Source organism: Tursiops truncatus, chromosome 3 (genome assembly GCF_011762595.2).
Source record: "Tursiops truncatus isolate mTurTru1 chromosome 3, mTurTru1.mat.Y, whole genome shotgun sequence".
NCBI classification, from domain to species: Eukaryota; Metazoa; Chordata; class Mammalia; order Artiodactyla; family Delphinidae; genus Tursiops; species Tursiops truncatus.
Window position 1 is genome coordinate 158214359 of NC_047036.1, and position 108950 is coordinate 158323308.

Consider the following 108950-nt stretch of genomic DNA (forward strand, 5'->3'; position numbering starts at 1 on the left):
ATTTATTTTTAATGACACCTTTGTTGGGATATGTTTACAAATTTTATGCATGGAAAATATTTATTTTTATTTAGAAAAAATTTTGAAATATATTTGACATTTAACATTGGGTAAATTTAAGGTGTATAACACGTTGATTTGATACATTTCTATATTTTAATATGATCGCCATAGTAGCAATTAGCACCTCTATCACATTAGATAATTATTTCTTTTGAGTGGTGGGAATACCTTATTAGAACTTACTAGTCTCTTAGCAAGTCTGATGATTATAATACACTATGGTTGTCTACATGTGGACAAAATATTTTCAATAAAGATGAAACTGACAGGATGACATCTATTCCATTTCCTTCTTTTATGTTACTTGAGATCCTAAAATATGTGTTTCTAGAGATTTGAACAATCATATTAAGTATTCTAGAGCTAGAAAGGTCTTCATCAGTCATCTAGTCCAACGTCCTCAGCCAAATGAGGAAACTGAGGTAAGGGGCCCAAGGTCACGAAGCAGAGACCACACAGCACGGCCACCAGAAAGCAAATCAAAGCGAGATATTTAAAGACCCACTACACATAAACACAACTCCAACCATGCAAGCCCACATCACGTAATTTCTTTGGAATATGCTCGTGATAAGGATCACATTTCCATTTCCCTCTATGTTTTTCCAACAAAAGCTCATGATACAATTTGTACAGCCTCTGGTAACCTTTACTGGGGAAAATTTTGGGAAAAAAAAAAAAAAAAAGGACCATGTTTCAAAGGCACCAGATCTGATAAGGGGGCAGAAATATTTACTCCATTATTTCAAGAGGCAGGTTCTTTGTTGCTCAGACGCTTCCTGTTTTAAAAATAGCTCTCCACCACTGTTCCAGAACTAGAATGTCCTTTTAAATGAAATTGGCTTTGAAGATGTGATTTCATTTACTTGGAGCAAGTTTGCAGAAAATCAATCATCCTTTTGCAAAATGCTGCTCAGACCAGGTATCCGGGACCTTTGGGTTCTGGTCCAACTGCAGCCAGAGCTGGGTCGCTGGACCGTGAAGGGGGTTGGGAACCAGCTGCCACAGGTGGGAGCCATCCTAAGGGGACAGAGACTTTCAAGCACCCGGGCAGTAAATCAATGACGCTGCAAAATCACAGGTTGCCACTCATCTGAAAGATGAGATTGGTGGAGGGAGGGTGTTACTCTTAATTTTGTTAGGTGTGATAATAGCCTGGCAGTATGTGAAAAGGTCTCACATGTCTTGGCCATGTGCACTTGACCGTGGAAGGGTGAAGTGACGTCATCACTGAATTGCTTTAAAGCACGTTCGCGGAGAGAAGGAAAGGAAGAAGGGGATGGATGGGTGAAGCGAAGGTGGCAAAATTCGGAGGACAGTGACGCCGGGTGATGGGTATTTGGGGGTTTATTGTACTCTTCTTGCTGCTATTATGCTTGGAGATTTTTCACGATACATTTTTTCAAACTCGATACTCTGTTTTTCAGGAAAGGGTGTGAATGTTCTCTGCCAAGGAAGAGGCTGAGAGAACCCATGGGAGTGTAAATGGATTGGTGGATTTGAGGCTGGTTATTTACACAGCAGGTGTGTGTGTGTGTGTGTGTGTGTGTGTGTGTGTGTGTGTGTGTGTGTGTGTGTGTGTCTGGGGAAAAGGAAACAGGATTTAAAACTGTCTGCGGGGGGGACTTTAACACCCCACTTACACCGATAGACAGATCATCCAAACAGAAAATTAATAAGGAAACACAGCCTTAAATGACACATTAGACTGGATGGATTTAACTGATATCTATAGGACATTCCATCCGAAAGCAGCTGAATACACTTTCTTCTCAAGTGCACAAGGAACATTCGCCAGGATAGATCACATCTTGGACCACAAATCAAGCCTTGGTAAATTTAAGAAAATTGAAATCATATCAAGCATCTTTTCCAACCACAACACTATGAGATTAGAAATCAATTACAGGAAAAAAAAAAACTGTAAAAAACACAAGCACATGGCGGTTAAACAATATGCTACTAAACAACCAATGGAACGCTGAAGAAATCAAAGAGGAAATAAAAAAATACCCAGAGACAAATGAAAACGAAAACACGGCGATACAAAACTTACAGGACACAGCAAAAGCAGTTCTAAGAGGGAATTTTATAGCAATACAATCTCACCTCCAGCAACAAGAAAACTCTCAAATAAACAACCTAACCTTACACCTAAAGCAACTAGAGAAAGAAGAACAAACAAAACCTAAAGTTAGTAGAAGGAAATCATAAAGATCAGAGCAGAAATGCACAGATGAAGAAAACAATAGCAAAGATCAATGAAACTAAAAGCTGGTTCTTTGAGAAGATAAACAAAATTGATAAAACTGGCTGGTAACTTTTTTTGAGGGAGGGTTCTGGGATGCTCTAAAAATCAGATAAAAAAGTCATGGATACCCTCTGCCCCCCCCAAAAAAGAAAGATTCACAAATGTGCATTCAGGGGTTCACAGATGCCCGAAAGCCCATCTCATCCCCTTGGATGAGAGCTCTTAATTCAATGCATGGTCTTCCATTTCTAAGACACAAAAAGACAATTTCTGTACCTTTTCTAGGTACAATGGCTATGTAAGGAAGTAGCAGGCAACAAGAAATACATCTTTTAAAGATCAGCAAAACGCTGAGCTACAGCCACTGGCTGGCTTTGGGGCTCTGGGCAAATGACTGCAGACAGTGAGCCTCAGTTTTCCCATCAGGAAAATGGGCTAACACCACACCCTCCTCACCTACAAGGTTGTTCTGAGGTAGAACAAAATAACAGACGTTGAATGCTCTGAAAACCGGGAGGTTTTCACCAAATATAGAGTGTGGGTCACATGCTCAAATGGGGACCTGTGACCACCTCGGAGAGAGGTGACGTGGTCAGTGCCTTCCCCAAAGGGATATAATTGTAGGGGTACGCAGCATGGGGCTTTCGGATTTATTCTGATGGTTCCACTGCAGGAAGAAAAAGCCTTAGGGATCACCTCCAGCCACGTTCCCGGAGCCGCTAGCTCTTCCAGAGAGGATTAGGGGCACGTCAGAGGTTAGGAAGCCCACAGGCCTCGGCACCAGGCACCAGGTCCCAGACCCACGTCACGGCAGAGAGGCAAGGCCCTTCCACGGGCACCGAGGAAGCCCACCCACTCCAGGACCTCAGAAAGACTACCAAGGGCTTGGGTTGTCCTGGTTGATCTCTACATTCCCCTAAATCTGTCGTAAACACCAGTTTATGGTTTACTTTCAATCTCACAGAGTATCGGTCTGATGCAAGACTGTGAAACTACATACCTGGGTCTGAAAAACTGTCTTTCGAAAGCAATCTATCCTCAGGTAATGCAGGTCAACATCAATGGTGATGAATCCGATTGATGACATGGACTCCATACGATGTGATGAGAAGGGCGTTTCACCCCTGAGGTCCTCCCCAAACCCGTCACCCCAGGCTAACCATGAGAAAAACATGGACAGATCTCAATGGGGGACAACATACAAGACAGCTGACCACTCCTCAAAACTGTCAAGGTCATCGAAACCAAGGAAAGTCTGAGAAACTCAGTCCAGAGGCACCTAAGGAGACACGACAACCAAATGCCATGTGAGATCCTGGGACAGAAAAAGGGTATTAGGGAAAAAACTGAGGAGATATGAATCAGGTGTGGACTTTAGTTAATAATCATATCTCAATATGGGGTTCCTTCAATAACAAATGTACCAGCCTGAGGTAAGATGTTAAAAAGAGAGGAAATCGTGAGGGGTTTATGGGAACTCTTTGTATTATCTTTGTGATTTCTCTGCACATCTAAAACTGGTCTAAAAAAATTAAGTTTATTAAAATGCAAAAACAAGCAAGTAAGTGCCTCTGTCAGAATGATTCCCTGGCCGGGATAAAGCATTTGGGGTAGGTAGGGGGCTGTCAACAGCCCTGCCCTAGCCGGGGAAGGAAGGGGAGAAGGTAAGACTGGGACCCAGAGACCCAGAACACACACTGAAAAGGAATTTTTCAAGAGAAGGGTTTCTAGGTACCAGAGCCACAGATACCTAGAAACAGGGCCTGTGCGTGCCCTGCCATTTCCAGTAAAGGCTCCTTCTGATGTGGAACATTATGGGCCTCTTTAAGTCCTGGCAACTGGGGACTTCCCTGGTGGCACAGTGCTTCAGAATATGCCTGCCAGCGCAGGGGACACGGGTTCAAGCCCTGGTCCGGGAAGATCCCACATGCCATGGAGCAACTAAGCCCGTGCACCACAACTACTGAGCCTGCGCTCTAGAGCCCCCGAGCCACAACTACTGAGCCCATGTGCCACAACTACTGAAGCCCGTGTGCCTAGAGCCCGTGCTCTGCAACAAGAGAAGCCCCTGCAATGAAAGGCCCGGGCACCGCAATGCAGAGTAGCCCCCGCTGGCCGCAACTATAGAAAGCCCACATGCAGCAAAGAAGACCCAACGCAACCAAAAGTAAATAAATAAAATATAAATAATTAAGTCCCGGCAATGGTGTCTCACCCCCTTCCTGCATGGTTTTAAGGTCAGAGGTTCAGGCCACTCAGACTCACAAGTTTTGATCATCTTTACCCAAGGGAAGTTGGCCGGGGCTGTCTCGTCTCCCTGGGGACGTGAGAAGCAAAGCAGGGGGCAAATCTGCGATATCCTCATCAACTCCTGAGGTCGTCCCAACAGTTAAGTCCAAGCTTCTGGAAGGTTCTAGGGGAATTCAGCTGCATCCCGGTGGAAAGCTCTCCCCGCGTGCTGACTCTGTGGAGACCACCCTGCCGGCCTCACCCCTCGTGCAGACCAGACGAGGCCCCAGTGAACTGTATGCAGGAATCTCGTTTCAAACTGCACTGCTGGGACAAAGGGCCACCTGCCCCAGTCGCAGTGAGGTCACAGCCCACCATTTCAGAAGCACGCTGCATCCCGAGGGACAGGGTGACCCTTGAAAACTTCCAAAACTGGCTTTCTCTGCTCAAACACTTAGGATTTAACCGGGAACGTTCGACCTGGTCTTCCACCTCTGCCTGGTCTGCCTCATGTGACATCACGTGTGAACGTTAATGCAAGGAAAACAACGTTTAAGTGGAAAAGAGAGAGGAAAAAAAAGAATTCTAGTGTTTTGTATTAAAATATTTTATATTAATCATTCAAACTTAAATTTTATACAATGAATGCATACATCACCGGGGTGTCTGTCTCAGAGGGAGGTCGGGGAGGCGACGGGGTGGGGTGCGCCCCGCACGCTGGTACTTGCCCAGCTGTGAGCAGGGGATGAAAGGCAGGAGACAGGCGCTTTCCTCTGCTCGTCCTGCTGGTTCCGGGAGGGAGACGGGGATGTCACAGCGAAGAGATGGATCCTTGGGCGTCTCCTCGGGCCTCCTGCACTGGGATGAGCTGTGTTTCCGTGCCCTGGGTGAGCCACCCAGAGCCCGAGGCCCTCCGACCAGCGAGCCCTTGACATAACAGTGGCTGCGACATGTCACAACGTGAAGCGGGGACTGCCGAGACTGAGTGTGCGTCTATCTATAGGGACTTCCGAGGCCTCGCCTGTGGCAAGCCTGGCCCGCGGCCGTGCTGCCGGCGGGCGCGAGCACGGGGCCCGCGCCTAGGCGGTGGGCATGTCAGCCTTGCTGAGCGCGATGGCCAGCTCGAGGTCCTCCTGCTCCTGCCGCCGCAGCCGCGCCAGCCTCTCCTGCTCCGCCTTCTCGCTCTCCCGCTTGGCCCACGCCAGCTGCTGCTCCTCATTGCCAAACTGCGAAGGAAAAACGGAGGGTGGGTTACACGGCCCCGGCGCTGGCTGCCTGCTTGCTGGGGCGGGGAGGGGTGGGGGCGTGCTGCTGGGCGAGGAGGCGGAGGCCTGTCGTGGATGGACGGGTGGGTGCGGGGAAACGCAGTGCTGGGGTGTGTGCGGGAAGGTGCCCGGTGTGCAGGTGAAGACCAGGAAACGCCGGAAGCCCTTGTCTTGGTTGGGGAGGGGGAGGGGACGCGCACGCCCCAGTCCTGCCCCCCAGTCTGGAAGGGGTCAATGCACTGAGACACTGGGCTGAGTCTGACCTTAACTGCCACCAGAGAAACCAGCCGTCCCGTCCCTGCAGGGACCTGAAGCAGGCGGAAGCCAGGCATGGTATCGGGGACACTGAGAGACTTCCAGGGACTCCCCCCCACAGCACGCCCGCGGGGCCTCTTCTCGGGGGACGGCAGGGGCGTCTCTGGAAGCAGCTGGGGAGCAGAGTCAGCGGAACCCCAAGGAGCTGGGACAGCAAACCCCACGGAGCCTGGGCCTCGACGGGCCTTGATGCCCGGGTGAGAGGCGCTGGGGCTGGAGAGTTCCGGTTCAAACAGATCTCTGAGTCTCAAACGCGTAAAGGGGCCTTGAGGCCAAGCAAGATGATGAGGTCCTGAAACACTGCATCTCCGTCTCAGCCACAGTCCCAGGAGCTCTGGGAGACGCTCAGAGCCGCCTAGTACTTGGACGTTTACAGGAGCCCTGGCATTTACACCGCCATCTGGTCCAGGAGTTTTTTATTCTTGGGGTCCTTTTCCGAAAGGTTCAACTTTTTAAAGAATCATTTTTTAAAACAAGGGAAGACATCGTTTTGATCCTGAGATGGGTGAATTCAAACCATTCGGGGTACCTTAGCTCTATGGAAAGAAAAGCAAAGCCAGACCTCACACGCTCTTCCCCTGGTGGGGGTCCCCAACCCCCCGAGGCCCCCAGTTGCTGTACTCTGCCTCCAGTTGAGGGGCCTCCAGCACCCCTGGCCCCGAGCAGAGCTGCAGCCCATTCGGACCCCTGGCCTGCCTGGATCAGCGTCTCTCTTCCGTGCACTGACTCTGGCTGGCTCTCTGCTAAGCACTGGATGACACACCAAAGGTAAAGAGGGGCCTGGCGCCACTCGGGAACAAACAGACCTACAGACAATCCCAACCTGAGAGCGGCTCTTGTGGAGGCCCCGGCAGACCCACCAGGAGCCCCGCGGAAGGCACAGAGACAGGAATTCATGGCTACTTCTTCACACACACACAGTCTGAGTGGCAACCCAGGAGGTGGGCTGACAGCTGAGAACACTGAGGCCTGGGGGTGGAGGTGCAGGTGGCTGCAGAGCCTGGGCCCTCGGGACTCTGGACCTCCTCCCTGGTTCGGGGGGCAGTGGGGATGGCAGTGGTCAGCTGTAACTGCAGAGTTGAGGGCACAGGACAGGCCCTGGAGGTCTGGGCACCATCCCCAGTGAGGTGCCAGCTCTTGGGCGCCAAGTGCTCAAACTTGGTGCTGCCAGAAGAGCACAGGGTGGAAGGGGCCGGACCTCGAGGGGCTAACAGGCCCCAGAAGGGAGCTAAGAGTCTCCTGAGGAGGCTCCCTGGGCAAGCGAACGGGGCGATGGGGTTGGCAGCTTCTCAATGTTTCATGACCTGACAGCCAGTGTGCGGGTGAGGCAGGGCCCGACGGCGGGGACTGGGGCAGGGAAGGGCTGGGTGGGGGGAGGCTGCGCTGGAGCTGGATGTGGCCCCGAGGAGGAGAAGGAGGAAGCAGGACAGCCCGGGAGGCCTCTCTCCACCTGCCTGGGGAGTCAGACAGGGGCAGGTGAGGGTCAGCACGAAGAGGAGCTGTCCCCGGGAACAAAGGCTGGTCCTTGTTTTCTAGAGAAACTGCCCAGAAAAATGCTCAGAGGGCTGATGGGTCTCCAAGTTGGACTCCTGAAAGCCAGTCCCCGCCCCTCGTGTTTCCACCACTGGTCACAGATAATCGCCCTCCCCCCTCCACCGCCCCACCGTATTCTTTGGGGAATTTTTCAACACCTCTTCAGGAGAAAAACAAGGAAAAAACAACAAATGCTGATGGGAATGACTGCGGTGCTGCTGACAGCAGCGGGAGGGGACAGCTGGGCTGACAGGGGCCTCGCCCTTGCCAGCTCAGAGGAGGGGGCGGGTAGGGGCCAACAAGTAATGACCGGGGTGGTCCACACCAAAGCTGAAAACCAAGGCCCGGAGGGGTCAAGGGATTGGCTGAGGTCACGTGGCCAGGGACGGGCAGGCTGGGCCCACGCCACGGTGCCTGCTCAGCCCGGGTGCCTCCTGCTCAAGGAGTCTGTGTGTTCACAGTAAACGTGCTGACAGGAACGTTCTAGATGCCTTCAGAGTGGACTGGTTTGAGGCCAGCTTAGGATCCAGGATGGAGACTCGCAGCAGGCACGTGGTCTGCTTGCACTTGAGGAGCACAATGGGCTGTGATGTCTGAGGGATACTGGAGGAAGGGGCTTCTCTGTGGCTCCTTCTGTGTCTCGGAGCAGCAGAAAATCCTTCCCCCGGCCCCGGTGGAGATACCTTGACCGGGCCGCGCTCTTGTCCTCTGACCTGGATGCGTTACACGCCGGCGCGAATCTGGACCGCCTGAGGGTGCAGGAGCTGCTCGGTAAACGGCAAGCTCCGATTTCTGCTTCACTCTTGTGCCGTCGAGGAACCGAGACCCGGCTGGGCACGAGCATTCTGCTCTTTCGAGATACCTCCCGCGCCGGGGCCTGACGGACTCTAAGCGGTTTGTTTTCGGCGGCCTCTCCACAGAAATCCGAGGTTCAGAGGCCTCTGAAGAGGCACGTGAAGCACCGGCACCCTTCCTCCCCAGGGATCAACGTGTGCACCCGTCTGCCATCACCACGCGTGGGGACACTTCTAGCCACTTCCCATTAACTCGCTTATCCTGCTATCGCAAGGACAGCAGGATAATGCACGTGGGATCCGCGGCATGTGGGATCTTCCCGGACCGGGGCACGAACCCGTGTCCCCTGCATCGGCAGGCAGACCCTCAACCACTGCGCCACCAGGGAAGCATCCGACTCGTTTGACGACGCAAAGCGTGACTGATCCCGTCTGATATTTGCTCTGCTCTTAATGCAGACTTCCCAAAAGAAAGCGCTGTTTTGCTCACCTCTAAATACTACTTCCTAGTAAACACGTTCACCTAAGACAGAAAGGCTTGTTTTAAAAGAAATACCAGAGAGAGTTCCTGTGAGCCGCTACAAGCACAAGTAACCCACTGATGGAAACTGGGGGCTTATAAATGAGAGGGTTCCAGAGTGGCAGAGCTGGGGTGCCAAGGGGGGCGGGATTGAGTACACCTGTGACACTGGCGTCCCTGAACTCCAACACGGACCAAGCTGCTTTTGCACGGGTAACAACATGTCCTGATGGTACGCTTAGAACATCCAATCTGAAAGAGTCACGCTGCCAGGCTGCTGGGCAGTTAGAGACCTCTCTGCATTTACCCAGGGAAGCTGAAGTACACAGACCAGAGGAACCAACTTTGGCCTTGAGTTGGCATGTATCTTTGAGGTCCAGTGAACACAGAAACCACCGGCCAATGGACTGAGCCCCCGGACGCCATGAAAACGCAAGGACATCCTGAGTCCCTGGAGGTGGGACACTTTTGACCATGTTTTGGACCATGGTATGACTGAGGGGACAAACCAAACCAATTAGGTGTCCTGCCTCCCATGCATCCCATCCCATTAGAGTGGGCTGAATCTCCCAGTCAGGTGACTTCCCCTGGAAAGACTGGGGCGTCTGAAGCGGGAAAGGTGATTTTAAACGTAAAACAGCAGGGCTGCAAACTGGGCAGAATCCAATTCCTCACCTGCAGTTGAGGGTGATTAAATCCCAGGGGTGTTTTAAAATCGATGTTAACAACTGTGCTGGAATGACCAGAAATGATGTGTCAAATGATAACTTGAAATCTTGGGGTTTAAAAAAAAAAATTTTCCAAAAACCAGCTGGGGGTGGGGGGGGGTGGGCACAGGAAATAGAACTGTGCATTTCAGAGAGAGAACAGTCATTTCTTCCAATTGCCATTCAAATCCACTTACCCTTCCGCCCTACCCTAGAGTACCTGAGTCATGCGTGAATAGCTCTATTTTTTTTCATCAGTGTTTCAGTTTTTCCATTGAAAAATAAAGGCAGTGCTATCTAAGAAACTGTAGATAAAGCGGGTTTTGTTTCTGGCTTTTATTAACAATGTTGCCACTTGTATATATATCCACACTGTGCCCTGGCCGTCAGCACAACCCCGCTAACTGCAGTCATAAAATATTTACAGGTCGCCAAGAGCCAGGAATGTGTCGGCGTCTTGGGCGATTTCCATAAGCCACGACAGCTGTGCGCGAGGTGGATCTGAAAGGAACTGGGTGTTCACTGGGCACTGATATGGCAGAGCGTGCTTTAAGACGGATATTCTAGGAGTGGAAGCATCTATAAACAACACATCTCACAACGAACGAGGAAACTGCAAAATCGAGGGAAGAAAACCTTTTAAAAAACACAGGTGCGCAACAGACAGTGAAACTGATTCTGGGAAGACAACGTCTGAAGCTCTCTGAGAACAAGATCTCTGGGTACTGATGAGGGTACTGAAAACACTCTAATGTGACAGCGTTTTACAATCTGGAATCTTTTTTCACACCAAGACACAAAACCAGACCTTCAAAATCCCTGGATTAGCTTCGAAAAAGGCACTTAACTCTGCTAATGGCTTTCTGAGTTTTGGGGGTTTCTCCCTGCAAAAGGAAGGGGATTCAGAGTGGCTGTTCTAGGTTGCATTTCAGTTTTCATTGTAGCTGGTAACTGAAATAAAAGTTCTAAAAAATCAAATTTGCTTTCCCTTCATGTGATCCGGCTGGGTCCTTCAATTCGCACTTGCTGCCCAAAATGCACTGGGTGGGACCATCAGAACTCCCCCACAAAGACTTTTTTGAGGACAGCAAGACCCGAATGTAACTTTAGCAGTCTTGTTTTCGTACTTCAGAAGCGTCTGATGTCGCGGCTTCCAAAAAAATCAATGAACACAACAGGCTCTGGGCAACAGAACTAATACAGAGTCTACCGTGAAGGACAGAAAAACAGGCATACTGGGCCACCCTGCTGGAAGAAAACGTGCCCTTATCACAGAGTATCCAAACCAGAGCTCTTTTTTTTTTATTGAGAAACCGTTTTTCTTACAGAAAGCAGCAGTACAGAATAAATAACACGGGTGATGGTGTGAGGTACCGGGAGACTTGAGCCAGGAGGAGGTCTGCCATTCGAAAGAGACAAAAAAGAAATAACCCCAAAGAAGCTGCAAGCGTAGGGAGGGGAGGGAATGGCGCGGAGGCGGAGAACTTAACTTACAGAGGTGAAGTCTGCAAAGCCCAAGGAGGAGGCTTTAGAAGGTTTAGCTGAAGAGGAGGGAGCAAATGGATCTTTTCCACTAAACGGGTCCCCAAACCCCTTTTTATTTTGGAACGGGTCACTGCTGTCAGCCCCGAGTGGCTGGAATGGATCGGGGGGCTCGGGAAAGTCTGCAGAACCAAGCTGGCTTACAGGTGTACTTTTACCTGGAAAGTTTAGGAGAAGAAAAAAAAAAAAAAAAGGAGAAAAAAAAGAAATACAAGTTACTGACCACAGACAGAACAGAGTCCTGACTGAAGAGCCGGGCACCAGCTCCCTGGGAAACCCTATCCCTCTTTGGAAAGAGCTGGAATGCCGCTCATGGGACGGACCCCGGGGAATCTGCGTGGATCTTGGCTTTCCTCTCCATTTATCCCGGAGGCTTAATGGTTTGTGGGCGTTACAAGAAAACCACTTCAGATGACCCCCTCCCCTCCCCTCCCACCGCAGCTAAAATTTACATCATCTTTAAAAAGCTCACATGCAGGCGTGTTTCAAAGTGATTCATTTTAGCATGGCAACACATTTACTATCACACTGAGTTTTTAAAAAGTCATGGCTGAGCAGAAAAATACACTGCAAGCTTCCAACAATTAAAAAAAAGGGGGTGGAGATTACTTGCAACTAAACAGGGCGATTAGTTTCACAATGTGGTGTGTGCAGAGTTAGCCGTGTTAGTCGTGAGGGTCCGGAGGCAGCTCACCAGACAAACCCACTCTGCCGTCCTGGGTTTAAATTCGTTTCCAGCTCCCGCTTCTGTCCCTTTGGCTCCAAGGGGCAGGCTTTGGGCCTTTCTGGGCTCTTGCCAAGAGGGTGGCTCTGGGATGCCCCGGTCCCGGCAAGGCAGATCTCCACGGGGATGCGGGAGAGAGGTGTTTAGAATTGGAGGGAAATGAGGTTGTGAGGCCATGCTTCGGGGGTATGGCCTGAGGACAGGTGGCTTCTCCCAACAAATCCTGCCAATATGTCAGAACAATCCGCTAGGAACCTGAACCTTCTCCAGGCCTGCTTGGCAAGAGGGGGCGGGGGGCCCACGTGATGAGCCTCAGGGATCTGCCTGTTTTGCAGGCCAGGTTCCTGCCTGATGCCACTCATTTGCCCAACAGCTGCCCAGGGTACTGGGGTAACCCAGGGGGTGAGACGTTCAATCTGGCAGCTCTGTGTCCAAGCCCGGGCTAGAGGCTCGAGGATACTTAACACGATTCTGATTTGTTAACTGAGCTGCCTATGTTTACTCTTGCAATTTCAAAGTAATGCGCAAAAAGAACCCAAAAGCCGAGGGTCACATTCCACAGAAGACCCTGGACATCCAGCTGCACGTCCAGAGAATGCCCCTGGCCCTGAGCTACAGCTGACCCCTGTAGCACCTGAGCCCAGGACACCTGCCTTCTTCACCCTGCTCGCCTCCGCCACCCCACCTGCCCGCACGTCCATGTCCGTGCCCAGCTCCAAAACCACCCTCTCTGACGCTGCTTCCCAGGCCACATTTCTGACGGCCTCAAGGTGTCCCTAACGACTCCTGCCTCTGTCACCCTTAGTTCTGAGACCCAGATGAGGACAAACCCCTCAGCCCCAGCTGGCCTCAGTTTCCTGTCTGGGAAGTGGGAACGAAGAGGTAGGGGTCAGACTGGGTGACTGGTGCACGGCGTGCTCCTCGGGGCTGCACGGGGCTGCGCCCCACTCCAGGCCACTCAGCATCCGGCACCGCAGTGCCTGCGCAAGTGGGGCTCAGTGTGTGTGGGGCCTGTGAGAGCCTGGCCTGAGGCCCCCCCTGGACACGCAAGTTTATTTACTTGTCACTCGACGCAGCAGCTGGGTGGCCGTAAGGTACAAATGCCACCCTGTCTCTGTCAGCTTCACCCATGCATGAGAAATTCGAGTTACCAGTGACGTGGTCCCGGCCTGGGAGAGCCCACGGAGAAGAGATGGGCGCCGAGCCCACCAGAAGCACTGGTTAAAATCCCCACACCCCATCCCACCTGAATCGGGACTTCTGGGTGGGCGGGGGATGCCAGTGCATGGATGCCCCCACCGACAGCTGGAACACAGAGGCCCCACGCTGCCCCCTCCCGTCAGAGCTGCTGCTGGTTTCTTTTCGCTTGTTCAAGGAAACCGAGAGTCTTAACTTCCCGAGGCTTGCCCAGGACTCTGAGACACATGCAGCCCTGCACCCAGCCCTCTGTTGCTTCCTGCGGTCAGAGCGGAGCACCTCTATGCCCTTGCCTGTGGCCTAATGCTGACCCCTGGCCTTTGCAGGTTCTCACTGTCACGAGCAGCACCCCCACGCACGTGTGTTTATTTATAGGAAACGTTTCTGGAGGTGGAGCTGTGGGTCAGAAGGTGTGCCCACTGCAGCCTGACCTTCCCTGTCACACTGCCTGTCCCAGGCTCCGACAGGATGCACCCCGACCAAGAAGGGAGGGTGGAGAGGAGGCTGTAGGCTGGGACATCGGTCAACCTCTCCCTGTGGCCACGAATCAGTTCAGTCAGCCCTGAGGCCCAATAAGCCAGGTGAGCCACCGACAAAGCCCCGGGGTGGGGGGCCCTTCCCCAGAAGGGCGGTGCCAAGTCCCGCGGCACAGCAGGAATTAGGGCCTCTCTCCCCCAGGGTAACTGCTTCTCAGGGTGAAGTCCTGGGGCTGATCCCCACGACCCATCTTCTGTGCAGGCTGAGTTCTCTACCTCTGGTCCCTTCTCTCCTATTTGTGACAGAGCCACAGACTTCAGGCGGCCCACCCCACCCAGCACCAAATGCCCCTCCCTGAGACGTTCTCCCTGCTGTCGGCTATCCTGCCTCCTCCTCTCCCTCCTGGACCTCAGCCCCTAGGCTTCAGAGAGCAGGGCGATCTGGGTGCTGGCTTTGAAGAAATGCCTCCCCCAAGGCCACCTTACACAACCAGGCTACTCCCTGGTCCAAGGGTCGAGCCGATGGGTGAGCCAAGGCCTCCCAGGCCCAGCACCACAGTGACCGGAGAGCGCTACCGTGTTGCCGCGGACCCCTTCCCCTCTCTTCAGAGGCGAATGTGCAGCTCTGGCGGGAGGGGTCGGGCAAGACCTGCCCCGCAGCGTGTCAACTCCAGGCTGCGCAGCTGCGAGCAGTGGGCAGCCAGGCGGAGCCCAGGAGCACCCTGGGCAGGAGGGAGGGTGGGCGTGAGGCAGGGTGCTCTGGTCCACATGGCCGCACCACCACCTCAGGCAAGTGGTCCTCACCTCTCCCGGGTCCCTGGGAATCACCCCTGCGACAGCCACTGGCTGCTCACCCTCTCAGCTTCTCACCCCATGGGCCGTCCGCACCCAGCAAGGTGGCCTTTTAACGCAGAGCTGACCCGACACTGCCGAGCTCTCCCCGCTGCTCTGGGAATACACACCCCAGCCTCGGCCATCCTGCCCCTGCCCAGCGCAGCCCTCTGCGCTTGCTGCTGCCCAGGCTGGAACGCTCTTCCTCATGTGGGTGCCGCACACACAGAGGCCGCCCTCCCCACTTCTGGCTCAGACACCTCTGCAGCCCTCGTCACGCTCCGTCGTTATTATGTCACTTGCTGTATATTTTCTCTCTTTCCCAACAGAACGTGAGCTCCACGAGGGTGAGGGCCCTGCTGTCCTCAGCTGTGTCCCCGCTGCCTAGGGCAGGGCCCGCTGCTTAGACCCCTCTGCTGAACGGAGCTTTCTAACGTGCAAGCTCCACCGTGCCCGGCCCTGCCCTGGGGCCCCGCATCCGCTGTGGCGAATCCAGAAGGCCCTACAGCCCACACGGAACCCTTCCCAACATCACCCCCCAACCGCCCTCCAGGGCCTGAGCGGCACCTCCCTCCCCCCCCAGGACCCCCCAACCCCGGGCTTCTTTTCAGACAGCCCCTCTGCCCAGATGGCACCTCCACCTCAAACGCCTGTGACCCGCTGTCTCCCCATGCCTGTGTTCAGCCCTCCCAGCTCGGCCCTGGGCAGGGAGTGGGGTGTGGGCCCCTGGAAGACGGTGCAAAGCACGGCCACCACCCCACTCAGCCTTGCTCTCTCAGCCTCAGTTTCCTTATCCATGAAATGGGGTTGTGATGGGCTGAATTGGTTCCCCTCGCAACACCCCCCAATTCACTATGTTCAGGTCCTCTCGCCCAGTACCTCGGAATGTGACTGTCTTTGGACACGGGATCTTTGCAGAAGTAATTAAATTAGAATGAGGTCCTATGAGTGGGCCCTAATCCAATAGGACTGGTGATCTTGGAAGCAGAGGAGAGTCGGACACAGACATGCACAGAGCAGAGACCCCGGGAAGACACGGGGGGGAGGACGCTGTCTACAAGCCAAGCAGAGAGGCCTCAGGAGAAACCAACCCTACCTACACCTTGACCTCGGACTTGCAGCCTCCAAATCTGCGAGACGCTCAGTTTCGGCTGTCTAAGCCACCCAGTCTGTGGTATTTGTTACGGCGGCCCTAGCACACTCTCACAGGGTAATAGAGCACCAGCTGTGCACGGCTGCCGGAGCCGGGCTCGGCCTGGGATGGGCTGCCTGCTTTCGTAAATCAAGCGTTACTGGTCTGCCAATGCCAGGCCAGGCCGGCGCAGCTCCAATCCCTAGAGGTCAGGACAGCTTGCCCCTATGGGCCCCACTAGGAAACCGAGGACCCCCGACTGCAGCTCTCTGCTCTAACAGAGCCACTCGTATGTCCCGTGCGCAGCGTGGTGGGCACGTGCAGCCCCTGGGCAACAGTGTCCTCCCCTTGAACTGCTGAGTTGTGTGCACTGGCCGCCACCATCCTGCTTCCTCGGTCCCCCCAGGCAGCCTCCTTCTGCAGGGTGGAGTAGCACCACGCCCCAGGTGTGCTCCACACCCACCAGAGTCCCCCTGCAGGGCGCACCAAGATGCAGACCCCGCCTCGCTCTCCAAACCCCAAGCCGCGGCATCACTGGGGCTTGATCGTGGACGGACAGACATGTTCCCGAGTGAACTATGCTCGGGGCGGGGGGGGCCCTGAAACACCTGCAGCCTTCTCTGGGCCCACGGTGACGGGTCCTCACCTGCGAACTGAGCCGGTACAATGTGTGCCTCTGGCAGGGGCACCCTGGGAGACGCGGTCCTGAGGGGTGGCGACACTGAGGGAAGGGACACTGACCTCAGCGGGCACAGTCCCTGCAGCCTGGCCACCGCGGCCTCCTTCCTATAGCAACTAGCGACTTCCACCATGCTGACCGCCCTGCACTGTCCAGCCAGGCCAGTCTCCCCCGGCCCTGACACAGCCTTTCCCTTCCCCTGGAAGACCCTTCTCCAGGGCTCACTCCACCCCTGCAGGCTTCCCCACTGCCCTGTCTACCTCCCGTGCACCAACCTGTCTTGGTCTCCGGCACACCTGAGGGTCAGCTCCACGTAGGTGGGGCTCAGCACACTGCAGGTGCCAGTAATACCAGCCCCCTCTTCTTGGTGGGGGTCCTCATGGGCGGGATGCCACCACCCAGGCTCCACGGGGCCATCCTGAGGGGCCTGAGGCCTTTGGGGGAACCTCACTGATGAGCCAGGAAGGGATACAGGCATCTGGCTTCCCTCCTTTGCAAGAAAGGGCGACAAGTATTCATCGGTGCACTCTTAAGCTAATGTTTTTAAAATCAGAAACTAAAAGAATGGACCAAATAGCAAAATCCAAATCCAAGAAAAAGTAAGAGTTGCCAGGGACAGGCTGAAAAGCCCAGGGCCCAGAGCAGCCTCTGGTTCCAGCAGCAAGTCCAGGGTGGACGGCTGCTTGACTTCCTGGAGCACTTCTTGCAGGAGTTGCTCACAAAGGGCAGACATCTGAGCCGGGATAAGTGGGTCAGTCGACCCCAGCCAGGCCCTGAGAGCAACCACAACAGTCCAAATGTTCAAATAAATACATCATTGCCCACTTGTGCGCTCTTCTTTTTTTTCCTTTTTCAGTTAAGAAGACCTTCCTCCCCTGCTTTGGGGGATTTTTTTTTTTTTATCAGTTTTTGGTGGGGGGTGGGGGGCAGTTAAGAATCCAGCCAGCTAGAATGACAAGTTGAGGTTTCCGACAAGCAAAGAGATGATCGGGGAGATGAGAACTGGCAATCATGTCAAGCACAGCCCGGGACTGGTTTTGCTCTGCTGCCGAAACCGTTGTTATTTAGAAATCATGACTGTGTTAATATGAAACCAGGGCACATCAACTGCTCCTGTTTTCGGGGGCGTGAGGGGGAGAAAATCAAACGGTTTTTTCTCGGTTATCTGTTTTTCTGCTCAGGCACAGAGGCTGAATTATCGGACCTGGCACGTGCGAAATCGGTGGCATCCCTGGATCGGCCTGACACGATGCTCGCGAGCATAGGCTTTTTACAAAGAAACCCTCGCCCTGATTGCCCTTGGTCCAAACTTCCCACTCTGCGCCCCCGTTTATTTTTAGCAGCTGCACTTTTAAAACATTCTGGGGCTAGTTCCTGCTTTTATGTAACCACTTCTGCTAACCCTTAATTGTTTTGGTTTTTTTCCGATTTTCTGAGGTGTTGCTCATCTCAAACGGGACAAAGTAACTCGATCTGCCTCCATGCCCCCCGAGCAAAGCCGGCTGCCCGGCTTTATGCCTTTCCGTGGCTCCGGGTACGGAGAGTGAGGAAAAAGCTTGACTGGGGCGTGTTTCAGTGAAGAGAGCACAGATCACCCTTTTTTTTTTTTAATTTTGGTATAAAGCTAACCAGGATGATACCTGGCCTGTCATTCCTAGACACCTGCCCAGGGAAGGGAGCCCCGAGCGTAGGGGAGGCTGTGACTGCAGAGGCTGGAGCCTGTGACTTCCAGCCCTGGGGGCTGGCTGGAAGCTGCTGCCGCGCCCCCCAGAGAGACTCTCCATCACTCAGAGGAGTCTTCATGACCAGAGGGAGGAACGCAAGGTTGAGGATAGGACAGAATAGGACTTATTTCAAACCGCAGCAGTTTCAGCAGCTACCCCAGCGGTGCACCGAAACCACACACAGGACAGCCTTGAGCAAAAACAATATGAACCCGATCGTTTACCACGGTGTGTGCTGTTAAAAAAAACTTCGGTGGCCGGCCCCACCCTGGTAGCAATGTCTTTTATTCCCCTACTTCTGAACTTTCTGAGGCCACACAGGCCCCCGGCAACCCAGCAGTGGTGAAGCCCGTGCCGACCCTCCCTCCTCGCCTCTCGGGAAGCTCTCTGCCGGGAGGGTCCCTGCAGCGGCGGTGAGTGGAGAGAATGATAGAACACAAACCCCCCTCACCATACAAATGTGAACACTGAAAGAAGCCAGATTCTCTTGCTTGAAATTCTTTACTTAGAAGAAAAGTAAGAGGGTTGGGTGATTTTGGGGGGGTCTCAATAAATCGGATGAATGAAAATATCAAAAATAGACATGAGTCTGAGTGTATGTTTTCATCCCAACCAGATACTTGCTGCGTTCTATTTATAAGATTGAGGGCTGCAGTTGGGAAATGCAGTTCTGTAGATGAGACTTAAATACAAAAACAACAAAACACAAAAATAAAAAACAAAGGTTTGTGGTCAGGACAGCTGCCCCACCTGAGCTACTACCCTACACAACACAGGACGTTCCCAAACTGCCATTCGTTGCAACACGGGACGTCCACACAACTGTCACTCGTCCTACACTATGGGGGACGCCTACACAACAGTCACTCGTCCTACACTACGGGGGACGCCTACACAACAGTCACTCGTCCTACACTACGGGGGACGCCTACACAACTGTCACTCGTCCTACACTACGGGGGACGCCTACACAACAGTCACTCGTCCTACACTACGGGGGACGCCTACACAACTGTCACTCGTCCTACACTACAGGGGACGCCTACACAACCGCCAGGCTTCCGAGAGTCATACTACACAGGAGAGCTGTGGCTGGGAGGAGGCACTCCTTGTCACCTTGGTGCCTCCCTTCCTGCCCCCTTAAACCCACCAACAAAGCTTAACTGGGGGGAGAGAGAAAGCAGGCTGTCCGGAGCACAACCTTTCACATCCATAATCACTTGGGAACTTTTTACTGAAGAAGATCGCTTTTCACCAACACACGTGAAAAACAGACGTCCCCCTGTGGCGGGATGGGGCGGGAGAGCGAGGAGAGCTAATTTCTCAGGACGTGACCCACAGGGCCACCCAAGCGGCTTGCCAGCGAGGAGTCCTGCAGACACCAGCCCCGCTCGCTGTGGCTGATGCACACGCGAGGAGAAGGCAAGCCCGGCAGATCAAAGCCGTGCCAAGCAGCACAGTGCCGGCAGATAAAATCTGAGGTCCCCACCATCACAATCTTGAGATTTTCCACTAAAAATATTTACCGAATTTTAAGAAAAATCTGCTTAATGCATTGAAGGGAACAGGATGAGGTTTGGTTCTGAATTGTTGAGAAAAGCTGAACAAATATTTACTATTATCCATCAGGCGCCCCCTGAACTGATGCGTTTTTCATTCTCTGTGAGGTGCCCAGGGTAGTCAAGGCTGAGGAGCCCACTGGATGTGGGGTCTTCGCACTGTCAGAAGGAAAAGCAGAGAAGGGGGAAAAGTAGCCACACTTTCAGGGTCCTCAAAAGACAAATATCCTTTGGACTGAAAAATACAATTTTCAAGGTTTCCACGAAAAGCTCCTAAGACATTCATAAGAAACCTGACAGGGGCTACTTTAGTTCTGCAGCAAAAACGGGGAGTGGGTACATGACATATAAACGAATTTACAAATCACAGATCAGTCTTTGCAACCAAAATAATGCAGACTGGCAGGTCTCACAGTTCTGCTTTTTGAAAAATCGTATTTGTTCTTTGATTTGCGCCTGCAACGCACTCTGCTGAATCAGCCCTGTGTGCTGGCCTGCCTCGTCCCTCTGAGGGGCCTAGGGTGCCTTGGGGGGGGGACAAGGGATATGTTAGCTACAGCCTGGTGGGGAGAGCCCTGGGGCCGCGGTGGCCCAGGCTTTGTTCCTCCCTATAGAGCAGTGCCAATGCTGCCAGAACGCCACCACTGCACGGGCAGAGAGGCGCCGTGCCCACATTTAACAAAATCCCCAGGGTGCCACACGGTGGGTCTGGAAGCCAGTTTGAAGGCACTTGTGCACTGGAGGGGGGGTGCAGAGCCCACCCGGAGCCCCCTCCCGTTGTCGGGGCCGCATGAAAGGAGCCAGAGAGCCTGCAGTAGGTGGGGGACCCGCCCACTCTCACTCCCTTTACAGCCAGTTCCCACCACCCACTCAGATTACACACATGTGCTGTTTTTCAACTGACAATGGCGGCGGCCGGGGGTTGACTCAGTGCTCTGAATGTGAGAGATGAGGGACCACATTCACCCCATCAGAACAGCAAGGGCTGCACAAGGAACATCGTCCTGGGCCCCCTCACCTTGCTGTAGGTGGAACCAAGGGGCTGCAGGAGGCCTGGGGGCAGGTACACGAGGCAGCCCCTGGCGGCCGGGGAGGGGGCCGGGGTCAAGGTGGCAGCTGCTGTCCGTTCACACGGATGCGCAGACACCAGAGAGGGGAGTCCACACTCTCTGGGCCTGCACCCTAACACGAGGCCCTGCTACACCCCGCCACCAGAGCCCAGCTGGCTGAGCCCTGACTCCTCTGCTCCAGAACCCCAAGCCTGGGCACTTGCACCCCGCTGAACGATAGGCAACAAGAGCGTCACTCAACTCCCACTCAATCCACCGCTCGATTCCGGGCGCAGGAGGGTGGGCGTGTGCTAAGGTAGGCAAATGCTTCTATTTTTGAACTCTGCCAACTTTGAGAACAGAAATTCACCCCAAAGAGCAATTCATCTCCAGGCACTTTACAGGTTAAGAGGCTGAGAGGACAATGGCTTTTCTCCCTCTGCTGGGAGCCGGCTCTCGAGCACACGCTGGCAGGGGTCCCGCCCAGCCCTGGCACAGAAGCTCCCGGCGGGCAGGGGGTGGCCCGCGGGAAAGGAGGACTCCGCCAGGCTGGGCGCCTGAGGCTCCCCTGGAGGACCCCAACCCTGGCTGGCTGGCAACGGCCATAATTCCAGGCTCCTCGAGCTGGCAGTGAACTGCTTTTGTCCCGTTCTAGAACTTCACAGGTACCCACCAAATTATCTCTCTGAAATCATCGTGGGAACGGAATTAAAGTAGTTAAGCTCAAGGTTGAGGTGCTAACCGCACGGCTCAACTGGTGAAGCCATTTTAAGAGTGGATCTTGTGCAACAAACAAGGGGACGGAACCCACACGGGCCAGGGATGACCACCCTGGTTTCACCCCCAGCCTGGCATCTCAGAGCCAAGCACACACCTGGGCTGGCGCCACGGATGAACCGGGGGCGTCCTCCCTGACCGAGTCCTGTGTGGCAGCTCCCGGGACGGTCAAGCGGACCACCGAGCCAGCGGGCTTGGCCCAAGTGTGGGCGGCAACCAGAAAACCGCCCAAGAGAAAGATCCCACAGCCAGTCACCCTGTGTGGAGTCAGTCACAGCTGTGGGAGGGGACTCATGTTCTAGGGGGGAAATGATTATTTATCTATTTACTTTTTGAGAATCACTTGAACCAAACAGGACCCCGGTTAAACGGTCTCCCGTTGTCCTGTGTGTGTTGGAAGAATTATGGGAAGGGGAAGAGGGGCAGAAAGACATCACCAGTGTGTGCGTGGTTTTATCCTGAAGGTGCAAAGGTTATTAGCAGTAATAATAATTAAATTGGGGAAAGGTTAAAGGTGACTGGCTGGTTAGCGGTGAAGGCGCGCTAGCTGGTGTCACCCGGGCGCTGCAGGAACCGCAACGCGGGGCTGCACTTGCAGGAAGTGGCAAGGGTGGGGCCCGGGGCACAGGATCCCGCTATCTGTCGCCGCAGGCGCGAGGCCCAATCACTGACACCCACACAGCCATTTCCTGCACTTAAAAAAAAATCTGTTTCTCCCTTTGCAAATCAACAACTTTTACCTAGAAACTCTTTAGCGGTGAGTTCTGACTGATCTCGATCTCCGGTCCGTTGCAGAAAGCACACCGCTGTTTACCTGGGGGAGGTGTGCCAGCGCTAACTCTAACTGACAGGTTTCGGCGGCTGCCAGAACGGTCTGTTTTGCATCTGCCTAGAAGAAACCAATTCTCTCTACCCCGAACAGACACCTGCTGGTCATTTCATACCTTGATAGACTTTTCTAGAAAAGACCTCCAGGCACAGAGAACTCAGCGCTGATGCCAAAGCTCCGTGCACATGCCACAGAGGGCGATTCTTGACAGCCCCCAAAGGTCCACTTTCTGGCTTGGGTCAGAGCAGATGGCCAGCCGCGGGCTGCGCCGGTCACACACCTATGGCACCAGAACTCTTTCCCAGAGAACCCTGGTGAGGGTCCCAGTTGGTAGGATCCCCACCGTGACTGCACAGGCTGATGCTTATATACGTTTGTCGCATGTCAATTAATCTTTAATCAAGCTCAAAAACACAAACAAAAAACCAGCTCCCACAGAATGTAAAAACTGAAGCCGCTGGTGCACAAGAGATGGCACCCCAAAAACCAAGAGTAACTCAGACCCAAACGTGCATTTGGTCCCACGAGTGACGACAGCTGAGCTTCGCCAGAGGGGACCCTGGAGACCTCTTTGAAGTTCAACTACCCACGCTCTGACTTTTTTTCAACTGCAAAGGTTTCTGCTAAACTGCAATCTCATGGGGGAAAAGGATCCCTTGATAAATCCCTGTACGCATATGTCCACCTCAGGCCCAGCCTCTGTCTTTCCCGGGAAAGGAGCTAGGGAAGGAGGACCCCGAGTCCTGGTCTCTGTACCCTGGGGATGGGTTGGGGGATGCACACCATGCCCATCATGGTAATCACTGTGCAAGGCACTTACCAGAGAGGCCACATGCTAGGCCAGAGTTGGTCCCATGTCCAGGCAGGGAAACTGAGGTTCGGCGAGGTTAAGACACTTGCCCAGAGCCCCTCAGGGAAACGGAAGCGGCTGGAACGTGAAACCATCCTGATCACACAGCCTCTCGGGATTCTAGTGGGACAGGTGGCCCAGATGCTGGAGGGATATGGCATCAGATTCGCCTGTCCTGGCCTCACACATCGGAGTCGACTCCAGGCGCAAAGACCTGGCAGGGTTCTAGAAACCTCTGGGTCCCCTGCAGACCAGCCTCAAGTGGGAATGTGGCCAATCGGACCCATTTCACATGCGGGGCGGCGAGGGTTACAGAAGAGCCCATTCCTTCCTCTTGGTATTTGGAGTGCAGGTATGAAGCTGTGTGTGTGGGTTGTGAGAAAAATCATTATCACGCAGCAGGCTGGATTGTCCACTCGCCTACCTTCGCGGGATCACAGCTCGACCGCCAGGGCCACACGTCCCCGGGAGCAGGGTACCTGCCTCATCTCCTCCCGGCTCAGCCGCCTGGGACCAACGCTCCCCCACGTGTCAGGATGGCCCCTGAGCGTGACCGCCCGGCGTTGCCACATGCTGGCCACGCGGCCCCTCGAAGCGGGAAAAGGCTGGGTCAGCAAGACGAGCAGAAGAGCACATTCCATCCCCTCCCTTGCAAACTGCTGGACTTTTGTTTTCTTACAAAAACAACGACAACAACAGCTGGACATCTTGGTTGCTTCTCATCTTTAGCAGCCAAGAAAACAAGAGCCAGGCCTGATGCTTTCATAACAACCGTTCTGAGTGGGACTTCCTCCAACTCTCCTCTGCCGACCTGTCTTGCTAAGAACCAGATAACTGCCAGGAGGCTCCGGTTTAAGTGGCCTTGCTCCTTGCGGCCTGGATGGGGGAGGGGAGAGCAGTGTGCACAGCTGGGCTCCAATTCCCTCAATCAGGGAAGCAGCGTGGGGTGGACACCTTCCTGCGCATCCCTCAAAGAGCCAAATGCCCCCCACCCACCTACATCCACCTGCTGGGTCAGGTGTCCCTCGCGGGTACATCGGCATCGGCACAGCCAGCAATTTCCAGGTTGTTAGAGGTTAGTATGAAATCACAGCAGAAACACCACTGGAAGTGCTCCAGGGGCACCCGCCACACAGTGTGTACCTACCACCCAGCAGTGTGTACAACGCAGGGATTTCCTGTTCAGCCACTGCTTCTAGGTAAGAGAATCAGATGAGAGACATTTAGGCCTCTACGCAGACACGTCGTGGCCGCTCACAGATTACGCACTGCACACAAGCTGACTACTGTCCAGAGCACCCGCACCTCACAGCCTGATTGTCATTACAGCTGTCTCTGGGGGTGGGAGGCCGGCAGGGGGGCGGTGGTGGCCCCTGGGTCCAGGGCTGGTCCTGCTACCACCTTGCTGCGTGACCTTGGGTCACACGTGACCCCTCTCACTTCCCTTTCCAGTTCTGGTAAGAGGGCATCACGGTGCCTGCCCCGTCTTTGCGGGTCTTGCTAGAATCTGGCAAGCTAACAGTCATGCACGTGCACCTTGAGGGCTGTGACGTGAAGACGATATTCGGGGCACCCGGCACCCTAGCAGGCTGTGGCACAGCAAGGTTGCGGCAGCCCCAAGCCACGAGCAAAGGCAGCCTGAGACCCCCAGCATACAGGGCCAAACCTCCCCAAACGTGGACAGCGCTCTAAAAAGCCCGAGCCCTGAAGTCAGCTCCAAGGAGGTGAGCCATGCCTCTGGCGGGCTCTGCTTTCTAAGTCCACGGCACACTGAAAGCAGAAGCCAAGGCGGGGTGGAGAGGCTTGCAGAGGGAGACACAAGGGGAGGTGACAGCGGAGGGCAAGTTCAAAAGCACCCAGCATTGGTTCAGGGAAGGGGAGGAGGCTGAGATGAGTGTTTCCAAGAAACCCCGAGAATGAAGCTCTGCGCCTGCCACAGCCAGTGAGGGGAGCAGCTCCTCCACGAGGCCCGACAGATGCCGAGCTGCTGGGCACGTGTGCACTCGTGTGTGTGTACTTTCACGTGTGCAGTGTGCATGCAGGTGTATGCAAGCACTGTGCGAGCGTGTGCACGAGTGCAGCGTGTGACTGCATGTGCACGTGTGTGTAGGTGTGCTGTGGCTCCCATCTTTCAGGCAGAGAAGGGCCAATGTCATTCCATCAGGAGACCGTCAGGGGTTCCCTAAGGGCCACTGCCTCTAAGGTATATATAAGCGGCCTCTCACAGACACAAGGGAATTCCTTTGTTGTTTTTGCTTTTCTCCCCCGTTTTATGATAAATGCCTTTGATGCGTGGCTTACAGAAGTGATCTCTTTATGTGTGTGTTTCTGCTCACAGTTCACAGAAAACCTGTTATAAATTCATCCCGCCTGTTGGTCGTGCTTTCTCTCGTGACCCATCCACAAGGAGGCCAAACTGGGCACTGCGGGCGGAGTTCCTGTCCTCCTGAGAGAAAGCTCTGGCCAGCCCAGGTGACAGAAAGGGAGAGGGAGCATTTTTAAATAGCTTTTCCCCTCTGTTTGGCTCCAGTGGCAGGTGTAGGAAGACTGGCCAGCCTTGGACTGATGACCCCTTGAAACTAGAGAGCTTGGGGGCCTGCACCGATGACCACAAGGTGCCAAGGCGAGTCCCCGGGGCGGACTGACGGGGAAGGGCGAGCTCGGGCGGGAAGGAGAGCACCACCCCCCCGACAGAAAGGACCGAGGAGAGGAAGGCTGTGGAATAGAAGGCGCGACCGAGGGAGCGTGTGGTTCTCCTGTGGCCATCCAGAAGTCTAAGGACAACATAGGTGATTCTGCTGGGAGATGAGCGCGAACGATGAAGAGGGGACAGATAAATGGACTGGGAAATTGCAGTGAATCTCTCTGCCGCTTGGAGCAATAGCTTTCTGCTTTTGAGTCTGGTAACCTGGCCTGTTGGCCTATCGCCATCACGTAAGAGAGGTCCCCTGCATGAGCTAACAGTCCTCAGCATCCTCAGGGGGACATGCCAGGCTCACCCCTGAGAGAAAGCAGCCACCCCACCGCAGCCAGGAGAGGCAGAGTCTACAGGAAACCCCTTGCTCGGAGCCATCCACCTAGATGCTGGGGCCGGAGCGGAGGAGAAGGGAGCCCCGAGCCATCCTGCCTCCTCTCACATCAAACATGGCCAAGGAAGACCCCACCCACCCCTCCCCAAGTCCTTAACCAGTCTGGAGGCACTGGATTGAGTGGAGGCCTCAGCCACTGCTGCAGCCGTCCCCACCCCTGGGCCCTCCCTGAGCCAACCTGGGAAAGAGCTTGGGTCGGGTGGGGAGGCCGGAGGGGCCACGACTGCATGCTGAACCGGGGGCCATGCGGCAGCTCTCCCGACCGCAAGGAGGGCTCTGAGCTCTTGGCCTTCCGGAGACCACCCTGGAGCCCCACACAGCCTGGAGCCAAGAGGCCCAGAGGACGAGGCGAGGGCAGATGGGGCGGGAAGCACGTCCCAGGCACACAGTGTGTGCGGACCCAGGCGACGGCCGGAGGGGAGACCCTCCTGCTCTGAGTGCAGGCCCTGCAGCGTCTGCTCTACTCTGGGCTGGTGAAAGGAGGGGCCCGCAGTGCCCCCGCTGCCTGGCGACGGTGGGCGGGTGGCTGTGAGAGAAGAAAGCGTACTGACCGCTGGGCGGTTTAGGCCGCGGAGGAGCAGGTTTCTTCGGAGGCAGAGCGGGAGTGTCCTGTTTACTTTTAAAGGGGTCATCTGAGCATCCTGCCCCTCCAAAGGAGGAGGTGAAAGGGCCAGAAGTTGGGGGCTGTAAGAGAGGACACGAAAGAGAGGCAGAGATAATCGTTAACACGGAGGCAGCGGACATCCACCGAGCCCTCCGGGCTTGCACAGCATGGCCGCCACTCGGGCCCAGGGTCTCTCACAAGCCCCCCCCACTTTCCTCCACCCTCAACAGCCAGGGTCCTCTGGCCAGTGAGGAGCAGCCAGCAAACACACAGAGCAAGTGAGAGTAACCCGGTGCCTCGACGGGCTTCTGACATGGGGTGGGGGTGGGGTGCTTCCTGCCACCCACAGGGGGATATCAGGTCTCTCCTGACCCCAGGGTCCCCTGGGCTTCCTGCTCATACTTCAGAGATGCGCCCAGCCTCTCCCCCTTCAGTCAGTGTCAGGCGTTGGGTCAGAGCGGCACCAGACCCTCTCTGTGCCCGTGGGCTGCCTGACCCAGTGGCTCAGGTCAGAGCCCACCGCAGCCCCGTGGGCACAGCCATCGCTGCCTCCAGTGGGCTCTTGTCAGCTCTGGCCCGGACCCTCCCCCAGCCTCCTCCTGCTTCCACCCACCTCCACATCTACCACCTCAGACCCAGGAGGGACCATGTCAACCAGCAACAGAGAGATGCTTGGATAGATGGGTGGGCAGGTAGGTAGATGGGTAGGTACAGCTGCCAGGCAGGTAGGGAGCTAGGTAGATGGGAGGTGGGTAGGAGCACTGAACAGCCCTGAAGCTTGAAGGTAACCTCCAGGCACTCCTCAAGTCATGCAGGGCCTCCCTCACAGCCCCTCACCACCCTACCCCCCTGCCACTGCCCAGGGCTTTAGCTTCATCCCTGCAGTTGCCCCAACCCTCTCCTGGCCAGTTCCCCGGTGCCTGGAACCCCCTTGTGCCCCATCTCGAGGCCTCCATATATACAGAGTCCCCAACTGGGGGCTCAGCCCACCCCGTCCACCTCAAGCCCCTCTTCTTCCTCAGAGACTGGCTAGAGCTCTCCCTGACACCCCTTCCTACTAACTGACTGCTCGGACATCCTGGTGGGAGCTGACAGGACACACATCATCACGCCGCAGTGACGGGTACTCAGGCCCCTCCCACCTAACTGGGGCAAGTTGCCTGAAGGGCAAGTGCCAGTGACAGGGCGCACACCTGCCAACTGCCTGCGGCGGGCAGGGACTTGTCTACCTGTGCACCCTCACCTGGAGCACCAGCACAGTACCAGGCATAACAAACCTCCACCAACAGACGGATGCGCACAGACAGCCAGAGCTGCACCCCAAAGGGAGGAGACTGCTTTCTACAGAGGTGGGAGACCACGTTTACGAAAAAGTAGAGCAAGGAGATTCATAGCTGCTAGACACTAAAGGAATTGGTGGACACGGGAGTGAAAATGCTGATACGGTCCTCAAAAAGCAAAGGAAAGGAGACGCGCAGTGGGACAGGGTGGGCCACACGCAGCAGGGGTGGAGGGGGGGGTTGCGTGAGGAGGGGCACTTGCGATGCCCTCCCCAGTGGGGCAGGTCAAGGGACAGAAGACAAAGCAGGAACACAAGAGTGCACTTGTGGGACCTTCTTAGGTAATCTGGTTCCGACACATCACTGGAGAAGTGGGGAGAAGGGCTGATGCCAGTCACGGGGACGCGGCTCCCCCTCTTCCGGATCCGGTCACGGGGACGGGGATGCGGCCGCCTCTGCCCCTGGTACCTAGATACTAGCCTCAGGTGGGAGAGAGGCGGCCAGCCCCCAGGGAGGAGGAGGGGGCCCGGGGTGGCTGCTGCACACTCAGCCAAGCCCACTGGGCGCCCTGGTTCCTCCCCACAAGCCTCTGGGGCCGCCAGGGTAGGAGACGCTCACTCGCCAGGGTAGGAGACGCTCGCTGATCTTCTCACCACATCTTCCCAACGGCCTTGGGACAAGTCCTACTGTCACCACTTCTACCTTATACACAGGGAAACTGAGGCACGGGGAGGAGATGCAGCCTTCTAGTCACACAGCACCTCAGCGGGGGAGTCAGGGCGGGAACCCACGCCGTCCACCTCCTGGGCCAGGGCTCTCGGGCCCTGCCCTTGGCTGCTGGCAGCCCGCCGCCCGCCCCCCACGGGAGGTCTGGGGACTCTCCTCATGCCCATGAGGGAGACATGCACAGATGCAGGCAAGGGGCAGAGCAGGGCAGAAGGCCCTGGGGAGGATGGGGTCTAATGGGAAAGACTCATTTCCCTGCCAAGACCACCTGGGCCCGCCGGGAAGCTCTGGGCCAGAAGGGCTGCAATGGAGCAAGGAGGTCCCTCCCTCCACTGCTGCCGCCCCCCTTTCCCAGGCTCTGTGACGCTTGTCCTTTTCGGTACAAAAGTCTGGGAGTCTCTGCAAAACCTGCTGCTCGAGTTTCCAGAACGTCTGCTGCAGAGCACAGTGGTTGGGATGGGATCTGGAGGCCCTGCTACCGGCTCCGTGCCTCTGTTTCCTCATCTATGAAACAACGATAATGACAGGCCCCAGCTCGCAGGGCTGTGGCAAGAAAACGAAAGGTAATGCATAAATTGCTCCAGCTGGCACCTGGACTGCATCAGCACAAAGATAGCACGATTATAATCACGCCAAGGATGTGGATGTGACTAGAACTCTCTTGGATACCCACAAGAATCTGCAAACGCTCCATCGGCCACCGATGCTTCATTTCTGCTGCTTCCCGTCATTCACAGAGCCTTTCCCAGACGAAGAGAGCAGTAGAGCTAAGGTGCCGTGTCGACCAGCAGCTTAGCTCTAAAGTGAGTGGGTCAGGGTCTGCTGGTTGGGAAAGAAGACGCAGTGGGGGCTAAGGAGATGGAGAGCGAGGGAATGCTGATGCCTCTGCTTCTGCCGTTCCCAGGACACAGCCTGGGTCTAGGACTCTTGCTGCCCTCGCCACAACCTGAGACGGGCAGGAGGGAATCAAAACTAATCTTGACAGAGTGGAGGCGTGACCAGCCCCCGAGGCACCTGCGTGGGCCCCAGTTCTTGTCTTGGGTGCTGCAAAGGCGCCAGCTCTGGGGAAGGGGTATAGAGGGACACCCAGGGCTCTCTGGACGTGACCCCCCCCCAGAGTTGTGGGGTGCACAGGGCCCTTGTCCACCCAGCCCGTGCAACCCCCAGCCTGGAGCGCGAGCTGCAGTGAGCCTCCCGGCTGGCTGGGGACTCCACGGGCCAAGCCGACTCTCCGCCCCCTCATCTGTCTAAACCCACGGAGCCAGTGGGCCCGCTCCAAGGCGAAAGGGTTCCAACTGTAAGCGCCTGGTTCGGCCACAGCAGGGAATTATATTACTTCTGACACCAAAAAGCCTGCGTCATTTCCGAATCCTAATTTTCATGACTTGAAGTTTCCCAAGAAGCTTCCTTTGGGACCTGACTGGTTCCTACTCAGGCTGTGGCTTCAGGGAAAGTTGCTATTTTTAGAAGGGTTTCAGTAAAGCCGGTAGGGGCTCTCTGGCTGGGCTAGAGTGAAGTGTGCTCCCAAAAAAAAAAGAAAGAAAAAGAAAAAAGGACAGACAGAAAAGCTACTATATGAGAAGCAGCTCTAAGAGATTCACAGTTTAAAGAATTGATTTAAAGCAAACGACTCTAAACTTAAAAAAAAAAAAAAAAAGCCCTAAATAGGAACGCACGCTTGAAAAACAACTGAAAATGGGCTGACAATGGGCAGTCAAGTATTTCATAGGTGGTTTTTTTTTTAGGGCGGGAGTAAAATAATTAAGTTAGAGTCTTGTTTTTATTCTCAGATGCTCTCTGAAATCTATTTTGGGGAATGTGTTTTTAAAGCAAGGTAATACTGTCTAGAAAAATCTTCTCGGGTGTTGAGGGACCTCAATGAAGGGTGCAAGCCCAGAGAACCTCCCAAAGGAATCTACTGGAGTCAGACTGCTGGCTGGCACTCTCCTCTAGCACTGCCAGGCAGAGGGAGGACACTCTAATTTAGGGTGAAGTTAAGAAAAGGAAAAAAAAAAAAAAAGAAAGAAAAGGAGCCAGCACGCATCGCCAGCGTGCATTGCCTCCCCACCCCACTCAGGTGGAGAAAAGATAGCGATGTTAACACACACACACACACACACACACACACACACACACACACACACACAAACCAAGAAGTCAAAAAAAAAAAAAACACCTTCTTGCCACTTACTTTCATTTCCTTCAGCATTTTATTTATATACACAATGTTGTTCTTGAAAAACAGAAAGGGAACCAAAAGGGAAAAACAGAGACCTATGAGGTTAGGGCCCTGTATTCAATTGGGCAAGTGGCATGAGATCAGGAGCTGATGGAATCGTGGAAACAAAACAATGGAGTACTGGAGACAAACTTTCCACGGCCCCATCCAGCTCCATCCCGCCCAGCGCCACGAACAGGAAGGGACACTGGCCCTGAAGTCGCAAGTGCACGTGTGCGCAGCCTGATCTGGGACACGCGAACAAGGAGAGGGAAAGCGGAATTAGAAAAGGGAAAATGCAACCTTAGGTTAGAACGGGCAGAAGGAGGGAAGGGCCAGGTTCTGAACTGCCCGGCTCTGGGGTGTCTCTGCAGCTACGGGAAACACAGGCACTGCCTGGAGGAGGGAGACGCGGCCGTTTCTGCCATCCGGGGCCCCGCCAGCCTGGCCACCCCACACACAGCCTCAACTCAGGTGCTTCTTGAAACAGAGGACCCCGTTCATGCCCTCGTCCTTGTCCCAGCTCGGGGGCACTGCTAGCTCTCACTCCCTCCTCGGCCTTGCGCAGGGAAAGGTCCCACTTGTGCCAGCTTGAGAATACAGTGCGAAGCCCTTCCCTGGAGACTGCCGCCCCCGTGTGGCAGAAGTTTTCTCATTTCAGGCGATGGTTTCCCACCCACTAAGCACGGACAGAAGACAAGGACACATAGCTCCACTCAAGGAGTGTGTGTAACAGCCACGCAGTGACGGGCAAACATGAGGGCAAATCTCAGGCCCTGGTCCCTTCTGGCTGATCCCAGATGGCGCCCCGACCGTCAGCGTCACAGTTCCCATACGAGTGATGGAGGCTCATTCCCTCCAGGCACTGGAAGGAGAGAGGCCGAAACCCCAGCACTTCTGGGCTCCCTTCTGCGGCGGCCAATGGGCAAACAGATGCTCTGCCTCTGGCCAGAAGCTACATTTGCTACCTCAACAGTTTATACTCACGCATTTCTTTGAAAACATAAACAAAATCCCAAATGTTTCTTGGAAGCCACGCACCACAATCACACATTGCTAACCACGAGTGCTCAGCGCCCAGACAGTCGTGCGCCCCTCGGGCTGAGTGAACGTGGAGGAAACACGCAGGATGCTCTGAGGAGCTGGCACGCGGGGCGAGCGGTGCCGGGGGCCCAGGACTCCCCACCGTGGGTACCCATCCCACACACTCCGGGGGGGCTCCCTCCCCACCCCACCCCCACCAGTGAGGAGACAGGAACCGTATCTGCATGTGGCCGCCCCCCAGTGCTCACGGCACCTGGGCTGGAGCAGGCGGCTGGGACAGACCGGTGGACTCAACAAAGAATGCAGGGCTTTATGGCTCCGCGGCCACAGGCCGTGCCACACGCAGCGCTTTATCTGTGACGGATCCCACCCTCACCCACCGAGGCCAAGACGCGCACACCTAATGCTGCTTCCCTTAATTCTTGGCAAAGAAACACGGGTCACGGTCAAAACCAAGGGACGCTAAAGGTTAGAACAAAGAACAGCAGACCTACTCGCCTAGGCCAACATTTTTGACTTCTTAGCAGTTTCTTCTGGAATCTACCTCTCAGTCGTGGGCCTCTACTCTTATTTCTTGATCTGTCCATTTTGGACATATCTACTGACCGACTTCCTGCTACGTTAAGCACCATCCTCCAAGCCCCTCTCGAAAGAGCTCTAACACCATCTGTGGGACTATATCCACAGTCAGTTTACGTAACTATGGCCGTGTAGGCACCATCCAGTCCAACCAGGAGTGCCTATCGTCCTTCCTGAAAGGCTCACTTTTCACCTGCATATTTATTCACCGAGCCTAGCCCTCGGTTTCCACATCCTTCTCGGGTTCTGTCCATGGGCAGCTCCAGACACACCTCCTGCCTTCTGGCCCAAGGCCCACGGTTCCAGCCTCAGCGGGCTGCACGCCAGGCCTGGCCCTCAGGGCCCAAGACCTTCGCAACTTTGTGCAGTCACAGAGATGACTTTATCACCTGAGGTCTGACTGCCATCTGACACCAGTGGCAGTAGCGGGGAGCCCGCGGCGCTTACGCCTCAGGGAGGGACTCAGGGCTCTGGCAGTTTCGCTTGGAGGAAGGGAAGTGGGTCCAGCCACAGCCATGGGCACTTTCTAGACCCCGTCTGCTGACTCACGACCTCACATGAGAATACATTTCAGAGTTTGACAGGTGCCAAAGAAATACATACGTGGCATTAAACAGTTACACCTGGCAGCCCACGACAAGACCACGACAAGAGGCACAAGGACACTGGCAGAGGCACAGGGGCTCTGTGGGAAGGGCTTTACCTTGGACATCTGGCTGAAGTCGGCAAAGCCCTCAGCACTATTGAAGGACCCACTTCCGAAGGGGTCTAAGGTTCCAAAGGGACCTGCAAGCAGCACCAGCAGAGGAAGAGTTACAGGGCATTCACAGAACACGCCTCCTGGGAGCAGGGGGAAGTGTCACCTCTTGGTTCTCAATGGCCCCCAAAGCAGGAGATCCATGGAGGTCACATTTGTTTGATGGGGTGGTGAATCGGGTGCAAGTCCTCAACAAGGCCCCCTGCCCCTGCCCACTCTGGCTCATGGTTGGTGCAGCTCAGCCAGACGGTTGGCAGCCATGAGAGCCGGCGCAGGGAGAGCCAGAGGGACTCTGCCCTGCGGCTGTGCTGCAAGCCAGCATTGTTCACCGTCACCAAAGGAGTGACAAGCACCCTGTGGAAGGAAAGCCTGCTGCCTGTCCTGCTGGATCAGGAGGGGAGAGGGAGAGGGAGGCGACCAGCCACCCACATGATTTATGTGGGGAGGTCATCTGCAGGTAGAGATTTTTGCTGAGCTTTCTCCTTTGGTGGGTGGTGCGATTTGTCCAGAATAACCCACGAGTTCACCTACGAAATCAAACTCTGCAACTAACAAGCACAAGATGTTAGGCAAGGCGGCAGTACCAAGTGGAACCTGTTTCCAAAAGCAAGGGGGAGTCCGCAAACGCGCCCCTCCCTTAAAGGCACACCTAAGAGCTTTATGCTGTGAGGGGAGGTTCCCTCAAATCCAGTGCCCATAGCACAAGCCTCAGTAGAACTTTGGATTCCTTTAGGAAAAAAAATCCAGAGGTTAGAACCAAAGATTCATAAGGAGGATTGAGCAAAGAGTAACTAGTACATTGGAGTTATTACTAAATTAATCCCTACCGCCAAGCTTCCTTTCCATCCAGTAAGATGCCAGCTATTGCTCAGAAAGATGAGCAGCCAGAGGGGAATGGCTTTGGCTGCACTGCCTCAGGCGAGGATCTGGGTGCCACTTACTAATGACATAAACACTGAGGACACACCAGATTTGGAAATGGGTGGGCCGTTCCACTGCCCGAGGAAGAGTGAGAAGGAAAATAAGCCATCAGTCTCACCTGATCCTTTTGAGGAGACACTGGAGGATGAAAAAGGATCACTGGATTCAAAGGGGTCGAGCTGAGTGAAAGGAGAGAGGAGAGAGTGAAAAGCAGTTCCTTTGTTCATCATCCATTCATTCAACCACAAACTTTCTTGACATCTATATGCACCATATCTGCTGCCCAGCCTTGGGGAGGATAAAAATGATTTAAACTAAATCCCGGCAGAGTTAAATCCCAACAGACCAACCCCTCCCGCAGATAACACCTATAAACACTCTGAACTGGGAAAAAAAAAAAAAAAAGCCATCACCTGAAGACCCAGGAAGTGAACCAAAGCAGGAAGACTTTGGAAAAGAATTGAAACTTGGCAGAAAAAGCAGTACAAGATTGAGTTTTCCATTTTTTTGTTTTTTTTTTTCCTGTGGTTCTTTTTATCTTGGCCGCGCTACTCGGCTTGAGGGATCTCAGTTCTCCGACTGGGGATTGAACCCGGGCCACGGCAGTGAAAGCACCAAGTCCTAACCACTAGACCACTAGACCAGGAAACTTCCAAGCTTTTCCCTTTTGAAGCTACAGTCTGAGAGTACTGGGGGGCTATGACTCCAATAGAAAACTCACTGTCTTTCTGGACTGAAGCTCAGAGGAGGGAGCCCCAGGACAACCACAGCCATGAGAAAGGGATGCGGGATCTAGAAAGGAGAGGCAGAGAATGGGAGCCCCAAATGCCATGACAAGCTCTGTCCACGTCTCAGGCTCACCCCTACACTGTGTGTGGGTTGGTAGACTCAGAGCAGCCTACAGCTAAGGCCACAGGAATGAAACCACAGGTGAGAGAGGGAGAGTTTGCAATATGAGTCTCACCAAGTTAGTTGCCTGCTGAAATAAAACCATCCACACTCTTTGGAGGAATGCAACAGAATCCAGTCTCCACAACAGAGCACTCACAATGCATAGAATATATTTTTAAGTTATTCAACATACAGAGAGAACCTGAAAAATGCGGTTCTCAAGGGAAAAGACAATCAATGGAGTCAATCTCAAGATGACCCAGATTTTGGAATTCTCAGATGAGGATGACTTTAAAGCAGCAATAACTGTGCTTAATGAGATAAAGGAAAAAACACTTAAGATGAATAAAAAGACAGGATATCTTAGTAGAGAAATGGAAACTATACAGAAGAAACATGGACATTCTCAAACAATGTAAAGTATAATATCTAGAATAAAAACTTCACTAGGTTAGCTAACCAGCAAATGACAGAAAAATGTAAGTGAAGTTGAAGATAAATCAGTAGAAATTACCCAATCTGAAGAAAAAAAGAATGAAAAGAAACAGAGCCTCAGGGACCTGTAAAGACAACAGCAAAAGGTCTAACATCTATGTAACTCGAATCCCACAAAGAGAAGAGAGAAAATAGAATAGAAAAAAATTTTTTTCAAAGAAATAATGGCAGAAAACTTACCAAATTTGGTGAAGACATAATTTATAGATGTAAGAACTTCAGCAAATGCCCAGCAGCATAAATACAAAGAAAAACATATCCAGAGCCTACACAAACTACTGAAAAGCAAACGTAAAGAGAGGCTCTTTAAGGCAGCCAGAAAAAAGAACATAACTATTTTTTCCTCTTTAGAATTCATACAGTGGATTAAAGCAAAAATTAAAACACTGTCTTATGGAGTTTAACATATTTAGATGTATTACATTCATAGGACAACTATAACAGAGACGCTGCTGTTTGGGGGAGGGTGGATAAATGGACCTACATGATTACAAGTTTTCTACATTTTACATTAAGTGACATAATATTAATTCCAAGTAGCCCATGATAAGTTAAGAGTGTATATAGTAATCCTTAAAGCAACCTCTAAGAAATAATGAAAAAAGGTATGGTTAAAAAAGGTCAACAGATACCAGAAAATGGAATTCTAGAAAACATTCAAATAATCCAAAAGAAGACAGAAGAAGGGGAACAGAGGAATAAAATACAGAGGATAAAAGAAAGTAAATAATAAAATAGTAGACGTAAATCCAACCATATCAATAATTGCATTAAATGTTAACAGACTAGACACTCCATTTAGAAGGCAGAGATTTCCAGACTGGATAGAAAAGCAAGGCCCAACTACATGCTCGACACAAAAGACATCCTTCAACTCCCAGACAGGTTGAAAGTAAATGGATGAAAAAAGATATATCATGCAAAGACTACGCATAAGGAGAATGAGGTGGCTATTTTAATATGTGATAAAAATAGATTAAGACAAAGCACCAGAGGAAAAAAGGAACCCTTTACAAAGAAAAAAAGGTCACTGCATCAGGATGACACAACAATCATGAATGTGTAGGCACCTGACAGAGCTTCAAAACACATGAAGTTAAACTTGACAGAATTAAGAAGGATATGGACAATTCTGCAATCATAGGAGATTTTAACACTCCTCTCTCAGCAACTGGTAGAGCTTACAAACAAACAAAAACCATAAAAATAGATGACCAGGGCTTCCCTGGTGGCACAGTGGTTGAGAATCTGCCTGCCAACATAGGGGACACGGGTTCGAGCCCTGGTCTGGGAAGATCCCACATGCCACGGAGCGACTGGGCCCGTGAGCCACAACTACTGAGCCTGTGTGTCTGGAGCCTGTGCTCCACAACAAGAGAGGCCACGACAGTGAGAGGCCCGTGCACGGCGATGAAGAGTGGCCCCTGCTCGCCGCAACTAGAGAAAGCCCTCGCACAGAAACGAAGACCCAGCACAGCCAAAAATATAAATAAATAAATGAGTTAATTAAAAAAAAAAAATAGACGACCAGTCCTGTAACAAACCATAATGAAAAAGTATATATATATGTATATAGGTATACTGAATCACTCTGCTGTACATTAGAAACTAACACAATATTGTAAGTCAACTATACCTTACATTTTAAAAAAAGGAAAAAAGGGGAACTCCCTGGCAGTCTAGTGGTTAGGACTGGGCACTTTCACTGCTGCAGCCTGGGTTCAATCCCTGATCGGGGCACTAAGATCCCGCAAGCCGCATGGTGTGGCGAAAGGGAAGAAAATATAGACAATCAGAACAACCACCTTGACCTAACTGGCCTTTACAGAACGTTACACCCAACAACGGCAAATAGACATTCTTCTCAAGTGTACAAAGTATGTTCACCAACACAGACCATAAAACGAGTCTCAATAAATCTAAAAGGACTGAAAACATACAAAATATGTCCTCTAATAACAGTAGATTTAATTAGAAATCAGTATTATAAAATACCTAGGGGGAAAAAAAAGTATCTCGAAATGAAACAATATACTTTAAATAATCCAGGTTCAACAGAGCATTCACAAGGAAAACTGGAAAATATCTCAAAATGAATGACAATGAAGATACAACATACCAAAATGAATGGAATGCAGCTAAAGCAGCACCTCAAAAGAAATGCATAGCTTTAAACACTCATATTAGAAAAGAAGATCCAAGACCAATGACCTAAGGTTGTATCTTAAGAAGTTAGAAACAGAAGAGCAAAGTGGGAGGAAGGAAATAATGAAGAGCAGAAATCAGTGAAACAGGAAACAAACAGGAGAGAAAATTAACACAGCCAAAAGTTGGCTCGTGGAAAAGATCAACAAAATTGATAAACGTAGATAACACAGACCACCAACACCAGCGATGAAAGGGGGGATCCCATGACAGGTCTCGCAGATAGAAACGTTACAGGTTAATCCCTGCCTTCAAGGAGCTCTGGGGCCAGTGATACATACCAGTAGGTCCATGGAGAAGTGAAAAACTAGGGAATGGGTAAGGTGGGGACAGAGATGCAGCCTAGAACGTGAAGGAAGGCTATACATTGCCCTCACTTAGACACAAAAATTCTCTATTCAATCACAAAGTTACTGTTTGCTTTTTAAATCCTCATTTACACCAATTTAAACCAGTCTGTTGAGTCTAACGTGCAAAACGTATGGTTTACTACTTGCTGGGGGGCGGGGGAGCACACTAAGTGCAGCCAGGCTGTGGGTCTGGACTTCCTCCTGCCATGGCGGGGACCCACTGAGGCTGGCTGATGCCAATGTCACCATTAGTGCTTTGCACTAGGAAGATGGCAGGAGCAGTCACATGGAAACCTGTGGGAGTGTGTGGTGCTCTATTTTGTCTTTGTTGGGAGGTGGAGTGGCACTGGGGGCAGACGACAGAGCAGAGAACCCAGCAGGTGGGCCTGAGCTGAAGTAAAGGGGCACAGAAAGGGACAGAGGAATGACAGCTGTTCAGGACACAGCCCGCCCTGACTTGGGCTCACTGGACTGCTGGATGTGACACCTTGCTTCGTGGGACAAGCCTCTGTAGGGATCGGCAGAAACGGTCACCTTGCTATGCAGTAACGAGGCTTGGCCTTCGAGCCAGCCCCTGGAGAATCCCCTGGCCTTGCACAGCCCTCATTCGTCAGGCTTAGCACTCACAGTCTGAGTGATGGAGGCCCTGACTCGGTCCATGGAGGGTGGGGAATGGAAAGGGCTGCCTTCACACACGCAGAGTATGCAGACGGGCAGCAGCAGAAGGCAGCCTCTCCGGGGTCACTCACCTTTGAAGGTAAGGAAGGGTTTTTCGTGAATGGGTCTGAGGTAAATGGGTCGTTCTTTGTCTGTTTCTTAAAGAAGTCGTCGGGGGCAGAGCCATGGAATGGGTCATTTTCTTTGAAAGGATCCCCTCCGAATGGATCTAGGTGTTTTGGAAAGAAGAAAAAAATGCCCCATGAATAAACATTATGCCTAAGTGAAAGAACCCAAATATAAAAGAACACACAACTGACTGGCACTATTTACATGAGAGTCTAGAAAAGGTAAAAACCGTAGTGGCAGAAAGCAGGTCAGTGGTTGCCAGAGACCTGGGGGGGAAGGGGGTGGGGGAGACCAGGGAACCTTCTGGATAATGGAAATGTTCTCTTTCTCACACAACTATACACATTTGTCAAAACTTATCCAGTTCTGCACTTAAAATGGGTGAGTTCTGTTGTGTGTTAATTATACCTCTCAATAACACTTGATTTCAAAATAAAATGAGTAAATCCATAAGGACAGAAAGCAGGGGCTGGAGAGTGGGACTAGGGAGACTGCTCACGGGGACAGGGTCTCCTTTTGGGGAGATGGAAATGTTCTGGAGCTACACAGAGGTGGTGGCTGCGTAACACAGTGAATGAACTAAACGTCACTGAAATGTGGTTAATCTGTGTTATGTGAATTTGTTAGTTTTGTGTTATGTGAATTTCACCTCAATAGAAAAAGCGAATACAAGGGGAAAAATTAGATAAATGGGCAGCATGATCCCAACACCACGCCCAAGGTGCGTTCATTCTCCTCGAACGTGAGGTGTGGGCCTGGTGACTATAGGAGGGGCAAGCCACCATCACCAGCAGGGAACAAGATGCTAGGCTTTTATGCAGTGCGATGCTGTCCTTCCCAGTCCACTCCCTGGTATGTGTGGGCAGAAGTGCCACCGCATGTGGGTACCAATGGGACACCCTGATGCCACCACAGGTGACACAAGTGGGCACAAGTGTCCAAACAGTGGCCTAGCTATCAGGGGCTTCTTTCCTAGTTCTAATTCTCATCATGCTATGCGACTGGCAAGAAGGGGCACCAGACTGTGAAAGGGAGGGACAATGGAGGTTCCTTCAGAAACTGACCTGGCAAAGGAGGCTGCAAGGTGTTTCCCCATTTCCCTCAACCTGAACTAGGAATGGGAATATTCTGAGAGCCAGTCCACAAAATGTTTCTTTTAACAAAGGCTTAGGCTTTTTTTTTTTTTTTTTTTTTTTTTTACCTGTTGAAGCCGTCTGTTGTTCGGCAAAGGGGTCGCTCTGGAATGGGTCACCTGGATTTAGAGGAGAGAGGACCGTTCAGGTCTATGGTAGACATGACCTTGGCAGAGCAAAGTGGGGAAGCAGGGGCAGCCACTGACTAAGGCAGTTTGTCATGGCGAGGACAGCTAAGATAAAATTAAAAGTATTGTTGGCTGCTCAACACGGGCCTAAATCAAGGAAAGTGTAGGGCAAGGCTGAATTTACTCTCTCTTTCTACACAGTGCTTTACTCTCCTGTCTCACCCCCGTCCCTCCCCGTCACTTCCCAGGGCTCCAAGAACCTGGGACCCCGGAGCTGCCCCATCCTCAGCCGCATGGTACATCTGAGTTTCGGGACTGCCTGACTCATCTCTCAGAACTAAGGTGCTTCCACTCCAAATCTGAAACTGGAAAGGCACTCCCTCTGCCCTCTCCCTGCCCTGGCATTTTTCTCAGAAAAGTACAGATAGCCTTCTTGGAAATACTGTTTTGCTCTGCAAAAACTGAAGAAACTTAGGAAATCTTGTTTCTAGAATTCTTCTTATTCTTGACTCGTGTGTGGATCCGGATGAACTCACCACGTTAAGACCTTAGATGTTTACGTGGGGATCTGCTGTTTACTAGGTGGTTCCATAATCACCACTACGTCTGATTATCTTATCAATCCCGAGAGGTGGATGGGAACTGAAGCATGCAGAGTCTCAGGGCCAAGCAGGCCACCCTTGAACGTGGATGTCTCTTGGTGAGCCTGGAGCTCTTCCCACCCCCTCCCCTCAACACCACAGCTCTTTAGATAACCAGGTGGGGTGAAAAACTCAAGAGGCCCATTAGGCTCAAAGAATTTCTTTCCTCCTAACTGTTCTAGTCACTGGACAACCCTAGGGGGCACAAAACAGCCTTTCAATGATAAAGTGGGTGCCAAATGAGATACCTTTGAAGGGATCGGCTCCTTTAAATGGGTCAGATTTGAAGGGGTCTTCTGCCTGAAAAGGATCCGGATGCAATTCTTGGGTGTTGTTGCTAAATAACAAGGCTTTATTTTTGAAAGGATCGTCCTATAATTTTGTGAAGAGACAGGACAGGAATTTAATTATTTCAGATTTAAAGCAAAGTACAGAATTCTATACCTAACTGGTATATTTTCCCTGTAAATGATGTGATCCTAAAGAGAGTAATTTTTTTAAAAAACCATAGAAGATGGACTTTAGTTAATGATAACATGTCGACAATGGCTCATTAGTTATGATAAATGTACCATACAAGATGTTAATAACAGGAGAAGCTGGGTGTGGGGTACATGGGAACTCTCTGTACCATCTCTGCAACTTTTCTATAAGTCTTCTAAAATTAAAAAGTTTATTTAAAAATCATTGAGTGGAAGCAACCCAAGCGTCTACTGATGGATGAATGAATAAGCAAAATGTGGTATGTACATACAATGGAATACTATTCAGCCTTAAAAAGGAAATTCTGACACATGCAACACAGATGAACCCTGAACACATTATGCTAAGTGAAAGAAGCCAGTCACAAGAAGACAAATATTGTGTAATTCTACTTACATGAAGTCCCTAGAGACATCAAATTCATAGAGACAGAAAGCAGAATAGTGGGTGCCAGGGACTGGGGGAGGGGGGAGGGGGAGTTACTGTTTAATGGGTATGAAAAAGTTCTGGCGCTTAGTGGTACAATGTGAATAAACTTAACACTACTGAACTGTACAATGAAAAATGGTTAAGATGGTAAATTCTACGTTACGTGCCTTTTGCCACAATTAAAACAAAAAAATCGAGTCAGAAAAAAAGTCATGTTTTTGGAAATGTCAGAAAGAAAATGTAATGAGCCACTGACGATTGCAGCCGGAGGCCTTGTCCAAAGGTGTGCCTCCCTCAAACACCTCCTCAGAGTGTGTTACCTACGTGGGCATTTTCAAAAATGCCGTTTCCACACCAAGAAACATGCTGGCTATTTACATCCTGAGAGGAAATGAGTGCTTACGCAGTTAGAACTACTAGAGCATATGCAACACTTTGCATTTTTTTTTTAAAGTGCTTATTTCTAGAAACAAACAAGAATATTTAAATCAGAAGGGAAAAAAACCGGCTTTTGAAGAGCACGTCTTTATAGTGGAAAATGACCTGAAAGGGCTGGGGAGAGGCTTCACAGTACACATAGGGCCGGTGTACTTGGTTCAGAAATACTGAGATATTTTGGTTAATGAAGACACACCCTCAGTGAAAACATGAAGGTTTCACTATGATGTTAAAAAGCACAACATCCTCACTAAATCTGGCAAATGTGTCAGCATCCTCGGGGCTGGCAAACTCAGCCATTATTCCAACTGACCAAAACCAAATGATTAAAGAGCTGGGCTTCCGTGAAAATACAGGGCAATGACGTCAAAGGGGCCAAAGGAAGATTCCTGACGAGGCTCCTACCACCCTGGGCCAGTTGACTTCAGGGAGCAGGACGGATCTCAGAGGCACCAGGCTAACAGGAAGTCCAAGGCTTCGGAAGGACTGACCAACACCCCTGCCCTCTGATGAATACGGAACGATTTTCCTTACCTGAGAAAGATTATCTGGAGCCTCCAACCACAGGGTTTCCCAAGGTGGGGAAAATAAGCCAGTTCTTAGGCAAGTAAGTACCGATGTCTGCAAGAACTGTGTCTGATAGCAGGGCAAGGACTCAGTAAGGACGTCGTACTGCTAACTACTGTGACATGCCCGCGCCAGCAAGCACCCAATGGGGTTCTGAGACACAGATCAACGTGATGGAGAAGTCATAATCTAAGGAAGCCAGGAGGCCGGTGTGGAAGATAAACCTCTCGCACTGCAGCCCGGGGGAAGGAACGTATCTGTTCCAGAAGAACAGAGAGAGATGATGTATGAGGTGGATAAAGTAGTGAGTTAAGAATGACAACTTGGCCTCGGTGTGGAAGCTTCTATTTAGTTTTTAATTAGCACTGATGTACAAATTGGTTGTGTTGTTTTGTTTTTGTTTTTATAATGTTTTCAATTGCCACTTGGAAGACTGACAAATAACAGTGGACAATGGCAGAGAAGAGACTGATCCTGGGGGGTCTGGCCCATCCCCTGAGCGGAAAGTCAAGTCTGCAATCTCTCTCTCAGGAGCAACTGTTTGCCTAAGGCAGCAACCGCTCCCTCCCCTTCAAAGGAGAAGCCTAAGAAGACCCCGGCAGGATTCATGTGGTTAGGGTAACCACAGGTGGTTTGGATTCCATTTCACAGATCCAGAGCAGAAAACTAGATTTCCCCTGGTGCAGAGAGGCCGTAAACTCCACCATCCACTGACCTCCTGCCAACGAGCACGGAGCCGTCTGCCCGCTTGGGAGACGCAAGTGCAGCTGCCAAGCACGGGGTGAACGATCCGACCCGTGGCAGAGGGAGAACACCTCGAACAATGAGTTCTGGTCTTAATTACTGCACTTCTTGGGAAACAGACATGACAACTCTGAAAGGGCATCTAGGTGACATTCTGTGACGTTCCTTCCCTTTAGATGGGGGCTAGGCAGTGGTGTGCTGGTGAACCAGCGCTCTGGGGGAAAAAAAAAAAAGCCCTGATTGTTAGCCTCTGCCAATTCCCATGGTGTAGCTACTCCCACCATGGTTGACGTCTAGTTACCAAAGGTTGAATAACAGCTTACAAAATTCCTATTTAATAATCGGCTCTGGAGAGTCAATAAAACTGGCTCCAGCACTCCAGGGGCTGGATGTGACAGACAAGCCCTTCTTTCATGATGAGTTCTCCGCGAGACTAAAGGCTGGGATGATTTATTACCTTCTCTCTAGTAGACCGGTTGGCCGAGTGCTGACTCCAAGGACAAGAGGCCAGTATTCTCATCAGTGGATGACAGATAAGAAATAAATATGGCTTTAAGAATCCTGCTGTCTTGGACAAAGTAGAATCATGTGAGCCTAACACTAAACTTAGTAACTTTAGTAAAACCGTCCAGACTTAGAAAGTTCTAGACGCACCTCTTTGGTTACACTTGTTCTCAAGAAACTAAACTCCTCACTTTCATCCCCTCAAAGAGAACTAAGAGAGGTCCCTCTCCTCCGGAGCAGTCCTGAAATGTCCAGGAGTAAACAAAAAGCCCTCTTCAAAGTGTTTATTAAGAAATGGAAACAAACCAAAAAGTGCTTTAAAAACTGTATTTGTACAACAAGATAAAAATAGTTTTTCTCTCAAACACTGGTTTTGAGTTTCTACGTAACATACGCGACGTCGACGTTTCAAGATGAACTGACTATCATGTAAACTGTGCCCGCTAATGAGATGAATAAAAATAAAGGTAAAAAAATCTGTGGGGGGCAGGAGAGGGGAGGGACGTCCCATGCTGCTTTCAAACTGCCACTTCACTGTCAACTATTTATCCAAGGAAACCAATCTTATCAAAGCCTGCGAGAGGGTTTAAAAGAGAGCTGTTCCATGAACTAAGACGGAACAGGGCAAGCCAAGAGCCGTGTGAGGGTACCAGTGACAGAGGGAAGAATCAGAGCAGGGCTAAGAAGCTGAAACGCACACTCTGAGACAGACAGCCAAGCAGGAAATTCTGCCTCACTCGGTTCGGGAAGAAGGAACGTTCACAGTCTCTATTTAGACGGTAAAGCTGACGAAGCTGACAACGGGCCCAGGAGCAGATATGGAATTCACTCGTTTACAATTCCCTGAGGAAAGGAATGTGTGAATGGCGGAGGGAGGCAGTGACGGCCAGAGACAGGAGACAGATGAGAACACCAACAGGTCTTCTGCAATCCGGGGGGAGGAGGCGTAAGCTTCCCCATAAATCCCTGGGACTGAGTACTTGGCTACTGAGAAAAGAAACATGTCAAGAAATGCACAGAAAGAGCCGAGTCTCACATGAAGAGAGACAGAGAGGCTGAATTATTACAAGGAGGGGAAGGAATCCATGAGGCAAACAGGGCCAGGAGCAAGAGCCTGGGAGAGAGAGATGGCAGTGCGGGGCGTGCGGTGAAAGGCTTTGGGAGCAGAGCACGACGAAACCACGGAGACCAACAGCATCCCACTGGCTCCCGCAACAGCACAGAGATGCACAAAGACACTCTCGTCAGCCAGAGTAAACTGCAAAACGGCACACGCCAGGGCTCAGGGCTGCTACAGCCAACTCTGGCAGGAACAAAGGACAAAGTAACACTGCTGGATGTCAGCAGCCTGAAGGCCTGCAGAAACCTAAGAGGCCAACGGCCTCTCTCGGGCCTTCACCAGCACCCCCAGGGTCATGAGGTTTGAACCCAAGTGCCAAAGTCTCAAACGTAACCAAGATTTCAGGAGTGAGGCCAATTCATAGGTGATACAGCAACACCCCAGGAGGGCTGTCATTGTTTTTGATCTTTACCTATACGTGTGATTTTCAAGGTGCTCCTTGTAGAAACACAGAAACACACACACACACACACACACACACACTCCTCCAAACTCTCAATTAGTAGGATGCGGGGTTTCACAATGTATGAGAGTTGATCCAATTTTGGTTAAGTTTGGGAAGCCCTCCAAATTTGGGTGATCAGCTCACGGAGATGGAGGTCTTTACAAACTGGTCTTAGAAAGGATTCAGGCCTATCCTTGGCTTTGTCCCAGACACCAGGATGGAGTGTGGCCCCGGACGCCAGGCTGCAGGGCTGGTGGGGACACGCAAAGCAGCAGCGAAAACAAGAAACACCCTGCACTTGAACAGAATCGAGGCTGGCAAGTGCTGGATCAAGCGGGCAGGGCCTTCTCTGATCCCAGTGTGGGGCCGGGACCTTTACATTTACATTTATTCCACCTTTACCATGGCTCCAAAACCGCCCCTCTCTGTCAGGGAGACGCCCTCGCTCAGCTCTGCTAAGTTGGTCAAACTGGCGCCGTGGGCCCCGTCGAGCACCTCGTCATACTGCTCCAGACTCCTCTGGGCTTCCTGGTGGCTTTCGTGCAGCTGGGAAAGCTTGCTTCTTGCCTGTACGATAAAGACATCGTCGGCATCAAGTAGGGTTTAGGAAAAGAGTATTAGGCAACACATTTTTTTCTCCTAACATCCAACCCCGGACGATTCACAATGGTAACTGAATTACCCATCTACGGAGTAGACAATCCCTGTTGCCATGTTTATGAGACGCGAGACCACTTGTAAACCAAGACGAGACCCTTCTGCTGCCCCAGGCGGTCCCTGAGAAACGCAAGTGTTCAGACATTTGGTGACTCGGAAGGAAGTGGAATGGGACAAAATCCAGATGCACAATCTATTCAAAGTGATATTCAGCGGTCACTTTCCTTCGTGGGATTTTATTACCCCATTTGCTCCTCCTTGTTCCTGGAGGAGGCACGTGAGGCCAGGGGAAGGAAGGCAATCTGTGACGTCAGACAGACCCCAGCTTTATCTTAACTGTCTCATATGCACTGGTGATCTAACCTCTCTGTTTCCTCTTCTCCAAGATGGAGCCCTGGAAATGACGGGTAAAACCCCTCTTGCGGTGTCCGGCAGGGTGGGCCTTAATAAGCAGCAGCTATCATTTTTAATATCGTTATCATTATCACTAACATACATTTATGTCTTGGCTCCTACCTATGTTTTATAAACTCCAAAGGCTGGGAGGGAAAAGACATAAGATAACCCTACAGGTATTAATTAACAAAAAAGCACAATATATGGCATTAAATCCCTGAGATTTGAGTTTGTGATCAACTTTTGCCAGTAAACTGGCAAAAAGAGCAAAGCGATCAAGTCAGTCAAAAGAAAGGAAGCACGAACACGCATTTAGATACTGCCAAGGTCTAACAAACATCACCCTCACTCTGTAGGTGGGACACTCGAGGGCGAGCAAGGAGGCCTTTAGCCGTTACATACAGGGGAGCAGGAAAAGAGCTCTCCCTCTGCTGGTGGGCAGCGGCCACAGGCCTCAAGGCCTTCACCCCAGAGCGGGACAGGGAGGGGTACTTGGACAGGGGCCCATGTGGGGCGATGCTCCTGAGAGGATGGGGCCTCCTCGGTGTGCTGGTCTTCGAACTATCAATACATGGGGACAGACGGGTGCTGGAAGGTGTCTTGGACTCTGTCCCTCTTGCTTGTACAAGGACCAAGGTTGGGGAGAGCATGTCCTGAACCCAAGGCTCTCTCCAAATGAGTTAACTTAATGTCCTCACCCAGACCCCACCCGCTCCACAAAAATGATGTGCACTCAGGCGGGGAAGTGGAAGGCCAGTGAGGCAAAGCAGACACCACCAGGCCAAAGTCAACACGATGGTGGAACGCACGCTGCGGGGGTTCTCAGCACTTCACCTTCAGGCTGAATGAAGGCTTCCAAGAAGAAAGGGAGGTGGGTGAGAGCAAAGAAAACAACTACTGCGGCACAGACACCTGGGACCGCTGGTCGCACACCCCTCTGTGACTGCTTTGCTCGTGGCAGCCACCCTGCTTGGCAGGAGACCCCAGAAGCCCCCGGCCACAGCCAGTGGTGGCAGGCCTCGCCCCACCCCCTCGGAGATACCTGGTTGATTTCGTCTTGCGTGGATTTCAGGGACTTGATGATGGTTTCCAGTTGAACTTTCCCAGCCTGAATGCTCTGCTCCAGCTGCGTCTCCTCCTGCTGCAGTCGGTTCAGCTCAGATTTGGCCCGGTTCAGGTCGTCTTCCTGGGACTTGAGGTCGGATTCCTGGGACTGGATCTGAGTCTTCAGTGAGGAAATCTGAAAAGAGATGAAACACGACTTCGAGGAAGAATTCTGGCTCATGTTCTTGAAACAAGCTGACCCAGGGAAGAGGACACCAGCCTGAAAGCCCGACGCCTGGCTTCCTTTACATGGACCCCTCTCCACACCCGGGACAAGCATAGGCAATCTGTCTGTCCCCTGGGGCTGAATGTCCCCACAAGAGGCCTCAGACCAGGATGTAAGGGTTTTACAGTCTGCTGAAGCTGCAGCCTCCCTGGTTTGTAACAAGCAGCTAAGACACCAGGGGAGGGGAGACACGTGCCCACACCGTGCTGTGGGGCATGGGTCAGGGTGGTGTGCACACACGGGTTCATGCTTATACATGTAACATGGTGGATGAGACTGAGGTCAGGCCACAAATGCTTGGACACTTTTCCACATGATACGTTCAACTACTCTATTAAACCAGTAGACATCTCAACCTTGAGCTGAGACGGTCATGGTGAGCTCAGGGAAGTCTGTAAGAAGCCTCCTTCCCCTGCTGGGCTCAGCGGGGAGACGGGGGGATGATGACTTACCATCTGGGTCTCATCCTGGCACTTCTGCCTGACGTCACTCAGCATGTCTCGGAGCTTGGCCTTTTGCTGATCCATTTCGTCCAGGCGGTCTTGGGCGTCCTGTTTCTGAGCTTCCAGCTCTTGCAAACTGCTTGTTTCCCGGTCTAAATCATTTTGCAATTCCTAGGGGAGGGTGGCATGAATTTACTCGAAACTTGTTCACATGGGGCACGTCCAAGCTAACACTGTCTCAGCCTGGGCTGGAGCCCCCAAGATGTCCTACAAAACCGCACACTCCACAGGGAATACCACACACATCTCAGTGTGGTGGCCCCAGCTGAATCTCTCACTAAGTCCCTCAGCAAATACTTACTGATGGCCTAAGAGAGGCCAGGCACCAGGAGTGGGGCTGGGCTCCTGGCAAGAAGAGCTCTCCAGTGACATGTGGTCATCATTGGGGCGGGAAGGGCATCACCCAGACACGAACTGAGACGAACATGGGATAGCATGGGTCAGACTGTCAGTCAGAGTCACGGGGGCATGGGGAGACCATACTGATGCTGCACAGGTGGACAAGAGCTCAAGGAAGCACCACTTCGACGAACCCAAAGGACGAGCAGGTGGTAGCCAGGAAAAGAGCCAGGAATGTGAAGAGTGGACGGGGCCGCAGAGGACCCCAAAGAGAAAGGGGTGCCGTGCTCCAGCTGGATCAAAGGAAAGCGGGCCGAGGGCACCAGAGTCCGTGCCCCAAAGGCCATGCCAAAGACGGCACTGGCTTCTGCAGCAGGAAGCCCCTGCAGACATCTAAAATGGGAGCAGGACATGATGATTCTCAGCTGCTAAAGCTCCTCCACGTGGGCCGTATCTAACGAGACGACCAGTGCGGGTGTCTTCAGACTCGACTGTTAGACCTCTAGGGAAAGGATCCTAGAGGGGGATGGCGCAAGTGAAAACGTGCAATGTTTGTGATGGCAAGATCTGTCAACAATGCAAACTTCCACAGGCGGAGTTGGCTGGACTTGTAGCACAGCCCACCCTGAGGGACACTCCACCTTGTAACAGAGTTATAATGTGAAATGAACGAGGCATGCAGCAGAGCACACATGTGAGGCACTGTGGCATTTGTGCAATCAGGAAGGGGGGAATACGCACAGACGTCTCTCCTGACACACACACACATGACCTTCCTGGAAGGCCTCATGGGAGCTGATGGACTACACCTCTGCGGGTACAGGGGAGGGCAGGAGGCGTCCATTTTCAACCAGGCGAATGTCTTATGGGATGTCTTACCTACCTGTAAGACAGATAACTAAAGCAGGGATGGGATGGGAGGGGAGAGCATGGCCTGTGGGGCTGACAGTGGGGAGGGGACTCAAGCTGGGGCCGAGGGAGAGGTGATGGCAGCCTGGGTGAGGTTGTGGCCATGCGTATCAAAGGAAGGGGCGGACTTGAGGGGACTGTTGGGCGGTCAGGGAGGACAGGAGTGGTGAGGCCAATCCCCAGGGCTGGCCGGGGCTGCTGGTGGCTGACGTCATTTCAGAAGAAAACTCGAAGGAGGTGCAGGGTCTCCCTCTCCCTGCTTTGAGGACAAAAAAATCACGGCTCTCTCTCTCCTCTCTCAACAGCCAAAACACACCTCTGAGCTATTTTGGGGGGCTAGGTTCTCTGCTCCCCAGTCCCCTTGTCCCCGACCTTTAAGAACAGACCTCAAGTCCAACAAGTTTGGGAGAGCTAACAATGAATGTCTGATAGGAAGCTAATGGCAGAGTAGGGAATGTGGGTTTGCCACATCTGAGGGAAGGACAAGTGATGGGGAAGGGGGAGACGAAGGAGGAAGGAGGGTCAGGCCTACCGTAGCCATGGAAAAGCCCACGGGAAGATGACCTGCCAGCTTCTGGTTAGGAAGAGTGCTGGGGTCAAAGTGGGGGAGGTGTCTGAGCAAAGAGAAGACAGAAAAAACCCAGACAACCTACAGACTCAGAGCAATCCCCACTGGAACGCAAGCCAGCTTCTGACAAGCAGATTCCAAAATTTATAAGGCAACGAAAGGGACCCAGAATAGCCAAAACAGTCTACAGCCACACCACGCGGAACGGGCCCGATCTCATCAGGAGAGCCAAAACAAGCTTGAAAAATACAAGGCTGGAGGACTCACACTTGCCGATTTCAAAACTTACTGCAAAGCAACAGTAATCAAGACAGTGTGATACTGGCATAAGGAAAGGCAGAAATCAATGCGATAGAACTGAGAGTTCAGAAATAAATCCACATGTCTACGACCAATGGATTTTTGAAAACGGTGCCAAGACCATTCAGTGGGGGCAAGATTAGTCTCTTCAAGAAATGGTTCTGGGACAATGGGCCCTCCACATGCAAAACAATGAAGTTGGACCCCTACTTCACACATTACGTAAAAATTCACTCAAAATGGATCAAAGACCTAAATGTAACAGCTAAAGCTATAAAACTCTTAGAAGAAAATGTGTGGTAAATCTTTGTGACCTTGGATTTGGCAATGGGTTCTTGGATATGATACCAAAAGCAAAAGCAAAAAAACGGAATAAATAACTGGAAAATTTTAAACCTTTGTGCTTCAGGGAATTCCCTGGTAGTCCAGTGGTTAGGACTCCTCACTTTCATTGCCGAGGGCCCGGGTACAACCATCAAGAAAGTGAAAAGACAACCCAAAGATGGGGACATAATATTTGCAAATCATTTATCTGATAAGGGAATTTATCTAGAAAATATAAAGAACTCTTACAACTCAACTATAAAAAGACAAATAACCCAATTTAAAAATGGGCAAAGGGTCTGAATTAGCTTTCCTCCAGAGAAAATACACAAATGGCCAATAAGTACGTGAAAAGATGCTCATCAACATTAGGGACAGCATCAATGAGATACCCCTCCACACCCACTAGGAAGGCTATAATAAAAAATGGAAAATATCAAGTGTTGGTGAGGATGTGGAGAAAGTGAGAATGAAAAATGGTACAGCCACTTTGGAAAACAGTCTGACAATTCCTCAAAGGGTTAAACATACAGTTACCATGTGACCCACAACTTCACTCTTAAATGTATATATATACACACACACCTAAGAGAAGTGAAATCATATATCCACACAAAAACTTGCACATTAATATTCACAGTGGCATTACTTGCTATAGCTAAAAAGTAGAAAAACACAAACAACCATCAACTAACGAAGCAATGAATAAAACAGCCATACACTGAAGCGTATTCAGTCATAAAAAGGAATGAAGCACTGACACATGCAACAACATGAATGAACCTTGAAAACTACACTGAGTGAAAAGAGGCCAGACTCAAAAGGCCACATAGTATGTGATCCCATTGATATGAAATGTCCCAAACAGAAAAATCCAGAGAAAAGAATGTAGATTAGTGGTTGCCAAGGGCTGGGGAAGGACTGGGGATCGCTAATGGGTAGGGGGTTTCGTTTTGGAGTGATGAAAATGTTCTGCAATTGACTGTGGCGATGGCTGTACAACTCTGTGCATATGCTAAAAACGACTGAATTGTACGCTTTAAATGGATGAATTGTATAGTATGTGAATTACATCTCAGTGAAGCTGTTGTTACAAAAACAAAATGCAACAGTAAACCAGGCAAAGATGCTGCAGGTTCTCACTAAGACAGTAGCCATGGAAATGGAGAGATCCCCAGGGCAGGAGGGGGAAGGGGAGGCCTGAGGGGGCTGAAGCTGAAGCTCCACTGCTTAAAACCAAACATAAACTAACCTGAGGACCAAGGCCTGCTACTCGACGCTGGGCCCTGACCTGCAGCCTGTGCTGGCAGGCATGGCACATGATGTCCTGGCCAAACCCATCTGGGAAAAGGCAGCAGGAACCAAAATCAAACCTGGTTTTCACAGAGGAACTTTAAAATATATATAGTGTTCTGTCCCTGACCAAGGAGCTGCCATCACACGACAGCAGGGGCCTGTCCTCGTTGGAGTACACGTGATGCTCCTGTGGGACAGGGGCTGGCCTGGCTGGAGCTGGGCCCCCTCCAGCTCTGAGGGGCCATTGGGGCCCACACGGACCCCAGCATCTCAAAGGCTGCAGGAGTGCACTGTCAGAGCCCAGTAGCGAGGGTTTCGGGTGGCCTTGCTGAGCCTGCCACAGATCAGAGGGGAAAGCACCTCCAGGCATCACAGCGACCCAACGGCTTTCTTAGAATTGCCCAGGAGCAGGTGCCAGAGACCCGGTGACTGGTTTCCCTGGAGCCAAAGGCCATCACAGCACCCAGATCCCCAGCTTTGGGAATGCAAACCAGAGCTCGTGCAGAGCGACCCAGACACAACGGGAGGGAGAACTGCCCAGGGACCCACGTGGCCAGCCGGGCCAGGGCCAAGGTGAAAGGGAAGATGAGGCCAGCACCACCACAGCAAACAGCTGAAAGGATGGGGGTGAGGTGATACGGGTGACAGGGAACTGTGTCTGAGGGGTCAGTTCTAGGACATGGGTGGAAATCAGAGGGCTGAGGTGAGAATAAAATGATAGGATGAACATACAAACACCCAGAAAAATAGAGTCACTTCACCTGTGGTCATATAAATGATGCAACTCATTTGAGAAAAAAAAACCAAACAAAACCAAAACACGATGATAGAGGCAGGCTGTTCCCTGCCTTCTAATCCAAAACATTCCAGGGGACCATGTAAGGCCCAACCCCTGATGCCAACGTGTACAGAGTGAGAAGCCAGGAAAGAAGAGCCTGGACACTGCACAGCGTGAACCAATGAGAGTCCCAAAGCATCCACCCTACCCCACCTGCAGATGGCAGCTACGACAGAGGACATTTCCCGCAGCCGGCGGGCAGGCACTGCATGCCATCTGTCCACTGGGTATCTCATGGAATCCTAGAGCCCCTTTGCGGACAGGCTCAGGGGAGGGGGAAAGAGGGCCGCCCAGCACCCCATGAGCCTGACTGAGTCAGGTGCTGCTTCCCCTGGCCTGGCTCAGGTCGCTGCCCTAGGAGGTGGCCCAGAAAGAACCAGCCACTCAGGCGGTGCACACGGCGGCCAGATGCTGCTCTTGGCGCTGATCCTCACTGCCAGGTGGGAAGACGGAGGCCGGGAGGCTGAGCCACCCACCCACAGTCCCCTGGCCGAGCCGTGGGGGCTGCAGCGCTGACTGCTCAGCCTCGCTCCTCCTTCCCTGGCTCTGAGCTCAGAGCACTCGAAGCCCCACGCAGAGACTGTCAGGCCCAGCGGCACAGCTCAGCCACGCTCTCAGAGCCCCACAGACAACTCGAGTCTCCTCACGACGGCAGAGCCGTCTCTATTCATTCAGACCTGAGACATCTCGGAATCGATGTCTCTTCAAGGGTGCAGCTCCCACGCACTGACCATTTCGCTTCTGGCACAGCCTCCCTCTGCCCAGACGACGAGTGAGTGCTGAGCACATGCCAGACCCCATGCTCCAGCCCACCGCCCAGGAGAGCAGACCACTCACTACCAACGTCACACGAGGCCTAGAGATGTTAAGTAACTTGCCCAAGGTCACACAGCTGCTAAGGAGAGCCAGGTTTGAGCCCCAGCAGTCAGACCCCCAGTGTCACTGTCACCACCACCCACAAGGAGACTCTCCAAGCAGGACTGTCCTTCAGGCTGAGTAAAAGAAACCAGACACAAAAAGCCGAATGTTGTATGATTCCCTTTATATGAAATGTCCGGAACGGACAAACCCATAGAGACAGAAAGTGGATTCGTGGCTGTCAGGGGCTGGGAGCGGGAATGGGGAGAGACGGCTAATGAGGATGGGGTCCCCTTTTGGGGTGATGGAGATGTTCTGGAACTAGACAGAGGTGGTCGTTAAGCAACACACTGAACATGCTAAACACCACTGAACTGTATACTTTAGAACAGTAGATTTTACGTTATATGAATTGTACATCTCAATTTTTAAAAAATCCACTACTTATGGTATAAGAAACTAAAAAAAAAAATCACTTGGAAGCCCCCAAAAGCTCAAGTTTCCAATGAGTGCATCGGTGCCCCCCCTTTGCCCTGCTCCACCATCACTGCTGGGAACTCCCTGCACTGCGTGTGACACAAGGTTGATTCCTCGAAAACCAGCCAAGTGCTTACCTGTACTTCATTGGTTTTCTGTCTGATTGCCTCTTCCTTTTCTCTAATGTCTTGTTCCAGTGAGTATTTCTCTCTGTGTGTTTAAAAATAGTTCAGGAAAGCACAGATAGAGTGAATGAGTTGACCGTTCCCCCAGTATCCCAACTTCTCAAGACCCAATCCCATCCATCCCACAGAAACCCACCCGGGCTGGCCCCACTCAGTGGGGGGCAGAAGTATAGGAACGCCCCCAGTGACCATCTGCCCTACCTGACCTCCTCCCCTACAAGTGTGGGTCGAACCTGTGGATGCCATGAGGCTTTGCCCCCAACATGGCCGCACAAGCCTTTTAAAGCAGAGAATGTCAAAGCAATGTCCGGGGTGAGAAGGGCTGGATGTGCCCCTGCTGACTTTGAAGATGGAGGGGTCACGAGAGAGCAGGCACCGGGCAGCCTCTCAGAGCAGAATGAGCCCCTGGCCACACAGCACGGAAAGCAGACCCCAGACTCCCAACTTTGAGCAACTCGATTCAGATCCCCACCTACCTGGACAACACCTTGAATTCGACCTTGTGAGGCCCTGAGCAAGAAGCCCAGTTAAGCCCATCTAGACTCCTGGTCTACAGAGCTGTTTTAAGCCATTTGTGCTGTTTTAAGCCATTCCATACACAGCAACAGAAAATGAATACATTCTCTAAATCCTGTTTTAAGCCATTCCATACACAGCAACAGAAAATGAATACATTCTCTAAATCCTACGTACACTCGCTCATGAATGGTGAGCAATAACTGCTCAGAAGACTGAGCACTGAAGACACGAGGACACACGGAGTGAGGCCCTGCCTTCACGGAGCTCACAGGCCAGTGAGAGAGACAGGCAACAAATCAACACACAAAGGCACACAACCTAAGTACCACGAAGGGAAATCCAATGGGATAAGGAAAGGGGGTGTGCAATGTCCTGCATACGATGACCAGGGAAGGACTCTGAGGACATGGCCTATGAAGGGAATATATGATGGAAAAACATTCTAGGCGATGGGAACAGGAAGGCATAGCTCGGCTGGAGGAGCCATGGTGAGGTGTTTGGAGTGATGCAAAGTTGGGTGAGGAGTCCAGAGGGCTGGCAGCAAGATGCGGCAGTGAGGGTCTCTGGGCCCGGCAGCTGCCCCCAGCTACTCCCTCACAGGAGGCTATGGCTGGCCGCTGTGCGCACCAGGGCTTGGTGGGGCCCTGCCTGCCTCCTCAGCTGCAAACAGCTCCCCCGGGGCAGCAACCAGCCTTGCTCTCCTCCTTAGAGACTGACTGTTTGTGCCCCCCACAAATTCATATGTTGAAACCCTAACCCCCCAATGTGATGGTTTTTGGAGGTGGGGCCTTTGGGAGATGCTTAGGTCATGAGGGTGGAGCCTGCAGGAATGGGATTAATGCCCTTACGAGAGACCCGAGACCTCCTTGCCCCTCCACCCTCTGAGAACATGGCGAGAAGACGCTGTCGATGAACCAGGAGATGGGCCCCATCAGACACTGGATCTGTCTGCACCTCTATCTCGACTTCCAGCCTCCACGATGGGGGTAAGTATGGGCCTGTTGTTCAAGCCCCACAGTTTGTGAGAGTTTGTTACAGCAGCCTGAGGGGGCTGCCTCGGCATCAGAAACCTCATGTGGCCAACATACCCTGCCTCCCCTGCTGGGAACCCAGCCCTTGCTCCACAGTATGGCCCCCTCTGGGACATTGGGCCAGACATGGAACCGCGAGTATCTGCATGTTCGTTTCCACAAGTCTAAGAACTACCTAACGATACAACGTGCTCTTTACATCCAACCCATTACGACTGAGTCACGTCAAGGGGACAGGCGTGTTTCGCCACACCGCCAAGCAACAGGCCTGAAGGTCACTCTCAAAGCCACCCAGGCCTGGCTTCCTGCACACTCTTGCTCTGCACACGCTTGCCTCTTGCCTTCACAGGGAAACGCTCCAGGCTGCCAGAGGCTGCACAGCTGTGAAGAGGCAGCCCTGGCCTGACTGGGACACCACTGTCCCTTCCAAGACCCCAACCCTTGCATTACAGGGTCCCCTCCCTCCTCTACCTGCAGTCCTGAGTAACAGGCCTGCCCAGGCTCTGAGACACTGGCCCTCCATCCTCACGGACCCTCTCAGCCTTGTCAGGCTCCACGTGCTGATTTCTGGTTTGGAAATACAGCCCCAGGGAGCAGATGACAGATGGGAGCCATCCTCTGGGCTGAGCATGAAGCAGAGGGTCTGGCTTCAGCAGGTGGCCAAGGCTGAGGCTTTGTGGCCAGCCAGCCAGCCACCTAACCAGTCTCACATGACATCTGACCTGCCTTTGCTTCTCAGGGCTCTGCTCCACTAAGGACACAAACTACACCACCCAAGGGGCATCCAGCTGTGAGTGGGATCCAGCTCGCTCTGGCAAAGTAATGTTTTCATTTTCGGTCAAGAAACAGTCTGTCTCCCGTGGAGGGCTGGGTGCCTTTGGCCCTTCTGCTCGTTGCACCCCCCCCCCAGCCCTCCCCCAGAATTAATTGGTAAGAGGATGGTGTTCTGCAGAAGATCACAGGGGCATACAGGAAGTAGATGTATTCTTTTATGCCAGACTCTGAGAGTACAGACACCCCATCCAAAGCCCTTGTTTACAGGTGGGGAAACCAGGGCAGTGAGCGCTGGGAGTGAAGACAGAAACCTGGACACAAGGCCTGAGACTCAGAGTTGACCTGTTGCTCCTAAGCAGCAGTGTCACTACCTGAGACTCAGTCACTTTATGTGTTCAGAAATTACAAGGCCTTCCTGTGGCGGGGGTGGGTGGGGGGTGGGGGTGGGTGCCCTGCAGGCCACCTAGCAACAATGTGTCTGAGACCCCACAGCTCACACCGGCTCCCACTGAGGATGTCAGTACTTGAGCTCATTAAGTCAATTCAGGAACTCAGGAGAATCTGTGTCCCTTCATTTTTGCTGAACAAACTCATGACGGTCAACTCGCCACATGGTTCACAAGCCTCTGCTACTTCCGATAACAACCTGGGACGTAGATTTGGTTGGAACCTGAAGGGAAGGAGACGCTTTAACATACCTTTGTAACTGGGCGATCTCTTGACTGATATCATCAAGTTCCTTCACACCGGTAAACTCCCCCGATCCAAGAGAACTTGAACTGTCCTGCAACCAAATTCAGACAAAGAATTACAAATTGGCTAGCTGACCTCACCGCACAGCACGGGCTAGTAGGTCTTAGAATAAGGGATAAAATCATCTGTCTCCAGCCCCCAGCCTGGGAACCATCTGGGCAGCCCAGACACACCCCGAGTGGCCCTAGTGAAGGCTGGGCAGGCTGCCAGCGCCACCTGGTGGCGGGCTGAGGGAAGTGGCGCAAACACGATAGGGATGGGCCAGCGGCTACTCACCGGGATGGGAGTGCCTCTCTCTGAAGGTGGGACCATGTCCGGCGAGAGGACTTGAGGGGGGTCGATGCCTTTACTGACCTTCTGCTGAATGAAATACATAGCTAACGCGAATTGGTCTTTGCTTAACTTCCCCGTTTGCCTCGTATCGGCCAGGGCCCTGGGAGAAATGTGGGGATGCTAATTACACATCACAAACACCAGAATTGGTTCCAAGTACATGGAACCCACACTTCTAAAAAATGGACAACAAAAACGATAAAAACAATGGGCCACAGCTGCAGCTCCTTTTCTACTGAACATTCCCTTCCTGGGGAGCAGTCCCAGCCCCCCCACCAGAGCGTCAGGGCAGGAGGGGGCTCTTCTCCCAACTGGAGAACCGCCAAGCCCACCCCCACCACGGGCCGAGGAGCCGGTCCCTTGGGAAGCCCTGTTAGCAGCCAGGAGACATGCAGCTGGCTTCTGATGGTGTGCAGGCAGTGGATGCGATTCACATTCCTGTGCAAATGGAAGCTGGAGCCGAGTGCACACACTCAGACCCTCAGCTGGTTCCTGCAGCCTTGGGTTATCAGAATGGCCTGAGCCGCTGGTCTTCAATGGGGATGACAAGCAGCACCTGGGGTTGTCATCATGAGGGGACGGGGCCTGGAAAGCCAGGCATGGCTACACAGGGGTCAGTCCCTCGCTGCTAAGGTGACCCCGCCCTTGTGGCCTTCTGGTGTCCTGGCACATGGGCAAGGCAGTGTGGAAGCTCTGCCACACCCCTGGTCACCGAGAGCTGGCCGTACGGGAAGGGAAGCCTCACGCAGCCAGGACAAGGCCTCCACATCTGTGAAAAATGTCATCCCTTCACTCTGTCCACTCAACACGCAGTCTCCTTCCCACTGCACGTAGTTACTGAGAGAGTAGTGAAACCATGCCCTGATGCACAGCAAAGAAGAGCCGGGAACGTGTAACAGACTCGGGCCCAAACGCTGTGAGCGAACAGGGCTGGTGGAGACCCCTGTAAATGTCTCTGTTCAAGCCTGATTTTAAAATGTCTTTGTTCTTGTCACAGTTCAAGGGCGGGGTGTGATAATTTCGAACTGCAACTATTTCTCCTGATTCTGCTGGCAAGGGCCAGTCCTGCTTCACACCCAGCCCACGGCAGCTCTCGGGCTGCGGTCCCATCTCGCTGGCCCGTCCCTGCTCCCCGGTCTCTGAAGGAGCGGGGGCCCGCAGGCCCACGTGCAGGGGTACTCTGTCCGCGTCCACCCAGGGCAGCATGACTGTGCTTATTCTGACACCACGCTGAGTGGCACGGTGCCCGGCACTGCGGGGGACACGCCTACGTCCTCGTTTCGTCCCTTCAATCCTTCGTGGCTTGTTATCTCCACTTTGGATGTGCTCCCACACCTGGCCACCTGCAAACAAACCCAGCCTGTCCTTTCACTGTCCCAGTGGTTACTCTAGAGCTCACTCTTTCGTCCTTGCCTTTTTCTCCCTGTATGCAATGCCTTCTGCGTGTTTTCTTTTTAATCCAAGCGTATTTGTGATTTCGTTGTGTCATTTACGTATTGTCATGTCACTTACAGGTTGAGATACATGTTATAAATTACTCTATGTTATGATCAGGGTATAATTTGAATTCCATGCACGTGCATTTCAGCGTGATAAAGGGGGCACTGGATCTGAAGGGCCTGATAGAGACTGCCCCTGACTCGTCACAAGGGGCCAGGCTTCCCACAGTCTTTTGCTAACTGACTAGGTGTCGTGTGCTTCTTCAGAAGGGACAGCCCGTTTTCTCCAGTAGGGCCTCACCTTGTAACGTGCCTATCTCTGAATTACTGTTAAGGATGGTTATTTCCCCAAGTCACAGTGAATTTCACAGCTCTATTTGGAGGGGTTCACCCCTCCAGAATTACATGGAAATTCTCTTCTTACAACTCCCAAGTGAAGCCCTCTAAAGTGGGAGGGCTTTCTCCACTGAGAAAGCTAGGAAGCGACTTTCACCACTGGCTAGTTACAAAAGGAGCCATCCCAGTGCCATGAAGATCGCTCCGCCGGCCCTGGACGAAAGTGGGGGTGAAGACGGCTCCTCGACCAGCCCTGAGGTACAGACCAGTCTCACCCTCTCCCACCAGCCGTGTCACTGACCTTCACGGGGAAGGGCCTCTAGGAGAGATGGCCACAGCCCTGATGCCCAGGGTGGCCCTGCCGGAGCCTCTGGGGCCCTTACTGCACCCTTCCACCAGAAGGGGGTGGGGCCAAGCATCTGCACCCTCACTGGCTGGGCTGAAGGCTGCAAAACCACTAGCAAGAACTTGCCCCAGAGCTCTCTGGAGGGACAAAACAGGAGACCTTCCTGCTGGAGGAGGGTGAACTGACATGCACGGAATACAGGGTAGAGGTCTTTACACTCAGCCCTGACTACCGCTCCCTCCTGTCCTGCTCACCCGCTCCGGCCCTTCACACAGCACAAGTCTCACTCAACGTGTGAGCCACCCACAGCCGTTACTTTCACACAGCGAGACCCCCTGTACTTAGGAAGAGACGTCCACCTATCTGCTCTTACCATATGTGTGCTAGAAGGTTCTGGGTGAGGCCCGAGTGCATGAAGATCTCCTTCACCTCCTGGCCGCTCACATAGCCGTCCAGGTCTAGGTCAGTCTTCAGAAATATCTCGTCAAATCGCATCTTGTCCGCCACTGGCACCACCCAGTTTACTGTTGGCTGAAAAGGTTTTTCAGAAGTTAATCCTCAAGCTTTTTATCACCTGCAAATATACACTATTGAAGTGCTTTCATGCTCATTTTAGCAGGAAACCCTCCACGAGCCAAGAGGGCAGACAGGATCCCTGTTCTTAAGAGCGGAAATTGAGGCTCAGAGAGGTTAATGCTGACTCGGTCAGTCTTACCCAGTGGCCAGTCTGTACCTCTTTCCACCCCATCACAGTGCCCTGAAATCTTTGTACTGAGAGGGATGTAAAGACGCAGCAGGTCCTTCTACCAATAGCCCTTCCATCCCCGCTGCCTGGGACACGAAGGAAAGCCTTCCACGATGGAAAGTGATCCCCTTCCAGGAGGGGACTTCAAGTGTACCAGAGAGGACCCTCCTGACCACTCATTTTGGAAGGACTGTCTCCCGAGAACCGGCCCAGCACCGATGCCAGCGTTCCTGGCCTTCTGTCCTCCACCTGCAGACCTTCTTTGCAGCGGCAGGGGCATTCTCAACGCCCACAGTTCCAGGATTCTGTACTCCATCCTTCTTTGACCCTGACCCCACTCCCTGCGACACAGCAGACCCCCTGTGAGGTGTCAGTACACACAAGGCACTGACAGGCACTGAGTGAGGCTGATGTGAAAACTGCACCTGCATGACAGGCGGGCACTCAGGGCCCTGTGGTGCTGGTGGGGGAGCCCGGGCCTCTGAGGAGCACGCCCCCCACCTGTGAGCGCCCCACATCCACGAGGACCCTGCTATGGCAGACGAAGCTGAGAGCCCAGCGAGCTGCTTTGATTTCAGTGCATTGGGGCTCGGCCACCTCGTGCACCTGTGACCTCTTACACCACCTGCTCCAGTTCTACTTAAGAAAAGCAAATGCCAGGGTCCGCCAGGGCCAGAGCACCTCCAACTCAGAGGCATCCAGGCCCCTCGGGTACTTGGTGGCAGGCCTCTTCAATTGCTTATTCTGGGTGTGTCACCTCTGACCTTTGGGGCTCCCATCACAGCACGTTTCACAGCGTCTCTGCCCCTTTTTGTAGAGATGTTTCCTTTCATCTGCTTTTCTGACCAGGTCTCTCTTATCATCTAAATCAGTGGGATCCTGATGTGAGCACCAGGGATCCAGAAAGTAATTTTGGGAAGAAAGGGACAACACATTACCCAGGGTTTGGGGTAGGGAGTAGAATGATTTAGGACAGCAAGGATTTATCAAAAAAAAAAAAAATCATCAGAATTTATGGACCAGATTCAAATTGCAAAGGCTCAGGCAGAGAGAACTGAGATAGCGTTTTACCTGCTGCATTACAGGAATTTTCTAAGCCACCTCAGGTCTGTCATTGAACAGTTCAGAGGAGACGTAAAGATGCACATAAAGGAGCTTTAATGAAGAGGCTTGCTGTCTTTAAGTCAAGAGCCTGGAACGAGCTCATACGCTGACACTGAGATGCCCACAGAAGAAGGAGCAATGGTCAGACAAGCTGAGCTGAGGCGGGATTGGTTTCTGGGTCCCATGGGCCCCAACAGATCACGCCTCTGGGATGATGAGGGTCCAGACATTCGTTGCGCAAACACAATGAACTTGCTGCCTCATTTCTGGGGGTCTCAGGGTATGTCAGCAGCAAGAATCCGATGCCTACTTAGCTAAAAATCCAACACTGAACAACCTCCCCCTTGGAGCTGGGTCTCCTGGAAAGGGCTGGGTTTAAGGTCAGCTTAGCAGCTGTAGGCCTCCAGTCAATGGCAACAGACCCTGGTGGCTGGAAGGGGCTTCCCCTCACATATGGCCACGAGAGCTGGACTGGGCGGCCCTCTGGGGGCCCCAGGTAGGGTGTTGTTGCCCTGGGGATGAGGAAAGTGGGGGAGGGGAAAGCATGGAACTTGTGGGTCCACAGAAATGCCCGTTCTCATGTCTGCAATTCCACCAGCTGCCCCTCTTCCACGGGGACAAAGACACCCCCACCTGTGACCCCCAAGAGTGGCCACTAGTACAACTGGTCTAGTCAGGGGGGTCAGCAGCATGCTCCTGGGATCTGGGGAGAGCTGCCAGATCACCAGGGGGTGGCATTATGAGGCTGGCTGGCCTGCACCCAACAACAACTTCAGCCCTGCCTGCTTCCTTGTCAGTAAAACATACTCCATCTAGCCTAACCTACGGTACTTAAGAGCTTTCGGCAAGAATTCTGCAGACTCAAGGTGTTGGGTCTTGAAACACAGCAGCTCATGTAGGTCTAAGTAGCTGGCCTCAGCCCCGCTTCTCCGACTCCATCTCACCATCCCCTGGCTAACCCTGCCTCAGCCTTTTTCCGGTTTCAAGGACACACGGAGCTTTTCCACTTGAGAGCCTTGCCATGCACTAGTCCTCAGATGGCTTATCATTCAGGTGTTAGCTCAGATGTCACCGCGGCAGCGGTAGCCTGCCAGCTGGCCCCACCCACGGGAGCACGCCCCCCTCCTCACCCCGACACTTCCAGGCCAGGCCCTGCTCTGCTTTCTCATGACTGGTGGACCTTCCTTAGTTTACCAATTTGCTTATCGTCTGTCTCCCCACAGAGGGCAGGGGCCCATCGCACAGTCACTGCAGCACCCCCAGGAAGTGCCGGGCACGGCTGGTGAGCTGGCAAAGGTGCCCAGGCTGGGCCATCTGAGGCTGGGCTCCTTCACAGAGAGCCGCATACAACTCACCAACCAGAGGCCACGCCTCTCCAACTGGCCAGAGTGGTGAGGGGAGTTGTGTTAGCCCCTATGACCAAGCCTCATCGACCCTCTCTGATCTCTTTTTTTTACTCTAGGATGTGATAAGCTCCTTGAAAATGAGCCTTGCAAGTCGAATATTTAACTTTTAAAATTATGTCACTATCAAGAGAAATCAGTCTCATTACGCCTTTCTTGTTTTCATTTTTATCATATTCCAAACTTGCATGGGGTGCTGGCTGGCCTTCTTGTCACAACTCATTGCTTTGGCTTTGAAACCACAAATGAGGTAGAAAGTAAAGCATGATTCCACATGTAACTCACGTCCTTGCACGTTTTAGACAATCTCCAAGGTACCCTTTTACAAAGAGCCCATTATGATGCTGCCTTTCCAAGAACAAGAAACGTCTTTTTTGACATATAAGATACTGTCACATGGAGAGCTGGAGCCCCCTCCTGTCTTCCTAACACGAGATGGATACCTCCCTTAATTACCTCATTACTCAACATATTTTTAATGAGCATCAGAGTACCAGAGATTCTTCTAGATGCTGAGATTATAACCAAGAACGAACTCTGCTCTCATGAAGCTAATGGCGGGGGTTTGGGGGGGAACTGGACACATGATACATAATTAACCACATAACAGGCCAGCTGTGGGAAATCTAGAAGAGAGCAGGTAGAGGGTGGCTGGTCCAGGGTGTGGTCACACCAGGCTCCCCAGATGAGGTGCCCCGTGAGCAGAGGCTCACGACGCCAGGTGCCTCAGTATGCAATCTGGGGACACGCCCTCCCAGCAGAGGGTCTGCCCGAGGCAGGAGGGGCAGAGGGGTGAGTAGTGCTGGGGAAAGGCGGTATTTATGTGTAAGTGAATGAGAAACTTAATTCTGAATCCCTGTTGCTATGGTCTGAATGTTTGTGTCCCCCCCCGCCCCCCCCCCCACTCAATTCATACGCTGGAAGTCCTAAGCCCCATTGTGATGGCATTAGGAAGTGGGGCCTTTGGGAGGTGATTAGGTCGTGAGGACAGAGCCCTCACGAATGGGATTAGTGCCCTTAAAAAAGGGACCCCAGAGAGCTTCCATGGCCCTTCCGCCATGTGAGGACCCAGCAAGAGGACGGCCACCTGTGAACCAGGAATTGCCCCACCAAACACCGAATCTGTCGGCACCTCGATCTTGGATTTCCAGCTTCCAGAACTGTGAGAAATAAATATCAGCTGTTTAGAAGCCACCCAGTCTACAGCATTGTCACAGCAGCCAGAGAGGACTACGACACCTATTGTAAAGATTTAATTTAATCACACACTTTACCCTTCTTGGGTCACGAACTACGTGCTGCTGAGAAACATCTTGCTGGCACTCTACACAGCAGTGCAAACAGCTGCTCGGAGACGTGGCCACGCATGCAGAGGGCACCGTACCTGTGTTTGCTTGATACTGTGCTTGGGAGACAGGCTTCCAGTGCTGTTCAGGCTGCTGACGCTGCCGTGGGAAGGCGTGGAGCGGAGGCTGTCTTTCGGCGGGGGGCTGGCAGGCAGGACAGGCACAGCTCCCGGGAACACCGTCTTCTTCCTCTTGGACGGTGGGATGAGGGATGGGGGCAGGGCGGAGGGCACAGGCTCCTTCTCGAGGGCTCGGTACACCAAGTGCATGGCCTGTGAGCACAAAAGAGAACGGCGTTCAGGTGGCAAGGCCCAGGGCCAGGGTGGGCAGAGGGCAGCTCTTTCAGGGGCTGCAGTGATGTGATGAAGACTGCTCTTTTTGAGGTTGCTTCCAAATGGAACACAGTAAAAATAAACCTTTCTGACGAGCTACACTGCCAATGCATAATTTTCTAAGACGTATGTTTAATCACGAGAGACTGAAATGAGTACAAAAGGAATACAATCATGCCAGACTCCACACATGTCCCTTCACCACATAGCAAGGCCACTGTCTCCAGGTCTGACGACTTTCAAAGTAATGGAACGTGGAAGTCTACAGACTCACCATGATAGTACACCTTAAACCTATATAGTGCTGTCTGTCAATTACATCTCAAGAAAACTGGAAGGGGAAAAAAAGGCACACCATGAGAGCTGCATGTACCTCAAGATATTCAGGAGACACAAAACTACCCAAAAGGGCGTGTGTGCTGAGGATGGACAGGTGGCTCTCCTGCTCGAGGTAGGCAGGGGAAAATAAACTTTGTCTAAAACAAGGATTGAAAAGTCTATTTTAAAAAGTAACAAAACAAAACCAAAATGACAACCTCCCCCCCCCACTTCAAACTAGTCTTTAAGTTGCTACCAACAGATCATTAACACAGGTAAAAATTTACAGTCACTTAAAAACTGTACTAAATGCCAAACTCAGCTAGTGATGAAAAGAAACACAAAATGACACAACTCTAAGACCCACTTATAAAAGAATATAAATCTTGGCTGAAATGATGAGAAATGATAAAAACAAAAGTAGAAATTCAGGGCTCATGAGGTTATGAGGAGAGAGGCGTGTTCCTGGGTTCACTCCAGGCCAATCACCCCTTCCTGGAGACCACCCCAAAGGCAGTTCAATGATACTAACTAACACCTGAAGTCAAATGCCATCAAAAGAAATATAAAAACAAATAATGAGGGGCTTGGGGGAGGGGGGATGGGGAGTTAGTGTTTCATGGGGACAGAGGTTTAGTTTTGCAAGGTGAAAAGAGTTCTGGGGATGGATGGTGGTGATGGTTGCACAACCATGTGAATGTGTTAATACCACTGAACCGTACACTTAAAAATGGTTATGATGGGACTTCCCCGGTGGTCCAGTGGTTAAGACTCCATGCTCCCAATGCAGGGGGCCGGGGTTCAATCCCTGGTCAGGGAATTAGATCCCACATGCCGCAACTAAAAGGATCCCACATGACACAACGAAGATCCCACACGCGGCAATGAAGATCCCACGTGCCGCAACTAAGACCAGGCACAGCCAAATAAATAAATAAATATTTTAAAAACTAAATAAAAATGGTTATGATGGTAAATTTTGTTATGCGGTAAATTTTGTTATGTGTATTTTACCACAATAAAAAAAATAATAATGGACAGCTAGTGAAAAGAACAGGATGATGGAGAAACATGGAAAATGCTCAAAGTAAAAAAGGCAAAACAGAGTCGATGTGTGGGGGAAAAAAACACAACTGAGTACTATGGGGTGTAAGGGATTATGAGTGGAATTGTAAGAGAAATTGATAATTTCCTTGGCAAATGGTTTAAATTTAACCTAGAAGTTTAAAATCTCAAAGGCTTTACACCATAGTATAGTAAGATAATAACAAGCTTTCATTCATTTGTATGTTGTAAAATCACATTTTAAAGACATTTAAAATTCCTAAAACAGAAGATGTACCTTAGGGATATGGATATAGTTCATCGTTTTCTATGACTTAGGAATTCCCAGCTTTTTTTTTTTTCTGCTTGAACTTAATTACTGTTTATTACAGCATTGTCCTTATCTACAAGGGGCTACTTTATTCTACTTTGAGATTTAATGGAATGAGATGAGTGAATAAATCTCATGAACGGGAGAGAAAGATCAAAGATGTGAGTAAGGAGAGGGGAAGGGAGAAAGAAAAAGAGGGACAGAATGACATGGGCCCAGGGTGGGGAGGTGAGAGCCAGGCAAAGTCAGTGCAGCAGGCAGCTGGGAGAGGTGAATGGTGAGCTACGGGGGTGTGGAGGGAGGGCAGCTGAATGGGAAGGCAGCCCATAGGACACAAGAGCCCCAATCCTCATATAGATCTAGCACTGCTGCTAAAAGGAGAAGAGGGTGGGAGTGTCAGGGCTCTGGCATGAACAGAAGCAGACGTGGAAGTAGATGGCAGGCTGCTAGGGCACCCGGTGGGCATGTCTACACATATGCCTACTTCCCAGCTCTGTCTGCTGAGAAGGTCTGGAAGCAGTGGCATCGCAGGGGCACTGAGCACCCCAGTGCCCAGATCCTGGTTTCTAATACCATTCTCCACTATAAGGAACTGGGGGTCCCTGGAAAAATGGCTGATGACGGAGCTGAGAGAGCAAGAAAAAAGAGCAAGGAAAGAGCAAGGAAAATCCTATCGTGCCAAAAGTAAGCAAGTGCTCAAGAATGATATGATGTGACCAAATGACAAAGGAGTCAGCTGGGAGGAACTCCCACTGGGCAAAATAAATCATGCCAGTAAAGGATTATAAACCATGGAACAGAGAACAGAGGACACATCCATAAGTCCACCCTGATATGAACAAGTTCCTTACAGTAGAAGGCCAGCTAGAAGATGTGCAAGGAATGACAGAATTAGAAAATCATCATCTGGCAACTACCAGAAACCTGACTGATTCAGGTGAGACTCCTGGGAGGATGCAAGAACTAGCGGGTGAGAGTTGTAGGGGTAACAGGGTATTCAGTCTCCACGTGTCTCTCATGAAAGATTGAGCACAAAGGAAAAGAGAGAATCCTGAAGCCTCCACCCCAAACTTGATCAAGGTCGGGTCAAGGTTGACATCAAGGTAGTAAGACATGGAATAAGACATCACATGTCCTATCGATGTCATGTGCCCTGGGGAGAACAAGCATCACCTCGGTGGGGACCTGCCACACAAAAGTGCATGGCCTGGATCATCATCAGGAAACAGCAGACCACCCCACACCGAAGGACACACTACACACCACTGGCCTTAAAAATGCCCACATGGCCATGAGACACAAAGACAGACGCAGGAGCTGATCTAGATTATAAGAACACGAGGCTGGGGCTTCCCTGGTGGCGCAGTGGTTGAGAGTCCGCCTGCCGATGCAGGGGACACAGGTTCGTGCCCCGGTCTGGGAAGATCCCACATGCCGCGGAGCGGCTGGGCCCATGAGCCATGGCCGCTGAGCCTGTGCTCCGCAATGGGAGAGGCCACAACAGTGAGAGGCCCATGTACCGCAAAAAAAAAAAAAAAAAAAAAAAAAAAGAACACGAGGCTGTAGTCTCTTTCACTATAAAGGACATTTTGGGAACAACTGGCAAAATGTGAATAATATCCTTAGATTAGATAATAGATTAATACAATAATAGATATACTAATATATAACATATATGATATAACCTATCATAATAGATACCGTAATAAATTAGACAATGTCAATTTCCTGATTTTGAACTGGACAGCAGTTATGCAAGAGAATTCTCTGGTTTGGGGATACAGACACTGAAGTATTTCAGGATGAAAAGGCCCATGTCTGAAACTTACTTCAAAATGGTTCAAAGGGAAAATTAATTGTGTATACATATCCATGTATACATTCATATGCAAATGAGAGAGAAGGAGAGAAGGAAGGGGAGAGGAGAGGGAGAGAGGGAGAAGGATAAAACAGTGTAGTAAAACAGCAACACTGGGGAATCTGAGTGAAGATTCGAAAGAATTCTCTGTCAAATTACACCCAAATTATGTCAAAATAAACATTTAAAAAAATTAAACAAGAAACCCCCACATGAGCTGCACATTTGCTTCCTCAGCAGAGTGGGAAAAGAGAGTCACAGCAGGGGCCTACCACGGCAAACTCATCTCTGTCCAGGTGCCCGTCCTTGTCGATGTCACTGAGGTCCCAGACCTGCAAGGGAAGAGAGCAGCAAGGCTTAGCGGGGGGCGGTACCAAGGGACTGCTGGGAGGAAGGGCCTGTGTGGCAGCACGCATGCCCACCAGAACTCAGATTCTGACTGCACACCAGGGTTAAGACAAGGCAATCAAAATGCATTTAAGAACCAGTCTGTAGGTTCTCTGAAAAACCATCATCCAATGAAATACTGTCAATTCCAAGATCCTTTCCACCATATTAACATTCATTTTCTCTAACAAATGATCATGATTGTAATCACGTCCACCCTGATTTTTAGATTCTTTGGTTTTGGTGCAGGTGTTGCTCTGAACACAAGCCCGCCTTCCCGCCCCCACTGACTGACACACACACACACAGACACACACACATCTAGCCCCTGCCCCCATTCACGGCAGGGCCACGGGAATGCATTTGAGTAGGCCTGTGGGATCTTGTCTCCTCTCCCCTATCAGTGGATGGTGAGAAAGATCCCACAAAATATGCCAGGCCGACCTAGCATCCTGAAAGACAAGGCAGGCATGGATCAAAGGCTGTGTGCTGGGTTTTCTAAAGTACAACCAAGGCACTAGCTTCCTGACCCAAGTCAGCCCGCCAGGACCAGAAGCCTGTCTGACTTGGACAGTGCTGCACATGGCACCAGTGCCCAGAGCCAGGCAGAAGCCCAGGGTCCATCTGTGATGCTACATATGCTGGTACCCGCGCCCCCAATCAATCACTAGGATCTTCAGCCCAGGGATGTTTCTCACATGTGGACCCTCCTCTTCACCCCCTGCTGCTGTGTCCTTGGCTTGGGCCTCTCCAACACTCCACAGAGGCCAGAGCTTCCAGCTGGCCTCCCTGCCTCTAGTCCTGTACCCAGGGTAACCACAGGACCTGCTCTAGAATGCACTCTCACCCCACCTCACCCTGCTGACGGCATCCAGTCCCTGTGCACATGGAGACCACTGTGCCCTTAGCTGGTCCCTCAACCCCAGCCCAGTCTCCTGGGACTCCACCTTGATCTCTAGGGACTTCAAATTGTTCGCAGTCCCCTCAAGCATATGGATGCCCTTTTGAAGGTGTCTGGCACTCGGCTGAGTGTTTTACGTCTTTGGTCTCAATTTAAGAAGCAGAATCTCAGAAAAGTAATGTTCCCCAAAATACGGCACATACAGGCCTTCCTAACTCCACAGTCCTCCCCTGCCACAGCACCACTGATATTCGGGGCCAGATCATCTCTGTGGTGGGACATCCTGTGCATTATAGGATACTGAGAAGCAACCATGACCTCAACCTACCTGATATCAGTAACACCCAACCCAGGTGGGACAACCAAAAATGTCTCCAGGTACTGCTCTACATCCCCCGGGAGTAGAACCGCCTGGTGAGAATATCAGCCGTACTCAGCGTGCCAGGCTGCCTCTGCTCATGCTGTCTTGTGCCTGGCCTTCTCAACCCGTCATCTGCAACCTGTTCCTTCCCTCTAAAGGCTACAACCCAGGGGCACCTACTCTAGGCAGCCTTCCCTGCCTGCCCTGTACCCCTCTGCTCTGGCGGGTCAGGAACCTCCCCCTCGACCACTGTCCCCAGCAAGCAGAACCGTGATTATCAGGGAGGCAATGGTTGGGCGGGCGGGGGTAAGCACCAGGGAAGAGTGCAGGCTCTGGGGACCACCAGGACCTCATTCCCTTCTCCATGCAACCCTGAGCGACTAACCAGCCACTCTGAAGGACCCCCATTTCCTCACATGGAAAATGGAAGTGACACCATTCATAACAAAGTAGTTGCAAGTACCTGGTGACTTCATTCCTGCAAAGCGCTAGAATAGGATCTAGCACATACTAAGCCCTCAATAAATACCAAGATCTTAACTATTACTTACTTATTTGATCTCCTGGACTGTATTTAATTTCATCCCCATTTTCCCAGTGCTCAGTACAAAGCTGGCCCAGAGCAGACTCCGAAAAATGCTTCTGAATGACTAAATGGATGCATAATGCGTGGGTACAGGGATGCACAGGTGAATGAGTGTGTGCACAGATGCAAGGATGGATGCCTGAGTGCATTGATACATACCACAGATGGATGGGTGCATGGACACGGATGCATGCATGGGTGTGAATGCACGCATGCATGGATGGGTGCGTGAATGTGGATGCATGCATGGATGGATGGGTGCATGGACATGGATGCATGCATACGGACGCATGCATGCATGAACGGGTGCACGTGTGGGTTGATGCTTGGAGGGAGGGAGAGACCGAGAGAGGAGTAGATGAGAAGTGACCCCTGTGGACAAGACCTGGAGCCAAGGTGGAAGATCTGCAGAACTCACCCTTCCTAGCCGTAGCTCCCTTTCTAATAAAGCACACTCCACCTCTGTTGATCTCTTTGTCTTGTTCAGGATTTGGCTCTACAACATTATTACACCCAACTTTCAGGTATTTTGAAGAACTGTCACACTGTGCAGGAACAGATCACCCCATCCTGCCTCATAAAGACCACTGGTGATCAGCGTGGGTCCCCATCATAGGCCTCCGTCTACACCACACCACAGCCAAAAAGAAGACAAAGGGATCTGTGAGATCCCCTTTCTTAGTGGCCTCATTTCAAAACAAAGTCCTATCTGGATCCTATCAAATGGGCCAGTAACTGCAAAAGTGATATTCAAACAGGAAAATTATTAGGTGAATCCAAGTGGGTAGGAATTTGCACCCTTCCCCATGGTTCTACCAAATGTCATGAGCCAGACCCACAGGCGTGGCCTGGGGCAGCAGGGACCATGCTCCACCCTCCTGCTCTACGTCTGCACCTGCCACACCAGCAATTCCATCCAGAGAGATGACAACATCCATCCCCTCTCGACCCAGAGCGGGAAACTCAGCACAGAGATAGCCATGCAGAACTGGGCTTTGTGCACAGAGCAAACATGAGGGGCCATAACGCAAACATTAGAAGGAAAACAGTCTGGTTTAGAAACCTGTATCTAAAAAACTTGTATTTAATAGGAACAAAACTGAGGCTTTTTTTTTTAATAAAAATGGGGGGAATGCATAAAATTTTATCTAAACTTGCAGCAGAATTGAAAGTACCTTTACCTTAGGTTCCTAGGCAGGAAAAAACAAAAATTAAAAATAGAAAAGAAATACAGACATATATGCCCATACTCTTCCCCTAGAAGCACAATGCAGAGGGGGAAATCACAGTCTGGGTTTGAGTCCCAGCTCTGCCTGCCCCGAGCCCTGGGTAGTGAGTGCACTTCTCAGGCTGCTCCCCATGTGTGCTGGGGAGCCTCTGTGAGCTGCACCCTGTGAGGCCCCAAGCCAGCCCAACTGCAGCAATTGCTCCACCCATGTTGGCTCTTATGAAACCCAACACTGCATGGCTGTGCAGCAAGACCTCGAAGTGTCTGTGGGGGGTGAGCATGGGGCTGACTGGACTCAGCAGCAGTGCCCGGTGTGAGAGAACCACTTACCCTACCCAGGACATCAAGAGGCAGCTTTGAGTTCATGAGGACTGGCTTGACTTTGTCTCCAGAAAGCAAACCACTGATGGGTAAGAGGCTTTCAAAAATTCCATCAAATTTTGCCTTTTCTTCTACCTAGTTGGAAAGAAACAGCCTGAGTGAAAAAGTGTGAGAGTCCAAAATGAGCCCTGGCCTGAAGCTGATTGAAAATGGGCAAGGACACAGCACTGGGCTCACCTAAGAGTACAGGACTGTCCTACTGCACTTCCAGAGTGAACTCTAGCCAGAAGGATACAGCCCTCTGGTGACTATGGATCTGGTGGCCAAGATCAACAGGGGAGAGAGGAGCTGGGCTTCACTCTCTGCCACAGGGGATGCCTGGGAGACCAAGGTCATTCCTACCTACCTCCTAGCTCACTAGGATGAGAAAGATGAAAGAACGAAGAACGAAATCTGGATATCAATCCATAGAACTTAAACAACTAAAGAACCAAATATAAAAATAAACCAAAGATGTAAGCAACTAATTATCAAAACCAACTTTAAGCATAAGAAGTCCTCTGTGTCTGACAATAAAAAATAAATAAATAATAAAGCTCCTCAGGAACAGAGTGAAGGGCTGGGCAGGGTTTGCAATGCAGAATAGCAGCCTCTACCATTCTGAAATGCAAAATGCGGGCAGCATGTAAAGGGAGCTGTCAGTGAGGAGGAGGGTCTGGGCAGGGGCCTCCAGTCTGCCCTCCTATGGAAATAAAGCCTGTGGCAAGGGGAAGTGAGGATATGGCAAACCTCTCACCACTCTGACCACAAGCTGGAGCCACTGGGAGCCCTAGGAAAATACTCTCGACAAGTGTCCATCAATGGAACAATGGATAAACAAAATGGTCCATCCATACAATGGAACATTATTCAGCCATTAAAAGGAATAAAACACTGATGCACACTACAATATGGATGATCCACAAAAACATTACGCAGAATGAAATAAGTCAGTTACAAAAAGATAAATGTTCTATGACTCCACTTACATGAGGTCCCTAAAGTACTCAGATTAATAGACAGAAAGTAGCATGGTGGGTGCCATGGGTTGGGGGAGGGGGAATGGAAAGTTAGTGTTTAATGGGGACAGAGTTTTATTCTGCAAGATGAAAACGTTCTAGAGATGGACAGTGGTGATGGTTACACAACAACGTGAATGTGTCTAACACTACTGAACTATACACTTAAAAATGGTTAAGATGGACCTCTAGGACAACTTCAAGCATACTAACATTCACATCATAAGGGTCCCAGAAGGAGAAGAGAGAGAGAAGGGGACAGTGAGCTTATTTCAAGAAATAGCTGAAAATTTCCAGAACCTGGGGAAGAAAACAGATATCCAGGTCCAGGAAGCACAGAAAGTTCCAAATAAGATGAATCCAAAGAGGTCCACACCAAGGCATCATGATTAAAATGGCAAAAATTAAAGATAAAGAGAGAATCTTAAAAGCAACAACATAAAAGCAAGTAGTTACATACAAGCAAAGTCCCATAAAACTCTGCTGACTTTTCAGCAGAAATTTTACAGGCCAGAAGGAACCAGCACAATATATTCAAAGTGCTGAAAGAAAACACTTACAACCGAGAATACTCTCTACCGAGCAAGATTATCATTCAGATTTGAAGGATAAATAAAGAGTTTTACAGACAAGCAAAAGTAAGAGTTCAGCACCACTAAACAAGCCTTATGAGAAATGCTAGAGATTTCTCTAAGTGGAAAAGAAAAGGCCACAATTAGAAACAAGAAAATTATGAAAGGAAAAAAATCTCATTGGTAAAGGCAAACATACAGTAAAGGCAGGGATCAACCACTTATAAAGCTAGTAGGAAGGTTAAAAGACCAGCAGTAAAATCATCTATTTCTATAATAAGTAGTTAAGAAAAACACAAAATAAGAAGACGCAAAATACGATGTCAAAAACAAAATGTGGTGAGGGGAAGTAAAAATGTACGATTGTTAGAATGCGTTCTAAATCTAAGAGAGCATCAACTTAAAATACTCACCTATGCATACGTTGTTATACATGAACCTCACAGTAACCACAAACCAAAAACCTATAATGGATCTACATAGACACAAAAGAGAAAAGCATCCAAACATAACACTAAAGAAAGTCACCATATCACAAGGGAAAAGAGCAGAAGAAAAAAGGAACTCAGACTTCCCTGGTGGCGCAGTGGTTAAGAATCCGACTACCAATGCAGGGGACATGGGTTTGAGCCCTGGTCCGGGAAAGATCCCACCCCACGGAGCAACTAAGCCCGTGCGCCACAACTACTGAGTCTGCGCTCTAGAGCCCATGAGCCACAACTACTGGCCCGTGTGCCACAACCACTGAAGCCCACGTGCCTAAAGCCTGTGCTCCATAACAAGAGAAGCCACCACAATGAGAAGCCCGCGCACCACAACGAAGAGTAGCCCCCGCTCGCCGCAACTAGAGAAAGCCCACGTGCAGCAAGGAAGACCCAACGCAGCCAAAAATGAATAAATAAATTTAATTAAAAAAAAATGGGAATAACACCACCAAGAATTAGAAAAGCATGCATTTAAAAAAAAGAAAAAAAGGAACAACAATAATAAAACTACCAAAACAAACTGAAAATAATGAACAAAATGGCAATAAGTACATACCTATCAATGACTACTTTAAATGTAAATGGACTAAATGCTCCAATCAAAAAACATGGAGTGGCTGGATGGATAAAAAACAAGACCCATCTATATGCTGCCTTTAAGAGACTTCAGATCTAAAGACACACACAGACTGAAAATGAGGGGTTGGAAAATGATATTCCACACAAATGGAAATGAAAAGAAAGCTGGGGTAGCAATATTTACATCAGACAAAAGAACTGTAAAACAAAGACTGTAACAAAAGACAAAGAAGGGCATTACATAATGATAAAGGGGTCAATCCAACAAGAAGATACAACAATTGTAAACACAGATATGCACCCAACATAGAAGCACCAAAATACCTAAAGCAAATATTAACATAAAGGGAAAAATTGACAGTAATACAATAATAATTGGGAATTTTAATACCCCACTTACATCAATAGATCATCTAAACAGAAAATCAGTAAGGAAAGAATGGCCTTAAGTGATACATTAGATCAGATGAAATTAATAGATATATATAGAACATTCCATCCCCAAACAACAAAATACACATTCAAGTGCACATCGGACATTCTCCAGGACAGATCACACACTACAGCACAAAGCAAGTCTCAATAAATTTAAGACTGGAATCATATCAGTCTTTCTGACCACAACAGTATGAGACTAGAAATCAACTACAGGAAAAAAACTGCAAAAAACACAAACACATGCATTCTAAACAATATGTTACTAAACAACCAATGGGTCACTGAAGACATCGAAGAGAAAATCAAAAAATACCTGGAGACAAATGAAAATGGAAACAAAGTGATCCAAATTCTGTGGTATACTATTGTAAATCAACTATATTCCAGTAAAATTTAAATATTTTTTTAAAAATCTATGGTATACAGCAAAAGCAGTTCTAAGAGGGAGTTTATAGTGCTACAAGCCTACCTAAGGAAACAAGAAAAATCTCAAACAATCTAACCTTACACCAAAAGATACTAGAAAAAGAAAAACAAACAAAACCCAAAGTTAGTAGAAGGAAGGAAATAATAAAGATCAAAGCAGTAATAAATGAAAAAGAGACCAAAAAGACAATATAAAAGATCAATGAAAGTAAGAGCTGGTTCTTTGAAAAGATAAACAAAATTGATAAGCCTTTAGTCAGACTCATCAAGGAAAAAAAAAAGGGGGCCTAAATAAATAAAATCAGAAATAAAACAGGAGAAATTATAATTGACATCACAGAAGTACAAAGGATAATAGGGGATTACTATGAACAATTATATGCCAACAAATTGGAAAACTTAGCAGACATGGATAAATTGCTAGAAATGTATACTCTCCCAAGACTGAATTAGGAAGAAATAGAAAATGTGAACAGGCCGATAACCAGTAATGAAACTGAATTAGTAATTTTAAAAACTCCCAACAAAGTCCAGGAACCAGACAAATTCTACGAAACATTTAAAGAAGAGTTAACACCTATCCTTCTCAAACTACCGCAAAAAATTTAAGAGGCAGGAAAGCTTCCAAACTCATTCTACAAGGCCAGCATCACCCTGATACCAAAACCAGACAAAGAAAATGACAGGCCAATATCACTGATGAATATAGATGCAAAAATCCTCAATAAAATATTAGCAAACCAAATTCAACAATACATTAAAAGGATCATACACCATGATCAAGTGGAATTTATTCCAGGGATGCAAGGATGGGTTCAATATCAATAGCATAACATTAACAAATTGAAGAATAAAGATCATATGATCATCTCAATAGATGCAGTAAAAGCTTTTGACAAAATTCAGCATCCATTTGAGATAAAAACTCTCCAGAAAGTGGGTAGAGAAGGAACATAATTCAACATAATAATGGCCATATATGATAAGCCCACAGCAAACATTATACTCAATGGTGAAAGGCTGAAAGCATTTCCTCTAAGATCAGGAACAAGACAAGGATGCCCCCACTCTTGCTACTTTTCTTCAATATAGTATTGGAAGTCCTAGATGCAGCAATCAGACAAGAAATAAAAGGAATCCAAATTGGAAAGGAAGAAGTAAAACTGTCCCTGTTTGCAGATGACATGATACTATACATAGAAAATCCTCAAGACACCACCAAAAAAATACTAGAGCTCATCAATGAATTTGTTGCAGGATGCAACATATACAGAATTCTGTTGCATTTCTGTACACTAACAACGAACTATCAGAAAGAGAAATTAAAGAAACAATCCCATTTACAGTTGCATCAAAAACTATAAAATATCTAAGAATAAATCTAACTAAGGAGGTAAAAGATCTATACTCAGAAAACTGCAAGACACTGATGAAAGAAACTGAAGACAACACAAACTGATGGAAAGATATATCGTGCTCATGGATTGGAAGAATTAATATTATTAAAATGACCATACTACCCAAGGCAATCTACAGATTCAACGCAATCCCTATCAAAATACCAATGACATTTTTCAAAGAATGAGAACAAATAATTTTAAAATTTGTATTAAATACAAAGGACTCCAAATAGACAAAACAATCTTGAGAAAGAACAGAGCTGGAGATATCAAGCTCCCTAACTGATGTTACAGAACTACCGTAATCAAAACAGTACAGTACTGGCACAAAAAACAGACACAAAGATCAATGGAACAGAACAGAGAGCCCAGAAATAAACCTATGCACTTATGGTCAGTTAATCTAAGACAAAGGAGACAAAAATAGACAATGGAGAAACAACAATGTCTTCAATAAGTGGTACTGGGAAAACTGGACAGCTACATGTGAAAGAATGAAATTAGAACATTTTCTTACACCACATAAAAAAATAAGCTCAAAATGGATTAAAGACCTAAATGTAAGACCAGAAACCAGAAAACTCCTAGAAGAAAACATAGGCAGAACACTCTTTGACATAAATCATAGCAATATTTTTTTTGGATCTGTCTCCTAAAGCAAAGGAAACAAAAGCAAAAATAAAGAAATGGGACCTAATTAAACTTAAAAGCTTTTGCACGGCAAAGAAAACCACCAACAAAAATGAAAAGACAGCCTACTGAATGGGAGAAAAGATTTACAAATGATTTATCTGATAAGGGGTTAATATCTAAAAATATACAAAGAACTCATTCAACTCAATATCAAAAAACAACCTGATTAAAAAATGGGCAGAGGATCTGAACAGACATGTTTCCAAGGAAGACATACAGGGCTTCCCTGGTGGCACAGTGGTTAAGAATCCGCCTGCCAATGCAGGAGACACAGGTCCGATCCCTGGCCGGGAAGATCCCACATGCCGTGGAGCAACTAAGCCCGTGCGCCACAACTACTGAGGCTGCACTCTAGAGCCCATGCTCTGCAACAAGTGAAGCCACGACAATGAGAAGCCCGCACACCGTAACGAAGAGTAGCCCCTGCTTGCCTCACCTAGAGAAAGCCCATGTGCAGCAACAAAGACCCAACACAGCCAAAAATAAAAATTTTTTTTAAAAAAGATAGTGAACTTTATATTATGTGTATTTTACCACAATTTTTTTAAAAAAAAGAGAAAAAACAAATCAGAGCACAAGCAGACACTGTGTACTCGAGTCACCATAAGCAATGAGAATCCCAACTCCCTGCATCCGCCTGGAGTGTGGAACTCTCCCTGGATCTGTCAGACTCGCTGGCTCAGGCTTCAGGAAGCCCAGGAACTTCCACCACAGAAAAGAACATTAACACTTGTCACCGTTTCTCTGAATGGACTGCAAAGCTCTCTGCCCCACCACAGTGCCATTCCTGCCCCAACTCCCCTCTCCAAGGCCTCACAGGCTCCTCAGCCGCCAGCTCTTCTCTTGAGGCCTCAACACAGTTCCTGCCAGAAAGGGGCCGAAATGGTTCAAGGAATAATAAGATCCCTTTGGCACCATTTTCACAACAAAGCAGCTGCTTTTCAAAGTAGGCGCCGTGCAATTGGACTACAGAGAAAGAAATCCTTCGGTACTGCAGCAACATGCTTGATTGCTCACAAAGGCAACTTCCTGACCCCTCAGTCACCTGAGGCCTCTTCCTGCCCTGTCCCTGCACCCGACCTCTCCCATATAAACCCTTTCAAGGAGGGAACACACCAACCCCATAAAAAGGGACAAAAAAGCACTTGGGGCTGGGGGGGTGGGTGAGGGGTGTCTATTTCATAGCAGGACTGCTATTAATGTCAGTATTTAAACCAGATAAAAGTGAGGAAATGTGACAACCCGCTCACAGTGAGTTGGGAGGAGGTCTTATTACTGGGAGACTGTCTCCAAGCCATACACAAGTTGCCTTCTGGAGTAAATTCCGCACTTATTAGGAGACACCACTCGTTTTTCTTTCTAGAAGCAGTAACACAGCTCTACAGCCACAATATCCTGTCCTAAAAAGAACACATTAAGTATTGAGAGAAGCTTTTCAAAAAGCAATAGGAGCAAAACAGAAAGGAAAGAATTATAACGCATAAACTGGCTGGAAATAACGAAGAAAGCTACGAAGACATCCTGGAAGTCTTCATGCTTGAGAGTTCTCACAATTTCTCCTTCTATCCTGATTAACCAACCCAAGCAGCAAAACCACAGAACATGACCTAGAAATACGAGATTTCAACTGTAAACATTTCAGAGTCCAACATCTGAAACTTACCTAACTGCCTTAGTAGGCAACACCCAATTATAGGAAAAGGGGATAGATAGCCTTTGCAAAGACTCTAATTTGGAAAAGTATTTTGTCCAACTTCTGTGGCATACTCACTCTGAAACAGAGTGGATGATACAATCGTCCTATGAAATGTTCTGAACGTCATAAATGGCTAAACGACTGCATGTGAAAGACAGCCGAGGGGCGCCTTCCCCGGTCACTTACCCTCACAGCCCAATGGGCCTCTGCAGAAGGCGGCGTGACCATCAAAGGGCTGCTGGTGTCGTGCTGAGGAGAAAGAGGTACATTGCACTGTAGCTGGCACAGAATTCTACTACTGGAGGATGTGTTCACTATAAGGGTACACATTTCAAAGTGCTTTCAAAATGGAGAAAAACCTCAAAAAGTTAAACACAGGATTACCATATAACTCAGCAATTCTACTCCTAGGTATAGACCCAAAAGAACTGAAAACAGGTGTGCAAACAATTCCTTGTGCATGAATTATTATGTCCACCAACAGACGAATGGATAAACAAAATGGGGTAGACCGCACAATGCAATCTTATTCAGCAACGAAAAGGAATGAAGTACTGACACATGCTACAATGTGGATGAACCTTGAAAACATTATGCTGAGTGAAAGAAGCCAGCTGTATGACTCTATAAAATGTCCAGAACAGGCAAATGCATAGACAGAAAGCAGATTAGTGGCTGCCAAGGGTTGGGGGAGGGGGAAATAGGGAATGATTATTTAATGGGTGTAGAGTTTTCTTTTGGGGTGACGAAAATATTCTGACCAGTTAGAAGTGATGGTTACCATAATATTGTGAATGCACTAAATGTCACCCAATTGTTCATTTTTAAACAGTTAATTTTAGATTATGTAAATTTCCCTGCAATTAAAAAAAAAATTAAAAAGAGGGAGAGAGAAAACATGGAGAGATAGATAAATAGATGATATTAGAAGAACGTGAACTTGAAGGATTTTGACACTTACAAACTTAGGCGGCGGCATGTTCAAATTCAGATTGCTCAAGGTAACTTCGTGGCCGCTCTGTGCACAGGCCACTAGTCTCAGTGCAACATAGAAACCCTGCAAATCCAAAAAAGGGGGAGGCGTAAACCCCACCCAGCTGGCAGCGGCAGTGGCAGAGCTGTCTGCAGCAGTGGGCTTTGGGGAAAGAGGGATTTCAGTTTACTTCAACAAGGAAGACCACATGTGAGCAAGTCACTTACAGTGTTGAGCAGAACTGGTCTCACCCTGGGAGCACTGTTTAAATGAATATGCTAAAATGGACTTAGCCCATTGCTTTCTGAACACCGTAAAATTTCAAATAAATGTATTTTCAAATAAATGTATTTTCAAAAATAATCTCAACATTTAGGAAATGCTAGATTGTAAAAGTAGCAGACTGCAGTTTAAGAGTCTAAAGAATGGTTCAAATATGCGTTGACTTTTTAAAAATGGTTTGAAATAGACACAGTTGTTTGGGAATTGACACTCGCGATTCCCTGGGATGCCCCTGGCCTCACTGAACAGAGCATCTCCTACTCACCCTCCCTACTCCCCAATGGCCTGACGTGGACTTCACTTCCCACATAAGGACAAAGGACCTGAACCAGGCCAGCAGGGGCCTTGACTCCTCCTCGCCCTCCTCCTAACCCAGAACTGGCCATGCCACAGTCTTAGTGGACTCGTGTAGCATCACCTAGTTTTTTTTAAATTGATCAACGGGCCTAAGAACATGGACTCTTTTTAAAACTGTAAACACAATTATGGTTTTAAAAACTTCTTCAAAGAGATGAGCACTAGAGCAGCTTTTCTCAAGCTGATGTCTACAGAATGCCCGTGTAGAGTGTAGAGAAATGGGGACATTAGTAAGGTTAGAAGAACTGCATTAAGCAAAGTTAACAGGGCTCTCTTACACAAAGATCCTCAGAACCCTTAACACCCAGATGTGTACTGTGAATCTCAAGCGAGGGAGGAAAAGCTAACGGTGCTTTCCCGACGGGTCAGATCACGGACAGTGAGACACCAGGAACAACATCCCTTGGAATATAGTTTGGGGAAAGACTGAACTAAATTAAAATATGACCACTTAAAAATCATAAGTACTATAACATTCCATTTATAGAACATTCTCAAAATGACAAAATTATGTCAGAGAAGGAACCAGTGGTTGCCAGGGGTCAGGGTGTGACTACCAATGGGCTGCATGAGGGAGACTCTGGGGTCTGAGAATGTTCTGATCCTGACTGTTGTGATGGTTACGTGAATCTATGCAAGTGATGAAATTACATAGAACTATATACGACAGAAACAAAAACCACAAGAAAGTGCAGGTATCAATAAAACTGGTCAGCTCTGAGTCAGGCTTCTGAGCAGTGTGGTTTGGTGAGAGCTGGGAAATGATACACGGGAACTCACTGAACTATTTTTTGCAACTTCCATCAGAGTCTGAAGTTATTTCAAAATAAAACGTTTTGAAAACATTTCAACTGCTTGTAAGCACACAAAATATTACCAGATACGCTAACCATGAAAGATGGCTCCAAGAGTTCAAAAGACTTTTATTTCAAAATGAAACCTTCCCGTTTTAACAGTCTGATGTCCGCACTTATGACCAGTAATACTTGTCAGTGGAGACAACGAGGAAGGAAGTGGAGAGGTGACCCGGCCTGGGGGCTCTGGCCCAGCCCCTCCACTTGCTCTGTGTATACGGGTATATACCTGTTTGTCCAAGAACCCTTTACCTTCTGGGTCGGCCAAGTCCCATATCTGTGGAAACACAAAAATGCTCGTGAGTGCGACCACTGATCATTGACTGTTTAATCACAAAACAGGAGCCACCATCGCTACATGTGGGCCTTATGTATACGCCACAGCAGCCACAGACTCAGAACAGGTGAATAGCTTTCACCCCTCCCTCCCCCCAGGGGCACACAGCGGTCCGTGGCAGAGCCCAGAGAACACCCAGGTACACCTGGCTCCAAGGCCAACATAAATCCATAGCTATCAAGATCCCAAGAGCACTCAGGCCTCTTGTCTGCTATGCAAGCAAAGGGTGGCAGTAGCCATCAGAGCACTTGGATCTACCAATTACAGACCCGAGACGCTCACAATGGCCAGCTCACTTCCAAGGGAAGTACAGACCGCATGAAGAGGGGTCTGCACAGGCCGGCCTTCACCTGCCGGGGGAGCCCTGAGGGCGGCCACAGAAATCGCTATCATTCATCACATACCTTCCCAAGGATAATGTCTGAGAGCCCAGACTTCTTTAGAAAAAGTGCAGCTTCACTCGCCCCAACTCGCCCTGTGTATGCTGGGTCTACCTGGAATTGGGGAGCAACACTTGAGACAAGGCTTCAGCAACAGAGCAGCAGGTAAAAGCATTACCCATGACACTGGCTGCTAGCTGATAATTTGGAAACAGAAAGGGACGAAAGGCCTTACTGGGCTGCAATTCACAGCTGTGGTTTCTGAGTCACTCACTCTAATTTCAATCCAAAAAGACACTAGTGAAAACTTACCTGCTTGTAATAAGATTCATATAATGGATTTCCAGTGGGAATCTGTAAACAAAATCACAGATATTGGTCAAAGGTGGACACAAAACCCTTCTAAAAAAAAGTGTCCCTCAATTCTCTTATCACTAAAATACACAATAATGAAAATCAAAATTTATGCACTTTAAACGTGCTCTATACGTGGACTGTAGTTTATTTTCAGAGATAACACACTTAACTCGATTTAGAAAAAGGAAATGTTAATGCTCTTAAATAATCCCGATTCCAACACAAACAACACAGTCGTTCAGGAAGGAGCAGCAGACCAGAGCCGTTTTCTATTCACTGACCGATGGGATTTCGGTGTGTCCAGGAGCTCAGAGGGAAAAGACACCCTTATCCTTTGAGATCGTTCTCTGGCTCCGGAACCAGAACAGGAGTTTCTGCACATCATCATGAATCACCAGTCACAGAAGCTTCAGACTGGTTTCCCTGCTCCAGGTCTCATCCCCACCCATCTCATCCTCCACCAGCCGCCCACCCAAGGGCTGCGCAAAAACCACTGACCAGCCCCGGCCGCCAGGAGCGAGCTGGCCAGTGACTGCTCCCACAATGACAGGCAGGAAGTTCAAAATCCTCAGCTTGGCACCGAAGACACTCCGTGTTCCAGACATTCCAGATTCCCCAAGATGTCGCTGTTCAGAGAAGGTAACCACCCAGTCTAGGATCAAGCGGCAAATTGAGGCCACGCCTGGATTCAGCCTGGTTGGCGGCCAAACCCTCACACATCCCACCGTGTCACGGTCTCTCTTCCCAACCTCAGCAAGCCACCCGCCAGTGGGGAGGAGGGGATCTGCAGGAGTATGCCAGCAGGGGTAGGAATTCAGCAGCCACTAAGATGTTAGCTGTAAAGGCTTACACGTGTTGGTCTTTTACCTCATGACGGGAAAAAAGCAGGACATGGCTAACTTGCCGTTGATTTAGTGAGCAAGAAAAGTGAAGAAGACACCATTATGCTTAATCTTATGGAAGAACTGGTGTGTAAACAGGTAAAGAGAAGAATGCCAGGAAAAATGAGTACCACATGAGAGGCGGGATGACAGTGTTTATTTTAAAAGTCTTTGAATGGTGTTGTGCAACTTTTCATAATGAATAAAACTGGGGGGAGGCGGGTTCCCTTCAGTTACAATCACTGATTTGAACCAGCCCAACACTTGCATTCCGCTGTGCTGTAAAAAGTCATTTCAGGTTAAAAATAATGCCCAGATTACAGTCAGCTCCTCTGGAGGATGCCAACACCTGCAAATGCAGAAAGAAGCGAAAGTACAAGAACACCAGCAAGAGAGAAGGAAAACAGAAGGAAAAGAGCAAAAAGATCTGAAAGGCAGCAGAGGAAAGTCAAAAAAAAAAAAAGAAAAACGGGAAAAGAAAGAGGGAAATCCTGAAAAGGCAGAAAAAGCTAAAAAACTAGGCAGAACAATGTGAAAAAGCAAGAAAGGAGGGTAAAGGCCAATGGCTTGAGAAACAAAAGGCGACAACACCAATAAGAAGAAATGAGAGCTAAGTGGGGAATTCCCTGGTGGTCCAGTTGTTAGGACTCTGCGCTTTCACTGCCGTACTAAGATCCTGCAAGCCACATGGCGCAGCCAAAAATAAAAAAGAGCTAAATGTACAGCTACAGCAGCTCCCTGGAGGGAGGGTTCCTCCTGCCCTGGGCCCCTGTGTATACCGTCCTGGGGGAGGCTGTCGCCTTTAGCTTCTTATGACTTAGATGGCAATGTCCACCATCACACCCTGTTTGATCTCCAGGGTTTAAAACCCCACATGAACTCATACAACTCAATAGTAAAAAAACAAACAACCCAATTAAAAAATAGGCAGAGCATCTGAACAGACATTTTTCCAAAGAAGACATACAGATGGCCAACAGGTATGTGAAAAGATGCTCAACACCACTAATCATCAGGGAAATGCAAATCAAAACTACACTATCTCACCTCACACCTGTTAGAATGGCTAGCATCAAAAAGATAAGAAATAACAAAGTGTTGGAGAGGGCGTGGAGAAAAGGGAACCCTTGCACACTGTTGGTGGAAATGCAAATGGGTACAGCTGCTATGAAAACAGTATGGAGGTTCTTCAAAAAGTTAAAAACAGAACTACCATATGATCCAGCAATTTCATTTTTGGGTATTTATCCAAAGGAAACGAAAACACTAAGAAAAACAAACAAACAAACAACAACTCCATGTTCACTGCAGCATTATTTACAATAGCCAAGCATGAAAGCAACCTAAATATTTACTCATCAATGGATGAACAGATAAAGAAACTGTGGTGTGTACACACACACACACTCATGCACACAGAGGAATATTATTCAGTCATTAAAAAGAAGGAAATCTTGTCATTTGTGACAATGTGAATGAACCCTGAAGACATTATGCTAAGTGAAATAAGTTAAACAGGGAAAGACAAATACTGGATGATCTCACTTATATGTGGAATCTAAAAAACAAAAACAAGAAACCAAACTCACAGATACAGAGAACAGATGGGTGGTTGCCAGAGATGGGAATAGGGGGTAGGTGAAATGGGTAAAGGTGGTCAAAAGGTGCAAACTTCCAGTTATAAAATGTCATGAGATATAATGTACAGCATGGTTAATATAGTCAATAATACTGTACTGTATACTGAAAGTTGCTAAGAGTAGATCTTAAAAGTTCTCATCACAAGAAAAGAGATTTTATAACTATATGGTGATGCATGTTAAGTACTGTGATCATTTCACAACGTGTATAAATAGCAAATCATTACATCGTACACCTGAAACTAATATAATGTTATATGTCAACCATAACCTCAATTTAAAATAATTAACTAATTAAAATTAAAAAAGCTCTGCATGCTTTCAAAACACATCTCCCCGGAGAAGTAAGGCTGAAAGAGGAAGCAAAGTCAGGCAGGCTGTTGTCATCTATCAGTAAAGGTAACCGTGCTGGGTCTAGATAGCACATCCTGTGCCCTGGCTCATGGAAATGGAATGCAGAGACCCTAGGGACCCCCACCCTGACAAAGGTCCCCTTCCTGCCAGCAATCAGAGAGGCACGGGTCTGAAATGCATTTCCAGTGGGATTTTTTTAAGATCTCATGGTAAGCAAGAGAGAGGTTTCCAAGCTACTACGATTCCAATGAAAAAAAGTTACGATATTTGGAGCATAGATGGTTAATAACTGTCTCAAACTTCCCAAACGCTTCTGAACTAGATCCATAATTAAGAGGAACAAGACCCCAAATAGTCCAGAAAAGGCTCTGAAGCCCCAGGCCCAAAGCTTGGACCATCGATGCTAAGGGCTCATCCTACAGACAGTCTATGGCCAAGTGTTGATCCCAAATGACCCACAACTAACGGAAAACCACAGAATATGCCTCACCCATTCCTCTCTAAGTACAGGAATCAATTTGGGTAACCTGGGACAGTGACAGCAGTGAAAGGTTCTGATTTAATTACACATACCTCAGGCACTACATAAGCAGAAGGGGGAGTAAAGGGAGAACACCAACAGATCTAATGGCACTTCCTCTTACCACACTACTTCCTCCTGGCGACAGCGGAGTCACACCTGCAAGCTGCCCAATACACCGTTGCAACAGAGCTGAGGATGAATGCTGCTAAGGCCTCGAGTCCCCAAGTGACAGGCAGAGACCTTGGACACAAACAGCTTGTTGGTAAAGGCAGCCGCTCTGCTGGGACAGAGCCCCCTGAGAGCTGAGAGTGGGCACCAGAGCTGCCCACCTCTGCCTAACCCCAAAGCGAGCCCAGAGGACAGGCCAGGGGACAAGGCCTTCAGTGTAAGAGGCTGCAGACAGCTCTGAGATGGCTTCAAGAATGGACGGAGCCGGCCCAGGAGGGTGTTCTCCTCCACCAGCCCACTGTGCTAAGACGCCATCTTTGACTCTGAATTATTCATTGAAGTTCAATATAACTTTCAATTTGATCTTTCAGTTGATCTCCTAAAATACTAAGAAAAGTTCCTGTGGCCTCTTCGCTCTAACCTCCACCCCAGAGGCAACCTACAAATGGGGAGACTGGGAGGGCAGCACATCAGGGAACATCCTTCTGCTGGGAGGCCTTTAAACTCCACAGTTCATGCAAGTGTGCGCAATTTTAATGCTGGAGAAAACCAGCTTGAGATGAGGAACACAGCAGTACTACTTTGGAGGGGAAACCCTGAGGACTGGGGTTCTGGCCACACCTAACCCTCTCAGGATTGAGTCCATCCAGCTCTCTGATTCCTGCTTTCATCCATGGGCGGGAGCTCTTATGCAAAACAAAGCAATGATCGCTGGCCTTGCTTGTTTCAAAATGACATTTGTAAAGCAAATTAATTTTCATTTTAAAACTTTTAGAAAAGTATAATGCCTTGTTCTGATAAATAGTGGATCACATTTACTGAGCCTCACTATTTTCTATCCTGTACCTCATTTAATTGTCCCAAACAATGCTATGGGCAGGTACTACTGTTCGTCCCAATTTATGGGTGAGGAGACTGAGGTTACCTTGCTCAGGGTCACACAGCCAAGGAGTGACGGAGCCAGAGGAGACCCAGGCCATGTGGCACTAACCTACTCTGCACCCTGCAAAAACAGCCCAGGCATGACAGAGCCAGACACAGGGCCACTGCACAGCCTCCCGTGCATGCTCACCTAAGAAAAGGCAAAACACGTGATTATGTCATGGTACATTTTATTCAACAGACATGGTCAAAGTGCAAGACTTGACTTAAGCATATGAACTAACTTGAAAACCAGCGCAGCCTGCCATTTCCTCAGGAAAACTGAGACCCCATAACGGCTGTGTTTTTCAAAGCTGTTGCCAAGTTTTGCAGGAAGTTAGGCACTTTACACCAAAAGACATCCCTGTCTGAGTTCCTCCTTGGAAAGCAAGATGCTGACTCAAAAACAAGGCTAGAGAAGTGCTCACTTGATAATCCTTGCACTTCGCCTTCCACTTAGAGATCGTTCCCCTCACTATTTGCACAACCATTACCTTGGCAGTGCGCACGGCCCTCCAGGCAGGCCAGACCACATTCTGCAGGTAAGGAAACCGGGACATAACTCAGTAGCACTCAAAGAGCATCAGCAAAAACTGGGGCATCCTGAACCTCCCTGAAACTGACAGCTCACTCCAACTGCCAGATGAGAAGTTTCTAAGCCAGAGCTAAGGTGAACACTGCCGAGAGAACTGAGACATGAGAAAGAGCTTTCATAAATCCTGAAGAAAAAGACATCCCAATTTAAAAATGAGCAAAGGATAAGAAAAAGGTGATTCTGAAAGAAGAGATGCAGCAAAGTTAGGGGAGATGTTCAATTTAGGTACAGCAAAATAGAATGAAATGCCAGTTGTTTGCTATCAGGTTGGCAAAGTCAAAGAGAGGTGCCATGCAGGGTTGGCAAAGGTGGCAACACATCTTGGGCCCTGCCAGTGGGAAAATAAACTGAGTGGAATGGCCTTCTGGAGGCCAAAGCAACAACATGTGATAAGCAGGCTTATCACATGTTAAGCCTGATACGCAGGCTTAACATGATTCTTTGTTGATACAGATAAGATTACTCTAAAATTTATACAGAAAGGCAAAGGAGTTAAAACAATGTTGAAAAAGAATAAAGTGGGAGGAATCAGTCTACTCAATTCCAAGGCTTGCTATAAAACTACAGTAATTACGACAGTGTGGCAGTGATGGAGGAAAGACACGTAGAACCATGGAACAGAACAGTGAGCCCAGGAACAAACCCACACAGATGCTCCCAGTTGACTTCTGACAAAGGTGCAAAAGCCACTCAGGAGGAAAGAGGCCTGTTCCACAAATGGTGCTGGAGCAACTAGCCATCCATTGGAAGAGAATGAGCCTGGAGACCTAAGTCTCACACTTTTTACAAAATTAATTCCAAGTGGATCATGGACGTAAATGTAAAACTATAAAACTTTTAGGAAAAAACAGGAGAAAGGGGCTTCCCTGGTGGCGCAGTGGTTGAGAATCTGCCTGCTAATGCATGGGACACGGGTTCAAGCCCTGGTCTGGGAGGATCCCACATGCCACGGAGCAACTGCGTCCGTGAGCCACAACTACTGAGCCTGCGTGTCTAGAGCCTGTGCTCCGCAACAAGAGAGGCCGCGATAGTGAGAGGCCCAAGAACCGCGATGAAGAGTGGCCCCAGGGCTTCCCTGGTGGCGCAGTGGTTGAGTCCGCCTGCCGATGCAGGGAACGCGGGTTTGTGCCCCGGTCCAGGAAGATCCCACATGCCATGGAGCGGCTGGGCCCGTGAGCCATGGCCACTGAGCCTGAGCGTCTGGAGCCTGTGCTCCACAACAGGAGAGGCCACAACAGTGAGAGGCCCACGTACCACAAAAAAAAAAAAAAAAAAAAAAAAAGAGTGGCCCCTGCTTGCCACAACTAGAGAAAGCCCTCGCACAGAAACGAAGACCCAACACAGCAAAAATAAATTAATTAATTAATATTAAAAAAACAGAGGAGAAAATATTCAGGATCAGGGGCTGGGCAAAGAGTTCAGACTTGCCACCAAAAACCTGATTCATAAGGAAAAAAAATTGATAAACTGGACCTCATCAAAATTTAAAATGTTTGATCTACAAAAGACCCTGATAAGAGGATGCAGAGACAAGCCACAGATTAGAAGGAAATACAGCTGACCCTTGAACAATGTGGGGGTTAGGGGTGCCCACCCTCCACACAGTCAAAAATCCGAGTGTAACTTATAGTCAGCCCTCCATATACAGTTCCTCTGTACCTGCAGTTCCACATCTATGGAGTCAACCAACCTCAGATCAAGTAGTACTGTAGTACACATTTACTGAAAAATAAAAAAATAAATTTTTTTTAAATAAAGAAAAAAGAAAAGAAAAAATTCACATATAAGTGGACCTGCACAGTTGAAACCTGTGTTGTTCAAATGTCAACTGTATTTGCCAATCACATATCCAACAAAGGACTAGTATCTGCAATACATAAAGAACTCTCAAAATTTAACAACAAAAAAGGAAACAATCCAATGAGAATAGGAGCATAAGACATGAACAATTCACCAAAGAGGATATACAGATGGCAAATAACCACATGAAAAGATGGCCAGCATATCGTTAGCTAGGAAATGTAAATTAAAAACCACTGTGACAGGGAACTATATTCAATATACTGTAATAACTGATAATGGAAAAGAACCTGAAAAGTTACACATATAACTGAATCATTTTGCTGTACACCTGAAACTAACATATTATAAATCAACTATATTTCAATTAAAAAAAAATTGTCTTGAAAAACCACAGTGAGAGGCCATCACACACCTATTGGAATGGCTAAAACAAGAAATAGTGATACCGGGACTTCCCTGGTGGCACAGTGGTTAAGAGTCCGCTTGCCAATGCAGGAGACATGGGTTCAAGCCCTGGTCCAGGAAGATTCCACATGCCATGGAGCAACTAAGCCCATGCACCACAACTACTGAGGCTGCACTCTAGAGCCCGTGACCCACAACTACTGAGCCCACGTGCCACAACTACTGAAGCCCGTGCACCTAGAGCCCATGCTCCACAACAAGAGAAGCCATTGCAACGAGAAGCCCACGCACTGCAACAAAGAAGAGCCCCTGCTCACTGCAACTAGAGAAAGCCCGCGTGCAGCAACAAAGACCCAACGCCCAAAGCAGCCAAAAAAAAAAAAAAGAATCCACCTGCCAAGGCAGGGGACACAGGTTCGAGCCCTGGTCCAGGAAGATCTCACATGCCATGGAGCAACTAAGCCCGTGCACCACAACTACTGAGCCTGCGCTCTAGAGCCCGCGAGCCACAACTACTGAGCCCACGTGCCACAACTACTGAAGCCTGCATGCCTAGAGCCCGTGCTCCACAGCAAGAGAAGCCACCGCAATGAGAAGCCCATGCACCACAACGAAGAGTAGCTCCCGCTCGCAGCAACTGGAGAAAGCCTGTGCACAGCAATGAAGACCCAACGCGGCCAAAAATAAGAATAAATAAATAAATAAATTTATTAAAAAAAAAAGAATTGGTGACACTGGTAAGCATGCAGAGAAACTGGATCACTCATACGGAGCTTGTGGGAATGTAAAAAGGTACAACTACTCTGGAAAACAGCTTGGCAGATTAAAAAGAAAAAAACTAAACTAAACATGCAACTATCACAGGACCCAGCAACTGTCCTGGGCATTCATCCAGAGAAATGAAGACTTAAGTTCACAGAACATCCTGTACTCAAATGTTTAGTGCAGCTTTATTCATAATCGCCCAAAACTGAAGCACGCCAGATCTCCTTCAATGGGTAACTGCTTCAATGAACCGTGGTCCCACAGCACCATGGAATACTACTTGGCTATGAAAAGGAATCAACTACGGATATACACAACAACCCAGGAGAATCTCCAGAGGATTATACTGAGTGAAAAAGGCCAATCTCCAAAGGTTACATACTGTATGATTCCACTGTACATTATTAAAATGCTGAAATTATACAAATGAACAGATTAGTGGTTGCCAAGGATCAGAAAGGAATGAGATGGGAGGGAAGTGGGTGTGGCTGTAAAAGGGCAACTAGAGAGATCCCTGTGGGGATGGAACTGTTCTGCATCTGACTGTAGCCATGTCAATGTTTTGGTTAGGATGGTGTCCTACAGATTTGCAAAATATTACCACTGGAGAAAACCAGATAAAGAATACACAGGATCTCTCTGCATCATTGTTTTTTAACAATTGCATGTGAATCTACAATTACCTCAAAATTTTAAAAATTAAAAAAAAAAAGACTCAGGAGATCTCACAACCAAACACAAGGTGATATTTTTAGATAATCACGGAAATTTGAATATGGACTGGGTATCAGATTATTATTAATTAAGCTGTGGTATGGCACTGTGGTAATGTAAAAGAAAACAGTCTCAGCTACTAGAAGTGCATATTGAAATATGATTTCTAAGATGAAAAACACTTGGGTAAAGACATTTGCAAAACGTTGGCATCTGTTGTGAACGGGTGGTGAGTACATAGGAATTATTAAACTCTTCCCTCTACTTGTAGTGTGCTTAAAATTTTACATAATTAAAGACGAACATGTGATGTGTTTCTGCTCTGGCAAGGATTTTAATGGTACAAGCTGCTTCAGGTTTAAGTGTGATAAATGAAAAGTAGCTTTATCACTGGCAGGATCGTGCTTTTGTCAAATGATAAAAACCAGAATTCCTTTATTTGTTAATTTCTTTAACAAATAATTTCTTTTTATTATTTGACAAAACCAGAATTTGCTTTTGTCAAATAATAAAAACCAGAATTTCTTTAGGCCTTCCCGATACTCTAGGGTCTCCTCCTGGGATTCTGTAATGATCAGATATGCAGGAAGGCAGAAGGGCAAGAGGGTTGGATCAGTTTGCCCTTCTTCAGGGCGGGACTGCAGGTGACAGTAAAGGACTGGAAATAGTCAAGAACTAGTTAAGCCAATAATGAACTGCTGTCTCCTTGGGACAGAATACCACAAAGCGGTAAAAATGGCACAGGCAGAACGTTTACGATGTTTGCTCAAGTGAAAAGGGAGGGCCCAAATCAGCACGCAGTTATGACCTGGCTGGTAAGCACACAGTGATCACATCCACTTGGATCTAAACCTGGCAGGACGGACACCACATGTGTACAGTGATTCCTACTTGTGAACTGGTTGCCTCTCCCGGCTTTCTGAGTGCTCCAGTGATCCACGTTAGCACACACTGCTTTTTGTAAATAGGACAGAAAAAGGAAAAGAAGACGCGAAAGGAGAAGAGGGATCTGAAGGATGATACACGATTCTCCCCAGGGACCCAAATGACCGCCATGACGAAGGCCAGCTGAAGACGTGTGCCTGCCATTTGGCACAGAATGCAGGGCCTCCCTCCGAGCCACGCAGAACTCAGGGCCTGCAGTGGGGACGTGACACGGGGGAGTTCTCCTAAAAGGAGAACCAAGGAGCAAGAGAACCACAACTGAAAGTCTAGACACACAATGAGGCATCAATGTGAACAAGCCAGGCAGGGGTAGTTTAGGGTGAGACGCCATCTGGAAGAACACAGAATCAAGGTGTGAAAGCTTCCATGCTCCAGGAGTCCAGCACTCTCAATCCCATCTACCGGAAACAGAAGTGAGGAAGGAACAAAAGTCACTGGAGGCAGCCTTCCTGCTCCAACACACTGCCCTGCACAGGATGCAGGACCAGGCAGAAATGGCAGACGCAATGACATGACAGGTCTGCACACCCCTTGCTGAGAGGTCAGAACATCATCCTGTCCTTCTGAAGGTGACCTGAGCAGACGCGCTTGTGAAGGTGAACTGAGTATGCACTCAGCTACTCGGATCGGGTGACAGGAGGGAGGCGAGGAAGCTAGGGAGAGACTGCCATCGTCCTCCAGGAGAATGAGGCCCAAAGCCATCCACGATGCGGAAACACGCAGATGAGAGGGGGCTGTTCCCCCTTGAACATTTTTCTCTGGGATGTCCCTATGGGACGTCGAGGTGGAAGTCTCTTTTCCATTCCAGCAGTATCTATGGAGTGCCTGCCTGGTCCCAGGCACTGGCCTCCATGGGGTGCAACAGTGAATAAGGGGACCACGCCCCCACCCCAGCCTCTCAGAACTCCTGGTCTGGAGGAGAATGTCATTAGACATGACAACACACACAGCGGGCTGTAAGTGCTATGAGGAAAACACAGGATGGAGGGCGACTCTGTAGCCCACAGACACCCACCTGTGAGGGCAGGGAGACGGCGGCTACACTGCTGAGCCTGCCCGAGGGGACACGAGACAACCAACAGGCTGAGGAGCACCCCCACACGGATGCACTGGGGGAAGACAGGCCCACAACGGAGAAAGGAGGTGCCGTTGGCAAGAAAACACCAAGGGAGTGGGGTCCTGTGGGGACCAGAGGATGGGCACAGAGAGAGGAGTACAGGGTTGAGTACGGCCATGCAGAGGAGCAGGTGGATGGCACTGGAAAGGGACCTTGCCCAGGCAGCGTGGGTGGGGCAGGGAGCAGATTCCAGCCAAACACTGCCGCTTAAGATCAACGTGGCCCTGGAGACTTCCCTGATGGTCCAGTGGTTAAGACTCTGTGCTTCCACTGCATGGGGCATGGGTTCGATCCCTGGTAGGGGAACTAAGATCTTGCATGCCTCGTGGAGTGCCCCCACACCAAAATAAATTTTTTTAATTAAAAAATAAATAAATAAAAAGATCAACATAGCCCTGGCCTCCCTGCAGGCCTCCCTAGACACCACTCTTCCAGGCATCACAGAGAACACCCCCCGCCCCATCATTTCCATTCTCTCTTTCCTTCATCCATTCGATGGACCAGGCCCTGAAGAGGCCCTGGGGAGACTCATAGGGGCGACATCTTAGCAGTAAGTGCCCCCTCCACAGCAGGGCACCTACAGCCCTCCTTGAAAGCACCCGTTTCTCATGGTGCTCCCAACTTTCCCCAAGTGTGCCCCGAACCTTCCCAAAATTCCTTTTCTACATCGGCCACCCCAGGGTTCCAACATCCCTGCCATCTTCTGAGCCCTGGCCCAACATTACACGAGGACCCAGGGATCCCCAGGGCAGATCGAGTCAGCAGCTCTCTGTGCCTCCTCCCTGCTCCCCTCTGTAGGTGGCACGATCAGCCGCCCACTGCCCACTGCTCTTCCTCAGAGCCTAGGAGCCCTCTAGGCAGCAGGCACCAAGCCAAGCTCCCGGATTCCACTGTGAGCAGAAGGGCCGTCCCCGCCACCGCAGAGCAGAGCGTCACATCACGGTCTGGTCAGGGAACAAACACACAAAGGCACTGGCAAGGGCAGCACAGGAATGGAGCTTTGTCCTGCCGGGCAGGCAGGGAGGGATTAGGTAGACAGAGCAGCGAGAATGGCCTTTCAACCCCCTCCTCGCTCTGCACACACCTGTGACCAGGTCCCAGCCTCTCAGGTGGAACCTCACCTTCACCAGCTTCCCCCTCCATCCCATGTGGCACGAGGTCACGCCAAAACGAAAAGATGCTCTGTGGTTGCTGAGGGAGTGTGAAGCTCCACCCGGCCATGCTTTCAATGCACCCCAAAGCCACCTCCTGGCCCTGCCAGGTTAACTTCCCCCAAACTCACCCCTACACACACACACACACACACACACACACACACACACACACACACACACACACACACACACACACACACACACACACACACACACACACGCTCACTTGCTCACAGACACACAAACAGCCGTCAAGCCCCGCCTTCCTTCCTGGTCTGGCAGATGCTCTACTGAACACACTGTGCACCTTTCACCCTTGTCTGGGCACAAACTATCCTGGGGGGAGGGGGGATCTGCCTGATGAAAGCCAGTTACCTTCCAGCCCCAGCACCAAACCCCCTGCTGTAAGACGTCGCCCAAATTCCGAGCTGAAATGAGTCCCTCTCTCCCACACTCCTAATTTATGTTAAGGCTACTGTTATGACCGGGCCCCCTCCCTACATTTCACTACTTGGGGGGTGGAAGTTTCACATTTATTCAACCCCACCCACAGCGCTGGGCCCATACCTTCAGGAAAAGTTTGTTCATGGCACAGGTGAGATTTAGATGAAACCTCGAGAGGGAGTGGGTAAGATGGGTGGAGAATGGTCAGTTCTCAGGCAGACAAAGCTCCACCCCTCGGACTTCCCTGGTGGCACAGTGGTTAAGAATCCGCCTGCCAATGCAGGGGACACGAGTCCCAGCACTGGTCCGGGAAGATCTCACATGCCGCGGAGCAACTAAGCCTGTGCACCACAACTACTGAGCCTGTGCTCTAGAGCCCACTAGCCACAGCTACTGAGCCTGTGCTCTAGAGCCCACAAGCCACAACTACTGAAGCCTGCGCTCCTAGAGCCCGTGCTCTGCAACAAGAGAAGCCACCACAATGAGAAGCCCGCACACTGCAATGAAGAGTAGCCCCCCGCTCGCTGCAACTAGAGAAAGCCCACACGCAGCAATAAAGACCCAACGCAGCCAAAAATTATAATAAATAAATTTATTTATTAAAAAAAAAAGTTCCACCCCTCAGAGGCAGAGTGAAAAGCTACAAAGCCTTTCAGGGCCTCAGTTTCCCCATCTGTAAAATGGAGATAATACAGTGACTGCCCTGACCATTCCTATAAAAGTATCAAATGAGAATAAGTAGGTAACTAAATGCCCATTGACAGATGAATGAATAAAGAAGATGTGGCACATATATACAATGGAATATTACTCAGTCATAAAAAGGAACGAAATTTGAGTTATTTGTAGTGAGGTGGATGGACATAGAGTCTGTCATACAGAGTGAAGTAAGTCAGAAAGAGAAAAACAAATACTGTATGCTAACACATATATATGGAATCTAGAAAAATGGTACCGATGAACCTAGTGGCAGGGCAGGAATAAAGATGCAGACGTTGAGAACGGACTTGAGGACACAGGGAGGAAGGGGAGGCTAGGACGCAGTGAGAGAGTAGCATTGACATACATACACTACCAAATGTAAAATGGATGGCCGGTGGGAAGCTGCTGCATAGCACGGGGAGATCAGCTCAGTGCTTTGTGACCACCTAGAGGGGTGGGAAAGGGAGGGTGGGAGGGAGGCTCAAGAAGGAGGGGATATGGGGATACGTGTGTGCATATGGCTTATTCACTTTGTTGTACTGGCAGAAACTAATACAACATTGTGAAGCAATTATACTCCACTGTGAAGCAATTATACTCCAGTATAAAAAAAAATCATACACTCAAAAAAAAAGAAGAATATGTAGGTAAAGCACACGCTACAAAGGGAAGCAGTTGTTATAACTATTTTTATGGTGGTTGTTATTATTGTTACTGAGACAGAAGGACAGGTTTTATCTACAAAGAATTGTCATCCTTACAGCTGGCCGTGACAAATGATCTTTTTACCAAACAATAAAATATTTCACCAAATGTTGAACACTCTATAGTACATATCGTACTCGTTTTCTCACTCAACTAGTTGGCTGAGCTGCTCCCAACACCAGGACAGAACAGTCTTTATCAGTTCTCTTAGTTTCAGTGGTTGTTTTTTTTAAACATACAATTTCACACATAGTAGGCTAAGTACATACCTATAAAAACCCACTTACAGGGTTGTGAATTAAAGAATATTTTCCGGTGGCAAAAAGGCAACAAAAAAATCAAAAAGTCAAATGCCAATAACTAAAAACTTGGCCTGAAATAAAATGCTGATTCCATGGCCTGATGTGTGAGCACCACAGTGACCCACAGGATTGCCCGATCCACTAGGCATCGTGGGTATCAGCTCATCCCTTTGGGAACCCTCTTCTCCACAGAGGTAGTGTTCAAAATGTTCAAAATGGATGTAGAGGTGCACTGAGGGCACAGAAGCCGCCCTAATCTTTATCAAAGAAGACACCCAAAGGAAGAAACATCTGTGATCACACATACCAAAGTCTATAGGGTTCTGGGACCTCCAATAGTGCCGTTTCTCGGGTGTGGGGGAATTTAGAGGGCTAATCCATCCCCAAAACTTCAGAGTCCTTGTAAAGCAGTCTCCTAAAGAGGGGCTCACTGTCAAGTTTTTTTCTTGTTTAATCTTTCCTCTTTAAAAACAGCCTGAAAGAAGATAGTTTTGTTTCTCCACTGGAAATGTAAAGTTGAAAAGCCCATCCTATGTGGGTTAAGAAAAGCCAATCTTCTATGGATCAACAGGGATGCTTGTTACTGTCACGAGTAAATCAGAGAACCCCTTCTCACACCCTCTCACAGCAGAAGTGAAGAGGCATCGGGAACCCTGGGGAGGGGTGGGGGCCTGGCCATCAGGATGCTGGCCCAGGGGTGAGGGGGGTGCCCTGACTTTCGTCACCAGTAGAGTACGTACATGCCTGTTTCTTCACCCAAGACATAAAATACAAAATGTTCCCACCAATCAACTACCAACAAGAGCAGCTAGAGAGATACTGCGCTCCTGGCTGCTATTCAGAGCACGCAGCAATCAATCAACAGGTGACCATCACCTGCCTGCTTCAGATGCTGGGACACAGCAGGGATAGAGCTGCTCCTGCCCTCCCAGGAGCCCACAGCGTGGCATCCACGGGAGTTTTAGATCTGTGGGCCAACCGAGACACCCCACCTCCCCAGGGGGTCTGACACCAGGCACTTTACCTCTCTCCCTTTTCAGTTTCCTTGTTCAGAAATAAGCACAAGAATGATGACAATGACACCTCCCTAACAGGGAGTCAGTGGTGAATGGGCACAAAGTGGGTATCCAACCACACTCCCTTACTTGCATGCAAGACCTGTGCCCCAAATCTCTCCGCAACACCACTCTGGGACACCCCGGGTGACCAGCATCTGGGAACGGGGGCTTTGACTGGGCAGAGCGGATAGGAGGGGCAAACTGTAAAGATGGGGGTGGAGGGACAAGCAGCCAGACTGAAAGGCTGCACACCTCTGCTTCCTCCGGTCCTACTGGAACAGAGGAGGGAAAAGAAGAAGGGAGATGCAGGTCTCCTCTTCCTCCTCTCCTATGTCCAGCCCAGTGGAGGCAATTCATTCCACTTCTGCGGGCTACCACTGGACCTCCACGAGGATGTCCGCCACAGGGTATCCGGATTATCCGTGCCTGGGAGTCCGGCTCCAGTTCAGCCATCTGAAGGGCAGGTGTTCAGTTTTATTTATCTTGGGTCTGAGCCAGCACAAAGTAGGTGCTCAGTAAATGTAACATTGTGGGGGGGGGGTCCCCAGGAGATGGGCTGTGCCTCAATGTTGGGTCTGGCCCAGCTTGGAGGGCCTGTTGCAAAGGTGATGAAGGTCTGGTCTCAACTGACACAGCCACCACCTGGTGCCACCCACCTGGCTCCCACAAAGGCTTGTCTTGTCCTGCTGGCTGCCCACACCACACCTGCTTCTTCCTCCTGCTTCCTGCCCCCACTCAGAGGATCCCTGTACTGGTAGCCAATCCACATATTCCTTTGATCATCAGCCGTTCTGCTCTTCCAGAAACCTCAGGCCAGGTTGCTCTGTACCACTTCAGGACTGTAGCACAGCAAATGTCTCTGAGCTAGTACCCAGCTCTGGGCATTCCCTGTATAAGCAGTCAGACAATCTAAACGTGTCACTTCACTCCTCAAGAACTGCCAGAGCTCCTAACTGCCTCTCATAAAGTGGACCTGCCCTACCCGTCAGCCTTTAGTTCAACAGATGACTCCTAGCACCTAGGGTACGAGGTCAAATTAAAACCTGCACAGCCCCTGCCTTTGTTGACATGGTCTAGGCAGTGCGGGAGAAAGACCATCAATCAAATACTCCCACCAATAGAAAATTACAAACTGGTATGTGGAAAAGTACAGAGTATCCCCAAAGGCAGTAACAGAAAAGCTGGGCCAGGCTGTCACGCAAGTGATATGGCAGCTGAGATATGAAGAGGAGTAGGGATTAACCGGAGATGAAGTGGGGGAAAGAACAATCCAGAGAGGCCATGAATACCATGTGCAAAGGCCCTGAGGCAAGAGAGAATATGCAAGCAACTGAAAGAAGGGCCTAGGGGCTGCAGGGCAGAGCAACAGGTCTGGGAGGTGCAGGATACAGGGGTGCCGTGTGCTGGGTGGGGCAGAGGCCTGATCCAGTCCATAGACAGTGACGGCTAGGCACCACCTTTCCCTGCTTTCAGCCAGTATGTACAAAAGGAGGAGAACCAACTCTCTATCAGGCAGTCCAGAACACAGTCAGCAAATCGATTCTGCTATCAAGAACTACAACAATCCCACTCAGCAGGCAGAACCGGGCGGCAATCTGAGGAGACGGCTGTTTGCGGTCATCTGTAACCTCTACTTCCCCCTCCATCAGCCTGTAGCAGTAAGACTGCTGTGGAGGGCAAAGCACTCCACGCAGGAGCAGCCTTTGGGCCACAGAGCCGGCAGATCTCCTTTTCTCCCCCACGTCTGCGTCAGCTACTCTCTAGACAAGCAGACACCCTGTCAGGCCCTTTTGTCTCAGGCCAATTTGTAGGCCAGGCACAGACTCCTGTGTCCCATTTTACCATGCCACCTTCTTCCCTTCAACCCTAAGTCACCCTAGTTAAAAGAGGGACATGTACCCCAAAGTCCCATCCCCGGCCTCACATTCGGCCCTTTGAGCTGGAGTTCCAGTTTCTTGGCTTTCGCTCATTCTGCTCTGCCTCTGTCAGAAATGCCATGCCTCCCTCCCTTCCCAGGATCTCCACGGCCCAGTCCAAATGCCCCTTCTCCTCCAGGCAAGCGTCTCCAACACACCCAAGTGCAAGCAAGTCACCCGGCCCTCCTCCAGCTCGGACCTGAGCCTCCCCAGCCTGAGCAGAGTGCACTCTCCCTGGGGGCTGGGCATGGCCCACTCTCTCCTCCATCAGCCTCTGGAAGCAGTGAGTACCCACTGCAGCAGGGAAGCCTGCTGATCCCTCATAAAGACGACGAGCAGGTCTTTCCATCTCCCCCTCCCCATTCAAAAACAATAAAATAAAAATGTAAACAAGTGATCTTCTCTCCACCAGACTCCATAGAACCTAATGATGAAGTAGCAGGACCACTGTTTAAAAACAAATGAGACCTCACACTACCATAACGTTTGGCAGCTTAAAAAAAAAAAAAAAATTCCAAGACAGGAAACTGCAGTGCAACGCAGAGCCCAGGACGGGGATCAGAAGAGCCGTGCCAGCGTGAGCTTGCTGGGTGCCACCTTTGGCAAGTGACATAAGGTCTCTGGGCCTCAGTTTACCCCTTTATATAAAGCAAGGATGACTGACCAGGGTGACTGGGAGGATAATCTGAGCCATCCAAATGCCTTTCCTACTCAGTCCTTGGAGCCTGTGTGGACTCCAGGCCTTCCCAGACCTCCGCGTCTGACTGTGCCCTCCTCGGCTTTACACTTCTCACAGCGCAGATGGCATCACTATACTGTGTACGTGTTTGTTCATTTCTGTACGTCTGCGCCCTCTCCTTAGAACCTCAGCTCCCTGGGGCAGGATGGTCTTCAGGTTTGCTGGTACATCCTGCTGCCCAGAAAGCACCAGCCAAGAGAAGATGCCCAGTAAATGCCTGAACAAACAGTGTGCTACACAAATGAAGGCACTTTGCGCACACGTCTATCACCCTGAGGGATTCTGACACTCCACTGTTGTGAGACAGATAAAACAGGTATAGAGTATTATTCCCAATTTGCAGATGGGGAAACTGAGGTGCAGAAAGTACTGCATAACTGAGGTCACTGAAAGAATATCTGGGAACCCTAACATTGAAAAACAGGCACCCTGAAGGGGCCTCAAATGATAATGGGGCTCCAAGAGCACCGTCCCGAGGAAGAATATCGAGTAGCTTTCCGAGTGAGTGCTGGCTGCTCAGTTCAGGTCAAAGTGGACAGCAGCCCTGGAGTGGGGCTGATGAGGTGCCTCTCACCACCGGTGGCCGGGGCTGTCGGCACAGCCTGAGGCATCAGAGAGTGGACACTCTATCCAATACATCTGATCAAAGACAGTCACTTGCTTCCCCGATCAACCGATCAGGATTAAGAACCAGGCAGGGGAAAGTTGTTTTAAAGCTCAAAGTTGGGGCAGAAGAGGCAAAACTTACATGTTCGTGCTTTACCGGGAGCCACGTAGTCAACAAAAACCAGGTTGAGGCAGGTCAGTAAGACAGAGACAGCCAGGGAACTCTGGATCTTACAGGGTGAGCCAAATTTACTCTAAAACCTGGCTCTCACAACATTGTAAAGCAACTGTACTCCAATAAGAATTAATTTAAAAATAAAAATAAATAAATAAAACCTGACTACCACCACCACCCCAATTTATACTGCATTAACATTCTAGTAAGACACAGAAACTAGCAATTATTTTGGAGGAAAAAACAAGGGACAAAAGGACAAACAAGTGTCCCAAGCACTGAGTCTTCATTCCAGACACATTTGCCTGGTGCTGCTGTGGGCCAGCAGGCTGCCTAGAAGAGCGGAAAGAGCAGGGCTCTGCAGGCAGACAGATGTGGGTCAACCCCAGCTCTGCACCCACCAGCTATGGGACTTCAGCAAGTTACTTAATTTCTCTGGGTCTCAGTTTCCCGTTTGAAAAATGGGAATAAAACACTCTTAAAACAGTGGTACCCATTAAAAAGAAGCATACGACTAAGTGGGGAGGAAGGAAGAAGGAACTCCTTGGGCACCGGGCAGACTCTCATTGTCACTGAGCCTGACGCTCTCCTCCCATTACCATTGTTCCCTGGGTCTGGTGGCCATGCAAGGGACCCACAGAAGGTACAGGAGGGAGAACTTCCGTTCAGATGGGGCTGAAGGAAGACACCACCAAAGAGGCCTCTGGGGCAGGCAGGATGCAGCAGGAGGTCACAGCATGAGGTTCTAGCCATTGCGGGGTGGGGAGGGTTGGGAGGCAGTGTTAAGAGTGCTCTGCACCAGAGGCAGGAACAAACAGAAAGAAAGGATGCAAACATGAGAGGCTGAAATTTGGGAGAAGAGAGACAGTAAAGGCTGAGGGCAGGCTACAGTGACGGACAAGTGTTGCAGGGCTCAAGGAGGACCAGTCCCAAGGACAGGCCACTGGGGTTAAGGACCACCATGTGCTCTTGTAGGTTACTGGTGACCTTGCCTACAAGAGCACAAGGGGGTACAAAGGGGGTAAGGGACACAGGTGCATTTCCAGGGTGGGCCGCAATTAAAGAGGAGAGGTGAAGGGGGGCGCTGGGAGAAACATAAATCAATGAGACATTGATGGAGGAAAAAATCACTTCTAGAGGGAGAACTACCTACTCTTCAAATTGACAAGATTTATATTCAGGGTCAGAGGAGACTACATGGGGAGGGGACATCACAGATATGGCAGAGTAGGGAGCAGACCAGGAAAGATGCTGATGGGAAAAACGCAGACAGGGCTGGAGGCAGAGGAAAAACACCCCACCATCCACAATCCCACTGGCTACCCGCTTCACTCACCCTCAGCTGGCCATCCACATTCCAAGTGTGCCCTACACCTCAATCCAACCAGACCACGGCCTCCTGCTCCAGGGGGCTCCCCTAGTGACCCCAACCAGAAATTATCCTGGAATTATATGCATGCTTCCCCTGTAATAACTGTGAACTCGTGTTAGACTGAACTGAACTCGTGTTAGCCTCAGCTAGACTGGAAGCGCCTGATAGGTCTGTGCCTCACACCTGGGTTGACAGGAACATGTGGCGCAGTGCTTCACTTAACAGGTGTAAATGTTGACATAATTACCCAAGGAAGGAAGACTGGCCATGCCATCATTCAACAAAGGAAAAGGAAAAAGCACACCAGTCAATGACCTGAACTTGTCAGAGACCAGGGGATTCAGGCTGTCCAGCTCCTCGTTCAAATATGCTCCCACCCCCAAGGGCCCAGACCCCAGGCCACATGGAGGGAAGAAAAGCCACCTGTGAAGGGTGCTGGGTGATGCAACTCGCTGGTCCCTGCTTCATGGGTTTACCTGACACCCCCTGGGTGCTGAGCACAGAGTCAGGAGCACTGAGCAAGAGATCTATGTCTGGTCTAATGGGGACACAGACAGCAAAGAGACCCACAGACATCTGTGGACCATGACTGGTGCTGACGGGTGGTGTGGCGGAGGCACAGTGCTAGGGGAGGGGGACTTACAACAGGTAACCAGCAAAGGCCTCTGGGGAGAATGACATTTGAGCTGCCACCTGAAAGGAGCCAGGCACTGGCACCACGAAGGTAAGAAATAGGGATGAGCGCTTCAGGAAGGAGGAACAGCCCATGGGACATCATAAGGACAGACAGAGCTTAAACTACGAGCAGAACAGAAAAGCCGCAAGTATGGCTGCAGTGTGGGTGCCAGGGTGAGAAAGAAGCAGGGGAGGCTGGCAGGCACCTGACCAGCAGGGATTCCTGGGGAGGGATTGGGATTTTATTCTAAAAGGTGCTAAGCAGATGAATCACATGACCTGATTCAGGTTTTCACACCTTACTTCACAGCAGCAAACCACTGCCTTCCTCTAAAGCTAATCCTTCATCAGTAACGTAAGAAGTAAGAATCCCCTCTCTTCGTTGTGTGGATAAGCACTTAATAAACTCTAAAGCACTCAATTAACCTTAGCTATTGTCATCAAAGTTCAAATTAAGGGCTTCTCTGGTGGCGCAGGGGTTAAGAATCCGCCTGCCAATGCAGGAGACACGGGTTCGAGCCCTGGTCCGGGAATATCCCACATGCCGCGGAGCAACTAAGCCCGTGCGCCACAACTACTGAGCCTGAGCTCGAGAGCTCGTGTGTCACAGCTACTGAAGCCCACGCGCCTAGAGCCCGTGCTCCACAACGAGAAGCCACCACAATGAAAAGGCCGTGCACTGCAACAAAGAGTAGCCCCCACTCGCGACAACTAGAGAAAGCCCACGCGCAGCAATGAAGACCAAACGCAGCCAAAAAAATTAATTAATTTAAAAAAAAAGTTCAAATTAAGGCAGGTGCCGAAAAGTGGATAGGAAGTTTTAAAAACCAGGGGCGCTTCCTCATTAAATGAGCCTAAGCCTGTTTCTCTCACACACACACACACACACACACACACACACACACACACACACACACACACACACACACACACACACACCCCCCACCATACCCTAAAAGGTAGCAACTGGCTATCAATAATAATACCCAACATCTGTAGGGCACTTAATAGTTTACAGAGCACTTTCATATCTGTTAATTCATAACCACTGGTCTCTAATGCTTTTAATTTAGTGACAGTGTTACAAATTGGCGAGTTCTGGCAATATTTAGCAAGTACGCACTGTCTCTCTCCTTGGATCAGCTGACCAGTCATGTCAACCTGCCTAACAGCTCTCCTGGGGTTTGGCATTCTCACAGCTGTAATCTCTATTTCCAAATGTCCAAATCTGCCAGAGAATTAAATAATGGTTATAATTACAGAATCAATGAGTGAGTCCGATGTGCCAAGCACTGTTCTAAGTGCTTTACATGCTTAATCTTCACCTAACCCCAATACTTTTTTTATATTCCCATTTTCCAAATGAGGTGGCTGGGGCATAGAGAGGCTAAGAGCTTCGTCCAAGGACAGTCAGAGAAGTAAGCCTTGGAGTCAAGATCTGAACACAAGATGATGTGACCCTGTGTCCTCACTCTCAATCCCAATGCTGTGCTAGATAATTCTGGCAAAGTGCGTATAATACCGTGCTTGGTACAACACAGATATTCAGCAAATAAAAGCAGCTGTTACTGGCAGGACACAGGTAGTTTCTAGTTCCCACGAGAGTGTCGCCTCCAGGACAACAGCAACCTTGTTGGTCTGGGTGACTGCTGCGCTCCCAGCACCTGGCCCGACGCACATTTGACGGATGGATAAATGAATGAACGTCGCTCCCAGAAGGCAGGGTTGCCTGCGCATGGCTCTTTTTGCACGTCTGTGTCGCGCCACTGATACTGCCCCTTAGTAAGAGCATCTGGCTGATCTGAGGGCACCGCAAGGCGCCCGGAGACTTGCGACCCCCTTCACGGCGTAGGGGTGGCGGAAGCAGCTCCCAGTGGAAGAAGAGAAGAGTCCGGGATCGCACTGCTGGCAGGTCCTGGCTCCGGCGGGGCTCTGCCCTCCGCCGCGGCGGGGACACTGCCGCCCCGGCGTTGGGACCCGGCAGGAGACAAAGACCCGCGAGGCTGCCGCACCCGCAGAAATGCTTGCTCCCCTGGCCCACCTCCCCGGAAGGCAGCCCAATGCTACCGTGCATCACCCGGCCTGGAAGCTGCGGAGAACGCCGGGCCCCGGGTGGAACAGACACGCACTGCGGCCCCGCCTGCGGGGTCGCCGCCCGCATTGGGTCGCTCTGGTGCGGGAGGCCGAAGGCCGGACCGGCCTGTCACCTTCAGGACCACACGCCCGCCCTCCGCCGGGGCCCCTCAGCGCGAGCCGCCGCCGCCCAGCTAGGCCTCCTCGCGCTTAGGCCTCCCCGCAGCGTCCGCCTAGCGCCCCGCACGGGCGGCGGCGCAGCCCCCGCCGCCCGCCCTCCTAGCCAGCCCGTACCTGCTGGGAGAGGGGGATGAGCGGGGCCGCCATCTTCCCGCGGACTCGGACTCAGAGCGCCGGGGGAAACAGGGCGGGGCCGCGCGTGCGCACTGGTGCGAAGGGCGGTGCGCGCGCAGCCCGGCTTGGGAGAGGGCGGGGCCGAAGCAGGGCCGCGCAAGCTCAGCGGAGCCAGAAGGGGAGGGGGTTGAGGGCGGGGCCGCGCGCGCCTAGCCCCAGCTGGAGGGGGCGGGGCCCGGGACCTTTGCAGAGTGCCTCACGCGCTCCTTCACCACCTCCTTCCCAATTCCTTGGCTCGTCTGCCAAGGTTCCTTACCCCTCCGGGTCCTAGCCGATGATGGGCCCTCTTCTAGGGATGCTGTTCCCATTGCCGTGCGCCTGGCAAAAGCACTATGCAGAGGCTGTCGCCCACCTGGCGACGGGACCTTCACCCTGCCCAGCAAGGCGCCCTGTTCCTAGGATAGCTGTGTGTGTGTGTGTGTGTGTGTGTGTGTGTGTGTGTGTGACCACTTTCTTGCTGTGTGATCTTGGCAAGTCATTTAAGTAGCCTCTCTGCGCCCCCAATCCCCTCTTCTGAAAAGAGGGAATGGTAATATGTGTTTGCTATCGTTTCATCTCTATGCCTCACGCTGAGCCCTGCACAGAGCAGGCACCTGGTGTTTGCTGGAGGACCATTATGGAGGCACATTTATTTGTTTAGACATGTTTTGCCTTCTTTTTACTATAGACACCCACTCATCTGTGGCCGGTTTCCACTAAGAGGATGAGGAAGGAAGGTCCTGCTGAGTAGCTGCCCACAGTGGCACAAGGTTTCTTCAGCACGGGTCAGCTTCCCCTTACGTGGTGTCCTGTGATAGTGGCACTTCTCAGGCAGACAAGCTGGAAGGCTGTGCGATCTTGGGGTAGTGAGGGCACAGCTTCCTGTCCACCTCCTCCCCTCTGGAGTCTCACAGCTGCTTGCTCCAGTGTCTTCAGTGACTTGACATACCTCGTGCCCTTCAAATGAGCACAGTGTGCTTTGTGATTCATTCAACAACCATTCACCATCAAATGCTCATTGAGTACAGGTGCTCCATTTGTGGGCCAGGCAGACACACACTCTACACAAACAGGTCTCACCCTGGAGCTACCCAGACTTGTTAAGTAGACTAGGTTTCCAGATTCTGGTTTACAGATCTGGGTGGGGCCTGAGATTTTTGCATTTCTAACAAATCCCCAGGAGGTACTGAGGCTGCTGGTCCCCAGGCCCCCCACTGTGAGAACCACAGGTCTAGAGGAAGGAAACAGACATGAAAAAATCCCATGAGGAGGAACTTCCCTGGTGGCACAGTGGTTAAGGATCCTCCTGCCAATGCAGGGGACATGGGTTCAAGCCCTGGTCCGGGAAAGATCCCACATGCTGTGGAGCAACTAAGCCGTGTGCCACAACTACTGAGCCTGTGTGCCACAACTACTGAAGCCCATGTGCCTAGAGCCCATGCTCCGCAACAAGAGAAGCCACTGCAGTGAGAAGGTGGTGCACCGCAACGAAGAGTAGCCCCCGCTCGCTGCAACTAGAGAAAGCCTACGTGCAGCAACGAAAACCCAACGCAGCCAAAAAAATAATTAATTGATTTTTAAAAATCACATGAGGAAATAGATAACCAGTGATAAGTGCTACAGAGTAGTCCAATGGTGTGACACTTGAAGGTTGAGCCTGACTGCAGCGACGGTGGGGCCTCAGAACCATCACAAGCAGAAGCTGAGTAGCGAAGAGGCATTTTGAGACTGAGGCTCTGGTACTCAGACAGCAAGACAGAGGGTCTTGAAATGAGGCTGGATTACATATGGTCTGATTGGAGAGCCCCGTGTGAAGAGCAATAAAATAAGACTGCATGTGATCCAGCCTCATCTTGAGACCACCTTGCTCTCCGAGCTCCAAGTTTTCAGCCTCATGGTGCTCCTTTGCTCCTCAGTTCCCTGTGCAAAGAGAAATGAGAGGCCACCAGAGGGTGTGTTTTAAGATTTTTTTTTTTTTGCCACACCGTGCGGCATGCAGGATCTTAGGCCCCCAACCAGGGATTGAACCCAGGGCCCCTGCATTGGGAGAGCAGAGTCTTAACCATGGGTCCACCAGGGAGCCCCTCACCAGAGGGTTTTGAACATGAACAGCTGCTCTAGAACAGCAGCTCAGGATAAGGTAGGCAAAGTGGATGGAGAGGGGATGGATGGAAGCAAGTGGAACAGCTGGAAAGATGCAGTGGTGGTCCTGGTGGGGGTGATGGAGGCTTTTAGCTGCCTTGGGTGCTTTATTGGTCCATGTTCCATAAGGAAAAGAGAAGTCATCCTAGATATTTCAAACAGAGGACAATTTGTAACAGGAGACTGAGTGCAAAAGCATTGGAAAAACAGAGGAGAAATGCAAGGTTACCTAAGATTAGTAACAGTAGGAAGCTGCTAGCCTCTTTAGGACTAAAAGTCAAAAGGGAAAGGGTGTTACCCCAAACCCACAACCACTGGGCCCTGAGCAGGAACCCAGATACCGGTCCTCACCGGCCACCACTGCTTCTGCCATTGTTGCTAAAGTCACCACTATCATCCCCACTGCCTAAGGTGCCGGCAGGAGCCTGGAAAAAATG

The 108950-nt window shown here is 50.1% G+C and overlaps 1 protein-coding gene across 37 annotated transcripts; it reads right to left on the reverse strand.

Moving 5' to 3' along the window:
* Positions 1-5127: 5127 nt before the first annotated feature.
* On the reverse strand, positions 5128-106413 carry EPS15L1 (epidermal growth factor receptor pathway substrate 15 like 1). 37 transcript variants are annotated; one of them, XM_073802995.1, is made up of 25 exons: positions 90028-90102; positions 83242-83283; positions 82954-83043; positions 82442-82489; positions 80708-80803; positions 79933-79995; positions 72409-72534; positions 68888-68947; positions 64771-65004; positions 60508-60665; positions 57957-58113; positions 57626-57711; positions 54556-54628; positions 48459-48620; positions 47719-47916; positions 46119-46190; positions 41142-41193; positions 40193-40243; positions 38955-39091; positions 34383-34443; positions 33290-33372; positions 26687-26819; positions 24194-24241; positions 11172-11377; positions 5128-5769 (listed from the first exon to the last, which is right to left on the reverse strand). In XM_073802995.1, exons 1-25 carry the CDS (start codon positions 90085-90087, stop codon positions 5623-5625), a joined length of 2643 nt encoding a protein of 880 aa, XP_073659096.1. In that variant the 5' UTR covers positions 90088-90102; the 3' UTR covers positions 5128-5622. The 37 variants fall into 37 exon arrangements, 32 of the variants coding, with proteins under 32 accessions (XP_073659096.1, XP_033709707.1, XP_073659091.1 ...); XM_033853816.2 differs by having other exon boundaries at positions 41142-41265; XM_073802990.1 differs by having other exon boundaries at positions 46026-46190.
* Positions 106414-108950: the final 2537 nt, after the last annotated feature.

What these genes read in the sequence shown, in the direction of transcription:
- EPS15L1 (XM_033853810.2), bottom strand. Translation starts at nt 90,087, where the DNA reads ATGTGTACTACAGTACTACTTGATCTGAGGTTGGTTGACTCCATAGAT. An exon ending in AGAAAACCAATGAAGTACAG is followed by an intron (nt 48,621 to 54,555) that starts GTAAGCACTTGG and finishes ACCCTCCCCTAG; the next exon opens with GAATTGCAAAATGATTTAGA. An exon ending in TGTCTCCTCAAAAGGATCAG is followed by an intron (nt 33,373 to 34,382) that starts GTGAGACTGATG and finishes TGCTGCTTGCAG; the next exon opens with GTCCCTTTGGAACCTTAGAC.